Source organism: Impatiens glandulifera, chromosome 7 (genome assembly GCF_907164915.1).
Source record: "Impatiens glandulifera chromosome 7, dImpGla2.1, whole genome shotgun sequence".
Taxonomy (NCBI): Eukaryota; Viridiplantae; Streptophyta; class Magnoliopsida; order Ericales; family Balsaminaceae; genus Impatiens; species Impatiens glandulifera.
This window is the reverse complement of record NC_061868.1, coordinates 46,820,209-46,954,923: the sequence shown is the minus strand read 5'-3', so window position 1 is coordinate 46,954,923 and position 134,715 is coordinate 46,820,209. Positions and strand designations below refer to the sequence as shown.

At 29.9% G+C, this 134,715-nt stretch overlaps 19 protein-coding genes and 1 pseudogene across 21 annotated transcripts; 9 read left to right on the top strand and 11 right to left on the bottom strand.

The window, feature by feature from the left end:
- Positions 1-113: 113 nt before the first annotated feature.
- LOC124910070 lies at positions 114-1,472 on the bottom strand (annotated as a pseudogene).
- Positions 1,473-13,113: 11,641 nt separating this feature from the next.
- LOC124944731 (pleiotropic drug resistance protein 1-like) lies at positions 13,114-24,596 on the top strand. Its single transcript, XM_047485070.1, has 21 exons — positions 13,114-13,199; positions 16,978-17,098; positions 17,215-17,303; positions 17,893-17,977; positions 18,078-18,237; positions 18,310-18,386; positions 18,714-18,764; positions 18,881-18,971; positions 19,187-19,770; positions 20,246-20,562; positions 20,650-20,810; positions 20,890-20,993; positions 21,343-21,499; positions 21,607-21,824; positions 21,912-22,244; positions 22,328-22,618; positions 22,710-22,927; positions 23,339-23,566; positions 23,726-23,897; positions 23,976-24,230; positions 24,312-24,596. Exons 1-21 carry the CDS (start codon positions 13,117-13,119, stop codon positions 24,564-24,566), a joined length of 4,050 nt encoding a protein of 1,349 aa, XP_047341026.1. The 5' UTR covers positions 13,114-13,116; the 3' UTR covers positions 24,567-24,596.
- Positions 24,597-28,534: 3,938 nt separating this feature from the next.
- LOC124910069 (pleiotropic drug resistance protein 1-like) lies at positions 28,535-37,669 on the top strand. The gene is made up of 5 exons (XM_047450693.1): positions 28,535-28,617; positions 30,249-30,369; positions 30,489-30,577; positions 30,682-30,744; positions 37,618-37,669. Exons 1-5 carry the CDS (start codon positions 28,535-28,537, stop codon positions 37,667-37,669), a joined length of 408 nt encoding a protein of 135 aa, XP_047306649.1.
- LOC124944498 (pleiotropic drug resistance protein 1-like) lies at positions 32,540-37,515 on the top strand. Its single transcript, XM_047484758.1, has 13 exons — positions 32,540-33,119; positions 33,556-33,872; positions 33,956-34,116; positions 34,209-34,312; positions 34,399-34,555; positions 34,666-34,880; positions 34,965-35,297; positions 35,383-35,673; positions 35,765-35,982; positions 36,339-36,566; positions 36,691-36,862; positions 36,929-37,183; positions 37,255-37,515. The coding sequence occupies exons 1-13, from the start codon at positions 32,541-32,543 to the stop codon at positions 37,507-37,509; spliced, it is 3,285 nt and encodes a 1,094-aa protein (XP_047340714.1). The 5' UTR covers position 32,540; the 3' UTR covers positions 37,510-37,515.
- LOC124944497 (probable protein phosphatase 2C 22) lies at positions 37,667-41,473 on the bottom strand. 2 transcript variants are annotated; one of them, XM_047484756.1, is made up of 4 exons: positions 40,967-41,473; positions 39,529-39,720; positions 38,538-38,749; positions 37,667-38,448 (listed from the first exon to the last, which is right to left on the bottom strand). In XM_047484756.1, exons 1-4 carry the CDS (start codon positions 41,153-41,155, stop codon positions 37,875-37,877), a joined length of 1,167 nt encoding a protein of 388 aa, XP_047340712.1. In that variant the 5' UTR covers positions 41,156-41,473; the 3' UTR covers positions 37,667-37,874. The 2 variants fall into 2 exon arrangements, with proteins under 2 accessions (XP_047340712.1, XP_047340713.1); XM_047484757.1 differs by having other exon boundaries at positions 39,529-39,714.
- A 4,388-nt stretch (positions 41,474-45,861) lies between these two features.
- On the bottom strand, positions 45,862-47,734 carry LOC124945771 (monothiol glutaredoxin-S7, chloroplastic). Its single transcript, XM_047486264.1, has 3 exons — positions 47,429-47,734; positions 46,321-46,590; positions 45,862-46,159 (listed from the first exon to the last, which is right to left on the bottom strand). Exons 1-3 carry the CDS (start codon positions 47,643-47,645, stop codon positions 46,104-46,106), a joined length of 543 nt encoding a protein of 180 aa, XP_047342220.1. The 5' UTR covers positions 47,646-47,734; the 3' UTR covers positions 45,862-46,103.
- A 2,244-nt stretch (positions 47,735-49,978) lies between these two features.
- Positions 49,979-52,475, bottom strand: LOC124910781 (exocyst complex component EXO70B1-like). The gene has a single exon (XM_047451458.1). The coding sequence runs from the start codon at positions 52,347-52,349 to the stop codon at positions 50,154-50,156; it is 2,196 nt and encodes a 731-aa protein (XP_047307414.1). The 5' UTR covers positions 52,350-52,475; the 3' UTR covers positions 49,979-50,153.
- Positions 52,476-58,263: 5,788 nt separating this feature from the next.
- On the top strand, positions 58,264-60,285 carry LOC124910068 (endoglucanase 16). Its single transcript, XM_047450692.1, has 7 exons — positions 58,264-58,437; positions 58,503-58,916; positions 59,002-59,079; positions 59,139-59,307; positions 59,548-59,649; positions 59,723-59,886; positions 59,965-60,285. The coding sequence occupies exons 1-7, from the start codon at positions 58,264-58,266 to the stop codon at positions 60,283-60,285; spliced, it is 1,422 nt and encodes a 473-aa protein (XP_047306648.1).
- An 846-nt stretch (positions 60,286-61,131) lies between these two features.
- Positions 61,132-62,328, top strand: LOC124945640 (ylmG homolog protein 2, chloroplastic). The gene is made up of 3 exons (XM_047486107.1): positions 61,132-61,544; positions 61,625-61,830; positions 61,905-62,328. Exons 1-3 carry the CDS (start codon positions 61,218-61,220, stop codon positions 62,194-62,196), a joined length of 825 nt encoding a protein of 274 aa, XP_047342063.1. The 5' UTR covers positions 61,132-61,217; the 3' UTR covers positions 62,197-62,328.
- Positions 62,329-62,709: 381 nt separating this feature from the next.
- On the bottom strand, positions 62,710-64,426 carry LOC124946040. 2 transcript variants are annotated; one of them, XM_047486595.1, is made up of 2 exons: positions 64,259-64,426; positions 62,710-63,454 (listed from the first exon to the last, which is right to left on the bottom strand). In XM_047486595.1, the coding sequence occupies exons 1-2, from the start codon at positions 64,314-64,316 to the stop codon at positions 62,853-62,855; spliced, it is 660 nt and encodes a 219-aa protein (XP_047342551.1). In that variant the 5' UTR covers positions 64,317-64,426; the 3' UTR covers positions 62,710-62,852. The 2 variants fall into 2 exon arrangements, with proteins under 2 accessions (XP_047342551.1, XP_047342549.1); XM_047486593.1 differs by having other exon boundaries at positions 62,710-63,457; positions 64,259-64,410.
- Positions 64,427-65,700: 1,274 nt separating this feature from the next.
- LOC124910295 lies at positions 65,701-70,753 on the top strand. The gene is made up of 7 exons (XM_047450922.1): positions 65,701-66,050; positions 66,520-66,559; positions 66,855-66,925; positions 67,497-67,591; positions 68,847-68,914; positions 70,135-70,245; positions 70,326-70,753. The coding sequence occupies exons 1-7, from the start codon at positions 65,819-65,821 to the stop codon at positions 70,477-70,479; spliced, it is 771 nt and encodes a 256-aa protein (XP_047306878.1). The 5' UTR covers positions 65,701-65,818; the 3' UTR covers positions 70,480-70,753.
- A 2,260-nt stretch (positions 70,754-73,013) lies between these two features.
- Positions 73,014-76,379, bottom strand: LOC124910208 (cytokinin dehydrogenase 7). The gene is made up of 4 exons (XM_047450821.1): positions 75,485-76,379; positions 75,149-75,409; positions 74,387-74,649; positions 73,014-73,434 (listed from the first exon to the last, which is right to left on the bottom strand). Exons 1-4 carry the CDS (start codon positions 76,214-76,216, stop codon positions 73,116-73,118), a joined length of 1,575 nt encoding a protein of 524 aa, XP_047306777.1. The 5' UTR covers positions 76,217-76,379; the 3' UTR covers positions 73,014-73,115.
- A 10,730-nt stretch (positions 76,380-87,109) lies between these two features.
- LOC124944570 (protein LOW PHOTOSYNTHETIC EFFICIENCY 1, chloroplastic-like) lies at positions 87,110-90,631 on the top strand. Its single transcript, XM_047484863.1, has 2 exons — positions 87,110-87,276; positions 87,412-90,631. The coding sequence occupies exon 2, from the start codon at positions 87,464-87,466 to the stop codon at positions 89,564-89,566; it is 2,103 nt and encodes a 700-aa protein (XP_047340819.1). The 5' UTR covers positions 87,110-87,276; positions 87,412-87,463; the 3' UTR covers positions 89,567-90,631.
- A 4,729-nt stretch (positions 90,632-95,360) lies between these two features.
- LOC124946164 (thermospermine synthase ACAULIS5) lies at positions 95,361-97,546 on the top strand. Its single transcript, XM_047486736.1, has 10 exons — positions 95,361-95,609; positions 95,697-95,763; positions 95,840-95,934; positions 96,033-96,135; positions 96,315-96,403; positions 96,491-96,647; positions 96,754-96,829; positions 96,913-96,971; positions 97,062-97,198; positions 97,284-97,546. Exons 1-10 carry the CDS (start codon positions 95,443-95,445, stop codon positions 97,378-97,380), a joined length of 1,047 nt encoding a protein of 348 aa, XP_047342692.1. The 5' UTR covers positions 95,361-95,442; the 3' UTR covers positions 97,381-97,546.
- A 4,810-nt stretch (positions 97,547-102,356) lies between these two features.
- Positions 102,357-104,041, bottom strand: LOC124910067 (serine/threonine-protein kinase STY46-like). The gene is made up of 5 exons (XM_047450691.1): positions 103,850-104,041; positions 103,487-103,786; positions 102,883-103,423; positions 102,660-102,802; positions 102,357-102,588 (listed from the first exon to the last, which is right to left on the bottom strand). Exons 1-5 carry the CDS (start codon positions 104,039-104,041, stop codon positions 102,412-102,414), a joined length of 1,353 nt encoding a protein of 450 aa, XP_047306647.1. The 3' UTR covers positions 102,357-102,411.
- Positions 104,042-107,656: 3,615 nt separating this feature from the next.
- Positions 107,657-108,875, bottom strand: LOC124946005 (protein BIG GRAIN 1-like A). Its single transcript, XM_047486553.1, has one exon. The coding sequence runs from the start codon at positions 108,809-108,811 to the stop codon at positions 107,807-107,809; it is 1,005 nt and encodes a 334-aa protein (XP_047342509.1). The 5' UTR covers positions 108,812-108,875; the 3' UTR covers positions 107,657-107,806.
- Positions 108,876-117,151: 8,276 nt separating this feature from the next.
- On the bottom strand, positions 117,152-118,787 carry LOC124946004 (solute carrier family 25 member 44-like). Its single transcript, XM_047486552.1, has 2 exons — positions 118,642-118,787; positions 117,152-118,393 (listed from the first exon to the last, which is right to left on the bottom strand). Exons 1-2 carry the CDS (start codon positions 118,666-118,668, stop codon positions 117,335-117,337), a joined length of 1,086 nt encoding a protein of 361 aa, XP_047342508.1. The 5' UTR covers positions 118,669-118,787; the 3' UTR covers positions 117,152-117,334.
- A 1,291-nt stretch (positions 118,788-120,078) lies between these two features.
- On the top strand, positions 120,079-125,591 carry LOC124946001 (25S rRNA (cytosine-C(5))-methyltransferase NSUN5). Its single transcript, XM_047486549.1, has 13 exons — positions 120,079-120,419; positions 120,599-120,657; positions 120,802-120,852; positions 121,503-121,638; positions 121,867-121,952; positions 122,845-122,943; positions 123,064-123,117; positions 123,207-123,351; positions 123,553-123,614; positions 124,542-124,629; positions 124,776-124,856; positions 124,961-125,122; positions 125,215-125,591. The coding sequence occupies exons 1-13, from the start codon at positions 120,143-120,145 to the stop codon at positions 125,451-125,453; spliced, it is 1,539 nt and encodes a 512-aa protein (XP_047342505.1). The 5' UTR covers positions 120,079-120,142; the 3' UTR covers positions 125,454-125,591.
- On the bottom strand, positions 125,564-126,243 carry LOC124946006 (17.9 kDa class II heat shock protein-like). Its single transcript, XM_047486554.1, has one exon. The coding sequence runs from the start codon at positions 126,161-126,163 to the stop codon at positions 125,666-125,668; it is 498 nt and encodes a 165-aa protein (XP_047342510.1). The 5' UTR covers positions 126,164-126,243; the 3' UTR covers positions 125,564-125,665.
- A 2,835-nt stretch (positions 126,244-129,078) lies between these two features.
- LOC124946008 (17.3 kDa class II heat shock protein-like) lies at positions 129,079-129,788 on the bottom strand. Its single transcript, XM_047486556.1, has one exon. The coding sequence runs from the start codon at positions 129,692-129,694 to the stop codon at positions 129,218-129,220; it is 477 nt and encodes a 158-aa protein (XP_047342512.1). The 5' UTR covers positions 129,695-129,788; the 3' UTR covers positions 129,079-129,217.
- Positions 129,789-134,715: the final 4,927 nt, after the last annotated feature.

Here is a 134,715-nt window from a genome sequence, read left to right as displayed (position 1 = left end):
TCACAAGAACAACAACTTAAAGAAGTAACTAGTTTAGGTTTGTTGGCTTATTATAAAAGACAACCAATCATTAATGATCTCCTCCTCTCCATGAAGACTGCATTTATGGAGCTTTATGCTGTCAAAAGTAAAAAAGGGTCATAAAAGATCTTGCTATATATAAATATATAATATCATTATTATAATTAAATAATTGAATCATGAGAATTATGGGTTTGATCTATCTATATATATATAGTTAATGACCAACTTATCTTACAATTACCTAAACTTGATGAGTCCCTTGGTGCATTGCATCCAAAACATTCTTTTCGACTAGCAAAGTTGTGCATGTTACACCCCATCCTGTCAATAAATAAATAAATCCCACTTTTGAGAACCAAATAAGAAAAAAAATATAAAAATTACTTTCACATTTTTACTTTTTACACAATACCACTAAAAAAGCTTGTATCTTTTTATTCTTATTATCTATTAATGATCAGTACATGGTGCATATCCAATCACCGGATTTTCAATTGGTGCCATTGATGCTGACGCCGCCGCCGCCGAGTCCCAAGCCGGAGACTCTATTGCGGTATGCTTCTCCATCAAAGTGGGCGGCGGCAGCGTTGGGGGAGGAGGATTCAAAATCCTTTAAAGCACCGCAATGGAAGCAAAAAGAGCGGCTGGCGAAGTTATGGGCGCCGCAGTTCCTGACCATGCAGTACCAATCACTGATCCTCACGTTCATCCTAGAGAATCCGAATTGTGCAGAACCGCCGCCGGCCCTGTCGCCGAAAACTCCAGGTGAGTCAGCAGTAGGCCTCAGGTCGCCGCATCGCTGGCATGCCGGCCCGGAGGGGTAGGCAGCCTAGGCCTAGGACAAAAAAAAAAGGGGCCATTTTTTTTATATTGGCTAGATATTAGTAAGGATTTTTCTTTTCTTATTCTTAAATTTTTTTTTATTATGTTAGATTTTTTGACCCATGGCTCTATAGCCCAAATAGAGAAACAAACCAACACTATCCGAACAAAAATTTGAAAACCCTAATGTCTCTGTTGTATATCAAATTTTACTAACATTGTCGGTTACGGTAGCTTCTGCTGAAAGAAATTTTTCTAAGTTAAAATTATTGAAAAATTATCTAAGATTTTCGATGTCTCAAGATAGATTGAATGAACTTGCTATTTTATGTATTGAAAAAGATTTTTTAGAATATATTAATTACGATACAATTATTAATGATTTTGCATCTAAAAATGCAAGAAGAAGTCACTTTCATTGACAATTTATATTGCATCTTTGTAGATGTTGGAAGGTTATTGAATATCAACGGTGAAACACAAGTGAAGTTTATGCTTAGGGCCCCAATTTCGTGCTTTCGTCTAAGGCCTAAAAAATCTCATGAACAACACTACTGGCATAAGTCCCTTCTCTGGAAATTGAGGTATTGGCATGACCTGCAGTTCCAGTCACCGGGCCTATTCATCTTTTATCTAGAGAAATGAAATTCAAGAAATGGGATGATTGTGATTCAATAACCTGGTACCTTGTATGTATATATATATATATTATAAAGGGACGGCTGATTCTAATTCTAAGGTCTTGTTTGATTAATAAATTAATTTCAAATAATTTTTTTTTATGTAAAAAAAATTTAAACCAAAAATATAATCAATTTATTATTAAACAATAACCCATTGAATGAAATTTTATCTTTTGAATACGTTAAAAATAAAATTGTCTAGATAAAGATTATCTTATTACTCGTCGACCCTTATAGACATGAACCCTTGAAAAGTATGATCTCAAATAATGTTCACTATCAAACGAGAAAACCGTGAATGTGACAAATCAATTTTAACGTATTTGAAGTTATTGATTGGCTATGCCAAAACGAGGAAATCATGAATGTAACAAATATTTTGTATCGTATATGAAATTTCTAATTGGCTATGTATAAACGAGAAAACCACGAATTTAAATCATTTTTAATGTATCTCAAGTTTATTTTGTATTGGCTATATAAACACGAGAAGGTAACAAATCATTTTCACGTGTTTTCAATCGCTTCAACAACTGGCTCCGCCCAATAGAGAAAATTATGAATATTAGAGCTTGTTTGATTGAATTTTAAGTTTTATTGAAGAATTAAACTCTTAAAATAAAGATAATCTCATACACTTATGAGAATGTGTTACTATGTAGGAATGAGATATTAATGTTGTGAAAATGATAAATATGCTGAATAAATGTTGAAACAAAAATGATAATTACTAATATAAATAGTTTGATTTTATTTGATATGTTCTAAATAATTGTTATTTATCTATTTCATTAAAACAATAATGTTCATCCTAATTCTAAAAAATTAAAATAAAATAAAAAATAATATAAGATAATTTCAATCAAACAAAGCATAGTATTTTGAGGAATTATAGTGAAGAACATAATTGATTAGAGAGTATAACACTATTGGTATAGTATAATATAGGTTAAGATTTTACCATTGGTATAATTTATAACTCATATGGTATAAAATTGTAACTAGTCCCCCTAGGTACAACATTTTTCTTATATCACTTAATTTTTAATTTTTCATTATAATTTTTATTAATAATATATATAACTTGTTATTATATAATATATTAAATATATTTTATTTAGTTTTAATATTATTATTATTTTTAATATATATATTTTTAAATATTTTAATATTTTAATTAAAAAATATTTATTTATTTTTATAATGATAATTTTATTAATTATTAATTTATATATTTATTTTATTACAATTATTAATAATATTTAAATTAAATAAACATAATTTATCATTTATATTATAATTAATTTTTTACATATTAATTAAATTTACATTAATTATTAAATAATAGTACAATAATTTATAATAATAAACAATATTATTTATAATATAAATAAATATAAAATAATAATAATAATTAAAATTTTAAATTAATATTTATACAACTTATACTACATTCTTATATTATATATCAAACACAAAATTATAACCTATGTACAATTTATACCATTTTTTATAATTCATATCAAACATAAATGACCTATACAATTTATACTAATCTATATTATTTATATTTCGTTACAATTTATACATTTATATAATCTATATCCTATATAATTTGTACGGGGTATAATTTGTACCTTATAAGAAAATTGTTAAAATAATATATTTATCCAATAATAATTTAAATTTTTAATAAGAGCTGTTAGATACAAATTTATACATTTTTATAATTTATATGATATAAAATTGTAACTAATTTCCTAACTATAATATTTGTTTATATATGTTTTTTATTTTTATTTTCTAATTATACCTTCAATTATATATAGATTAATAAATATTTATTATTTTTTAATATTTTTATTATATATAATTATATATTACTTTAATATAATTAAATATAAATAATTTAATATTATATTTTCATTATTAAAACAAATAAACTTATAAAAATAATTATATTTTTATTAATTAATTTTAGTTTTTTTCTATAATTTAATTAAATCATAAAATATGATTTATTTATTTATAATATTAATTTTCTTTTATATTTATTTCTATGCAATCAATTAATAACATTTAAATTAAATAAATATAATTCAATTAAAATTTTATATTATAGTTAATTTTATATACTAAATTAAAATCTTATTAGTTATTAATATAATAATTAAAAATATTAAATAATAATGAGACAAACAATTTTAATAATAATAATTAAATAGTTAAATTTGTTATATACATACAAAACAAATTAAGCTCATGTCTTCACTAGAATTTAAAAAAAAGATCGCTATCCTTTTATTCTTATACATTATTCCTATGTATTAGGAAAAAAGCTCACTTATATGTATGTACTTGTACAACTAGCTCACTTAAATGTATATATTAATAAAATGTCATTTAAATATATTATCAAAAAATGGCTCATTTAACCATTGTTAACTTTTATTTTTAAATTTATATATTTATTAATTAAATATTAATATATTTTCTCTCTCTTTTCTTTTCATTTATTATTTTATTTATTACTAATAAATGAACCCTTTATTTTTATCTTTTTTTTTATAATTTTTTATTATTTTTATATGAGTATTTATGATTGATTATTTTAATTTTATTTTACACCTATCAGCATTCATCATTAATTATTTTAACTCTATATTTCTTCTTTTTTTTATATATATTTTTTATATTCACATTAATTATTAATTATTTTAAAATTGTTTATCCCAATAATTGAATATAACAATGAAAATTTTTTCAACAATAAAAATCCTTTAACACAAAAAATAAATTAATTAAGAATTAAGAATTAAATAATAATAAAAACTCATTCATCAAACACTAAAAGAGTAATAATCAAATATTAGACAAAACAATTTCTTTACTACTGATATAAGTCGTGAATAAAAATTAAATAAAAAATTATTAATTTCATTTTTATTTATATTAAACTAAATAAGAAAAAACTCTTTTTCATTTATATTATATTAAATTAAATAAGAAAAACCCTTCAACAAAATATTACAGTAAAATATAAAATTTATAAAAAAGTTAGTTAAATTTTTAAAAAAAAATAAGAATTTAAAAAATATGAGAAATAAAAATTAATAAAAAAAAAGATGAAATATAAAAGAGAAATTAATATTAAAATAATAAAAAATTTAAAAATAAAATAAATTACCTAGTTTAATTAATGAAAAAGAAGGAAAAAGAGAAAATATATTAATATTTAATTAATAAATATATAAATTTAAAAATAAAAATTAACCAGGGTTATTAAAAGAGGCTAAATGAGACAATTTTTGATAGTATATATGTTTAAATGACCTTTTATTAGTACATACGTCTAAGTGAGCTAATCGTACATACGTCTAAGTGAGCTTTTTTCCTATATATTAACTACAAAATTATAAAATATTTATTATTATTTCTTATACTTCAAATTACACCGTACATAAAATTTGTATGTGTTTAATTTTTTTTTCCAAATACTATTAATTACTAATGGGCTGGGCCTGAAATGCCTAACGTGCTAGAGCTAGCAAAATTGGCATCAGCTCTAAGCTGAATATTAAAATATATTTTTTTTTAGATATTTATTGATATTTATTTAATTAAGTTATATTTTAATACATTATTTCATCTAAATAAATATCAATACAATTTTTTTTTAACAAGACGGTTGTGTAACTTGCAATTTATTATTAACTTATTTAGACCTGGGTGACTCCAGTAACTTGTTTTAATATGGGTTATATTAGGGGATTTTATAATCGAACTATTATTTTTTTATTAATTAAATCATTATATTCATTAAATAAAATATCAAATTATTCTTATTTATATATTTTATTATTAAACAAGATAAGGGTATTTAGATAATATAAAAAAAATAACATCTGAGCTCCAATAACTTCATAAAATTTATTTTGGTGTTTTAATTTTCTGGAAAATTCACTCTTTTTGTTTTTAAAAAGAACATTGAAATTTATACTTACCAAAGGAGAATTTCTAAATCTTTTTATATTTTTGTTAAAAGGTAATTTATTTAAATGTGTGCTAGAAAAAAAAAACATACTAAGTTAGTTGGAGTGATAAAAGTGTTTTTTAAGAGACTAAATATCACAATAATTTTCTTAAATAAAAGGTGTAATGCTAGCTTCAAATGTTTAACAATAAAAATAAAAGATACAATGTTAAATAAATTATTTGAATTTTCATTTAAAACACCAAAGTGAAAGTAATTCCCACAATTTTATGCTAGATATTTACATTTTATACCAAAAAAAATAAAAAATAATAATAATAATAAAATTATCCATCTTATATAATTTCTCCAAATTAGGGTTTTAAATGACCATCCATTTTAATAGGGGCTCTCAGTTTAGTTTAAGATATGAGAATCAAACATGAATTTTTTTAATTTTTTTTTAATAAATATTAAAATTTAAAAATTTGATTTATTAATCAATATTCAAATTACTCTATTACTACCAAATTTATAAAGTTGATTAATTAATTTTTATTGGAATTATAATGTTAGAATCCAACATGTTTTATTTAATGTATAGTTTCTCGTTTACTCATCTTCTGATCGGGTAAGAATTGTTACCTAATTTCATGTAATTATCATTGTTTGAATAAATAAAGTTTTCAATTAAAAAAATACAATTGGCCTATTTGAAGTGATTGTTTTTTATTTCATTTTTACATATATTTACAATAATAAATTAAATTTGGATAAGAATACATATTTTTTTAAATATATTTTTAATAAATTAATTTATGATTAAATTCACCAAAGTATTGAACAACACAAAATTATCCTGATCTCAAAGTTTTTAAGATTTGTAGAGATAATAACTAATTTAAAATATATTTTTTAAAGAAAAGTTTATTTATTTTTTAGATAATTAGCATAATTCTCAGGTTAATATTTCCAACTTCAATTTATACCGTTTTAAGTTAATTTTATGTAAAAATATCTGAGCTAATAGTTATATCTAAACTTATGTTTTAAAATAATATTTTTAAAAAATTAAGCTTGGAGGATACTTTTTATTTTTGTTATTGTTGACTGGATCACTAGATTTTAGAATCAAACTGAACTTAATCAGTATACAATTGAGAGAGATAAAAATTAATAATAGTAGGAATTTTAATATAATATATATAAACGATATTTCAACAATGTCTTTCAAACCGAACAACGCAAATATGATATTAATAAAAAATCTACTAAGTAGAATGACAACATATAATATGTTCACCCGTACCCAATTATCTGCATAATTTATTTCCTCATTGAATTGAGTTGATAAACATTTATTATTATTATTTTTTTTTTTTATCAAAATATGACATTGTATAAGAAAACTTATAAGCAATACAAGTTGTATGAAAAACTAATGGAAGTAATAATAATAAATTTTAACAATGGACATAGATTTTTATAATGTTTTAAATGGAACACTAATTTTCATTAAATATTGTTACTAATTATGAACTAATAAGATTTTTGTGCGATTAATACGGATAAAAATATAAATAAAATAAATTTGATAAAAAAATAATAATATTTATTCAATGTTTAAATTTTTTAATAAATCACGAATAATATATTAAAATAAAAAATAGAACGTTCTTATTCCACGTTTTATTCACTTCGGTAAAACAACATATCTTCTCACATATCTCATTATATATTTTTTCCGAATGAACCTCTCATCTCGTGACCTTACACTTTCACTCTGGTCAATCAAATATTTGATTCATATTTTTTAATATTTAACATCGTAACCTCACACTTTGGTAAATCAAATATTTGATTCATATTTTTTAACCACTTTCAATGGATACCGACCTATTATCCATCGGCAAACCACATCCCAATCACACTTAGTTAGATGGTTGTACTTGTTTTGTTAGGTTGCAAGTTCGAAACATACATATAAAATTTTTAATTTTATTTTTAACAGTTTTAAGTTTATGGACGGGTCAACCCACAATCCGACCCAAATATCCATTTACTCTCACATATATATTTAAATTAACCACAACTCTCGACCCGGCAATTCAGACACTTCAAAGTTTAAGCATCATTATATATATATAAATTTATATATATATATATATATATATATATAAATTAGTTAGTTACAAAGTTAAATTTATATTGTTAAAATGTCCTACATTCATCTAATTTGGTGTTGAATTTAAATTATAAAGTGTTATTAGCCTAATTGGTTAAAATGTTGTACTTATTTTTTTTTTTTTTTTGTTAGTTTTCAAGTTCGAAACATACTTATAACATTTTTATTTTTAACCATTTTAAGTTTATGAACGAGTCAATCTACAATCCGATCCAAATATTCATTTCCTCTCATATATATATCAAAATTAACCACAATTTTCGACCCAGTAATCCGGATACTTTAAAAATTAAACATCATTATAGAAGACAATTGGTATATATATCCATCATGAATTGACTTGTAGCATTGAATTCAAGCACTTTTATTCCTAATCTATCCATAATGGATAGATTGAGAATACAAACCAAATTCAATAATGTGACAATTCATGATATATATATATTAGGAATTCAAACAAAAGTGGTTGAATTCAATGTTGTGAGCCAATTCATGTGAGCCAATTCACTATATTAGGACTTTTGTTTTGTTTTCCTATCCATATATAGATATATGGATAGATTAGGAATACAAACAAAAGTGGTTGAATTCAATGCTTTGAGAATTCATGATATATATATATATATATATATATATATATATATATATATATATATATATATATATATATATATATATATATATATATATATATATATTAATTAGGAATTCAACCAAAAGTGGTTGAATTCAATGTTGTGAGCCAATTCATGATGAACCAATATACCCACTATCTTCTAAAGTAGTAAATATGTCTATCAATATTTTAATATATATAATTTTGTTTCTTAAAAACTTCTAAACTTAGTTTTTGTCCGTAGAAAAGATCGATAAAATAAAATTTTAAAACATAAAATGAATAAAATAGTATAAATGATAAACAAGTGAAACACTATATAATTATGTTAAAATTATTTTAAAAAATTAACCCAACCACCTAAATGATTTTTGGGAGGAGAGTTAATGTAACATATTAAATCTCAATATCTAACCTACTAATAAACATTTTTACATGTGAGCTAGTTTGATATTGAATTTTTAAGGTTATTTGAAATTTTAATTTTGTTTTTAAATTCTTATCTCATCATATCGTTTAACATTTAAATACCATAATACTTATTACATTTTTACTAAATTTTAAATACAAAATGATATTTTGATAATTTATACTATAAAAATCTTTTTTTTTTCAAACAAGATTATTTTAAAAAACCAAAGATCAAAGTTTATTTGATGTTAGATTATTTGGGATATTATTATTATTATTTTTTGAAACTTTTTATTTAATGAAAAATAAATTGAATTACTACATCATAGTTCTCTTTATAAAATTTAAACTTTGTAAATATAATTAAGTATTTTACAATATATATAACATAATTTATCAAAAATCAACTCAAGTATCCAAATAATATTTTGAAAAAAATATATATATAAAAAGTTAATAAAAACTGTTGGCATAATTGCTCTATTTGAAAACGTCCAACTCCGGAGTTGGGTGGGTTTGGAAGATATTTTTTTTTAATTTACTTAAAATTATAATTTTTACAATGTCTTAGAAGTTAATTTATATTAAATAATGTTTTAAAATATACTTTAATTATGTATATATTAATAAATTTAATAACATCTAGATCAATCCAAATTTAAGTATTTTAATAAAGAATATAAGTCACTGACCCTGTATAGGCATGCTAGCCAGCTCTACTAGCATCGTCCTTACACAAAATAACTTAAGATTTGTTAACATAAAATAAGTAAGACTTTGTTCGATTTAGGCTATTTAAATACGTCTACAATTGCTTACTTTCGGGTTCTTAACAGTAATACCAGAAATAAGCTTCAACGAATTCTGTGGCTAATACTATAGTTTAATTTTATTTCGAAACACACACCTAATTAAAAGAAAAAAATACCGAACGCAGCTACAAAAGTAGTTGCTAAATAAATAAAATAATCAATATATTATGGAAACCAAGTAAAAATTATTGAAATTTAAAATGATGGTATTTATTGAAAATGGTCCAAGTATTGTGAGGATAAGCAATATAACATTACTAAGAAGTAGGTGAAAATTTTCAATCAAAACCAAACTTCATTGAAACTCAATAAATTCCATATTGCCGACAGTAAACAATAAAATTAGGCTTGGTGGATTCGGTTTGAGTTATTTAAATAAATTAACTCAAAAAATATTATATCACTTCCCATTTTATTAATTTATCATATCACATTTTAATTAAAATATTGAAATATATTATATTTTAAATTATTATTATATATTTATACTTTTAAAATATTTTCATCAAAAAAAATTCACACATTTTCAAAATTATCACAAATAACTACTTTTTAAATATCAGGGTTTTTTAAAACTTTTCAACTCGACCTAGACATTTTTATGAGTATGAGAAAACAATATTGTCCATAAACACAAAAATTGAGTTTTAGAGTTTGTTTGATATTGAGTTATTTGAGAGTTTTATTACGTTAACGAGTTTTAATGAGTTAAATTACTTTAAAAAATGAAAATAAAATTGAAGTATTTTAATATGATAGTTAAATAATTGAATGGTTGAAAAAAAAAAGACATGATATATAAGTTGATAAAAAAATAAAATAAAATCATAACGTACTCTTATTGGATGTGTAAAATTAGAAACAAAAATAATGTCAGTCATTAGAAAATAAAAAAGGAAAACCATTACTTGTTCTTGTCTACCCCAAATTGGATTTTTTTTTTATATAAAAAGTAGGCCTCCAACATTTAATATAATTATTTTTATGGCAGGTTAAGAAATGATCAATAATGATTTTTAATATACTGAATAAGATTTTGTTTAGAATAAAGACTTATTTTAGTATAATTTAACTTTTTAATAAATGTAATATATTTAATATTTAATATTATTTACTGTTATCTCCAACATATTAAATATATTACATTTATTACTTTTCATTAATTATGTTTAATTTGTTATTATTTGGATTTGATTATAGACTAGAGGACAACCTCCTTTAATTTTTATTTCAATTATTTAAAAAATAAACCAATACAAAATGTACCTAAAAATATAGATAGAAAAAAATTGCAATGAAATTAAAAAACGTTATCCTAAATCAAATAATAAAAAATGAGAACCCCAAATAAGTGAACCACCTATGTTTTCTAGATTTTAGCACCTTATAAATATAATTTTTATTTTTATTTTAAACATTTTAAGAGGAGTACGTAATTCATATTTATCTTTGAAAATTTTGAGTGAATGATATATATATTTTGTGTGAGGGATACTTATAATATTTAATCTATATTTAACTAAGTTTGAAATATCTCACTGTATATTATTTTGTTTGAAATTATTTTATGTATATTTTTTTTAAATTGTTCGTTACACATTTATTTTTTTTATATTTATTTTTATTTGAAATTATTTTTTACATTTATTTTTGTTTGAATTTACATCATAAACTTCTAAAATCATTTAAATGTTATAACACTCTTAATTTATGTTGAAAACAGATACAAATTTCTCATATATGTGTTATATTTTATTTATTTAACTTTCATCTTCATCTTCATCTTCATCTTCATCTTCATCTTCATCTTCATCTTCATCTTCATCTTCATCTTCATCTTCAGGTGACTTCTTTAACCTAATTGCGCACAACGACATCTCCTTCGTTCTGTTTTTGGTCAACAATATTGCAGACTAAGACGATGAGGTTGTTGTTCATTCGTCTTATATATTTACATATTATGTGTTTGTGTTGTGTTCCCAAAATTATATCTAAAAATAAAAAACATTGAAGTCGAATGAGAGAAAACTGTTTGATATACAAAATATAGAATATGATACCGTAATACAAAATTCGCAATATGCCTTGAATCGGTTGGGCCAAATATGACTTTTATATATATACTTTTATATATATATATATATATATATATATATATATATATATATATATATATATATATATATAAAAAAGTATATATATAAAGTGATTATCCCTAGGAATAATAAATGTAATTTGATTTAAAATAATTTGAGTTTTTAGTTTAAATAAACTCTAAATAAATCTAAGAAACAAAACCTTAGACGATTGCTGATTTTAAATTAATTATTAAGAAGGTTCAAATAAGAGTTGTTAATATTTGAAATTAGGTTCTTCATTTTGTATAGTTGAAAAGAGTCTAAATATTTTAAATAAAATAAAATGTATAAGGAATCATTTAAAAAAATAAAAATAAATAAAAATAATGTACATATAGCATTCATGTATTGTTACCCTTTTTGTGGTTGTTATTTAAATTATTATAACACCCTACCAATCAAAATAAAATATAAATATCCCAATTTTAGATCCCATGTTTTTCATTTATTAACAAGCATCTTTAGAAAAAAAGAAGAGAGTGGAAAATCTAAGTATATCCATTATCAGTCTTGTACTAACTTTACCATTTATTCATTTTTTTTTAAAAGAACTATTTATACTGTTTGTTAATTTGTAGCTTGTATTAAGAGTATTAAGTATTTAAAATCAGTATTTAAATTGATCTGAACTGAATCGTTAAACTGTTGTATCGAACCAAAAAACCTTCTATCTCTGTATAGTCAGATATAGAGTTTTGATATAAAAAATCAATTTATTAAGGTTAAATATATATATTATATTTTTTATTTTTCTAAATTCATTTACCTACAAACTTTTCACTGAGAAAATGACTTTCTTAACTTCATTCTTATAATAAACTATATACCTTGTTTCATTTCTAGACAACAATATTACAGAATACTATAGTGAAGACTGAACTTATTGTTTATTAAACCAACATAATATTTGATAAATCAAATCCACAAAAGATAGGGTTTTGTATATGATCTTAATTAAAAATAACCGACATAGTAAAATGAATTTAAATTTATAAAAAAAAAATGAGTCAACTTTATCCGCTGTATATCATATATATTTAGTAGACCTAACACCTTAAATTAAATTAAATAGGAAAATTTGTACCAAGGAAATTATTGTATAAACAGTGACTTTGTTCATCACGTGTGTTATACAGAGCCCGAGTTTTGGGGTTGTCCAGTCCCTGTAGAAATTTTTTTATATATTTTTATTGTCCTAAGTTTAGTTTTTAAATTTAATAAAAAAAATTAATTTTTTTAATTATTAAACTACACTATTTTATATTTAATATTACAATAAATTTAACTAAATATCTTAATATTTTTAACAAATAAATTGTCCTAACCCTAGAACAAACGTGGAGGACTTACTTCAGAGCAGGGTTATATAAACACTACATCAAGATCCATAAATATTTAGCTTCCAAACATCATATATTGAGAGAGAGAGAGAGAGTTGGTGAAGAAGAAGTCATGAAGAACGAGAAATCTGCAAGTTGCAATATTGGAAGAGAAAATGACAAGTTCTTTATTAACCTCAAGCAACGGATAGAAAGGTAATTATATATGTATATTAATTAATTAAATCTATCAAATCTAGCTCTCATTTTCACTCATTAAAATAAAACATTGTCAATAATCCCTCCTCTTTATCTCACTTAGCAAACACAAAGTTTATAAATGAATTTTTTTAATAACCACAATATTAAAAAATGATATGTTTCTTTTGGAAAAAATTTTAAAAAAATGATATCCCAGCCTAAGGAGATCCTGGGTTTTGAGCAATCATGCGACAAATTATGCACCTGGTTATCCTGGTGAAATGTTTAAGTTTGTTTGTGGATTATGTGTTTATGCCCGTAGACACATTTTTTATTATTATATTTTTTCTTAAAAAATGATATGTTCTATAAACTATATCGATCTAATTGCCCTTGATTCATGTTTCTTAGATGGATCTATCAACAAGATTATAACATGATTAACAAATGTATTTTCTTAGTCAAGACTAGTTGATTAATTAATAAAAATGAGAAAATTTTCAAAATTGTAGTATATTTTTTTTAATTCTTTTAAATGTTTTGATTTTATTAGTACTGCAATTTTAGAAGTTATTTAATTTTGTTCTCTTAATTAGTCGATAGAAATTAACATAACAAAGGTAATCTTAGTTAAAAATGAGCAAAATCCATGAATGTTGAGTTTGATAGACAAAATCAAATTGAATAAATAAATAGAAAAGTGTAAACATTTCATTAATTGTGGTAACTACTTGATTAAGGACAATCATAAGATTAATTATAAACATTTCATTATTGAATGATTAATTAAGGAGACTCCAAATAAAGGGATAGAAAAAATACATAAAGACAATCAAATAAATCATGGTCCATAGCTAAATATGGTAAGCCAACTAGCTAGATCTAGAGCTTGTTTGATTTTGGTTTTATAGATTTTTATGAGTTATTTTGATAAACAAATTATTTGATAAAAACAAATTGATTACTTGTTTTTTAAAGATGAATTACTAAAATGTTTCTTTTTATTATTTAAATTTTAAGTTTAATAAAAATAAAACAAATACATTTTAATATTTTAGTTAAATTAAAATATTTTATTGTTAAAATAATAATATAATAAATTATTTATTAAAAAAAAATAAAATATTAAAATAACCTTCACCAGACTAGCTCCTAGATATTATATGTTACATTTTTACTTACAAAAAACTCATTTATCAAATCTTATTTCTTTTAAATCATTCTATCATTAAATTTATGACTAAAATATTATTCTTTTATTTTATAAAATTTAAATCTTAAATATAAACAAAATATTATAATAATATAACTAATTAAAAACTTAAATAACTTAAGTTCTCATTCATAAACAATATTTAATCGAAAAAATCTCAAATAATCAATATCAAAGAAGCTTTATTAGTCCTATATATTAATTATCATTCAGTTTTTATTTCAAGTGTTTTTATTTATATTTTATTTTAATTGGTTATTGATGTGGTTATTTGGATTTTTAAACTTAAGTCTTATCTAATCACTGATTAAATTATTAATAAAAATATTAAGTTATATATATTTTGTTTTTATAAAATTTAAATATTAAATACAAAATAATATTTTAATATTAATCAAAATTTCATCAAACAATATTTTGATTTATTTGATAATCCTAATTTCTTATAAATAACCTCAAATCAAACCTCTATAACTCTATGGTAAAATCTTGGTGAGATTGCCTATTTAACAATTTATTTAATTTGTAGCTAGTCCATTAGTAATTTACATTTACAAATAAATTGTTTTTCTACATCAGTTAAACATCAATAACATATATACAAAGTTTAATTTAATTTTGATAAATAAAAATAGTAGGGTTTTTCTTTGATTAGAAAATTTCATATATTAGAACCTAAAAACAAAACTGCTAGAATATCTAAAAGCTAGATATTATATAATTTAATTATGGACCTATTATAAAAAAAAAAAAAATTAAGACAAAAAAAAAATGACAGATAAAGCTAATGATTATAATTTTATCAATCAAATTATTTAATTTATTAATTTAAATATTTTATAATTTTATAAAAAAATATTTTATAATTATATATTAATATTGTTAAAACTTATTATTATTATTTTTCCTCAAAATCAAACCCCACAATCATTTTTTTAAACAAATTAGAGTTAACATGAACCTATAATATAATATATTTTACTGATTAAAAGAAAAAAATAGGTGAATCTGAGGAGCTATAAACATTTACCATTCAGTCCGTTTTATTTTGGAATTCTTTTTTTACTATTATTATGTTCTTCATTTTCTTCAGTTTCGAAAAATTCCGAAATATGCTTTATACTATATTTTTTTAAATAAATAAATAAATTTTATTATAAAAATTATTTTATTTAATATATTAAAAATTAATATTATTATAAAATAATAAACTTAACTCTTATAAAATATGTTTAATAAATAAATATATTGTTAATGTTATATATTTAATTGTATTCATTAACGTTTGGAATAAAAACATGACAGATTCGGATCGAGAACACAAATATTATCGAAAAATTCTCGATCAATTACCAGTTAAATAGAAGGAAACAAACTTGACCAAAAAGACAATTCAAATAAAATAAGTGGAGACAAAATATAATTATCATTTTTAGTAATTACTAGACAATCTAATAATACTATTATTTTTACAAAATTATGATACATACAAAATTAAATAAAAATTAGTAGGTAATATATATATATATTGTATTTTATATAAAACTCTTATTTATATATATATATATATATATAGATATATATATATATATATAGATCGTCGTGATTTGTCTAGAATTTCATAGCTCACAAATATAAATGTCAGGTTCGTGTGAATGGTAAGAAATGATTAAATAAAATTTTGGAGAGAGAATTTGAGAAAAAATGTAGTGTCGCAATTTGATTCGTTAAAAAAATAACAAATTTTATCTATTTTCTATCTCCTCACACTTTATCATTTTTCAAGTATGTGATGTGGTGACACATTTTTCCTTTCCCAATTCTCTCTCACTATCACTACTCTTAACAAATATTTAATTTGTAGCTCAATTTAAAAATAAATTATATTTTTAAAACAAAATTCAATAATATATATAAAATAATTTGATTTAAAATTTCAGAAACAAAAGGACCGTTTTTATTAGAAAAATCATATATTTGAATCTGAAAACAAACTTAAAAAAATATTTAAAAATTAAATATTTGTAAAGAGATAAAATTCATTACATTCATTCATTAAATCCCGAAAAAAAAAATTCTTTAAATAAGTACCTAACTTTTTATATGAATTGTTCAATTTGAATTATTTTAATAACTCAAATAAATCAAATATTATTTTACTCTTTTTATTTATCAAATTATTCAATTTATTAATTAAAATACACTATATATATTTTAAATTATTATTTTTTATTTTATTTATATATATATTAATATCCTTTAAATATTTTTATTAAAGAAATCATTACCTTTTCAAAATCATTCCATATCAAAATATATATATCTTTTTTATATATTTTTTTTAATTAAGAAGAACTAGAATAATATCTCACTGTCGTTATTTCAAATAAAATTAAACTCGAATATTTTTTTTTTCTCTTTATTTTTAAATAATCCACACCTAACAATCTGACAACTTGATATATCAAAATAAATTAAATGTTTATTTAAATGTGGGTAGCTATACCAATAAATATGACAACACATGGTGTATAAAATAATATTTAATATAAAGAAATAATAATGAATTGATTGATGCAGATTTGGGATTGAAATACCAAGTGTGGAACTCCGATTTGAGCATTTAAGTGTTGATGGGAAGGCTTATGTTGGGAGCAGTGGCCTGCCCACTCTACCCAATTTTACTATCAATTTATTGCTGGTAGGTTAATTAATTATTATACACACCTCAGTAAAAATAAAAATAAAAATAAAAAGTTACTTTTCAAGTTTATGTCTATAATGTAAATTTGTTTATTTCATGTATCAATTCTTTAGGGATTCTTGAATTATCTCCGAATTACTCCGATTAGAAAGAAAAAATTTACCATACTTCACGATGTTAGTGGAATCATCAAGCCAGGAAGGTAAATTATGTATACACCCATGTAAATTTATATTTATTAGTAAATTTGTTTGATCTTAGTTTTTTTTGGTTGTTTTTTTTCTCTAAAAAACTTTATTTGATAAAAAACTAAGTTATTTAAATTTTTAATTTATTTAATTATTAAAATATCTTTATATATTTAAAATTTTAATTTAATAAAAATAATGTAAGAATATTTTAATTAATGAACCAAGGGTTTAATGTTTAAAATAATAATAACATGATAAAGAATTTGTTTTATAAAAAACTTTTAAATTTCTGAAAAAAACTATATCAAACCAGATCTGTTTTTGTTGCGATTTTTTTTTCTTTCTAAAACACAACAATCCAATCTTATATCTTTTATTATTAAATCACTAAATTTATTAGCATGGAGTTATTTTATTTTTTTATATAATTTAAATTTAAAATATAAAATGACTTTATAATAATACAAATAATTAAAAGTTTAAATATTTATAATTTTTAATAAAACTCACTAAAAATCCTAAAGAAATCAACATCAAATTAACAAGCTCCTAAATGAATATTAATAAAGTTATTGTTTTTAATTAATATTTATTTGGCAGATTGACATTACTGTTGGGTCCCCCTAGCTCAGGTAAGACCACATTGCTTCAAGCTTTGGCTGGAAGACTTGATCAAGACTTGAATGTAAGATAAGAAGAAACATTTCTACCATCCTATATTTACAATAAACAAAAGAAATAGCCATGAATTCATAAAAAATTAAACATAATTCTAATTTGTTTAGATTTCGGGGAGAATTACATACAATGGTCACAGATTAGACGAATGTATTCCGCAAAGAACTACAGCGTATGTAAGTGAATACGATGTTCATTTTGGAGAAATGACGGTTCGAGAAACTCTCGTTTTTGCAGCAAAATGTCAAGGCCCCGGAATTAGACACGGTAAAAAATAATCTAACAAAGATATAATGTGCATGTTTGCTATTATTTGTTTAAATTTTGAATGGTTGACAGAGATATTAGCGGAACTGTTGCTAAGGGAGAAGGAAGATAACATTACAACTAATCCAAATATTGATCTTTACACCAAGGTAACTAGTGTATATATGTATCCCATTTGAATGCAACAACATATGAAGTTTTTAGGAAGTTTTGAATGTCACTATTGTATAGTTTTGTCCAACTGTTTTGTAACAATTATTATTTTAAGTCTCTATCATTGCAACTTTTTCCATTAAAGAACTGAACAATTTATTTTTAATTATTTTGTTACATTTTTGTTTAAGATATTGTAACTAAAAGTGCAATTAATTAATAGATCAAAAATCTTAAATTGTCAACTTTTTAAACTCAGTAAAAAATATGAATTAAAATTTTATTTAAAATCTTAACTTGGGATGTTGATTTAGTGCATGCAGGCTTCACCGGTTAATAAAGAGGCCGATATGATTGCTGATTATATTATGAAGGTGGAAACTTGAATTTTATTTTAGACTCACTTATATATATATTTTTGGAGAAATAATTAATAATTTGGTTTATTTTGATCTTAAAATGATTAATTAACTAATTTGTAAAAATTCAGATTTTGGGACTGGAGATATGTGCTGATATGTTGGTAGGTGATGTTATGAGAAGAGGAATTTCCAGTGGCCAAAAGAAAAGACTTACTTTAGGTAAAATCAATCCAATTAATATATTTTGATTAAATTACTTTGTTTTACATTCTATCATACTAATTTGTCATTATTATATATATTAAAATTTTATATTTTGTAATGGACAAAATATTTTTTATTGAACTAGAATATATATAGTTTTTGTTGGTTATTCCAACTAGTTTTGAATTATAATATCTAATTAAAACAATGTTAGAAAACATTCTTTATAGGTGAGATGCTAGTTGGTCCAGCTCAAGCATTTTTGATGGATGGAATCTCGACCGGATTAGATACTTCCACAACTTATCAAATCATCAATTCTATAAAAAAATCCGTAGAGACCTTCAAAGGGACTGCCCTTCTTTCTCTTCTCCAACCAGCACCGGAAACTTATGCCTTGTTTGACGACATAATACTTCTCTCCGACGGTCAAATTGTTTATCAGGGTCCTTGCGAGAATGTCCTCGAGTTTTTTGAATACATGGGGTTCAAATGTCCCAAAAGAAAAGATATCGCAGACTTCTTACAAGAGATAACATCGCGAAAAGACCAACCATCGTATTGGGCGAGTAAGAATGATCCATATAGATTTGTCACGGCAAAAGAATTTGCAGACGCGTTTCAATTGTTTCACGTTGGTCGGAGACTAAAGGATGAGCTTGAGCTTGGGTTCGATAAGGCCAAGAGTCACCCAAACACTCTAACAAAGAAAAAATATGGAATTAGTAACAAGGAACTCTTCAAAGTTCTTGCATCAAGAGAATACTTAGTCATGAAGAGAAACTCGCTCATTTACATATTCAAGATGGTTCAGGTGAATAAATCATTCTTCAATAATATTTCTATTTCTTACACATTTACAGATTAATAGTGGAAATAACTTATAGTAATCTATTTATAATATTTCTAGTTTAATTATACGGTTATTTTAATTTAGTTTAGTGTAATACTCATTAATTATTTCATTGATGTCCATGATAGTCTTTTGTTTTTTGAACTAAATTATTTTGAAATTATAATTCTTCTGAAATTGTTTATTTACATGTTAATTAATGTATTTTTTTTTCCAACAATAAAACCATTTATAAACAAACAAAAAAAAACATATGAATTTGAAAATAAAACTTATATAACATGGACAGATCTATGTAAAATATTTAAAAATAATAATAACATAGTGGAACTCTAATGATTATTGTTTTTTCCCAAAATTCTATTGTTTTTTTGAAATCTTTTTTTTCTTACTATAATTTTTTATTAAGATGTCTTTGTTTTTTTTTTTTTTTCAGCTTATCATTATAGCATTGATCGTCATGACAATGTTTCTACGAACTCATATGCCAAAGGAAACTATACTAGATGGTGGTATCTTCTTGAGTGCTCTATTCTTGACCATAATGATAATGATGTTTAATGGTTACATTGAACTCGCGTTAAGCGTTTTGAAGCTTCCGGTGTTCTTCAAACAAAGGAACTCGTTATTCTTCCCGGCTTGGGCTTACTCATTACCGATATGGATTGTCAAATTTATAGCCAGTTTCGTAGAAGTCGCCATTTGGGTTGCCTTGACTTATTATCCTATTGGAATGGATCCAGATATCAGAAGGTAACACCAATTGTATTCTTTTTTTTTTCGAGGTTAAAATTAATTGATTTAATTTAATAATTTTACAATGGATGTTGTAAATTGTAGGTTCTTCAAGCAGTACTTGCTTCTTGTATGTATTAATCAGGCGGCATGTGGAATGTTCATGTTCTTGGCCGCGGTTGGAAGGACGATGATCATTGTAAACATGATCGGAACATTTACGTTGCTTTTGGTAATCGCCCTAGGAGGTTTCGTGGTGTCACGAGGTACGAAACAATATTAAAATTATTATTTTTTTTTTTAATAAAAAAAATGCTGAAAAATGTTGTAAATTTGATTTTGTAGTTGACATTCCAAGGTGGTGGACATGGGCTTATTGGTTATCACCTATGATGTATGGTCAAAATGCCATAGCAGTAAATGAGTTCCTTGGCAAGAGCTGGAGCAAAGTAAATTATTAATTAATTAATTAAGTTCTTTTATTATAGCATTTTTTTTATAATAAAGGGTTTGAACAAAAACAAAATTATATTTAAAAAAAACATTTTTTTATTAAAATATTGATTTAAATAAAAATATTTTAAAATATAGATCCAATTCACCTCAAGCATCAAATGTTTTCAAACAAAGTAATTCAGATAATCTTTTATATTATATGAAATGAAAATATAACTTATGATCCAAAAAATAATTGTCATAACAAATGAAAATAATAAAAATAGCTAATAATTGTCAATAATAATCTGAAGAATTCATGTTATAAATTAACTAAATTTTGTTATATATATTCATCACCAGATTTCTCCTATTTCTTCGGAAACGTTGGGGGTTGAATTGTTAAAGATTCGCGGGTTATTTCCCCAACCCTACTGGTATTGGATCGGCGTAGGAGCTACATTTGGATACGCAATTCTATTCAATGTTCTTTGCACTTTGGCTCTAACTTACTTGAATCGTGAGTAAAATTAAACAAATAAATAATGATTATTGCATGGTGTGTTACTTCAAACTAGTCGAGAGGGTCTCATTTGATCATAAATATAATTTATGAAATGCATCCAGCTTATGGTAAGCAGACAAATTTATCTCAAGGGACATTCGACGAAAGAAACGCTAACGTTCGAGGAGGACGTCTCCTTGAGTTATCGTCCGTTAGAAAGGACGTCAAGATATGTAGCAACCTCGGTTTTAACCAGAAAAAAGAACGAGGAATGATTCTCCCATTTCAACAAGTTCACATGACATTCGATAATATAAGTTATTCTGTTGATATGCCGCAGGTAGTTTATAAACAAGTTCATTCAGGTAGTTATGATATATAGATGTGTTTGTTAATGTTATCTAATTAAAACTTTGGATTCGTGTAGGAAATGAAAGCGCGCGGAATGTCGGAAGAACGGTTGGAAATTTTGAGAGGAGTAAGTGGTGTATTTAGGCCGGGAGTCCTTGTGGCGGTTATGGGCGTAACGGGAGCCGGGAAAACTACCCTTATGGATGTTTTAGCGGGTAGAAAAACAGCGGGTTATGTCAAGGGAAATATAACGATATCGGGTTACCCAAAAAAGCAAGAAACCTTTGCTCGAGTTGCGGGATATTGTGAGCAAACCGATATTCATTCGCCTCAAGTGACGGTTTACGAGTCCTTACTCTATTCCTCATGGCTTCGGTTACCTTCCGAAGTCGACCCGGAGACCCGAAAGGTATTTTAGTTATTCAAAACACTTTCTTTAGTTTTTTTTTTTTGAAAAAGGACTAACAATTTTGATCATTTTTATTATTATAGATGTTTGTAGACGAGATTATGGAGCTTGTAGAGCTAAGACAACTAAGAAACGGGCTCGTGGGGTTACCCGGTGTAAGTGGTCTTTCGATTGAGCAACGGAAAAGGCTTACCATTGCGGTCGAGCTTGTGGCGAACCCTTCCATTATATTCATGGATGAGCCAACCACGGGGCTTGATGCTAGGGCGGCTGCAATTGTTATGAGAACCGTAAGGAACACTGTGGATACGGGACGAACCGTGGTTTGCACCATTCACCAGCCAAGCGTTGATGTCTTTGATACTTTCGATGAGGTAAAAAAAGAATAAATTATCATACTTTAACTGCGAGTTTTTGTTGAAAATTCGTTTATAATAATAGCTATGATTATTTTGTATTTGGCAGTTGTTTTTATTGAAATTAGGCGGAGAAGAGATATATTTTGGTCCGCTAGGTTGTCATTCACGAGAATTGATCAACTACTTCGAGGGGATTGATGGAGTTGGAAAAATTCAAGAAGGGTACAATCCCGCAACTTGGATGCTAGAAGTGACTACCACGACGCAAGAAGATGCACTCGGGATTAATTTTGAGGATTTATACAAGAACTCGGAATTATACAAGTATGTAACAAACAAAACATATTAATTTCTATTTATGACAGATTTTGCCCACAAAAATATAGTACTAAGTGAAAAAAAAAATTAACTAACGAGACTTAGACTTCAATTTTAATTTAAATTTCAATTATTTCTAAGAAATATATTAATTTAAGTGCAGTTCAATGTGGAGATGAATTGTATATTTTTTTAAAAAAATTTGATCGCCAAAATAGATGTAGTAATTAAGTGGCTGAGATAAATGGTTTTCATTTTTCACTAAAGACATTCTAATTAAAATGTAATGTAAGGTGGATGGTATGCTATGATCACTTAATAGACTTGGTCTAAAAAAATGTTTACGATTAAGGTTGATTTTTTATTATTGTTTTTTCATTTTTAACTGCTAAAGTTATATGAATTCACATTTTGAAGGAAAAACAAAGCAGTTATAGAGGAACTAAGTAGGCCAGCTCCGGGATCAAAAGACCTACATTTCGGGTCCAAATATTCACAATCGTTGTTTACGCAATGCATAGCTTGCCTATGGAAGCAACATTTATCGTATTGGCGAAACCCGACATATACCGCGATGCGTCTATACATAACTGCTGTGATGGCAGTTATTTTGGGAACATTGAGCTATAACTTGGGAACTAAAAGGTACTTATAAGTTAAAACACATGTAGATCCATTTGAAAATGATTAATAAAAATCGTAGTCTATGAAAAAGGTACTTATTAAGGTTGATCCAAAAAGTATTTTAAATTGGTTAAGTAATATGTTCTTGTTTTTGTTAAGATGTTTGGATGAATTTTTCAGAGACAGGATACAAGATATCTTTAATTCAACCGGTTCAATCTACGTCGCTGTTATATTTCTTGGCACGAGTAATGCCACGTTAGTGCAGCCCGTCGTCGACACCGAAAGAACCGTCTTTTATAGAGAAAGAGCAGCTGGAATGTATTCAGCTTTTCCTTATGCCTTTGGACAGGTAAAGAAAATCGATAAACAATTTTTTTTTTTATTTTTACAAAATCTCTAATGGTTATATATTTTGAAATACATGCAGGTTGTCATTGAACTTCCTCACATTCTATTTCAAACTATAGTATATATATCGATAATTTACCCGTTGATGGGGTTCGAATGGACTGTTTGGAAGTTCTTTTGGTATATATTCTTGATTTACTTTAACTTACTTTCATTCACATTCTACGGGATGATGACCGTTGCAATCACTCCTAACCATAACATCGCGGCCATTATTGCGTCTGGATTCTTCTTCCTATGGAATGTCTTCTCTGGCTTCATCGTTCCTAAATCCGTAAGACATTGTATTTTATTAAATTTTAAGAAAGAAAAATAAGGTTTGAAGTTTATAATGTTTTTGTTATGGCGTCGACAGAGGATTCCAATATGGTGGAGGTGGTACTATTACATATGCCCCGTGGCGTGGACCGAATACGGACTTGTCATAACGCAATACGATAAAGATGGTATTTTGGAGGACGGTATTCATGTGAAACAATTGTTGGAGATTTACTTGGGATATAGACAAGATTATCTTCCCATTGTTGCTTCTATTGTCTTTGGATTTAGTATCATGTTTGCTGTCATATTTGCCTTTGCTATTAAAGCTTTCAATTTCCAAAAAAAATAACAATACTACCATTCACTTGATTAGTATGAACCCTAAAGATTCTGTAATTCAGTTGTAACTTAATTAAGTTGTTATATCATTAACTATTTCTTCTTTTACTATTTATATAACAAAAAATTGAAGTAATACAAGTGAGTCATGAATGGAAAAATGTACATTTTGATTTTCCAAAGCAATCTAGAATAGTTTTAGTAATGGATATCAATTTTAGTGTTTTAAATGGAATATTAATTTTCAACCCACTTGAGAATATGGGAATAATGAAAGTGGAGGCTATATATCACTTTGGATACATAAAAAAATTATTATAAATATATATTAATTTTGATTAAATTTTGTTATTGAGTATTGAATTAAGGAATACAAACAAAAGTCCAGTTGAATTCAATGCTGCTGACCTAATTGATGGGCTCGTATACCTAATATCTTCAGAAGTAGTAAAAGACATTGTATGTACGTACACAATTTTAATATTTTAATTAAAAATAATAATATGTGATAAATGAGATAAGGAGTAAAATAATATTTTATTAGAAAAAAATTATTTAAAATTTTTAAACCAAATAAATTCACAAATTTAATTTTGGTAGAGGGAGAAGATATATTAATTGGTATTTTATAAATAAACGCAACTAAGAAACTGGTTAGTATAACATATTTATTCTGAATGTCTAACATACTATTTTTGAATGATTAAAGCTCGTTTGACATTGAATTGAGTTTAAAGTACTTTTAGATTAAAAAAAAAAATCTATCACTCCTATATTTTAAATGTAAAATCACACAATTTATTAATTAAAATATTATATTACTTTTATATTAATTTTATTCAACTTAAATTTTAAATATAAAATGATATTATGATAATTCATTCTATAAAAATCTAAAATAACATTTTTTTTTGGTCAAACAAGATTTTTTTTTTTTTTAAAAACAAGATCAAAACTTGTGTGATGTTGGATTATTTGGGATTTTTATTAATTTTTTTAACATTTTATTTGATGAAAAATAGATTAAATTATTATATCATATATATTTAAATTTTATAAAAATAAAATAAAAGCATTTTAAAAGATATATTATAACTTATCCAAAATCAATTTACTCTAATTTTTGTTATTGTTGTTTTAGTTTTAGTTTAAAAAAATTATTTTTTAAAGAGATTTGACTCAAAACCAAACAAATATCTAAGTTTATATTCACATACTACAACTTTATTTATATATATATAAAAGAGAAATAAGCATTAACAACATGTTGTCACTAATACTACTTTTATTCCAAATCTAACATGTTTGAAAATTGAATCAAATTCGATGAAATTATAATAAAATCGAACTGAATTCGAATTTGATTTTCGGTTCGATTTCTAATAATTCGAATTCAATTTTTTTATATACTATATAATAAATTATTTATTTATAGATAATAAATTATATAATATATAATTAAAATGAATTCGATATTCGATTTATTTTTCGAGTTGAAACCTAAATCGAAAATCAAATCGAAACTGTATTTGAATTCAAATTAATTTAAAATTCTATTCGAAAACCGAAAATGAAATTCAATCGAAAATTTGATTCAGAACACTCATACACATTTACAAATGTAGTTGCTGATTAAATAGGTAATCAATATATCATGAAACCAAGTAAAATTTATTAAAATTTGAAATGATGGTATTTATTAAGGATGGTCCAAGTGTCGTGTGGATAAGCTAGCTTATATAAACATTGCAAAAAAGTCGTCAAAATTCCACAATCAAAACCAAACTTCACATGAATCTCATTAAATTCCGTAATGCCGACCATAATCAATAAAATTAGGTTGGTTAAAAGAAGAAAATTTTGTCCAGAAACTATAATTGAGTGAGCTTGTTTGATATTGAGTTATTTGAGAGGTTTTATTATGAAAAAATATATATGTTATCGATTTTAATGAGTTAAATTACTATATGTTTATTATATTTAAAATTTTTAATATATATATATATATATTTATTTTAATATATTAATTGATGAATTGAATAATTAAAAAAATATATAATATGTAATTTTATATAAGGAAAAAAATATCAAACAAACTCACATGTGAGTGTAAAATTAGAAATAAAAATAATATCAAAGAGTAGAAAAATCGAAAAAGAATTTCCAACTCTAACCATTACTTGTTTCTTGTCTATCACAAATTGGAAATGTTCCAAAAAAAAAAAAGTAGGCATCCAGCATTTAATATAATTATTTTTATGGCATGTTCTAATATATTGAATAATTAAGTAATTAATCTGAAAAAGTATTCCATTTAACAATATGAGTGCTCATATCACATTGAACTTAATTTATTTTTGTTTAGAATAATGACTTATTTTAGTATGATTTGACTTTTGAGTGATTATGTTTGTTAATATTTGGATTTGATTATAGACAAGAGGACAACTTCCTCTAGTTTTTATTTTAATTTTTTATTTCAATTTAATTGAAAAATAAACCAATATAAAATGTACCTAAAAGTGTGGTCTAAATTTTTAGTTTTTTCTTATTTGTGGTATTTTGAATCTTTTGAAGGAACTTATCGGGTTCTATTAGTGGAGATTTTGATTATTTTCATGTGGTGTTTTGGGTTAGATAACATTTTTATTTGACTTTTAATTTTATGATTCTTATTTAAATAAGAGAAATGATATATACAACACAATTATACGTCTTTATAAAGCACTTTCATAATCACCTACTTGATTTGGTAAGAAAGATAAAATATATCTTTTAAAAAATATAAAAAAGAGAAAAATATTTTCTCTTTCTTACTAAATCAGGTAAGTGTTGTATAAAAATGTTGTATATATTATTTTTCTGTAAATAATTACATGATAATTCTCCCTAACTAAATAAAATATAAATATCTCAATTTTAAAGTGAATCCCTTGCATTTAATAACAATCCTATTTAGAAGAAGAGAGAATATAGAAGAAGAGAGAATAAAAAAATATAGTAAAATCTAAGTATATCAACTATTAGCCTTTTACTATATTTACCATTTACTCATTTTTTTAATTATGTCAATTTGGGTTTAACCTAATTTAAAATGAGTATTTAAATTGATTTAAATAGTTGAACTGTTATGCTGAAATCGAAAAATATCTCATATATAGGTTATAGAATCGGATATAGTGTTTTGATATAAAAAAAAAAAATCAATTTATTAATATCTATTCAAATCATTTAATCCACACTCAAAATATATTAATTAATATTACGATTAACAAATAAATTTTTAATGTATGCCAACTTGAATTTTACGTTTTTATTTAACAAAAAAATTGTTTAAAATTGTTATCATATTAATGTTTTTTACTTGATATTTAATAAATTGTTTTAGTTAGTTTAAACATATCTATGAGAATAAACTTAATATTTGATACATTCAATCCATTAAATATAAAGTCTAGAATCTTAACAAAGAATAACCAACGTAATAAAATTAATTTAAATTTATCAAAAAGATGGACACAATTCTGATCGGTTATTAATTCATAGTTTTTAGACCGAGGAACGAACTTAGGAAATAAGGTTACGATGAGTTTAAAAAAATTTGGGGTGGATTTAAAAAGATATCTATAAAATTTTGAATAAAGGTAAATTTTACTATTTTTTTAATAATTAGTTAAACAATTATCAAAAAATTTAATTTTTTTTTAAAAAATTAGTAGGTATAGTCAAATTTAAACAGGCCCACCACCCGACTCCCATATATCCGTCCCTAGACCCATGACTGGCCTTAAATTATATAAGGAAATTTGTAGCAAGGAAATTATTGTATAAACAAATCATTAATAGGACTTTGTTCATCATCTCACGTGTTATATAAACCCTTCATTTTCCTCATCAAGATCCATAGATATTTATTTAGCTTCTAAACATCATAATAAAGAGAGAGAGAGAGGTGGTGAAGAAGAAGAAGAGGAAGTGATGCAGAACGAGATATCTGCAAGTTGCGATATTGGAAAAGAAAATGACAAGTTCTTTATTAACCTCAAGCAACGTATAGAAAGGTAATTAATTATATGTATAGTAATTAAATCTAGGAAATCTCTCATTTTCCCTCCAACTTTTAATTTAATTCATCCCTCCTTTCTAGTTCACTTACCAAACACAAAGTTTATAAATTAATTGTGTAATAAACACAATATTTGAAAATGATATGTTCTATAAACTATAGATCTATCCACCAATATCCTTTATTACTAATTTATTCATGTTTCTTAGACCAATGATTATGGCTTCAAGACTAGATCGTGATTAACAACTCATCGAGACTACACCGTATTTACTTTAAAAAAAACCAACATGAAAGGAGTTTTTGTTAGTTTGGACTACTATCTAGTCCCTATCACATTCCATGTTGTGAACTTACCTTGGGTATTTCTTTTACCTTTTTATGTTTTGATTTTATTAGTACTGCATTTTAGAAATTAGTTTTTTGTTACCATCACATAACTTAAGAAACAATGAAGGATTCAAAATTTGAAAAAAAAAATTGGGTTGAGAAAAAGTTATGGATAAAACGAATGAAGAATATGAGTTTTTGCTATATATTTTTTTAAAAATTAAAGGAACAAATAGTGAATTAAATTTAAAAATATTACGAAAATAGGGAGGTTGAACCAAATGAGCAGTAGATCAGCCTCTGGTAAGAAATTAATATCGGTTGATTATGAATATCAAAATCAATGAAGGTTGAGTTTGATAGATAAAATCAAATTGAATAAATAAATCAACTAGGATAAATATAACATTTCATTATTCAATGATGAATTAATGAAACCTAAATAAATTCATGTATATCTCTCCAAACATGCATGGTGCCCATAGCTAGTTAGATATTGTAAGCCAACCTGAGTTATTTCGATTCAAATTTGTAGAATGTATTTTTCTAAAAATTCTTTGTTAAAAAAAAATTATATTTTGGGTTTAAAATATCAATATAGCCATTTTTCTCTCATTTCTTTTTTTGGGTTAATAAAATATATTTTTAATAGAAAACAAATTACTAAATAAATTTTAGGTAAAAAAACCTTATATTAATAACCCTAAAACTCAAAGATCAAGCTCCTAGAGTTGGATTGATCTTAGTTTTTTTAAAGATTTTTACAGAGTTATTTTGAAAAAAACATTATTTGTCACAAAAAAAATTGATTATTTGATTTTTAGGATGAAATTTTAAAATATTTAATTTTTTTTATTAAAATAAAAAATTTTAATTAATAAATTAAATGACTTTGTTAATTTTTTAAAATAGTCCATATATATTTAAAATATATAAATATATATATTAACTAAGATATTTGATTGTTAAAAGAAATTAAAATATCATAATATTTTACTACCTTTGGAGCTTATTTATATGTTAAGGATTTCTACTAAAAACTAATTTACTTTATTTATTTTAAAAATGTATTGTTTTATTAAATATTAATATATTTTTAAACATTTTCAACCTAACTTAACTTTTTATAATTTATAACTAAAATAAATAATTTAAATAGTTCAATAGGCTTTTTAAATGTGGATGGCTATAACAATAAATGTAAAGTACTATACCTAGACAATATGGTGTACAAAATAAAATAATATTTTAATATTAAGAAATAATAATTGAATTATGATGAATTTATTGATGTAGATTTGGGATTGAAATACCAAGTGTGGAACTCAGATTTGAGCATTTAAGTGTTGATGGGGAGGCTTATGTTGGGAGTAGTGGCCTGCCCACTCTACCTAATTTTACTATCAATTTATTGCTGGTAGGTTAATTATTTATTTACTTATTTATACACACCTCAGTAAAAATAAAAAATAAAAAAAGTAACTTTTCAAGTTTAAGTCTATATTGTAAATTTGTTTATTTCTTACAATTCTTTAGGGGTTCTTGAATTATCTCCGAATTACTCCGAGTAGAAAGAAAAAATTTACCATACTTCATGATGTCAGTGGAATCATCAAGCCAGGAAGGTAAAAAAATAGTACATTAATCATGTCTATATATAATTTAATCCTTATTTATTTTACCAGTGCAAAACTCATTTTCTAGATTTTAATTAATAATTATTTAGCAGATTGACATTATTGTTGGGTCCCCCTAGCTCAGGGAAGACCATATTACTTCAAGCTTTGGCTGGAAAACTTGATCCAGACTTAAATGTAAGATAATGAGAATCATTTCCTATAACACTATATTTATAATAAACAAAAGAAAACTAGTTAAGAATTCGTCATTTTAATTTTTTTTTCAGGTTTCGGGACGAGTTACATACAATGGTTACGGATTAGACGAGTGTATTCCGCAGAGAACTACAGCTTATGTAAGCGAATACGACATTCATTTTGGAGAAATGACGGTTCGGGAGACTCTCACTTTTGCTGCAAAATGTCAAGGCCCGGGAATTAGACATGGTCAGTATACTTTCACATAAAAATTACGCTAACAAAGACTTACTTCGATATAATAATTTGCGCTTTTTGTTAGATATATTGATGGAATTGTTGAGAAAAGAGAAAGAAGCTGATATCACAAATGATCCAAATATTGATAATTACACCAAGGTTAGTACTGTAGCTCATTTGAATGCAACACTGTTTGATGTTTTTTAAGAAGCCACACTAAAGTTTTGAATGTCACAATTGTACAATTTTGTCCAACTGTTTTGTAACAATTATTATTTCAAGTCACTATCATTGTAACTTTTTCCATTAATGAACTTATTTCTAATTATTTTGTTACATTTTTGTTTAAGATATTGTAACTAAAAGTGTAATTAATTTTGTAACAAAATTTAGCAACTAAACTTGCAATATATTATTGTTGTAACTAATGATTTTATAATCAAACTTAATTTGTAACTAAGTATGCATTAAATTTTGTTAGAAAGAATCCAACAAATTATAACTTAAATGACAAAAGGGAGTGCCTAAAAATGAATTCTCTATTCCTACTAAATTTTTTTTAGGTAAAATTACTAAGATAATTTAAATAATAAGATTGAATTAAAGTTTATTTACAATCTTAACCTATGATATTGATAATTACAGGCTTCACCCGATAAAGATGATGCCGATATGATTACTGATTATATTATGAAGGTGGAAACTTAAATTTTATTTTAGACATATGACTTATATTTTGATTTATTATAATCTTAAAATGATTAATTAATTTGTAAAAATCCAGATTTTAGGACTGGAGATATGTGCTGATATGTTGGTAGGTGATGCTATGAGACGAGGTATTTCCGGTGGCCAAAAGAAAAGACTTACTTTAGGTAAACTTATATAAATAAACAATTTAGATGGTTTGTTTTATTTATTTATTTTGGATAAATTTAAATTATAATGTATATTTGTAAATTAATTTTAAAATAATTATAATTTAAAAAAATATATATATATCTTATTAAACAAATAATTAATTATCAAACCATTAAGTAATAGTAATAAATAATAATAGTTTTTAAATAAGTTTTTCTAACTAAATAAATATGGAATAGATAAATAATAACTAAAAAATGAAGTCTTTTAATTGAATAAAAATAATTAAATTAATTAACAAATATATAGTTAAAATATTTTAACTTTTTCTATTCATATACATTCTTCTTCTCTTATTTAAAACAATTTATTTTATATAATAATAAAATTAATATTTAACAACTATTGTTTGTTTGGTAGATTTACTAAAACAAATTGGTAAGTCTTAAAATTAATTAATATATTTTGAATGATTAACTTTGATTATTTGAATAAACTTTACATTAGATCATAATAATTTGTCTATATTATATATTAAAATTTCATAATTTGTTCTATATTTTAGAGAGAAAATATTTTTTAATTTGAATTGAATTGAATATAGTTTTGTTGGCTATTCAAAATAGATTAGAATTATGATTACTTGGTTTCTGGATGATTCACAGGTGAGATGCTAGTAGGGCCAGCTCGAGCATTTTTGATGGATGGAATATCGACGGGGTTAGATAGTTCCACGACTTATCAAATCATCAACTCGATAAAAAAGTCTATCGAGGCCTTCAAAGGGACTGCCCTCGTTTCTCTTCTCCAACCAGCACCGGAAACGTATGCCTTGTTTGACGACATAATACTTCTCTCCGACGGTCAAATCGTTTACCAAGGTCCTTGCGAGAATGTCCTCGAGTTTTTTGAATACAAGGGATTCAAATGTCCCGAAAGAAAAGATATCGCAGACTTCTTACAAGAGGTAACATCACGAAAAGACCAAGTGGCGTATTGGGCGAGTGAGAATGATCCATATAGATTTGTCACGGCAAAAGAATTCGCAGACGCGTTTCAATTGTTTCATGTTGGTCGGGGACTAAAGGATGAGCTCGGTCTTGGGTTCGATAAGGCCAAGAGTCATCCAAACACTTTAACAAAGAAAAAGTATGGAATTAGTAATAAGGAACTCTTCAAAGTTCTTGCATCAAGAGAATATTTACTCATGAAGAGAAACTCAATCATTTACATATTCAAGATGGTTCAAGTGAGTAATATTTCTATTTCTCTTTTTAATTTTCTTTTAAGTAATTATGTCAAATTTCCATATAATAATAACCTTCCACTTAATAATTTAACTATATTTGATTTTATAAGGAATGTTATTTCCAATTTAACTAATCCAGTGGTTACTCAAGATAACACTAAAATCACTCTAATTTAATTGAGTGTAATTATGTCACCTTGAGATAGTCTTTTTAAAAATAAAAATAAAAAATCTTGAAAACAAAAGTAAAATTCATTACATTGATGGCCAATGATAGTATTTTTATTTTAATTGAATTATTTTAGAATTGTTCTTCTGAAATTATTTATGTACATGTTAATAACAGGGCAGTCTATAAGAACAAAATTGTTATATATTGAAAAATATAATAGTTATTATTTAAATTGTTATTAAATTATCTTGGTATTTTCTCCAGCTTATCATTTTAGCATTAATAGCTATGTCAACGTTTCTACGAACACGCATGCCAAAGGAAACTACACTAGATGGCGGTATCTTCTTGAGTTCTCTATTCTTAACCATTATGGTAATGATGTTTAACGGTTACATTGAACTCGCGTTAAGCGTTTTGAAGCTTTCGGTGTTCTTCAAACAAAGGAACTCATTGTTCTTCCCGGCTTGGGCTTACACATTACCAATATGGATTGTCAAATTTATAGTCAGTTTTGTAGAAGTCGCCATTTGGGTTACCTTTACTTATTATCCTATTGGAATGGACCCCGATATCAGAAGGTAGCACCAATTGTATTCATTTTTCTTAGGTTAAAATTAGTTGAATTCATTTACTAATTTTATTATGGATGTTGTAAATGTAGGTTCTTCAAACAATACTTGCTTCTTGTATGTATTAATCAGGCGGCATGTGGAATGTTCATGTTCTTGGCCGCGGTTGGAAGGACGATGATCATTGTAAACATGATCGGGACGTTTACGTTACTTTTGGTAATCGCCTTAGGAGGTTTCGTGGTGTCACGAGGTAAGAAACAATATTAAAATTATTAATGTTTTTTTTTTAAAATTTGTTAACAAAAAATTTTCTTAAAAATTGTTGTACATTTGATTTTGTAGTTGACATTCCAAGCTGGTGGACATGGGCTTATTGGTTATCACCTATGATGTATGGTCAAAATGCTATAGCTGTAAATGAGTTCCTTGGCAAGAGCTGGAGCAAAGTAAATTATTGATTAATTAAGTTCTTTTATTAAAGAAAATAGTGGTTAATTTCTAAATTATCTCAATTTTGTTATATTTTCACCAGATTTCGCCTATTTCTTCGGAAACTTTGGGGATTGAAGTGTTGAAGATTCGCGGGATATTTCCGCAACCCTACTGGTATTGGATTGGGGTCGGAGTTACATTTGCATACGCAATTCTTTTCAATGTTCTTTGCACATTGGCTCTAACTTACCTTAATCGTGAGTAAAAATAAATAAATTTAATTTGTAATGATTATATATGCATGGTGTGTTACTTCAAAGTACAAAGGGTCTCATTTGATAAATATAATTTAATTGCATGCATGCAGCTTATGGTAAGCAGACAAATTTATCTCAAGGGACATTCGACGAGAGAAATGCTAACGTTCAAGGACGTCTCCTTGAGTTATCGACAATTAGAAAGGACGCCAAGTCGCATAGCAACCGCGGTTTTAACCAGAAAAGGGAACGAGGAATGATTCTCCCGTTTCAACAAGTTCACATGACATTTGAGAATATAAGTTATTCTGTCAATATGCCGCAGGTACGTAGTTAAATAAGTTCATTTGGGCAGTACTTATGATAAGATGTGTTTGTTTATGTTATTTAAATTATCGGATTCGTGTAGGAAATGAAAGCGCACGGAATGTCGCAAGAACGGTTGGAAATTTTGAGAGGAGTAAGTGGTGTATTTAGGCCGGGAGTCCTTGTGGCAGTTATGGGCGTAACGGGAGCTGGGAAAACAACCCTTATGGATGTTTTAGCGGGTAGAAAAACCGCGGGTTATGTAAAGGGAAATATAACGATATCGGGTCACCCAAAAAATCAAGAAACATTTGCTCGAGTTGCGGGATATTGTGAGCAAACCGATATTCATTCGCCTCAAGTGACGGTTTACGAGTCCTTACTCTATTCCTCATGGCTTCGGTTACCTTCCGAAGTCGACCCGGAGACCCGAAAGGTATATTAGTTGTTCAAAACACTTTCTTTAGTTTTTTTGAAAAAGTACTAATAATAAATGTTTTGGTCATTTTTATTATTTAAAGATGTTTGTAGATGAGATTATGGAGCTTGTAGAGCTAAAACAACTAAAAAATGGGCTCGTGGGGCTACCCGGTGTTAGTGGTCTTTCGATTGAGCAACGAAAAAGGCTTACCATTGCGGTCGAGCTTGTGGCTAACCCTTCCATTATATTCATGGATGAGCCAACCACGGGGCTTGATGCAAGGGCGGCTGCAATTGTTATGAGAACCGTAAGGAACACTGTGGATACGGGACGGACCGTGGTTTGCACCATCCACCAGCCAAGTGTCGATGTCTTTGATACTTTCGATGAGGTAAAAAAAGAAAAAATTATCATATTTTAACTGCGGGTTATTGTTGAAAATTTGTTGCTAATAATAGCTACTATTATTTTGTATGTTGCAGTTGTTTTTATTGAAATTAGGCGGAGAAGAGATATATTTTGGTCCGTTAGGTTGTCATTCGCGAGATTTGATCAACTACTTCGAGGGAATTGATGGAGTTGGAAAAATTCAAGAAGGTTACAATCCCGCGACTTGGATGCTAGAAGTGACTACCACGACGCAAGAAGCTACTCTCGGGATTAATTTTGCCGATTTATACAAGAACTCGGAATTATACAAGTATGTATATTCATTTCTACTTATGATAGATCAAGCAATAATAGTCACCCACAAAAATGTAGTATAAAGTGTAAAAAAAAAGAACTAATTATAAGAGACTTAGGTTTCAATTTCAATTATTATTAATAATTAAAGTGGATGGATGGTATGTTTAAAAAATTAAAAATTGATCACCAAAATAAAGGTGGTAAGAGGGTGAGAAATAGGTTTCCATTTTTTCATTAAACACATTCTAATTAAAATGTAATGTTTATGCTAGCCCTTAATAAACTTGGTCTAAGAAAATGTTATGTTGATTTTTTTATTATAGTTTTTTGTTTTTTATTACTAAAAATATATGAATTCACATGTTGAAGGAAAAATAAAGCAGTTATAGAGGAACTAAGTAGGCCGGCTCCGGGATCAAAAGACCTACATTTCGGGTCCAAATATTCACAATCGTTCTTTACGCAATGCATAGCTTGTCTATGGAAACAACATTTGTCGTATTGGCGAAACCCGACATATACCGCGATGCGTGTATACATAACTGCTATGATGGCAGTTATTTTGGGAACATTGAGCTATAACATGGGATCTAAAAGGTACTTATAACACATGTAGGTCCATTTGAAAATATTCATGAATCTTGGTCAAGGGTGATCCAAAAAGTGTTTTTATATTGGTCAAGTACTATGAATTTATACTATGTTTGAATGAATTTTTCAGGGACAGGATACAAGATATCCTTAATTCAACCGGTTCAATCTACGTCGCTGTTGTATTTCTTGGCACGAGTAACGCCACGTTAGTGCAGCCAGTCGTCGACACAGAAAGAACCGTCTTTTATAGAGAAAGAGCTGCTGGAATGTATTCAGCTTTTCCTTATGCCTTTGGACAGGTAACGAAAATTGAGAAACAAAAAAAATGTACAAAATCTCTAATGGTTATTTTGAAACACATGCAGGTTGTCATTGAACTTCCTCACATTCTATTTCAAGCCATAGTATATACATCGATAATTTACCCCTTGATGGGATTGGAATGGACTGTTGGGAAGTTCTTTTGGTATATATTCTTGATTTACTTCACCTTACTATACTTCACATTCTACGGGATGATGACTGTTGCAATCACTCCTAACCATAACATCGCGGCCATTATTGCGTCTGGATTCTTCTTCCTATGGAATGCCTTCTCTGGCTTCATCGTTCCTAAATCCGTAAGTCATTGTTGTTTTCTAAGAAAGAAAAAAACGGATTGAAGTTTATAATGTTTTTGCTACTTCGACAGAGGATCCCAATATGGTGGAGGTGGTACTATTACATATGCCCCGTGGCGTGGACAGTATACGGACTTGTCATAACACAATACGATAAAGATGGTATTTTGGAGGACGGTATTCATGTGAAACAATTGTTGGAGATTTACTTGGGATATAGACAAGATTATCTTCCCATTGTTGCTTCTATTGTCTTTGGATTTAGTATCATGTTTGCTGTCATATTTGCCTTTGCTATTAAAGCTTTCAATTTCCAAAAAAGATAACTCTAGTACCATTCTATGTATAAAAAACTAAACTTTGTGACTGTAACATAAACCAAATTATAAATGTTTGCTAGGTCAATTGTAACTTTTAAGTTGTTATTTCAGTTTATTGTTCTGTTGGATTTGTAGTATAAGAAATCAGTACTGGATATATATGTGAAATCTAAAAATCGGCTCAAACACCCTCATTGAAAGAAAATAAAATTCTAAGCCTGTATCGTTATTCTGAAAAACAAAATCAGGATGTTCTAACTTCCGCAGTATATTTTACAGTTAGAAACAAACAAAACCTCTCCGAAAATCTAAAACCAACAAAATGAAACCTAGGAAACACACTCAAAGAAAAGGAAAAATCTTGATCATCATCATCTTGTCTCGAAAGTATCCAAGAAGCCCTGCAACTCTTTAAATCCTTCGGCGGAAATGCTTCGATGAAGTTGCACCTTGGATCTGGGTTCCACCAGATTAGGCGGAGGATGCGTTTGGAAACAAACAACCACAACAGCCAGATTGTCTCCACTCTTCCTCTTCATAGCCTCTTCTACTATATCCTTGCTACACAAAGCAGGATCATTATGCTCCTGAAGCCTCCTCCTAGCAAAATCAACCGCATTTTGGCTCATGAAAACATCCCATATTCCGTCGCAACCTATTATGAGGAACTCATCCTCCTCCGTCAGAATCCTACTCATGAACTCCGGTTCTCCACTAAGGGGCCCACCAGCCCGAGACTTTAGTCCATCCATATGCCAGTCTCCCAATGCCCTAGCCACATTAAGCTGTCCGTTCAGATATCCATCATAAATATAGCCCCCGGACGCTTCTATTCGTTTCCTCTCTTGGGAACAACAGGGCTTGTGATCCCTCGACATCGCAATTGCTTTGCCACGTCGGCAAAGAACTGCCCGACAATCTCCAGCATTGGCCACGGTCAATGAGCTGACGTCATCAAATCATGAGAGATCAATATTATTATTATTATTATTATTATTATTATTGTTCCATGATTTAGATAAAGTAAACCCTACCTTCCAAAAACAATAGCAGCCAATGCGGTTGTTCCAGAAGCGAGAGCGGAATTTAACAAGCAAGCTTCGGAGAAAGCATTGTCTGTCTGAAGAAAAGCTGCGGCAACTGCCCTCTCAATTTCATGTGGGAAGTCTTCATCCTCAACAATGAGCCTAGGCAAATGGTGGCATGCAAAATCAGCAGCATGCTTTCCCCCATGTCCATCAAAAACCTAGCACAACAAATCAGACACATGCTGCTAGTGTTCAGGAAAACACATACAACAAGAACATAAAAAGTAAAAATAAAAAGATTATAAGTTTCTTTCGGTTTGAAAAGTTCACTCAACTTCACTAAACTGCATCCTTCTTTTGGATGCATATATCCTGTCTACAGAATTTCTAATTAGAAATTTGATACATGGTAACTTTGGACAAATCCGTTGTCTGAAATATCTATGATCATAATATTATTGGGTAAAAGCTCATTTTGCTTCCTGAAGATGGATCAAAAGCTCGTTTTGCTTCATGAACTTTTAAATATAGGTCATTTCATTGGTTAACTCAGTTATTATTATGGCAAATGCATTTTCATATTTTAGCTGATTGAGATTATTTAAGAACATAACAGAGTTAACCAATAACTAACAACATGGAGTACTTTGAGTCATTTTTAAAAGTAGGAAACCGAGGAAACAATACAAGCCTTTGATGCAAGTTGGGAAAGTAAATGATCTTCTATCCAATTAGGCAAATAAACCTAATTATTAGGCAATGAGAGTTTGTTATCGTACAAGAGATTATACAAAGACCACAGTTTCAATTAGGCAATGAGAATCAACCCACCTTTAGATGGTTCAATTCTTTCATAAAATAGACCTTTTGATGTGAAATGTAATAGCAGAGAAGAGAAAAGTCAAGAGTTCTGAGATATATGACACATAAATTCTAAGCAAAAAATGCAACATAAAATTTTGAAACTATATTCAAAGAGAAAGAGTATGACTTTTACCCCATAGAATGCATTTGGCTGTTCTTCAGCAACATTCCTAGTCCCATAATCACGCATAAAGTTGTCCACACAAATTTGCACATCCTCCATGGTCGAGCGAAACCCAATGTCTTCCCATGCTCCAGAACGAAGAACTGGAACAAACTCTTTTGCACTGTCATCAATTGGGATACTACCTGCGCGTGCCTTCACCTGCAAAAGCTAAAGTCAAAATTGTATTCCACAAAATGCTTTGATGATTTATGACCAGGCAAAATAAACATAAGCAGCGCCGAAAAGATCTGTTTAGACAGATATGTTAAATTCTATTTTAGAATATGGTTTACAGATGAATGCCATTTCTGGCTCAAAAGAACTTGCCTAAGGATTCTCTAAAGATGGATTTGGATAAGATTGAAGCAATAAAACATGTATTTTCATATGAAATAAAACATTAATCATATCTTTGAAATATGGAAGAAATATCAAAATAAGTTAAATAACTAACATTAAGATTTTTGGCTACTACCAAGGTAGCTCAAGTACAAATAGTCTTGCCTTAAGATACCAAAGGTCTCAAGTTCGATTCAACTAATATCCCACTGAATGAAGTGGGAGGCCATGACAATGAGGGCCGTGCTGCCTTCCTCCAGGGCATAAACTATGGTTTTCAAAACAAACAAAAAACTGGCTACTACTTTTTGCATTTAAAATAGCTAAAGTGGATCTATTTGACTCTTAGTCTTATCTAATCTACATATCAAAGGGTGGCATTCTTACAATGACACTAAAGGCTTCACTTGGAAACACTTGTGTGTTTGGAGCTGGCTAAGAAACCGCCAATAAATTTCATGGAATACAAATTCAAATACGTGTGGGATATAAAAGGTAAGGCTGACCACATTCAAACATCTAATTTCAATGATCTAACTGTCGGATTACCAAGAAATTTGAATAGTTTGTAAACAATACATATGGATATTTTAGCCCTCACCAAGCTCAATTGGACATCATCTCCTACAGGAGAAGCAATTCTATCGTGAGATCTGGATCTGGATCTAGATATGAGCTGGGCTCAAGTATGATTTACTTCGATTCCAAACAGGAAAATATCTGAATCTACACCCGGATGAGAAATAAATTTTCCAAATGAGGTTACAACTAATTAATACCTAGTCAATTTTGTGTGGTTCCAGTTTTTGAAAGACAATAAATAGACCTACCTTTTTGAAAAGGTCGATTACATCTTTCAGTCATGTATATTTCCACATTCCATATATGAAAACCAGATAGTAAAAGCAGCCTAGAGGGGGTGTAGGCTCCTTCCCAAAATTGGGTCAATTTCCATAAATCAACTAATGAAATTCGACCCACTAGACATGAAGAAGAACAAACACCCCCCTTTCTCAAAAATGAAGGGAATTGAAATAAATGAAGGGAATTGAAAAGACAAACTAACCATAGAAGCATGACGAATCAATGATTTCTTGCGCCGAATTGAAGAAGGAGAAGGAGAAGGAGAAGGAGAGAGGAATTGGTTGGTGCCGAAACAATGCTTGTAAGCCGAAGAAGCTGTGGTTGGATTTGGAGGGCGTCCGTCACTGGAACAGCCAATTTCTAAACCATTCAAGCCTTGAGTTCCTTCCATTGTTACATTCTTGATACGAAAACCCTAAGAGATGGAAAAATTCATCTTTGTGGAAGACCCAGAGTGTGAAAATAGATTTGGAGGTCGTCAGATCTATAAATTGGGTGTGAGGGTTTTACAGAGGGTTAGAAGAACAGATGTGAGAAAGAGAGAAACCACCTGTCAATGTATAGGTAGGTTTACACATCACACCGTGCAGATTTAGAGAGAGAAACAAAAACGAAAAGGCGTGTCATTGTTTCCCGTATCTTCTTCTTCTTTCTTCTTCAAAAATGGTTGCTTTGCTTTGCTTCTAATCGGAGACGACGGTCACGGGACACCTTTCTCTTGAGTCGGTGTTATATTATTTATTATTAACTATATTCTCAAATTTTAGCAGGCTAATAATTGTTTTTATTAAATATCAAGCCCATCAAATTAAATAAATATTATGGACTCAAATTTAAAATTTTATTTAAGTTATTTAGATCCAAGAATCACTATTTTAATAAATATTTTTTTATAAAAACAATCTAATTAAGTTTTTATTTTGAAAAAATTATTATTTTGATAATTCACTTTTAACTCTTAAATTAATTTTTTTAACAAATTGTTATTTCAACTTTTAGAAAGTTCACAAATAAATAACCTTTTGATCAATTTTTTTTTTTAGTTAAATAATTATTTAAGCTTAAAATATATTATTTTATATATTATCTTTAATTTTATTTTTTATATTTATATATATAATTATTAAAAGCTTATATATAATATTATATATATATATCTTTTATTATTAATTTTTATATTTATATAATTATTAAATCTCTTACATATATATTATTTACTTTATTTATTTATATATATATATATAATAAAGTTTAAAAATAAATTATATATATATATAACAAAATTTAAAAATAAATTATATGTATTATTTATAATCATTAATTATATATATATATATATATTATCTATATATATTATCTATATATTATATAAAAAATTTAATAATTATATAAATATAAAATTTAATAATAATATATATATATAAGCGATTTATTAATTATATATATATATAAAATATAAGATTAAAGATGATATATAATATATAAAAAGCGATGAGAATAGTTAAAGGGCCCAAGTTAATTTACCCTTTTATTTATAACCTCCTTGATTCATTCACTTAAATATTAAAATATCATATTTTTATATTATTATTATTTTAAGACTTTTTACTTTAAAAAATTTATATCTTCTCTAAGAATTAACTTTTACATTTTAAATAACTTTTGTTATAATCAAAATTCAAATTAAGTTGATTTAAATCATTTAATTTAAGACGTTAGGAATAGAATGAAACTTATAATCTTTGTTATCTTATAAATCATTTTTTACTTAAGTAACAAGTTAGATTTTTAACTTTTATTAATATTAAATTAAAATTAAAAAATATATATTATAAACTAATTGAAAATATAAAAATCTCTATTTATTTCCATTTAAATAAAACTCAAATAATTTATTCAGTTATGTGATATATATATTTGATGGTTAAGCCATCTCAATCTCACAAAATCATTTTTAAACTTAAAATGTCAATGATGATTATATTCATCTCCAACTTAAAATTTAATTCTTAAACTAAAAAAAAATTTACACTAATTTTATAACTTTTTCAATATTATATATATATATATATATATTTATTTATTTATTTATTTATTTATCAACTTTAACGAATTAAAGCAAATTAAAGCACAAATCTTTACACTCAATTAGAGAAAATAAATTATACACATAAAAATAAATTAAACATCATTAAATAAACACAAATTACACTACACAAATAAACAAATGATAAATGATAAATCCAATGAAATTTTTAAAGAAAACAAGTCCACGAATCGACGTGTCATGCCATGTAGGTAGAACCGTAGAAGATAGAAAATTTTAAAAATTTCCTGAGATGTGGGTATGAGAGAAAATTAAAAATATCCCGAAACGTTAATTTCGGGTCCCGAAACGCACGTGGTAGAAGAGAAAAAAATAAAAATGTCTCAAAACGGTCATTTTGAGTCCCGAAATAACCGTTTCGGGACGTGGGAGCAACATGGCAAGTCAAGTCGGATTCGTAGACTTGCTTTCGCTGATTTTTTTGTTGAGTTTATCATTCTTCTAAAAAATTACATTAAAACTTGTATTTTTATTTTTTTAATCACTAATGTTCATTATTATAAATTTATGATAAGTAAAAAAATATTAATAAAAAATAAAAAATAAAAAAATAAACATATAAATTAATTATATAAAAAATTAACATATATAAAATTAACATATTAAATAGTTAGAGTATCATTTTATTGGGATAAACGATAAATTTGAGACTCTAGTCGAAGAGTTTTGTCAAATTTAGGACTTCTAATTTTTTATCATTTAAAGAATTCTCTTTGAATTATTTAGTTATATTTAGAACTCTCACTAACTCTGTTAACTTAGTTAATGTTATTTATTTCTTTATTATAATATTTTAACATCAATCAAACTAAACCTAAATTTATTTATTTATTATTGTTAAACAAACAATTTAACCGATCCTCTTTTCACACTGAACCCAAATGTTCAACGAAATTTAATCTCCTCTACTTCCACATCACCATACATAGCCGTTTTCCAGGGTTCATATTCGATCAATCAGACTCCAAGCCGGAGGAAGTCGGGGACAAAGATAAATGGTACACCAAAGAAGGGCGGTCACGACCGGCGGCAAGTTCACCTGATCCGGCGACGGTTATTCGTCGGTGGAACACGGGATCCATGAAGATGTTGATGAGGAGGTTGATTCCAAGGACGCTAACTACGATGATCATGAGTATAACTAGTTTAAAACTTTTTATAGAGAAAACCACCTCTTCTCTGCCTTGGTTTCTTCGTTGGCCTCCTCCATCGACTGCTGCTTTTATCGTAACATTCAACCATGGAGGTCTCCACCCTTCCTTATGATGAATTGATTTGTTTATAATGGTGTCATTATCTGTGATTAATGGCTTGATTTCAATTTTGACTGAAACAAGCCAACCAACCAATCTTTGTTTAAGAAATGATTTAGCTTCATCATTTGTAAACACATTTCTCATCAAGTTCTGTGTGTTGATGTTGATTCAGATCATTATGGGATCACTATTGGATCATAGGTATATATATTTTATGTAGTTTAAACATTTGAATATGAATATCATGCAATTTTCATCTTCTTTTAAAACTAGGATTTATTTCCAGGAGGATCCAACCAAACCAAATGTATGTATATCTGCATTCAGATAGTTGAATCTTTCTTAGTTTGATCAGAATCCTAGGGTTAAAATTGTATTCTTTGTGAGTAGACAATTACTTGCATTATTTTTAGGTCGGTCAAGGTAGTATTGCATTAAAGAAGTGAAGTAACGCTACAGATCATCGAGTCGGTTTATTTGTTTTTGCAGCCTCTACACACTGTTGCTGACCCACATTGAAAGCACATCACCGCTACAGGTACCGAAGCGAAGAAGGAGACGACAACAGCGATGGTATACATTCACTGTCCAATCAATTTCAATAACTAGGATTGACCCTCATCATCAGGTCCAATCTTTAAATAATTCAATTCAATTATTTTCTTACAGATTGACGCTAGCTACAAGGATGATGTGGAGAGGGACGACATTAAAATTTCATCGAAGAAATTCAATTCCAACGAAAGGAGGGTGGAGCTAACGTGCTAAGTTCTGTTGTTTAATTAATAGTAATAAATAAATAAATTTAGGTTACGTTTGTTAACAAAAAAAATATAATAAAGAAAGAAATAAATATTAAATATAATAATAACGTTAAATAAGTTTATAGAGTTAGTTTAAATTCTAAATATAACTAAATAATTTAGTCTTAAATTTGAAAGAAAAAAAAATAGGAGTCTTAAATTTGATAAAACTGTCCAACTACAAATAAAATTGAAGTTGGTACGCAATTGCTCACTCTAGATTCCACACTTTGAAAGCAGGGGTGAGTTTAATATGATCTCAGATAAAATTATTTATTTTAAGATATTAAAATCTCAAATTTGTTAAGGTTTCAAAAATAAAATGATTTGACTAAGTAATTTGAGACTTGTAATTGAAATATCATTGAATGAGAAAAGAAAATGTATAAGCTATTTGCATATATTAATTGAAATAAAATTATTTGTGAGTTTTTAATTTGAAAACAATTGCACGATACACATTTATTTGACAAATAAAGAACAATTAGAGACAAAAGGATCTAATCAACGAGATATTATTAGTTTAAAAATAAACTGAATAATCCTTTCTTCATGTTTTTTTTTTATCTAACTCTTGATTTCCTTTAGTTATTTTTTTAATAATAAGATGTTTAATTTTCTTTTCTAATATGCCCATATTCATGCCAAGTTATAGGACGCCTGTGTTTGATTAAATTCTAAAACCGGACTTTGCACTATGCACCAAATAAACTATAAATACAATTATCAATCTCTTCCATTAAACAATTTAAACTATAATAAATATATTAAATTATAACATAAGATCTTAAATATTTATGAAAATAATAATCAAATTTCTAGACTACTTTTACACCTGATATTTTAGAAATAAAAAAATTATCATTTTCGAAAACAAATAGTTTTTCATTTTAAATTTAGAAAGGTAACACAATATCATACTTCAACAATGTATAAATTTGAGATTTTAATAATGTCAAATTTGCAATGCCATTGCCATTGTGACAGAACATCACTTCCCAAATAGACATAGAAAAGATTGAAGGTCAAATTTGAACATTATTGCCTCCCTTTTCCAATTATCAAATAAAACACCAAATATTGTTCACTATATAAAGTTAAGAAAAGACCAAATTAAACCTGAAAACATATAATTTTTTTGAACATCACCTGAACAGCATTATTCAAGAACTACTAGGAGCAGAGTGCCTTCTCCACTTGCTCTTGTAATTCTCCGCTCTTATATGCCTCTGTTAACCAAAATAACATGTGAGAAAGTAATATCGCTACATTTTATGATAGGGTAGAAAATGCAGGGTTTATTTAAGTTACAAAATATATTTCTTGAACAACATTTTCATGAATTTCTTCAAAATGTAAATGCAACTCAAGAGAATAATAAATAACTTACCCACAGTGATGTCACAGCCACCAAAAAATTCACCATCAATGTATAGTTGAGGAAATGTAGGCCAGCTGGAGTACTCTTTCAGACCTTGTCGCAACAATTCATTTTCGAGAATGTTAACTGTTTCAAATGGGACATTGAGGGTCTTCAATATCTGGACAACAGTGTGTGAAAAGCCACATTGTGGGAAATCCTTAGTCCCTTTCATGAAAAGTATCACCTTTTGTGATGTAACAACTTTATCTAAGGTAGTCTTCAGCTCAGGAGATATTGCTGCAAGTTCATGAATCATCAACATATATACACATGCTTTTAAGTTTTAGCAATATAAAGCAAGCACAAACTAACAATGAATCCTAATGACAAAATTATATATAAAAGTGTTTTCAAATAGACCATATCTCCCCATCGAGGGCTTCTTACAATAGCCTTCAAAAGATTTGTACAAGATGATCCTACCCTCATTCAAAACACATTTGCTGTCAAATTCCCATTCAGATGTGTTGGAAACTGAATATAACATAACACCAAAGAGTTTTAATGGTGTTTTTTCATCTGAGTTCGAGTACATAAATATAATGGAGTGGAGATGGAATCATGTTTCATGCATCGCATCTTCTATTTGCAGATGAAAACAGTATTTTTGTAAGCTTGCTAAGGTTTAAAAGTCAATATTCAAAGAAATTTGGTATTCAATATGGGTTGCATAGTAGACAATTTACCTAGGGCTGCCTTTGGGAGATAAATTTGCATACAGTCTCAATCATGGAAAAGATGAAGAAGAAATTAGCACTTCTTGCTCTATTTACATTACCAGGAAATCCAGCAGAACATATTAAGAGATAAAACATTAAAGAGTAAAACAAGTCCATTGATTCTAGGTTAAGTTCAGCTCACCATCACTTGTTAATTCTACACAAAATAGGATAACAAGAAACCATTTGGATTCCAAAACCCAATTACAATCAAGACGTTATGATTCATATCTCTTTTGCCAACTATTTACCTAAGTTGGCGTTTCATACACAAATTTCTAAAGTGAGCCCTAATCCATGATTTATCCCACTTATCAATTGAAAGAATCAGGCATAAACAGAGGAAATGGATGTACCAGATCGTATGAGGCTTGTCCTCCTGCTGCTAATTATCGGAGAGACAGAAATGTTAAAACGGAGAAAAGAGTCGTTTCTTTTTCTTCTAGCTGGAGAAGATGAAGAGGCGGCGGCGGTGGTGGAGGATAAAGATAGAAGCGGCGATGAAGTTGGAGTTCTGGTGTTGCCGAGGAGGAATGACGGAATTGATGATGAAATCGCACCTGCAAAAGCCATCGTTGACGACGATCCGATCTAAACAGGGTTGGCTGTGTTGCAGGTCGGTTTAATTTGACGGGTCAATGAACATCATCCAAGTTCCAACCTTTTTATGTGGTTCGATTTGCTTTTCAAATTATTCAATACAAAATTTATCAGATTTTATTTGTATTATTAATAAACCTTTAATTAATTTATTAATATATATATATATATATAATTAAAATATTATCTCATAAATAAAGATTAAAATTTGAATAGAATATTAAAAAATAAATTATTCAAACACAATTACAATTATTATTTTATTAATTTATTTTAAAGAAATGATAGAGAGCGGACAAGGACAAAATATATGACAATAATTTGTAAGGAGATGAGGTAACATGTTTTAATTGGATTGAAAATTTAATAGAAGAGAGAATTGTTAAATTTTCAATCCACTTATCCACTTAAAACATGACACCTAATTTCCCTATTTTAGGATTCTTTTACAATTATCCCGTTTTTATTTTAAGGAATCTCGTGAAAACAGTTTATATTATGACAGAAACAGATCCAATAATTCGAGTTGAAATGAGTTTAAAAAATAATAATAAATACAAGAAAAAAAGTTCATTTATATATATATATAGAATATATCTAAATATATATAGAATTTATCTAAAACGTATGTACTAATAAAATATAGTAATATTAAAAATTGACTCATTTCTACTCTATTAGTAAATTATAATTAATTTTTTTTATTTATATATTTTCTCTCTCCTACTTTTTTTATTAATTAATGAATTATTTATATTTTTTTTATAAATTTCTTATTATTATTATTTTTTATTAATTATTTTAATTTTATCTTTTATATATATATATATATTATATTAACATTGATTATTAAATATTTTAAAATTGTTTGGTCCAAATAGTTACAACGATGACTTATCATTTTAACTGTAAAAATTCTTTAATACAAAAATAAATTAATTAATAATCAATAATTTGATATATCAACTTATTTATCAAACAACAAAAAAAGTAATAATTAAATATTAGACAAAACAATATTTCTTACTATTACTATATTACTATAAGTTATGAATCAAAAATTAAATAAGAAATAAACCTCACAAAAATTAATTTTAGCAGTAGAACAAAATTTATAAATAAGTTGCTAAAATTTGTCAAAAATGAGAATTTAATGATTAAGAGAAATAAAAACTAATAAAAAAATAGATGAAAAAAAAACTAATAAAAAAAAATTAGAATGAAATAAATTTAAATGATTTAATTAATGAAAAAGAAAGAGAGAACAAATATATTAATATTTAATTAATAAATATATAAATAAAAAAATAAAAAATAATTATGGTTTACTATTATAGGCTAAATGAGCCAATTTTTTTATAATACATATGTTTAAATGGTCTTTTATTAATATATACATCTAAACAGTTATTTGTACAAGTACATATGTCTAAGTCAAAGAGCTTTTTTTTCTAAATAGATTGAGTGAGTTATGTCACATTTTTTTTTTTATAAATTAGAGAAGCAACTATTTAATTAAATTAAAAAAATATAATTTTAAATTTTAAAAAAGAGAAATGGTTGGGAGAAGAAAGTTGGAATAATGAATGGGTGAGAGAATGACGTGGCGGCGCAATTGGCAAAAAAAATAAAATAATTTACTGTACAAACGTGACATTACCCTTAATTTCTTAAATTTTTTAATTTAATACATTATTTTTTTTATCTAAACTAAAAAAAGATAAAACTTACATTTATTCACTCTAGTTTTATACATAATTTTTTTAGTATTTTTTTAAGTCCACCCCAACTCGGATTTTTAGACCCGTCTCTAGGCTAAGGGACACAAATATCATCTTTATCCCATTCCTGATTAATTACCAATCAAACCAGGAGAAAATCACCCCAAAAATTATGAGGCAGAGTCATGACTTACACTTTTATTTAAGGTGTTATGGGTAAGAATTGAACCGTGACTACTATAGTCGTCTTTATTTTCAAACAATACTTAAATCTTTTTTTTCATTTTTTCCCTAATTTTGTTTGCATTTACTTATGTTTTTTAAATTACTTGTATACTTAAATAAATTAAAAATTCAAACTAAAAATATTTTTTATAATATATATAATGGAATTGTGATAGTTTTAATAAAGAGTAAACTATAATTAAATTAATTTTTTTATTAATACTATATATAAAAGATCTTAATAAAATATGAATTAAAATAAGTAACATTAAAATTATACAAAGAAAATAGGAAATTAATTAGTATCATGTAAACAAATTGAGTAAATGTGCATGGGAGAAGAAATAAACAACAATCAAATACTACAAGTTCTTGCTTAATTTGAAGGAATGTATTTATCACCATCACCTCCATTATTTTGATACAGAAAATAATCATATTTATATAATTAATTGCCATTTTTTTTATATGTATAAAAGTATTAAAAAAAAAAAAAGAGAGAAAAAAATTAAACCTTTAAAATTAAATAAAACCCTTATCTCTTCTTTCCTCCACCAACGTTTGCATTCCCATCAAAAAGCTCTTCAATTTGCGTTTCTAAATCTTCAGGCTGTAATTTCACATACTTCTCCGTTTGTCTCCCCGGCGTAAGAGTCGATCCAAACCTCGCCAGAAAAGACCGATACGCCGGAATAACCACCGCCGTTATCGATATACGAAGCTCCGACTGCAACTGTTCGTCGCTAACAACCCACGTACTCTGGCTCCGGTGAATCTCATCGAACATCGCCGTAAAACTCTTGAATCTTTCTTTAAGAACCGGTTTCACCACTTTCCCGTTCACGTTCAAACCCTCGTGGCTTAAACAATTTAGAAGCTTCCCCCATGTTTCTCTCTGGTAACTTTTATGATACTGTCTTACCTCCGATGATCTTTTCCTCGACCAAGTATCACCCATTAACTCATGAATCTCAACGCAACCTTTGATCTTTTGAAGTATGTATCTTCCATTGTTCATCAGGAATATCAAACTTAATGCTGTGTCTCTGTATAATTTTGCTTTAGTGTCCAGATTGGAATCTAATAGATCCATGAGTTTGGTTAATTGGGTTGCGAAAGGTGAAAGCTTTGACTGTTGATTCTGATTTTGCTGTTGTTTTTGATTGCTATCGTATTCTAAACTGGAAGTAGAATCTTTCCGTTCGATTTTCAGATGTTCTTTGAAGATCTGTTCGAGTGTTTCTGTGTAGACGCATGCGTATTTTAGATAGTTCATTGTGTAACGTGTTAATGGGTGGATTGCGCCGCCGGGGACTGGAGTTTTTCCGGTATCGGCTTTAATGGAGTTCTCAAGACTACAGAAAATACAAACCATTGATTCGCCTAGACGAGCTTTGGTTATGATTATGTCGGTTTTGAGTTCGTTTGCGTGTTGTTCAGGGAATATGTCGTCGAATGCGGGGGTTGTGTCCCGGAGAGTTTCATAGACGTCGAGGAATTTAAACAGTTTTTCCGATGAACGTTTTGACATGGCGACGGATTCGGCGAAGCTAAGGAGACTTAGCATGACTGCTCGTGATATTGTTGAGAAGATTTCGACAGCGAATTTTGATGAATTGTTTTGTTTGTCATCGGCGGCGGCGGTGTCGTCGCAGAAGATTGTCTCGGCTTGTTTACGTTCGCCGGGAAGTTGAACTTTAATGAAATGTTTAAACGTGTTTGTCCATGAACCAATTCCTCTTTCCAATGATTCCCATTGCATTTTCTGAATATCATCGATGCTTGATTTCTCGAACCCTAATTCATGTAATGATTCCTCCAATACATTTCTTCTTGTGATTATGTAAATTTGAGAACATTCTGCTTCATACCCTGCTTTTATCATCGCTCTACAGATTCTGTGTAAATTTGAAACGGATTCTTCTAAGTACCCTTTGAAATTGTCTTCTTCAGGTACTGGTTCACATTCAGCCGGCGTTTGATCTTGTTGGTCGCCGGAATGTTGATCGGGCGGCGGATCTTGTTCCTCCTTGGGTGTCGGCAGAGGAGGCGGTTTAGTTTCTTCCAAAATTGTTCTGAATTCATCTTCTAGATACATCATAGCTCGTTGGAGAATACCATCGATTCGATTTATTGAATCGGCGAAATTCGAATCCGACGAGAATTCCCTGAGTGCCATTAATAGACTGTGAACACGATCGACGTTATCTATTAAAGATAAATGGTCGGTTTCTAATAATGGGTTCCATTTTCCTTCGCTTGAAGAATCTTGGGATGGAATCTTATCATCGATGAGATCGGAAAACTGTGTCACCGTGTTGAGATTTTCCGGCGGGGAGGATCTTTCTGAGGCTGATTTATTCAATGATATGATAAATTGATCGATTTCTTCACACACTGTTTCGAAATCTGGGGGTGGTGAATCAGCTGGTGTTGTTTCTTCGATTGTTGTCTCTAGTTCGCCTATCTCTTCGATCGCCGTCTCCGTTGTGTTCTTGGATGATTCCTCTCTTGGTTCTTCAGCGGCGGCGGCGGCGGATGTGGAGGGGGTGGTAGGTGAAGGTTCATTGTCGTTTATGATATCGAGTAGGGTATTTGAATCTGATTTGGTCTCAGGGAGATTATCGTCGTCAGTTTTGAGAATTGTATCGTCGGCGACGGCGGCGGCGGCATTTGTATTTATGAGGGTGTCGCCGGTGGTGGAATCCAGATTATCTTTGTCATCCTCCATTGAAAGAAGTGATTAAAATTGAGAAGAAATGTAGTTTTGATTGATTGAATGAAGAGATGGAGAGAAAGGAAGGAGAGAGAGGAAAGATGGGAGTTGAGTCATCGTGTAAGAAAAACCAGAGAAAATAGATGGTGGAGGAAGAAGAGAAGATCGCCATGAAAAGAGGAGTTCGTCATCACGAAATAGAGGGAAACCTTGTGGGTACTAGTAAATACAACAAGAGACAATTATGCAATCTCTCTCATTTCATTATTTACATCTTTTTTCTGTTTAATTTATTTTTTAATTATGTTAACATTTTTAATCATTTCTAACTTAGGGTGAGTTTCATTTCGAATTTGGGTTTAGGGTTATAGGTAGGCAAAGGTGAACGATATTAATTTGAACACCACATCTATATATATAATGATGCTTAATTTTTAAAGTATCCGGATTGCCGGGTCGAGAGCTGTGGTTAATTTGGATACTTGGGTCGGATTGTGGGTTTATCCGTTTTTAAATTTAAAACGGTTAAAAATAAAATTAAAAATGCTAGAGGTATGTTTCGAACTTGCAACCTAACAAAACAAGTACAACTCTTTAACCAACTAGGCTACAAAGACTTTATATTTTAAATTCAAACACCAAATTTGATAAATGCGGGACGTTTTAATATTAATATAAGTTCAACTTTTTAACTAACTAATTATATAATAATGTTGAGTAAATGGATATTTGGGTCGAATTATGTGTTGACCCACTTATAAACTTAAAACGGTTAAAAAAAAAATTAAAAATGTTATCCGTAATTTTTTCACGATTTTTTATATTATTACTCGTGCAAATACACGGCTAAATGCTAGTGTTTAGTAATTTGGATATATACACCTGATCTGCATGTTTGTAATTTTGGCAACCAAAAAAAAGAACAATAAACCTACATGGAAATATCAAACAAAAATTCTAAAAAAAAATGATAAACGGGTTAGCTGGTTGAAGTTAGAGAGTCTCTATATGATTAAGTCGCTCACCAATAAGTTGTTTTTGAAGCAACCTTTGTTTACCCTATAGATGCTGAAAGATATGTAAATTAGAAAACACCTATATCAATTAAATTTTATTATGTTAGAATTAAGAAATATTGATGTTAAGGTTGATGATGAAGATGTTGATTTAATTTTGTTAGTATCTTTGCCTCCATCATATGAAAACTTTGTCAAGTCTTTCATTGTTGAGAAATATACAATAAGTCTGAAAAATGTCAGGTCTGCCCTTCATTCAAAGGATCTGCGTCATATGACAGCAGGTACAATTACAGATTGTTAAGCTTTAGAGTTGTTTACCAGCGGATGTAATGGGCGAGGGAAAGAGAAGAAACGCGACAGCCGACTGATATATGTAATTATTACAAAAAAAAAGACATTGGAAGAATAAATGTCACGTAAAGAAAATAGTTATGGTTCTGCAGCTGTTCTAAAAGATAATACATTATCTGATGATGATATTTCTCTAGTGTTAGATGGAAACACCCATCGAGTTGATGCATGGGTTCTTGATTCTAGAGTTTCGTATCATATTTATTCTCGAAGTGAGTGGTTCGAAATCTTACAAACAAGTAGATGGTGGTAGTGTTTTTATGGCCAATAATTATGTTTGTAAGGCAGTTGAAATTGACTCAATCAAGATCAGAACACACGAGGGTAGATTCTGTACACTAAATGAGGTCATACATGTTCCACTTATTACTAAGAATTTTGATATCTCTGAGTATGCTAGATAGTAAAGAATTTTGGTTCAATGTTAAAAATGGAGTTCTGAATGTCTGTAAGGGTTCTACTGTTATCCTGAAAGGTGTCAAAATGACACTCTGTATTTCTTATTGGGTTCTACCATCTCAAGTTCTATTTTTGTTGCATCCTCAAAGATTCACAAGGATGATATGACTAAACTTTGGCATATGAGGCTTGGTCATATGAGTGAAAGGGGATGCAAATTCTAGAAAAAAAAGGAATCTTCTTGGTGGTCACAAGATCACGAGTCTTGACTTTTGTGAGCATTGTGTTTTTGGGAAACTATGTCGCAACAAGTTTCCAAAGGTTAGTCATAGGAAAAAAGACACACTTGATTATATCCATTCGAATTGTTGGGTCCGGTTAGTGTTGAATCTCTTGAATGTTAGAGATATTTCTTGACAACTATTGATAATTTTTTAAGGATGACTTGTTATTTGTCATGAAAAATAAAGGAGAAGCCTTCAGATATTTCAAAGAGTGGAAAACGTTGGTAGAAAATCAAACCAGGAAGAAGATCAAGAGGTTGTGATCTGACAATGGTCTAGAGTTTTGTTCGTCTGATTTTGATTAGTTCTACAAAGATGCAGCGATTGCTCGACATCACACGGTAAGACATACGCCATAGAAAAACGGTATAGTTGAAAAATTGAATCAGACATGACTAGAGAGAGTGAGGTGCATGCTCTCTAATGTAAAACATGATAAGAGTTTTTGGGAAGTAACGATGACTATATCATGCCATTTGATAAATCGTGGACCTCACATCGATTAACTGCAAAACACCTTACGAGGTATGGTTTGGAAAATCTATTGATTACTCGGGTCTAAAAATTTTGGTTGCATGGTTTATTATAATTCTAGTGAGGGTAAACTAGATCCAAGAGCGAAGAAAGAAGTATTTGGTTACGGAGATGGTGTCAAAGAATACAAAGTATGGTCTTCATCTAAGAAAAAAGTTATTTTGAGAAGAAACATCATCTTTAATGAGAATTCTATACTTAACTCTATTGAGTTGTCTGTAGCATAAAATAATAGTGCTAACAAACAAGTGAAGTTATCTACTTTACAAAATGAGAAAGAATTCCACGTTGAGGGTCAGTTGTCAGAGCCTGAACAATTAGATTCTCAATTGTTTGAAGTTATTCATGAGAGTGTAGCTGAAGGTCGGTTAAGAAGGATTGGAGTTAGACTACCTTAGAGATACGATTATGAAGATATGGTTGGTTATGCACTACAGGTTATTGAGAAGAAGATAAAGGTGAAAAATGTAGTAACTAGTGACAATCCCACTGATATGTTCACCAAGCCGGTTCCTCATAGAAAGTTCCACATTGTTTGGACTTGTTTAATGTTAGAAACTGTTAAGTTGCCCTATGGGCAACTTTAGAAGAGAGATGGAGAAGATAGAACATTTGGGCATTGACTAATGCATCTGGGTCATGTGAGCATTGACTAATGAATCTGGGTCATTTGACATCGGCGAGTGCATCTAGGCCATTCGACATCGGTGAATGCACATGGATCATCCGACACTAGCGAGTGCATATGGGCCGTCCGGCACCGGCGAGTGCATCTGGGCCATCCAGCACCGACGTTTAGGGGTGGCCAAAAAATCCGATCCGAAAGACCCGATCCGTTGATCCGGCCGATCCGATTCGAAAAAATCCGTATCCGATGAATCGGATTCGGATATCGATCCGATCCGATATTTTTACCGGATTTCCGGATCGGATACGGATCGGGCAAAAAAGATTTCGGATATCCGAAGCCGATCCGGTCATTTTTAAAATTTATTAAATAAATAAACCCAAACAAAAATATAATTAAATAAATACAAATCCAACCAAAAATCTCTCTCTTCCTATATTTTCCTTCATGTTTCTCTTTACAAACCCAAATAAAAATATTATTAAACAATTACAAACTAAACAAAAATCTATCTATTCCTTTCTTCTCTTTACAAACCCAAACAAAAATACAAAATCTCTCTCTTTCTTATGTTTTCTTCCATTTTTCTTTACAAACCCAAACAAAAATATGTCTCTTTCATTTGTTTTTCTTCCCATTTTCCTTTAGATCGGTTCTCAAATCGTCATTATTCATAATTGAAATCCATAATAGAACAATTTCAATTTTCTAGCATATGAAAAAAATTAAAATATGAAAAAAAATCGGATCAGCGGGTATCCGGCTGGCCGATCCGATCCGGTATTTTCGGATCGGATAGTGGTCGGATACCGGATCGGATACGGATCGCAATTTTTGAAAAAAATAAAAGCGGATATCCGATTCGAAATACCGGATCATATCCGATCCGTAAGTTTGGCCACCCCTACCGACGTTTGGGTCATCTGGCATTGACGTGTGCATATGGGTTATCTTGCACCGGCGAGTGCATTTGGGTCATCTATTATTGACGAATGCATCTAAGTCATCAGGTACCGGTGAGTGCATCTGGTTCATCCGACACCGACGAGTGCATTTGGACCATCCGACATTGATGAATGAATCTAGACCATCTAACATCAACGAATGTATTTGAGACAACTGGACATTGACTAATGCACCTAAGACATCTAAGAGAATTCAATCATTGAGACTTTCTTAATGGGCCAACCCAAATTCTCTATTTGTTAGGATTTCTGTATTAGGATTTTATGGGATCTGAGTGTTATATAAACTCGTGTTATAACCCTAGTTTGTTATGCTATTATCTATGTAATAATCTTCTCAATAATAGTTTCTCTCTTCTGGGTGGATGTCGCCGAATTTTATATTGGTGAACCACGTTAAATTTATGTATTTTTTTATTATTTACGTTATCGATATTTATTGGCATAATGCTCGACGACTATAAACTTATGAACTTGTCAAAGAAACTCAATCAATACAAAATAAACAAATATACTAACCACCAACAAACAACCTATTCAAGGAAAAATCATGAAACCAATATAAACAAATAAAAACAAATCAGCTCTATTGACAAAAAAATAAAAAATAAACAGGGACTTAAGAAAACCCAAAACTTTGCTAATGAGGATGCAAATATATCCTTAAGGTCATTTTTTTTTCATGTTTAACATGTAGTTGACCTAGAATATAATATATATATATATATATATATATATATATAATATTTACTCTTTTGAAACATTAAAATAATAAAAATATATAACATCTTCATTATTGACCATTTATATTATAAGAGTTTTAGATTTATTTTTGTAATAATAATGTATTTTTAATACATTATATTTATATATATACTATATTATAAAGGGGTAGTAAAATCTTTCTTGATAATAGAAGAAAGTTGAGATGATAAGTCTAAGATATCCCACTAAACTAAAAAACTATTTATTGTGATTTATATATATCTTAACATTTTAAAAATAATTATTATTATATTAATTGTTCTTTAACTTAATTCTTGGATCTCTCATGTCTATTAAAATAAAATAATAAGTTAAATTTGTCCCCCACACCTCAAGATGTAACATAATAAATTTGATTTGTTTGGAAATACGAATCTGAATCTGGATTTGAACTTATATTTTTTAAATTTTTTTTTTAATATCTCATTTTAATATTAATTTAAATAAAATGATATTCTAAAATATATCTTAATTATATATATATATATATATATATATATATATTAATTATTTAATAATATTTTTTAGTTCAATTCATGAATATGTTTTTAAAGATGCTCAATATTTATTTATATCTTTTACAATACATATTACAATTTTCCTAGTTATAGGTAGGCTAGTAAATTAGTAATATAATCCATATATATGAATGATCTGATAACCTAAATAAAATATATAATATAAAAAAATTAGAACTGTTGGTGTGGAAATTGCAATACCAACCAAATAATGGAAGTAATCAGAATCATTGACTCCTTTGGGGCAGCTTATTCTCCTCTCCATCCAATTAAATTCCAAAATATAACTTCTTTCCCTCCCTCCATTCATATTCATATATACCTAAAATATCTCTATCTCTTGAACTTAGAAGATTGAATTATGCTGCAAGTTGAATAGATTATAGTACTACTAATAATACTTAAAAAAAAATAAAAATAATATATGGGAATATTTTGCAAGAGATTATGGACAAAGACAACAGCCATGATCATCTTGATCAGCTGCTTGATCATAGATGTTGAAGGAAATTTCAATTACAAAGATGCCCTCACCAAATCATTAATCTTTCTTGAAGCTCAAAGATCTGGAAAACTTCCACCAAATCATAGACCTTCTTGGAGAGGCGATTCAGCTCTTGATGATGGAAAACTAGCCCATGTAAACATATTAACATTCTTCCTTTTTTCTTTACAATGAATGAAAATTGAACAAATGAAATTCAGGCAGATCTTGCTGGAGGGTATTATGATGCAGGAGACAATGTGAAATATGGTTTGCCATTAGCATTCACGGTCACTACATTGGCATGGGGAGTTTATGCTTATGAGGCTCAATTTAAGTCTGCAGGAGAACTTAATAATGCCTTGGATGCCATTAGATGGGGGACAGATTATCTTCTTAAAGCAAGTTCTAAGCGTAATCGTTTGTTTGTTCAAGTGGGTGACCCCGATAAGGATCATCAATGTTGGGTTGGACCGGAGAATATGCAAACACCGCGAACCGTATTGCAGATTGATGAGAGTCATCCTGGAACAGAGATTGCAGGGGAGACTGCAGCTGCTTTGGCTGCTGCTTCTGTTGTTTTTAAAAGAATAGACCGAGCTTATTCTCATAGTCTTCTTAATAAGGCTAAATTGGTTTGTACATACTTTTTTTAGTTGTAATATTTGAATTTGAATATTGGGTAATAATAATAATAATTTGATGATATGGGTTTTGTAGGTGTTTGAATTTGCTAATAGTAAGAAAGGAACTTATGATGGAGAATGTCCATTTTATTGCTCTTATTCTGGTTATAATGTAAGTTCATTTTTTTTCAAATTTTGTTTTGGTTAAAATTAAATGAAATGAAATGACAGGACGAATTGTTGTGGGCTGCAACATGGTTATACATAGCTACAAAGAAAGCACCATATTTGCAATATGTACAAGAGGATTCACTAACTGCACAAGTTCAAGAATTTAGTTGGGATCTTAAATATGCAGGCGCCCAAATTCTCCTCGCTAAAGTAATTCTTCTTTCGTTTTGTTTATGTATTCGTGAAATGTTTGAATATATCAACCCAATTCGAACTTAAAAACATCCATTTGTCGAATATATGGTCCAATATAGGGTTTTGGATCAGTTTGATGTTATAATGTATGAAGAAAATTTGACATATTCTTCAATTTTGTTTGATTAATTGTTTTAAAATTTTCAAACCAACCCAATATCTAATAATTTGACGCGGCCATAAACCTAATTCCATTTATTTCAGATATTTTTAGATCAAGGTGAGAAGAGTTTAGACTCATTCAAGGATCAGGCTGACAGTTATATATGCTCTGTTCATCCTGATAGTCCATACCACCAAGTATTCATGACTGCTGGTAATTGTTTTTTTTGTGACATTTTATCTAGTTATAATGTGGTTAATCATTTTTTTACAATTTTATTTTACAGGCGGTTTAATCCATTTGAGAGATGGAGCGAATTTGCAATACGTTACAGGAACCGCTTTCTTGTTCAGCGTATACAGCGACGTTCTAGCGCAACACAACCAGAAAGTCACTTGTGGCGCCACCACATTCAACTCAGCCAGTGTCATGGCCTTTGCAAAGAAACAGGTTTATAACTAATGAATTAATGAATGAATTATTTAATTTGAATAAATGTAACTAATTAAATGTGTATATGAACTTCAGATGGATTACATACTAGGGGATAACCCATTAAAAAGATCATACATGGTGGGGTTTGGCGAGAATCCGCCTTTACAAGCTCATCACAGAGGTGCATCGGTTCCGAAAATGTCTACACAAGAGGTCGTTAATTGTGGCATGAGTTTCACAAAATGGTATAATGTCGATGGTCCTAACCCTAATGAGTTAACCGGGGCTATCGTTGGCGGACCGGACAAGAATGATCAATTTAATGATAAGCGATCCGATTCTTCCATGACCGAACCTACTACTTATACTAATACACTTGCTATTGGAGTTCTTGCTAAGCTTGCCGGTTCTTGATTTATTACTTAAAATTTAGAGGCTAGAAATTAATTAGGTTTAATCATTAAAATGTATATGCATGATATTGTAGAATGAGTGCTCTTTCAATGTTGTTATCATAGTGTAATATAGGAAGATAGTTACTATTGAGCTTTTTTTTAGGGGTTACGTGGTTTTTAATATTAGAAAATAATTAGGCCCATGGACACTATATTTATAGATCATTGTCATTAATTTGTATAATGTTTTTTTTTTGAAAGATTATTAAATAAAAATAGAATTTTCATGACTTTTATATTTGATTAACATTCTTTGATTTCGCTGTCAACGTGACTTTTACGACATTCTTTGAGCTTATCGTATCTAGTTTTTTAGTTATTATTCTAATGTTTTTTTTGGATTACAGTATGTACAATACTTTTGTGACGATATTTATTGTTCTTGTGTTTTTGTTGATATGGTACGTAATAGTTTTGAATACTTTATTTTTTTTAATCTATTTAGATTAGGTGGATAAAAAATTTAGTTAGTTCGATTTGTAATCGAAATACACTATAAAACTATTGAAGTCGGTACGATAAAATATCAAATTGTTAATTTGGATTCATTGGTTGGTTAGAATATTGGTTATGTACATTAGTTTAGTTCGATCGGTTTCATTCATTTGCCAATAATTATTATTAAATAATAGAATTGTACACACAAATTTGTTTTGAAAAAAATATATCACTATATATTAGTTAAAAAAATAGAGATAGGTGGACAGATATTTGTAATTGCATATTTTTATTTATTTTTTTTAATTAATGAAAATGAAATTAGATGAAAAAAAATAAATAGAAAAAGGAAATCTGCATAAGGCGAAGGAGGAGGAGATACGAATCCTTATCTGTTCCATTTGAGCTCTGAAAAGCTTCTCTCTCTTTCACACACACACACACACACTGTCAATGGAGTCTCCTTCTGCGGTGGAAGTGTGGAGGAAGAACAACAACAAACATGCGGCGCCGTCGACGGCGGTGTCGGTGGCTAGCAATCCCATCCCCAACGGCTTAGCGAGACTATTCCCTAATTTCTTCACCTTTCAACCAAATCCATTTCTTCTTACAATCCATCCATCCAAACCTGTTAACCTAAACCTAAACCTAAACGCCACCACAATCCTCTCCGTTGCCGCCGAACGATGCTTCCACATGTTATCCGAATTCGCTTCCCCTAACAATCCTTTACTCATAAACCTCTTCTCCTTACCTTCCAATTTCCGCAATTTCCTCCAGGTATACATACAGATCGCTACTAATCTATCATCCTCATCATCATCAATTCAATTGATTATATATAATGTGTAATATCACAGATCTGTAAACAGAAGAACTACCGCAGAAGGAGTTTGCTGTCTTCGAATCACAATTTCGCGGCGATTTTGCCAGGGGATTCGGTCGCTGGACTGGTTGTTTCTAATGGAGTTATGAATTTTCTCAACATTTACAACACTCTTCTAGTTGTTAGACTCGTTTTAACTTGGTTTCCTAATACTCCTCCAGCCATTGTTTCTCCTCTCAGGTATGTATGTACGTTCATATTTGATCAATTGAACTGGATTTTGGTATGAACATTGTTTTTTATATGATGAACAGCACGCTGTGTGATCCATACTTGAATATATTTCGTGGTATTATTCCACCACTTGGAGGGACATTGGATCTTTCTCCTATTTTGGCATTTCTTGTTCTCAATGCTTTAACAAGCACTGCATCTGCATTGCCTGCCGAACTCCCTTCTACTACTGCTACTAGTACGATTTCTTCAACGATAACAGCTCAACCGCAAATTTCATTGCCGAAAGCTATTACTTCGTCACAGGAGAAGTGGTTAAAGAGGATGCATCGAACGAGCTCCAATGGTGGTCATGAAGCTGGAACCAGGTGATGATGATGATGATGATTGAATATCTCTATCAGTTTATATATATAATTGAGTCTATTTGTAAAACGGGTACTTTCCTACACTATTTAAATCTTCTCTTTTTAGATAATTAATTGAGTGATACATACTTTTTCATTTAGGATTCTTAGGCCACAAATTATTATTATTTTGCTTTATCTAAATTGTCGAATTGAGATCAAATCTATTTTTTCAAACTTCACAATTTCGGTACAAAATCTTAATTTATTATCGAGGTGACATTTATAAATAAATAATATATCAATTTCACTAATTTAATTACTCGAATTTCATAGAAACCTTTAATTCACTAAAATTCGATATAAATATTTTATTTATTTATAAATATCAAGTAATAATAAGTTAACTGGATATGAATATGCAAAATCCCGTTTACAATATAGAACTCCAAATTGTGAATTTGAAAAGAAAAAATAAATGGACAATTTTGCCATTTTTATTTATATCAAATTACTTTTAAAATTTGAATTTTTTTCCTTTTACAAACAAATAACAAAGGTAGCATATTATGATCATCATGAAAAAAATAATTGGTAACAAAACAAGTTACCAATTAGAGAACGTGGTACAAAGTGCAAACTCAACTATCAACAGGAAATCGATCACTTCTCGACATCCAATTACATTACACCAACGCTAAAAATCATTGCAATAACGACTCCTATAGGCCAGAGGAAACGACCAAACCGATAAGCGCCACTACAAACATCATTAGCACCGCTGAAGCATCCAGGTCTAGTGACCTTCACCACACCACCTTCCAAAGCAAAGCTGCTGTTGGTTTGTCCATTGCTGAATAAAATGCACCAGAAATAGGGAGAACTGGGGTTCGATCCACTAACAGCTGCACCCACCTGAGTGTGGTTCTTATCATAGAGAATCTCCAAGCTCTTGTTGTTCTTCATCAGAATATCATTGAAAGCTTGAGAAGGAACAACATATTTGGTCTGACATCCAAGCAACCGACCAGTAATTTGAGAAAGGGTCGAGACCTGTACACCACAGTTTGGTGCAAAAGTATCGGCAAATGCAGAATCTTGGGGTCTCTTAGCGTTAGACCCTCCTACTTCGTCGCAGTTTCCTTCGTACGCTTTAATGTACTGCAGAGCTAAGCAAGCCAAACCCGGATTATCGTATAATGCTGCTTGTTTATGGTTTGTCCTGTTACTGTTCAATACATCTACGAGCTGATCTGCTGGATTATCTGTCACTTTTCCTCTAGCTGCTTTTGAATAGCATCATCAAAGACACACACACACACAAACAAGTCAAGAAGATTGAAAAGGACAAAGAGCAATAATCAAAATTCTTAATATGGTCAACTGATTGTTCATAATAGGTAAAACAAATGGAAACAGGTAAGCATGACAGATCAAGTATAGATGCCATTGTTAATGAATCTCTGCATAATTTAGCTAGCTTGTTCTTCTTCCTCAATCGACCAAAGATTTTATAAGAATATGCATTATTCTATGCTTTAAGTGATACAAATGCCTAACTGCGCAGAACGCATCTCTAAAATGGCAAGAACAATAAAGAAATTCTGGTGTGCTAAGTCCAAATTTATAGCAACAAAGCAGCGAATTGAATTTGCACACATCTACATAATGAAGATCTCAATTAATTAAGGTTCGGCATGCATGAGAGTAATCCGTAACCGTAAGAGTATGTAGATTGTGTGGATCTACCAAAGCGGATACATCTTAAGGTCCTGGAGGAAGAGATCGATCCGAGAGTTGAATTGGTTAACTACGGCCATTGAAGTAAGTAATATATAGAGATTTGAAGTTCCGTTAGATCGATGAAATAGAAGAAATGCAGTTGAGCAGAGATCTGGTAGATACATTGGCTACAACATCTAACTAAGATTCATTGTTTAGGAGGAGATTAGGTATTGTTGAATCAGATTGATTGATTGATTGATAAATTAGGTAGCTAGCTAGCTAGCGAAGAAGCAGGTCAATGCTGTAAATTAAAAGTAAAATCTGCGAGAGAAGAGAAGAGAGAAAGTAGTGAAGTGACTCACTCTGTAAAGCAGCGGAGAGGATGATAGGGACGAGAAGAATCCACGTAGTCATCGCCATTGTAGAGCAAGTAGCAACTGCTGCACACGAGAGAAAGAGAGAGGAGCGATGATAATAGGGAAGGACCAACTGTGAAGAAAGAAACCACTGACTTATATCAAAATCTACCTTTTTTTTAAAAAATTATTTCAATAACTATCATTCATCTTTCTATTCTCTTCCTTCGCGGCTGTTCTCATTTTAGTTATCTCAAATTCATTACTTCAACTTAAAATAGGAAAATATTAAAATTTACATTATAACTAAAAAAAAATATGTTTAAAAATATACAATTTATCTTTAAACTTATTAAATTATTGGGAAATTTGACAGAATGACACAAAAGATTGACTTATTTGATATAAGTGTCAATCGCATAAAATTAAATGCGCTGATGACACTTTTTTAATTTTTGAGACGATTTTGCCCCTGTGAGACGTTCACAATCGCGAGACATAACTGGCATTCGCGAGACGCAATCGGCAATCGCGAGACGAAAAAAAAAAAAAATTGCGTCTCGCGATTGCCGGTTGCGTCTCGCGATTGTAGACGTATTGTGACAGAGACAAAATCGTCTCAAAAATAAAAAAAAATAGTGTTACCAACGCATTTAATTTTATGCCTTGACACTTATGTCAAATAAGACAATTTTTAGTGTCATTTCGTCAAATTCCCCTAAATTATTAGTCAAATTGTTAATTTGGATTTTACTTATTTGTGTCAATTGGGATTCTTTCAAATATACAATTTATGACTGAAGATATTTTATTTCAAACTGATTAATTTATTATTTATAGATAAATAAATTAAATAACTATCCATTCTTCTGTTTAACAATAAAATTTTATTTTTTATAATTTTAATGTAGTCCCAAATGATGAGGTTTGAATTTTTTTTTTTAAATCTCAATCAAATAAAGAGTCCAAATTTGACAAATAAGCCATAAATTATTTATGTATATTATATATTTTAAATATTTTTATTAAAATGAAAAATATTATAAAAGAGAATAAATTAATTTCAACAAAACAATTTTTCATATAAATTTTTGTGGCATAAATTCAAAATTTCTTCACTTCAATTTTGCCCCTTCAAACAAAAATGGATTATTTAGATTAACTATTTTTTAAAAATAGAGTTACATTAAGTATATATTATTTTTAAAAAAAAAATCTGTTTAATTTTCCTTATATTTCTATTTTGTAAATATTTTTATTTCACTTTAATTTTTTGTTTTAATTTAATTGTTATTTTGGAAGAATTTCTTATAAAAAAAGTTTATTTTTATATTTAGTTAATTAAAACAATGTTTTTATTTTATGTATGGATTTATAGAAAAATAAAAAATATATATAATATATTTGTAAAATAATTTATTTTATTTTTTTCAGGTCATTGCGGGCATCGTTGAGACATGGTGGGGAGAAGAGGAAATGGATAAGACGAGAAGACGACGACGACAGCAATTTACACTCTCTCTTTTTTTTCCCACAAGAAAGAAGAAGTCTTTGTGTTAAGTCGAAATGTCGGCTATGTGCGCACAACTTGGAGCAGGTCCTTCCAATGCAACTTTGCAGCGATGTTCTCAAGTGATCAAATTGGGCCGACGAGAATGGAGAAAGCAGACAACCCAACCTTCCATAGTGAGACTGAGACTGAGCTGCACGATGTCAAACCAAGAAAAGAAGGGGGAGAGTCGACGTTTGTTCTCCATCTCTATCGTCTTCCTTCATTTCATCTCTTCTGCCCCGCATCGTATGCTTTCAATTCCTCCCTACCCATCTCTGCAATTAGAATACTTTATGCATTTTTTTTTTGGGTTTCTTTGCTTGGGACATTTGATAGAAGTAATAACTAATAGGGTAGAGTTGATTGTTCTCATAGGAGAACATATAAGAAGGAAAGTGTTGTCCAGAAGTATTGGTTTATTACATTTACATTTCCAACTCTTCTAAGTTATGCTAGTAGGAAAGTACTGTAGTTTTGAAATGATGAATGTGGTTCTTAATACTTATCCTTCATATGTTTTGGGTTACCTATAATTTGTGGAAAAAGCAATTGGAAAGAAACTTGGAGTATTATTATGTAGATTAAGATTTTGATAGTGATTTTGCATGGAATCATTAGCTATGATGGTGATGATTTTGTCCTAGATCTATCTCAGTGGGTTAAGATGATTGGATGAAGAGTTGACAAGAGTAATATATCATCATTTCTCTTGCAGATGTAATGGCTGGCACCATTTTAGACAAGTATCTTAAGAGGTAATTTCGCGATCATAACTTTGTGAGTTCTTTTCTCAATTTTACTGTATGTGGAAACAGGAACAAGGCGATAAAGATGGAGTTTTCAATGGATGTAGAGGTTGAAATTGCTTTTGTCTAAATAAATCCATATTTGTTTAACTATTATGACTCGTAATAAGTAGTTTAAAATTGTGGAGGTTGTGGGGATCAAAATTTTATGCTTAATCCTGACCGTGTTCTTTGTGAAGCTTTGTTAGGATCCACAACCATTTAGCTTTATTTTTCTGATCTGATCTATCTGAGATTTTCTTAGAAAAAAGCTTGACCCGCTAGAGACTTATGTTCCTGCTGTTATATTGACTCAGATCCAGATTAAAGAATTAGGTAAATCCCATTCTTCGATTTAATCTCTTTCTCATGAATTTTCTTAGTCTAGAAGAGATATTTAGTCTGTTTTGGAAGCAACAATCATAGAACTGACTGTTATTCTGTCTATTTTTCAATATTGACAAATGTGTAAACTTTATGTCAGATAAAAAATAGAACCAACAGGAGGTGAATGCCAAAAATTGCTGATTTCAAACAAGCTAATTATCAACTATAATATTTGTTGATATTTTCAATGTTGTGATAAGGTAGCACTTCAATGTTTAACTAATTAAATGTCTGGTTGAGAATCTTAACAAGGATTTTGCTTAAAGTGATAGCTAAAAACATTTATTCCCTTGTTGAAGATATAAGTGGTACATTCATTTGTTATGAAAATGATGCTTGTTTCAGTGTTTCCTTAAGCTGTATAATGATCAGTTCTCGTCGGTATTTTCATGTTATTTCTTCATTTTTCTTTTCACTTGGTTCTAGGCTAGGCAGAGTATGGTATTGACAAAGTTCATATTTTTCAAAAATCCTTCTGAACAGCAAGAGTTAAATTAACGTCGTGATTATTTTACTTCAGGGAAATCTTTGGAAGCTAGTAAGCCTGAATATTCCACTTGTCGGAACGTACTACGTTCTGGTCCTGCAGCATCTCTTCGTGTGAATATTCGTGCAGTAAGTTTTATAGTTTTTACCCTCCAATTACAATCTACTTATTTTACAAATTGAAGAAGAATTTGTGTTTGGATGGTCATTGTGAATACACTAGTTTATTTAGAGGTTTTTAAAGGAATCTAGGACTTCCAATCTTTGGTAGCCGTAAGTTTTTTATCTTCATTAACTTGAGCGCAAATATCCTCAATTGTTGGGCAATAGAAAAGAATGGAAGATAGCTTTGCAAGAATTAGAAAGAATCTTCATATTAAATTGCCTTTTCAGGGTGAGATGTTAGGTTTCTCAATTCTCACATATTGCTTCTTGGATATGTGGTCCAATTTAGATAACATTGTGTTTCTATATATTGTTGCGAATTAAAGCCTTTTGTATTGATCAATTGGGGCTGCAACTACCTGCAAGTATTGTAACTATATAGGAAAAAAGCTGGGACATAATTGATTGCTTGGTTTTTAAGGCATTTTGATCTTATGCTATTCGAATATCTTAACCTATACAAAACATGTATACACATATCATATACTCCTAGATTTATGGGATTATATTGATATCCCATAATGAGCCTATTTGGAAACTGGTATTTTGTTACAATATATCTGTCGCAATCGATCTCATTGGAAAATCACCAAGTTAAAATTGAAAGTTTTGTTCTTTCCTGTTTGTATAAGATTATTTTTGGCTTCATATTGTATATAAAGAATTTTTTTTTGTATCATGATCTGCATTATAGTATTGAATTTCACTTCATTTAGTAAACAATTATACTTTTTGGATCATCATCCATATTCCGTATTATTTTATAGATAAGTGTTATTTTTGACAAATATAACTAAATGTAGATTTTTTCGAATCATCGTCCAAATGAAAAAGAAAATGTACACCAAAACAGTCCACCAAATCACCAATCTAATATGATAATATTGAGGAGAATTCTATGTGATTGGATTTGAGCAGATTGCTACTACATTGGGTATCTCATAAGTAAATAAAAGAGCACTATGGAAAACCCATGGTAAAAAGATAGCTGCAAGAGGAACTGATAGACCAAATAATATTATCCATAAGTCATATATTTGTCACCAGAAATTGTATGTGACTGAATTCGAATGATCTAGATATACCTGTTGTCCTAACTTTGAGGTTTTATTTTGCATCTGGCATGCCTTTATAACTCAATTATGGGCTTGTGATTATAAGATATATCTATTAATCACACTGCGTCTTTTTTAGGAATAAGATATTCTGAATTACACAGGTAGCACAATATGCTTCTGAGTCTGGAAACACTAAAAATGCTTTCAACAATGTTGAGGAGTGCCTCAGGTATGATCGTCTCTAAATCAATAACAACATTGTGAAGCACATAGTTGCAATAAGATTGATGAATATGTAATACATAGGCCTTGTTTGATCTGGGGTTAGTTGAATAACCAAGTGGTTATTTTCAAATAATCCTGTTTGCTGTAGGCTATGAAAACCAGGTTATTTGAGTTAAAAGACATTAAGGGTATAAAAATATAATGAATATATTTTTTTTAAACATAGATTTGAATGATGTGATTCATCATTAGATTGTTGATTGGATAGTGAGTTATTTGAAGATAATCCCAAATAGCCCACATCAAACAAACTCCAAACTATTCTTGAAGATTAGGAGTTGGTTAAGCATATATAAAATCAATCTTCTTTCAATATATTCATTTACTTGTTTGCCTCCTTTAGGTAGATTTTATTTTAATCTAAGTTAGATACTTTAATTTGCAACCTCCTACCCTCTTCAACCAAACACGGTTACATAAAATTGAACTCCTCATAACATGATTTGGGCCACACAAGCTGGCTAATTGCTATTCTTTTTCAAGGAGGAAAAGTCTATAGATTTTCAATATAATATTGTCAACGTGATGATTAATTGATAGCCTTTGTCGGTTGTATGTTCTGCCTTTGGCACTCGAGAATGGCATCTAGATTGTCAAGAGGTTTTCCCCTCTTCTTATTTTTTCTTCTTTTTTGTTTGTTTTAGTTGTTTGTTTTGCTTGATGATGGCATGATAGTAGCCTTTTTTCGCTCTTTTGTTTTTGTGTGAATAATAATTTTATCTTTTTTTTAAATATGGGTATAGGTTTAAAAAGTCTTGATCAAGTTGGGCCACAATATGCTTAAATGCTTATTGAAGGTATTGATGTGACACCCCCTAGTGGTATCCTAAACAAAGCAAACCTAACCCTTAACTAACCACATGTTATAGACACTGCTAGAAATGCAAGAATATGACTGAAAAGATCCTATTAAAGCTATAATCCATATAAGGTAGTTCACTTGCTGATATTACATACTTAGGTTTATGTAAGTTATTTTAAACAAGTATTAATAACATTTACAGTTTAAGAGATTATTGAATTTATGCCACCCCCAAGAATTGAATGTTAAGCAATATAAAAAATTAACAAAATGAAAGTATCCTCTCAATATGCTTATTGTAAATTGAGCATGCCCTTGTAAGTAATGACAAGTAAAACTGTAATACTTATTCCCTGCTGAAGAGCCTTGGAGGAACTCGACAACCTCTTTCTCCGCGCTTCGAGGAACGATCGAGGAGCCTCAACAGAATCAATGAAAGTAAATATTAACAAAGCTGTTGATGCTTTGGAAAGGTAAAGTTTGTATTAATAGATTTCTAAATTGCAAACATATTTATATGTGGGTGAATTGTAAACTTTCCTTACACTTACAGCCTTATTCAAACTGTTCCTCCCGGCGTGCTGGAAAAAGGGAAGGCTATAGCCGATGCATATATGTCCTCGGATGATGAAGATACATATACAAATACAATGGCACCTGAAAAAATGGACCCCGAGATACAACAATTGGAATCTATATTGTCATGATCCTGTAAAACCTTCCATCATTCTATATATCTATGTATGAACTTCTCGATTGTGATTCAAAACGTAGAGCCCGAGATTCTATCATTCTGTTAACAGGAAAGAAACCACTAAAAAGAATCAAACAAGACCTTAGTTGGATTGTTTGGTTCCTAATAATATAAAGTTTATTATTTAATTTTTGGACAATAAAATGATTGGAATGTAAAGCTACCTGTTGACAAGAACACATTTGACAAGCTCATTTTGGTGTGCCAGATTTCGTTTGTTGTCTTCATCTATAAAACTATTCATAGACTAGTAGGGTGGTCCCATTTCTAGGGTTTGTTCCTTTGGACCAATTATTATTTATTTTCATTTTTTTTTTATAAATAACTTCAATTATTAGATAACCTATAAATAAATAGTCATTCTCCAAATTATTACTAAAATTCACCATACTTATGACACCCATAGTCATAAATGGATCTCTCGCTAGCTTAAACCCAAAGAACGTAATTGAATTCGTGATGTTTTGATCTTAAGTCGACTCTTTTCACTATACTTATTTTTATTGTGTATTAACAGTTCAATTTCTTTTTATATGAAAGTGATGACTATTAGTTCGTTCTAATTTATTCTTAATGCATACTTATTATATCATGAAAATGCAGCGATACAAAAACGATTAAACCCTAACCCTAGCTATGAGACAAAGTGTGACACATAAACGTTAAATCGATCATCCAATCATAACAAAAATGAAAAGAAAAAAAAAGTGTTTGAGAAATTTAAAGGGTTAAAAATCATAGCTTTTGGTGAGCTTTTGGGGGCACTTGCAAATTAAATTAATTGATAATTGCCAACTGTAAAGTCCCATTCATGGAAACAGCTAATATCTTACTCAACACTTGTCAGCTGTATATTTCTTGTCTCAAATCTCAAAATTATATACAAATTGGCTCCTCACAAATAAATTATATACAAATTCATCTCCAAACTATGAAATTCCAACAAAATACATACAAGTCATTAAATCAATTAATACCAAGCTAAAATACAAAATTTTAACTATTTTTTTTTATTCAAATGAACATACATGGTCCAGTTATCGATTAAAGTCACACTTAACGGCCATTATAAGTCAATAACTATGAAGTTAGGCTCTCCACAATTATAATTCAAATTGACAATCTTAAAGAAAACAAAAGGTCCAATATTACGTACCATCGCATTCAACATTTGTCTATTAATTTGTTTATTATTATACATCACCCAACTAGCAACGTATGTATTTTCATAATCTCTAAAATATCGGTTAGTGACTCGTTTCTATTTGTAATAAATTAACGTTAAATATGGTATTTTTGTTAGGCCTGACATTATTTGTCTTATTAATCAACCACCGCACCCACTATCGACGGCGATTGAAATATATTCAAGTCGAGATATTTGATCTTAAATATAATTCTTTCCCATTATTTTCAGTTCTATTTCACAATATATTACAATATTGAGTTATGAAGAAGGCATAGATAATTAAGAATTAGTTAACAGTACATATCATGAGACAAAGGGGAAAAGTACGTGTGCATGCATGAAGATTGAATTACACATTTACCAATCTTTCTCTCTCCTTTTCATGGGGGTGGAGAGAGAGAAAGATAATTAAAAGAAGATATAATTATAATTATATAATAAAAGTAAAAAAAAAGTGAAATGGGGAAATAACCGAGTAGATATCTTCGGTTTTCGATCTTTACATGAACTGAAGTGAAAGTAAAGTGATTGGAGAATCTGATACTATTTTATTTTTTTAACCTTTTTGACCTTCTTCTTCCCTGCCCACACCTGATCTTAATTAATTTCTTTATTACAATTCATAATTATATAATTAATTACTATTCACCCAATTACTATTTCATTACTATAATTACTCACAAACTTTAATATATTTTTAGCCACATGAGATTTTAAGCCCCTATTGGTAAAGTTAATTAGAATCTCAAATAATAATTTCATCATTGGCTAATTACCCAAATTTAGAGAGAAAGAAATGAAAACCTAATTATGATTTATTTTTCTTCTTCTTACTTATAACTTCTTCCTTCTATAAAATAAATCTCTATCGAATTAAATTGAAAAGTATCCTGGTCATTTGGCTTTATAACAATTTTAAAGTATCTAAAAAGTGTCTCGTTTCTCTTTTATTACTCAAATTTGAGATAGGTTTACGTTTAGTCAGATCAGATTTGTTATCATAAAATAATACTCTCAAATCTTTGGCGTTTCATTTTATTATCATATATTTCGATTGTGTTTGTATATTTCTCGAGTATGTATATGTTCTTTTTTTAGTAATAAAATAGATGAGGAAATAAATTTGGTTTTTTTTTTATATATTCAGCAAATATTAATTGAAATTGGATTTTCATATAAATGCTTCATCCTACATATAATTTTGTACAAGTTTTTCATCATTTTGATTATATTATATATTTATATATATTATATAGTTTGTAATGATTTTTGGGTATTGTTTATCAAATTATGCAAAATAGGTTAAGAACAATATAATAATGGATATTGATGATGAAATAAGAAATGACAAATATAATATATAAGAATGTGAAGTAATTAAAAATGATCGAATTAATTAATTAACTCCTAGTAAAGATCTTTTGTCCCGGTGCAAGAATAGCCTTAGGATCGAATTTTTCCTTAAGCTTCACAAATCTTTCCCAACCATTAATCCCAAAATGTCGTTTCCATTCCATTTCCGACTCGTAGTGAGGAAGATACTGCTTGAAATCGTAGCCATTCTCAATGCAACAATTTACTATTTCGCGGTTTTCATCCAACACTTCTTCCAATCGAGGTCCTTCTGGATACGGTTGACTGAACCGTAACAACGCAACCAAGTAGAATATCTCGTCGTCATCGTCGGAAGGAATCACCACAGACGTTCGATCATCCCACCTATTAATTCCAATTTAATTTAATATGATTTCATTTAATTTCCACAATTATAAATAAAAAAAACAAACATGTCATTTTCTACTTTACTATAGCTAAATTGAGGACACAAATAGTAATAGTCATTGTGTGCTGGGCCCATGCCCACGTGGCCACCAGATGTCGATTCAAACTATGCTGTACAAGTCACGCCCTAGTTGAAATGCTGACACGTGGCTACCCAACTTTAAATAAATCCTTTAAGACTATTTTTCATTTTCAAATAATTCCTCATACTAGATTTATTTTTATTTATGCCCTAATGTTTTATTATTATTATTATTATCTATTTAAAATTTGAAATAAAATTGAAATTTTATATGAAATTGAAAACTAGTATAGATTTGTACACATGGAGTTACTTATTTATTTTTGTTTCTAAATTCATGAGATCTAGCTAGCTAGTTAAATAAACTATTAATATTTATAACTCTAAATATATAACAAAAAAAACAATAATTATTTTTTAAATTAGGTCTATATATATATATTAAGAAAACTATAAACCACATATCCTATATGAATAGATAATTCATGTATGTCCTAAAATGCATGATAATAATAAACCACATATCCGAATTTATTATTAATTAATGAAAAACAATCTCTCTTTTTTTCTATTATTAAACTTTGTCTTATTATAGATATTAAATTGTATGATGATGATATCAAATCCAACTGAGAAGATATGATAGGGTCATGATGTTATCATATAATTAATTTTAATAATATATATTTTTTCATAAGGTCTTGTTAGGATAAAGGCTATTTAAATAACTCACTCAAATATAATTGAAAAGTTATTTAAATAATTTTATTTGAATTGAAAAATGATGTTGTTTTATAAAAATATGGTATTATTATTTAATGACACATGTTTAAATATTTTTTACCAAAGATAGAAATGAGAAATTACTTGGAGCGACGAACAGGGTAAACGAGCATAGGTCCGCCTACGCCATGTGTAAGGATTGTGTTGAACACGGTTCGGTTGAAATGAGATATGTCCTTGCGGGCGATAAATAGGTTTAGCCACGGATGAGGTGAGTTCCATGTGCCGTTTTTAATTGCATGTTCTTCCGCCTTCTTTACTCTTAGTAGAAATTCCGAGTAATCTAATTCTAACTCGAATCTCAATCCCTCGATGTTTTTCAATCCTTTAGTCCCCTTTTCCATGATCTATATTAACATGTTCCAAAAACATTCTAATTATCAACTAATCAAAACTAATATTAATCTTTATACATCAATGAATAAAGTTAATTAAAAATAACATAAAATCAAATATACATATCTCTCTAGGTTGATTGCCTAGAGATTCTTCATGAAATCAACACCAAACAAGACCTCAATAATGGCGTGTGGGGTCCTCCATATACCTTATGTTACACCTTAAAGAGTTGGTAAAAAGTAAAAGATGTATTCCATATATAGTATTCATTTATAGTATATATATATATTTATTATGTGGAAATTCAAGAATATAACTCACATTATCTATTATCCTTTTTATTTTATCAAAGTTAAAATATGAGCATGGTAACAATTTTTAAAGTATAAAAATAAGATTCTTTTCTTATTTTAATTATAAAAAAAAAAAAAAAAAAAGTGTCTACATTACATTGATTTTGAAATCTAATAGAAATAGACAAGTGGAGATGGAGAGAGAAAAGATGACCTTATCAAGTGACGACAATTTGTTGGAATGTAAAGCAAGTTCAAGACAATAGAGAAGAGGTCCGGCGGTCGGCGGAATCCGGTCGGAATCGAAAGAATGACGGCGGGGAATTAACGGCACAGACGGCCAACCGTTAACGGGGTCGTCACTGTTCACGACGGCGAAACCTTCCAAATAATCGAAAGTGACGTCATTTACCAGTGACTCGGCGTCACGAGTGAACTCGTCGAAATCAGCGTATACCAATCTTATCCACCTTACCTATATATTTATTTAATTATAAAAAAATATTTATTAAGAGACAACCGACGGTTGAGATTGAAAGTAAGGAATTACCATTTGTGGAGCCGGTTGTAGGAGAATTCTAGCTCTAGTGATGACGCCAAATTGACCAAGGCCGCCGAGAACGGCGAAGAAAAGCTCAGAATTCCGACCGTCCGTACAAATAACGGCCTCACCCCGACCGGTAACAACTTCCATCTCCGTTACGTTTGACGTTTGTGGGCCATACTTAAAAGTCTGACCACTAACGCCGGCATTAGACAGAGTTCCTCCAACCGTTAAACCCAAATAATCCGTCCAAGATCTCGGCGCCAAACCATGTTTTGACACGCAGTATTTCAAAACCGTTTCCCACAATGCGCCGCCGGATACGTCGGCGTAAGCGGTTCCGTCAATTTTAACGATTCTAATATCATCGTTGTTATGATCTAAAGATCGCATGTTTAAGATTAAACCGCCGTCGGCCATGGCCTGACCGTTGATTGAATGACCGTTGCCTACGGCGGCGACGGTCAGATTTGGGGAACAATAAGCTTTTCGAATTACCTCTGATATATCTTGTGAACCGGCCGGTCTGATTAAAGCTAAAGCCTTTGCAGTCTTGAATCCGCCGAAATCGCGTGAATCTAAACAACAGGGGCTGTAATCGATGGTTCCTTTCAATTGAAGGTCGAAATTGTTGTATATGGGGATGACGTCATCGTGAGCTTCATCGTCTTCTTCCATGGTTTCTGGGTTATTATTAGTTTCATTGATGTATTTATTATGCTCTGCGAAGGCTACCATCTCTCTCTCTGTTTCTGGTTTTTTTTTTCTGAAGAAGAAGAAGAAGGGACAGAGGAAATCTTGTGGCTTCTCTCTCTATAATTGGATTCTTGATTTTCTCTCTCTTCAAATCTTGGGTTATTTTTATTTTTATTAGCTGGAAGTGAGCAAAGGGCTGATTTCAAGTTATGGGTTTGAGTTTAAATAGCGAATCTGCTCGTGAGTGGGGGAAAGTTTATTTTTTCACAAAATTCAAATTTTTTACATCAAAATTTTATTTTTATAAAGTTATTGTATTTTCTATATTAGCGACAATAAGATATGAATATCTTTCTTCGAGAGATGAATATCCTATTTGCAGTTTTGTGGCGAACCATGGTTAAGTGCGGATATTAGTCGCATCGATCAATAAACAAAATTCTAAAAAGTGTAAGAAATATAGAAAAACATACTATTGTTTCACCATAATTATTAAAATTAAAACTTATATAAATAATCCAATATCTTATAACACATTAATTATTTATGTGCTTCACACTCATGGTTGATTTTTTTATCATAATTGTTCAATATAAATAAGAATATTTGCAACAAATAAATTAGATTATATTGATTGTCAATGTGCATGTTTTCTTGACTACTAAAGTAAGAACTTAGTATAACTCATTTAAAATAAATAAAAAATAAAGTTTGCTTTTGATTATCGCGATTATACACAAAACTCGTGAATATTTAGTAAGCCCCAACTCGATTATTGTTAGTATGATCATGTTTTGTATTAAGCTTATTATGATCTAAACAAGCTCAGTTGCTCAAGCTCGAACATTCTAATAAACACATCAATTTTTGTTGGAATCAAAATTTATTTTATTTATTAATTTCAAGTTGTATATATATATCTACTAAATCAAAAGTTTTTAGTTTGTTTTTGTTAAAAACACTTTGAATTGAACTTTTTAAATTAAAAAAATGGTTTGTTCCTTATTTATATATATCTGTTGGTTGCTGGTTGAGGCACTTTGGAAACTTAATTGAGCCCAGTTATAGTAGCTAGTTTGGTTTGGTCCCCCCATCCATCCATCCCATCCTGGAATCCATTTCTACGGTGTAATGATCTACTGCACACGCCCTTATTGCATTATCCTGGACATGCACTTCTACTTATTATTGGTCATATTATTGTCATCAAATGTTCTCCCATCAATGAACACTTGTCGTTCTTCCATTGGTCAAATGCCCATGGTCCCCTTGTCCAAACATTTTATTTTATTTTATTTTATTTTTACTTTAAAGTATAGTCCTCAATTCAATCATTTTATTTGGTTGAACAATTCCTTCCTTAATCAATCACTTGATCAAATACCTAATCTATTCAAGTCACATCTAATTCAATCGTAACCGATTTTTCAATATCTACATATCCAATGAGACTTTTACTATTTGTTAAGATTGAATTTCTAGACAATTTCTTATATCATTAACTATGTTTAGTTTCTAAATGTTAGAGCTTGTCAACTGGGAAATTTGATGGAATAACCCTCATAAGAGGGGAATTTCCACTTTTAACATGTGTTTAATAAGTTTATCATTTTTGACCTTTTGCCAAGGCAAAAGGTCAGTTTTACCCTTTATTAAAAAAAAAAAAAATAAAAAAAAATAAAAATTTAATTCAGTAGTGCGCATTTCAGTTACTGAAATGTCACTATCTTCACCCATTTCCCTCCTCTCCACCAACCGTCCTTTCCCCGTCCTTCCTTCATCAAAGTTCTTCATCATCAAGCTTCCTTCATCAAGGTTCTTCATCATCAAGCTTCCTTCATCATCAAGCTTCCTTCATCATCAACGGATCATTCCTTCATCATCGACGATCGTCTTCAACATTCAGGTTAGACGTTCGTCGTTTTAAGGTTTTGTTGTTTAGAGTCTAGGATGTAGGTTAGGTCATGGAATAATGGTTTTAGAGCTTGGCTGATTTGTTTTACAGTGAAATATACATCCGACGAAGGTGACGAAGGCGACAGTGCATCTGTCGCAGACGACAGTGCATTTCCCGCCTGCGACAGATGCATTTCCCGCCTGCGACAGATGCACTGTCGCCTGCGACAGATGCATTTTCCTCCTTGCATTTTCCTCCCTGCATTTTCCTCCTTGCAATTATCACTGACTGGTCACTGTCACTGACTTCGTTGAATTTTTTTCAATTGCAGATCACATGAATGTTGGTGTTTTTCTACTCTTTGATGGGGATGCACTGTCGCAGGCGGGAAATGCATCTGGCGCATGCGACAGATGCATTTCATTTATGTTTTTGTGCTTAATTATATATATATATATATATACTATATTATATTTGAATTCAAAATAGCAAACTAAATTACATTCAAAAATAAATACATAAGGTTTACATTCAAAAATATACATAGCTAAATTATGTCCATTTTCTATGGGTCTATTATATGGTGGAACAACCTAACTGCCCATTTTTGTCTCCAAAAAACAATGTTCTCTGATGTCACAGCTGATATATCCAATTTTGCAGTAAGGTACTCCAAATACATGATTGTAAAAAGACCACAGTCTCCACTCTTCGTGCACTTGGGGACTCTTGGGTGTGGTATTACAACATATGACATTCCTTCCAAACTGAACTTAGGATACTTGATCCTGTCAAACTCGGTCGTTCCAAATAGAAAGAGATATGGAATCATTTCACATAGTGGTTTCATGAACTTGTCATAGTGATTCTTTTTGATAAATCCTTGTTCGCAGTCATAAACATTGATGCACCAATCTTGTAGTTGCACCTCACAAAGGACCCAATGCTTCATATTAAGATTCATAGGGAAATATATCTTATCTACAATCATCCAAGAAGTCATCAATTTTTCTTCATCACCCCTGAAATATTCAATCAAGTCATCGTCGAATGTGTATGTTTGTGGATTTTTGGAGAACTTTGAATAACGTAACGACAACCTCGTAGAGACATTACAGTCACATATTGAGAAATCCATCGGTTGATAAGTCTTGGGAAAATTGGCAACTCTTTTTTTAAGAATGTAACATGCTGCATCTATCTCCTGCGACAGATTCGAGAAAATGAAGTAAGCACAGAGCATCGAATGAATTAAGCACAGAACATGAAGAGAAATAGCAGGAAATGCATCTGTCGCAGACGACGATGCATCTGTCGCATGCGCCAGATGCATTTCCCGCCTGCGACAGATGCACTGTCGCCTGCGACAGATGCACTTCCTGCTATTTCTCTTTAACCTCCTGTTAATACAATACCCAAAAAACAGTTTCAACAACAAAAACTTACCTGATCATGTAGCCAATTCTGAGGCCTCAACATTCTGTTAAACAATTCTCGACCAGCATGGAAAAGAACCAGATTTATCTTGTCATCATCCTCCAGCTTCATCCATTGTTTCAAATCATCCAACAGTTCACTATCATAATCTAAAAGAGAATTTACAGTTACTGGATCAATGAGTTTAAAGGATTTTCCATTAGGATCTGTATAGTTCCCCAATTGTGTGGACCTCTTCTTTCTCCGAAAACTCTGTCCCTGAAATCTTGTTGGAGTCAATACCAATACATCATCATCCTTCTTCTTTCCCAACTCAGCCTCTTCATCAGTCTTCTTTCCCATGTCATCCTCTTCATCATTCTTCTTTCCCATGTCAGCCTCTTCATTCATCTTCCTTTTCTTGCCCAACCTATTTTTGGCCAAAACTACCTTCCTCTTCTTCTTCGTGGCCAATTCTTTCTTTCCCAACTCAGCATTCTTATCAACAACAGCTGCAGCCTCTTCATCTTTGTTTACATTCTGCTCGGCTTCTTTGTTGATCTCCAAACCATCAACAACCTCTTCATCAACAGCCTCTTCAACTTTGTTTTCAGCCTCTTCAACTTTGTTTTCATTCTGCTCGGCTTCATTGTTGATCTCCAAACCATCAACAGCCTCTTCATCAACAGCCTCTTCAACTTTGTTTTCAGCCTCTTCAACTTTGTTTTCATTCTGCTCGGCTTCATTGTTGATCTCCAAACCATCAACAACCTCTTCATCAACAGCCTCTTCATCATCAATTTCAACAACAGCAGTTTCAACAGTTTCAACAGCTTCTTTGTTCATCTCTAAACCATCAACATCAGAAGCATCCTTGTTTTGATCATCATCAACAACAGCTTCTTTGTTGATCTCCAAACCATCAACAGCAGAAGAATCTTTGTCATCATCAACAACAGCAGCATTGTTTATCATCTCCAAACCATCAACAACAGCATCCTCCAACCCAACATCATCATTGGTTATCATCTCCAAACCATCAACAACAGCATCCTCCAACCCAACATCATCATTGGTTATCATCTCCAAACCATCAACAACAGCATCCTCCAACCCAACATCATTCATATCAGCAACATCTTCTTTTTCATTCGGCAGATCATCAACATCATCATTCTCATCAGCAACATCTTTGTTGATTTCCAAATCCTTCTCCACATCATTCATATCAGTAGCAGCAACAGCATCCTCCAACCCAACATCATTCATATCAGCAGTAGAAACATCATTCTTTTGTTGTTTTATTTCATCCAATAATTGGATTATGTGTTTGAACATAACCCGTTGATCCTCTTTCATTACCTTCATTTCAGTTTTCAGCTCCTTCACATCCCTTGTCAACTCCTTCACATCCTTTGTAAGCTCATCAAACTTGTCATCATTCTGGGCTTTAGTCACCGGATTGTCAAACTTGTCTTGCCTAGTAGGAGAACTGTCTTCTTTCTTTTGAGGACTCGTTGCTGAAGGGACATGGGTTGATTCACGAGTAGTAGACCGAGAGCTGTCTTCGCTAGATTCATCACTAGACTCGATCATCTTAATTGATGTCCTTTTAATTGTTCTCCTCTTGGGCGTTTGTTTGGGGAGTACCATCTTCATTCTTTCTCTTCCTACCATCCACCTCAAATAAATCATCATAAATGTAATCTCCTATTTCTTCAAAGTCATCCCCACAGTAGTTCCTCTTCTCTTCCTCAGACTCATGAATCTTGTTAAAGACATTGCATTTGAAAAGGGCATTGGATACCTCTTGGCTAGTGTTGGTGTTGCTTCTGGAGGCTGTAAAAAGTAATATCCTTGGGCATGTATGTTTTTTCCTCGATCATATCCGCAAATTTGGGGACAAATGTCTTCATAACCAAATATGTCCAAACTTGGAAGGCTATGGCGAAGCCACTAATAGTATAAGCAACATCACAGTTCCCCTTGCAAGTTTCCTTCTTCTCCACATATAGCTGCCGAAGATGTTTCATGTCCTTGTCAATACCCTTCAAAGTTGAATTGAATGACACCTTTCCCCATGGAAATTGAAGAAACATTTCCATATCCTCCACCATGCTGAAGATCTTCAAACATACCCTCTTCCTATTATCAGATCCAAAGAGACACTGGTAGATAAGGTTGATGAGCCCAAGCTTCCATGCATCTTCCTTCTCAGAGCAGTTGAGGAAAATACTTTGAACATCTGTCACTTTAACAACTGTTTTGCCACCAAAGTATTTATGGACTAGAGGTGGAATTTCTTCAGCGTTCCAGTTTTCAATGACAGGAAATCTTCCAAAATTTAGGCCTGTTACCAAGGCATATTCCTTCATGCCCCAGTAAAGCTGCTGACCATTGACTAAGAAACTTATTCCCTTCGAATTGGAGCTGCTTTTCCTGATCAACATCTGGTGGATTATTGTTCCTGAGAAAATGACAGTCGGGGCTTTCAATAGATACTGAAATTGACTCTTCATAGCCCTTTCCATAAGACCAAAGTGATTAAACTTGTCCTTGGTCTTTAACAAGCAGGTGCAAGTAGATTTTCATGAAACACGTCCAGGAAAGTTCTCAATTACAGTTTTGTTTTTGCATTTGGTTGGTGCCATCTGCAAAAAATCAATAAGTCAGAATAATGAAAGTAAATACCACTAATTTAAAGGAAATATGACATTTTTCGCAGACGACAGTGCATCTGTCGTCTGCGACAGATGCACTGTCGCCTGCGAAAATGCATCGTCGCCATCGACAATAAACCCAAAACCCTGCAACAGCCTTCGACAGAAGCATTTTAAACCCAAAACTAAACCTAAACAATAAACCTAAACAATAAAAACTACCTAAACCTAAACACATACCTAAACCTAAACAATACCCTAAACCATTCCTCCATTATAGCATGCATGGATATAAAACGGAGAACTAGGATAGAAACGGGGAAGATAAACTCACATTCGACGTATTTGAGTTGAGATTCTCGTCGGGGGCTCTTGTTTGTCGTCGGAGCTCGTCGGGGTTCGAGGAAGGGTTCGAGGGAGAGGACGTCGTCGATGTTTCGGGGGCTCTTCGGCGTCGTCGTCGTCTTCGGGGTTGATCAGTCGTCTTCGGGAAGTTGGAAACGAGAGAGAGGGAGTGAAAAGAGAACTGGGGAAAGGAAGACGGGGGAGAATGAAAATCAAATTTTTTTTTTTTTTTTAATAAAGGGTAAAACTGACCTTTTGCCTTGGCAAAAGGTCAAAAATGAAAAACTTATTAATCACCTGTTAAAAGTGAAAATTCCCCTCTTACGAGGGTTATTCCATCAAATTTCCCTGTCAACTAGGGAGAGTCTTTGTTTGATTCAAAAATTAATTAAAATTTAAACCCAATTTAAAACGGAAATGATTTTACTATTAACTTAATGGATAATTTAAACAATTCATAAGATTGTATTATTCAAATATTATACTTTTTTTTTAAATGTTCCATCAAAATGTAGAAGTAATTGAAAAACAAAACGAGAAAAATAAAAATGCAAAATTACTGAGTACGAAGATCTTACAATAGAGCAATGAGATCATCCGTGGAGTTGGTTCTTACTGAATTTCACCATAATAACATTGTGAATTGACCTTATCGGACGTCTATATTTGTCGAATACTTACCTATCGGTTCCGTCCAACCGTATAGTTAAATTTTATACTTTTTCGATTCATTTGAAAAAATGAATTCCACTATAATTTTATCTAGATCTTCTAGGTTGACATTGTCAAGGTAAGTTAAATATTTTTTTTTGTCTGGTTGTCATATATGGAGATTTAAGGTTATTTGGAAGTTTCATCTTTCTCATAAGATTTTTTTTGCTTGGCCCTGGCCTTGACCTTATTTTTGCTCTTTGTTCTTCTTTTTCTTCACCATGAAATACCACCATTTGCAGAGGATTTTGTACTACAACCTCCTCTTAGGGTCCCGTTTCTCCGACCTCCACTACGACTTCAATCACCACTTCGGGTGTTCTTTCAAGTTTTTTGGGTTCAACCACCACTTCATATTATTTGTGAAGAATTTATGGAGGGCATCCCTAAGATATTCGTCTTTGCGCAATATTTTGAGACGACTTTCGTGAAAAATTCAGACTTTCATTTTGATGTTGCGATCACAAAAAAACATAAACTGGAAACTCACGGTTAGCAAGTTGAAATATTCCTTGTGATCGTAATTGGTACGACCGTAGAAGCTCAAACTCTTGTCGCTCTTATTGGTGAGTGAATAACTATAGTGCTGGACTGACTGTTTTACTCCTTAGCCTTGACGACTATTAAAAAAGCTTTTATAGGAGCGGCAACACGAGAGAAGAAATTTCCCTCGGCTCGATTGCTTACTTTTTTTCGTAATGTATAAGACTTAGATGGAGGAATCATACATAGGCCTTAGGTCCCATTTTTTATGTCGGAATGCTTACACCTTCCAACACTCGTGTGACTTTGGAAATATTCTGTGTAGATGTAGCAATCAACATGAATACATGACTAACAAGCTGCCCTGGCCATGTCTCAACCTCATCCTCTGCGATATGTTGCACTGCCTTCTATGCGATGCATTCTGAGGCGCTGCATTTTTAGTGGTTTTCACTATCATGTTGAGACACCCTCTCGTATTCCCCTATCTCATTATATCTCAGGCTCCTCGTCATCTGACCTTTGTTGGGTATTTAGAAGTGGAGGTAGAAGTGGAAGACGTCAAACGTCGCTTTCAATGTAAGTCTAAACAATATTGATTGTCAGTAAATTGAAAGTTGTTGATATTTATTGTCTTTAATGCAATTGTGATTTATTTAATTATTAATGAGTTTGAGTTTGTATGTATAAATAGTCTAAGGTTTCTAGGTTAATCTACTTCTTGAAAAGGTTTGTTTGTAAATGTTGATATACACCACTTAAAACTTTAAAAATTTTCCTTTTCAACAAATATTATTGTCATCTATAGTTTTTTTCTTAAATTTCATTTATTCATCATTGTTTTTATAAGATTTAATAATTGGAACCAACATTTGGTATCAGTGTATCTGAAGAACATGTCGCCAACAAGATCAACTAGAGATGCAACAATAATGAAGATCACAAAAGAAGAGAGCTTGTCGCTCTCCTATCCATTACTCACGAAAAGTAACTACTCGGTGTGGGCATTGAAGATGCGGATAAACTTACAAGCACAAGGAGTATGGGAGGTCATGATGCTCGACGAGGTCAACGAACGAAATGATAGAATGGCTATCGCCGCCATCTATCAAACACTCCTCGAGGACGTCCTTCTCATGGTGGTCAAGAAGGATAAAAATTTGAACGGGTAAAAGATTGCTATATACCATATATATATATATATATATATATATAAGAGATAATAAATTGTGCAAATTCAAGGTTGAGTTTCTGTAATTTGAGTGCTCAAGGTGATGAAAACCATGAGGCTGTGGGAGAGGGGCACTAGATGAAAGGCAGTTTCAATTCAGACTTTTAATTCGGGAGAAATGAAAGTTTTCGATACAAGTGAAATAGAACCGAAGTGCATTCACCACATGAATAAATCTTTGTTTTGAGTTGTATGGAAATATAACACACAGGATATCATTTGTGTTAAAGTGTGGCATAGTTGTGAGGATAATGATAGTTCTCTTTAATTAAAAAACACACATTAAATACAAAACAACACATGGTCTTAACTAAAAAAACAACCAGACAAGTTCACTACTCCTTCGTGAAAATACTAAGCTTGTTTATTAACTACTTTCTAGATGCTTGCAGAGAAGTAGTCTTTTTAGCATGCAAATTCTAGGCAATTACATCACAAATATTCCTTTTCTTTTTTTTCATATTATTATTGTTGACATCAAGCCTCTGGCCCAGGCTTCCGAGGCCCTGCTACTAGAGTTTGAACCAGCCCAGATGTTAGTTTCACAGCAATGCGGCGGCGTGTTTCCAATTATCTAACTCTAATTCGAATTATACCTTGCCTAAGATTTTTGGTAATTTGTAAAACTCTATTCTATAAAGACTCGAGGTTCAAATTCCACTATAAGAGCGTCCAAACTACACCAAAAACATTTTTTCAGCGAAGAAGAATTTTTCTCAGCAAAATATTTCTGACTTTATTATCCAAATTCTCTTTATACGGATTCATTTAATCAAGTGATATTGGGTTTTTCATCTGGAATAAAGACAAAAACATAAATTCTGATATTAAAAAACATAAAATTAAGAATGAAAGATTATGGACTAATTTGAATAAATATTATCAAAATTCTTAAAAAAGTATTAATTTTATGTTTTTTAATATTTAATTTATAGTTTTGACATAAATTCCAGATAAAAAAAAAATCATTATCACTAAGAATTGGATAATAACATTAAATATTTTGTTCAGAATAATCTTTCGTGGCAAAGAATATGATTTTGGTGTATAATTGAATATTTTAGTTAACTAATTAAGTGACGTGATAGATGAGATAATGAGTGAAATAATATTTAATTATGTTGAATTATTTAAACAACCAAACCGAATGGATTAAAAAAAATCACTATTCCGTCAAACTAGCTCTATATTATGTATTATCAATAATTTTCAAATAAGTCGTGATATATTGTGAAGTTATATATTCCGAAAGTTATATATTAGGGATCCTTTACACAAATATACACTCTCATAAGTTCATATAATTATTTCTCAATACAATTTCTTTCAGTTCAGTAAAATTTAAATATATGTTAGAGCTTCTCTGATATGGGCATTTTGGGATAAAAATGTTTATTTTTTTCAATTCAGTTTGATATGATTTGAACAAAAATTGATTTTTTAAGTATATATTAACAAAATACTTTTATCTTTTGGTAAACGACCCGAACTTGAACATTTTCTGGACGTCCCGAATATGAAAATTTTTAGGACATTTTAATCCCAAAATATATGCACATTTTAACCAATTCCAATCAAAAATTTATTTATTAAAAAAGTTAATTGTAAAATCCTAATCGCAAAACGCTTATCGCTAAATAAAAATGTTCCGAAGATAGACATTTTTGAAACAAATCTCAATAAGAGCAAATTATGCAAGTATGAATATTCGGGATTTTACTCTCGAGTTTTTACGATAGACTTGGTGGATGCAGTTCTAGGAAGCTTCTCCTGAAACGAAACGAAAACGAAGAGACATATGTTTAGAAACGAAAATGAAGAGCAGACAGACGATAATATAAACGAAGACTTACCATTTCAAACTTTTAAGTTGAAGAAGAAGGAAGACACTAAATTGTTGAAGAATAAAGAATACGAAGTTGAATCGTATGATCAGAAGATACGCGAGCTAAAAAAAAAGAGGGTGAAAATATTAAAAATATATACTATCTATTTTTTTTAAATAGTCGATAGTCAATGTGACCGGCTAAATCGAATTCGTGCTTTTACTTTTGTTTTCGTTCCGTTGTCCTTCGTTCCCTGTCATTTTTTTTTATTGTAAAAATGAAAATGAGTCTTTTTTGCTATTTTAGAATTTTTTTTCTGAAAAACAAAGTGTTGATGGTATTGTATACGTGGATTGTAGATGATGGAGCAGAGTTGAGAGGATCTGCTTGACTCTGGTGTGGTGCTCCGTACGACTCTCTGTTTTTGGCTTTCTGGATTTCAAATCTCCATCTTCTTTTCTCTCTCTCTCTCTCTCTCTACTGAAGAAGAAGACCAATCGACCGAGCATCCAATTCTCCTTTCTAGATAACAAGTCAGTACTCATCTCTTCTCTCTCGATTTCGAAACAAATATGAATGTCTTTGCCTTGTTTATATGTATATTTCTCACATTTTGGTTATCATTTGTGCAATTCAAAGCTTTTAATGGAACTTCTTTTGGTGTCTAGGACAACAAACACTAATATGTCTTGAAAACAACCTTTGCTGAGAAAAAAAAACATGCAAGCTCTGAGTATCTGGCCTTCAACCGATACTTTCTGGGTTGTATCCCAAGTGAGCTTATATCAAAATCCAATTTTGAGAAGATCTAGATGGGCTTTTGATGGTTCGTTTTGTCATTTTGGGAAGTGTGGTCTTATGTTGGCATCATCAACTAGTGCCATGAATATTAAGTGGCAGACTTATTTCCATAAACATGACTATCCATTCTCTAGATGCACAAACTTTAGATTGCATCCTAGAGCATCTGTTGCTTTGGAGTTGACACCAGAACAACATTCTATGACAGGTGAATTTGTTCATGATAGTTCAAATTCAACTGATCAATTAGATAAGAAGAGTAGCAAACAAGAAGAAAGTGGCGGTGTTAAGACCAATGGGAAAGTTGACGTACGTTTGCTTGCTAGAAGCTTAGAGTCTGCTAAAACAGTAGAAGATGTAGAAGCCATCCTAAAGGATAAAGGAGACCTCCCTCTCCAAGTATATTCTTCTATGATCAGAGGTTTTGGCAAGGAAAAGATGCTAGATCCTGCATTGGCTATTGTTCGCTGGCTAAATAAAAGGTCGAGGGAATCCTCCGAGGGTTTATTATTTAGGCCTAATCTCTTTATATACAATAGCCTTTTGGGAGCAGTGAAACAGTCTGAAAAATTTGAACAAGTGGAGAAAGTCATGAAAGATATGTCCAAGGAAGGTATACAACCTAATGTGGTAACCTACAACACTTTGATGGGAATCTATTTAGAGCAGGGGAGAGAATTTGAAGCTCTTAATCTTTTTCAAGAGATAGAAACAGACGGTTTGTCTCCGTCTCCTGCATCTTATTCCACAGCTTTGTTAGCTTACAGAAGGCTAGAAGATGGGTTCGGGGCTCTGGATCTTTATATGGACATTAAGGCTAAATACCTTAATGGCAGTTTAGCAAAAGATGAAAACTGGGAAGTTGAGTTCTCAAAGCTTGAGAATTTCACAGTAAGAATTTGCTACCAAGTAATTCGGCAGTGGCTTGTGAAGAACGAGAACTTGAGCAGAAATGTGATGAAACTTCTAGTGGAAATGGACCAGGCCGGGCTTCAGACAAGCCAGAGAGAATATGAGCGTCTCGTTTGGGCATGCACTCGTGAAGAGCATTATATTGTGGTAAAAGAACTTTATAGAAGGATAAGGTGTGGGGAATCTGAAATAAGCTTGTCTGTTTGCAACCATGTGATCTGGTTGATGGGTAAGGCAAAAAAATGGTGGGCTGCTCTAGAAGTTTACGAGGATTTATTGGACAAAGGTCCGAAACCGAATAATATGTCATACGAGCTTGTAGTTTCTCATTTCAATATACTATTGTCTGCAGCTAGGAGAAGAGGGATTTGGAGATGGGGAATTAGTTTACTGAACAAGATGGTGGATAAAGGATTGAAACCTGGAAGTAGGGAGTGGAATGCAGTTCTCATTGCATGTTCGAAGGCTTCAGAAACGTCGGCTGCAGTGCAGATATTCAATAGAATGGTGGAAAATGGTGATAAACCGACGATAATCTCGTATGGTGCATTGCTGAGCGCACTTGAGAAGGGGAAACTTTATGATGAAGCGTATGAAGTGTGGCAGCACATGATTAAAGTGGGAATGGAGCCAAATCTGTATGCTTATACAATTATGGCTTCAATATATACTGCTCAGGGAAAATTCAACATTGTGGAATCTATAATAAGGGAGATGATTTCATCTGGAATTGAACCAACTGTTGTCACGTTTAATGCCATTATAAGTGGATGTGCACATAATAATATGGGCGCTTCTGCTTATGAATGGTTTCAGAGAATGAAGGCTCAAAACATCTCCCCGAATGAGGTTACATATGAAATGCTCATTCTAGCTCTGGCAATAGATGGAAAACCACGGCTTGCGTATGAAGAGTACTTGAGGGCTCAAAACGAGGGTCTAGTTCTCTCTTCAAAGGCTTATGATGCAATCATTCAATCATCTATAGAATATGGTGCTTCCATTGATTTAACAATTCTTGGACCTAGGCCGGTGGAAATAAGTAAATCGCACTCTTCAAAAGCTTCACATGGGGGTAATTTACACTTGCAAACTGATGGAAACCTGTAAGTAACTGTTATTGTGTAGCCTTGTTCATCTGTAATATATATTGCCATTTCTGAAGATGAATCATAGCTCCCTTCTTGAATTGTCTGTTTCTAATACAATATGTATAGATCTCATCTTTTACTGGCTTGGACACCTCAGTTCTGAAAAATAACATGTATAAAAACCATCTCATCTTCCTTTGGGGGTAAAAAATAAATTACCACTATGGCCTTTACCAAACTATTTACATTATGTGATACAGATTATGAAAGCATAAGCTTTTCTTTGATTAAGAAGAAAAATACAATATAGCCTACTCTCCAGGTTTGAGTGGTAAATTAATAGAACACAAGTAAGCAGAACTTCACCCAAATTGCCCTTGAAATACACATGAAAAGAGAATAGAGTTAAAATGTATTCCAGTGGACAAGTCTAACTTGTAAATTAGAATTCAAGTTTGAATATCTGGTGTAGGATATTTAGTGAGTGTCTATGATACATTGTTATTGGATCATCTGTGTCCAATCCATTCATTTTAATTATTATGAAATCTGGGAACTCCTCAATCGCAATTGCGTCTCTGGCCAGAGTCATTATTCTGCACAAACTACTCAGTGTTAATGTATGCTTAATGCATTGTATATTCTTTCCCTTTTTTTTCACCCTGTTATTGTGTTAACTTTTGGTCAGTGATTTGTTGCCTTTCAACTTCTTTAAAAGCAAATGTAAGCCTTATGTTTTTAGTGCAGCTTATGGGCTTTGTGCACAATTTAAAATTTTGTTTTTTGCTAAATTGTGCTCCAATATTTAATTGTTGCAATAATGTATCTTAGAAAATTGGTTGTTTTCCTATGTGGTCCATGTTTCTATCACGACAGGGATCTACACTTTCGCTATTATTGCAGGATGGACCATGGAATACCATAAAAAATAAGTTGTGCTGTTGTTACAGATTTAAAGATGATTCTCCCAGCATCAGTTGTCCATCAGGTAACATCCGTTTGTTCCTATTTGAAACAGGCTTTATTATGTACATTAGAACTACTATTTCTTTTATCATTATGCAATGGAATAACATAAACCACCTTTATGATCAATGCTAAGACGTGCATATTAGAGGCCTTAAGTATCTGATGAAAAAACCTATCTAGGTTAAGGACTTTATTTTCTCTTTGATCCTGAAATATCATACCAGGCTTGTGTTGAGAGTTATATATTGCTTTGATTGGCTAGTTGTTGTTAGGGTTAATAAAATAGTGCATAAATAGTGATGCTTATCCGTTTGGAAATAATCAGAATTTTCTAAAGCCATTTGAAGAGACAAGAGCCTTATTAAAATCATGTATAGACAAAAAATTAAGAAGTCCTTTTTGAATAAAGTTAGTGGGATAGAAAAGAAATGTAATTGTCATAGTTTTTCAGAAAGCAATAGCATGCTGCTACCAGATAAGATTTGCAGTAACAGTAGTTGTAGTAGTGTGGTGGGCAGCTCAGGCATATCAAAATGGGAATAATGTTGTGGGGAAGAATTTAGCTGTTCATTTGGGTCTCTCTTAGGAAATCAAGTATCCTCCCACTTTAGATTACCAAACTTATAAAAAAAATGTAAACAAAATATAGGTGGGTGGTTTTGAGAATATAAGAATAGTTTACCTTTTGGAGAAACTTTATGGAGAATATAGATAGGTAGGTCATCAAGTTTGACATAACATCCGGAGTGGGTTCGTGCATTTTGTCACATTCCAATATTTCCAACACTATCTAGCTAGCTAATTGCAATTGATGCACACAAAGCATGTGCGACCCCCCGAAAGAAGGTTTCAAATAATGATGATATATGTCGCATAATATTGTTCTCCAATTTGAATCTTTACAAACTAAACCAAACTAGCTAACTACATTTGTTCATTATAAAAGTAAGCACCAAGGCGCATGATAAAGCAAGGCCAAACTATTCTTTGTGGTCATTTTGCCTTGGTGTTCATTAGTAAATGAATCATGTCTAACACATTAGAGTAGCTAAGTAATAAGAATTGTCCTTAAGAGACCAAAACTCACTTGTTAGGGTCATGGTTGGGAGTTGTCTAACACATTAGAGTAGCTAAGTATGTATCCGGTGCGACTAGCTAGATCACACGATACCGTATAATAGAGCTGCAAAGGAAAAAACCCTAAACGATATTCGAGATTGAAACATGTGATAAATTAACCATATTTCTTCATATATATTGTTTCTTCTACTTTGACACTTTGAAAGTTTCTCTTTTCGAGATAGATTTTGTCTCGACTTTGAGAGCTTTCAACTTACTTTTGATGTGTGTTTTGGATGACATTATCTCTTGTGTTTTCTTTAAATCAAAATCTCATTGATCATTTCTCTTTAAGACAATCTATAAGATTTAATAGTAACTATAATTTAATAGTAAGATATCTTTTTTGAATAATTAAAGATACATTAAAGACTTGTTAAATGTCTAGCTTAAACCCAAAAGTTGGGGATATTTTATTTATTTTCTATCCATTAGATTAATATCAGAGCACCACTAGAATAATATAATATAAATCGAAGTTAGTTGTAGTAAAAGTAGGGAAGAGGGTGCTGAGGAAAAGGTGAACAAAATGGGCTGAGCAATGAGTTTGTCTCCTAGCTACATGAGTACTACTACTACTTATTACAAATATCTATTTTTCTTTTCTTTTAGATGAATGAATTCCAACAGCAACATGCATCACTATCACCACTAACACCCACAAAACATGTCAACAATAATGTTAGAAAGTGCTCAGAATATATGCATGCCAATTGAAGGTATTATAGATATATATATATACTCAAAACTATATTGGTGGATTGTTTGGTTCGAATGAAACATGAGGATCTTACTCATTATTAAGAGGTCGGAGATTTTTTACTACTCGGGGCATGGTAATTCAAATTTCAATGGTTCCCAAGAAAATGAATAATGAAAAGAATTGGGTCCTAGTCCACAATTGATTCTTGAGGTATCCTATCAGAAAAAAAGGAGAAAAAAAAAAGGAAAGCTTATAAACCCCTCAATTGGCTCCTAACTTCTTATCCGTGGTGGTTGCAAATTAGCTTAGGTTAGATCATTCCGTCAGTGAGATTGAACCTCTTCACACATTTCACTTGCAATTATTCCTGATTTTTTTTACTTGGAACATTGGAAACCCCTAAGAGGACAGAGTTGAACATAACATAAAAATTATCACAATCGAATCAATCCCTATCAAATCATAGTAAGAATTCTTAGGGTATAAAATTTTGATGAGCAAACAAAGGAATGTAAAAAAGTGATAGAAGATGAGAAAATGTGCAAATTGTAAAGGGATACGGATTACAAGAGGAAGAAATAACAAAAAAAATGTTGCATTCCATTGTTAATCAAATCAAATAGGATTTCGGCAATGCAAGAAGGTGATGTTTGTATTTTATCAAAGTGAGTCTCCTTTCTTGCCAATTACTTGGAAAATGATTTCAAATTGTTATTATTCAAGAGTATTCTATGGTTGTTTAAGAAGCTTATAAATTTGGTTTTGAGGATCGAAGAAGTAGAAGATACATAGTATGGATAGAAGATATATGCACAATTGATACGATGAACTCGTGTCCATGTGGCGGTCATCCATTGGCTCTAGACTCATCACATGGATCATTTGGCCTAGCTCATTTGTTGGATTAGTGCTAGATTATGGATGTGACATAGCAAATCTATGGGAGAATATGCTTGACTCGTGTTTCGAGTGGGTTCGACACTTATGCGCGTGCAACATATCCAATTTGAGGACATTTGATTCTTAGTTATAGGTATAACCCATATTTTGAGCCAAAGTTAAAAAAAAAGGTAAAATTGCACATAAAGTTAGGAAATGCTAATAAAGGTATCTTATAATGACTTACTTGGTTTATTTATTATATATATAAAACTAAAACAAACAAAAGAGTCATGATCAGGATGAAACCTACATACATGCATTAAAGAACTAAGTTTCCTTTTTTTTATACATTGAGTAAAAGTTGAGAATTGCCAACTGGTAATAATATATGTAAAATTCATTTATTTATTAGTTTGATATAAACTTCAACTGATATAAAAATTAAAATTTGATACAAGTTTATTGCTACAAGTATGGATTCATTTTTAGAAATAGAATGACAAAAAAGTATAGTAAATAATATCACAGTTCATTTATTTGTAACTGAGATTTTGGCTGATTGTTACCCACAAAATTGTGTTAGATATATTAACTATTTATTTTTTATGTTCGCTTAATAAAATAGTTAGAGCTTAAAACTTTTTAAAATGATTACAAATAAAATAAATAGTTATTATTTTATGGAGCACAATAAACAAGTGGAGAATTAGCACGCCAAGGGAGAGAGAGTGTTGGGTACGTACATGCCCCTGCCTGCTCATCATGTAATAAAATCTTTTTGGTGAACAGCGTAATTAAACAATCTTAGTTTAATAATTAAATAAAATTTGAATTCAAAAATCTTAAATCCTAAATTATCAACATACTATTCTCATCAAAGTTTCACTTCAATTCTTACTAAAAAAAAATAATCTTTATATTATTTAGACCCCATATCTCACCAAAAAAAAAAAAAAAAAAAATATATATATATATATATACAAGGATAATAAAGGATAATCAAAATTGAATGAATTAGATATTAAATCAATTTAATATTTCTTTTAGATATTCATTCAATGAAACAAAATCAATTAAAAAAACACTAATATAATAATATTTTAAAACAAAACAAAAAAAACAAATTTAATATATATATATATATATAATTTCTATCCTAATATTAGGTTTACATAATAAAATGTATGAGATCAATAAAATAGTGTACAGTTCATATTAATCCAGGTAGGTATATCAATTTGATGGTTTGAATAGTCTCCAATTAGTATAGGTTTAATTTAATTAATTGTAATGAACAGAAAATGACTTAATATAATATGGGGGAAGAGAAGTAGATTGCAAATAGAAAATACAAGAAATAACTTTTACATACGAATGGAAGAGATAGAGTAGGACCTATATTAATATTATTTAATTTACTTATTATTATTATTATTATTATTATTATCCCCGAGGGAAGGGGATGAGGGGCCCACCACAAAGCATGCGCTTACAGCTTCCCTCTATCCGGTGCCCTGAGGAAATTATAATTGTTTTTTTTTTGTATGCTTATTACCACCCTTCCACGCATGCTTACCCTAATATGCATAATAACGCATAATGCATATGCATGCTTCTTCCTCTCTCTCTCTAGAATATGCTAGCATGCGCCATGCTGACATGTTAATACTGAACAAGAACACTATTCTGGACTAGTTGACAACAAAAATTACGTACTGATGAAAGCTAACTAAAATATCCATTTCTATCTCTATACGTATACCTAATTATATCAAAACAATATTAATTTCAATTCATCTTTTTTTTTGGTTTAGAATTGACATGATAATTAATTATGTTTCTTAATAATAATAATAATAATAATAATAGAAAAAAGAGGAGTCAACTTGTAGTCGGCATGCAAATTAGTTATGATGTTTTATTATTAGTTGGTAGCTAAATAAATTTAGAAAATGGGATTTGATTAACTGGCACATGGATATTGATGATTCCCTTTCTCTTCTCTACTACCACTCTTAATTATTATTATTATTATTATTATTATTATTATTATTATATATATTGTATTTGTATGTACGTGGGATATATCACCAACTCAACCCCCAATATAAATAGGGAATGTTGTAGCTTCACATTTTACAGAAACTAAGCATATCTATCTATCTATCTATCCATTCACTACTATTACTACTTCTCCTTTCTTTGAAACTAGATATCAGAATATGGGTACTGAAGCTATTAAGATGATTTATCCTCCTAATGGTTTAATGATAGTTCCAAACCGTCATGAATTTGAGATGAGATCATCAATGGAGGAAGATGATCAGAAGGGATCATGGTTCGAGGAAGAGATAGATGTTGATCTCAAATGGTCCTTTGCTGTTAACAGGTAAGTAACCTACCCATTGCATGTTTAACTAAATTAATTGATTAATCTATGTTTCTCTAAAGGTACTTACCCTTTCTTTCTCTCTAGAGTGCTTTACAAAGGGACAAGTGAATACCAGGACATCGTCCTCTTGGACACAAAGCGTTTTGGAAAGGTTTATTATTTTATAAGACTTTTATCACTTGATCATAAAAGAAGTTGTTAATATTGATTATTGGTTTGATTAATAGGTGTTAGTACTTGATGGAAAGATGCAAAGTGCAGAAGTGGATGAGTTCATTTATCATGAATGTTTGATTCATCCTGCCCTCCTATCTCATCCCAAGTATATATCTACTTCTTCTTATTCTTCTCATCATGTCTATGTCTGTCTAATTATATAACTAAGAAATATATATATATATATGTAAAATAACTAATTAGGGCAAAGAAGGTGTTCATAATGGGCGGAGGGGAAGGATCTGCCGCCAGGGAAGTGCTCAAGCACAACACGGTTGAGAAGGTGGTCATGTGTGACATCGATCAGGTAATTAATATATATTATATATAGTTGATGATTAAGAATAATATCGTTATTAAATGAAGAGACAAATGTCATGTATTCGATTCTCACTTAGAACTCTTTAAGTTGAAACAGAGTTTATGACTAGCTTCCTAATTGTTATTTTGCTTCCTAAATGTATATATTGGGTTTGGGGGGTGTAGGAGGTAGTTGATTTCTGCCGCAAACATTTGACAGCAAACCACCAGGCCTTCTCCAGCAACAGGCTTCATTTGGTTATCAATGATGCAAAGTCAGTGTTTCATCTATATTATCTTATTTTACCTATATATAGATAGATAGATAGATATCTAAAAAAATAAACATATAATTATAACAGGGCTGAGCTGGAGGAGAGGAAGGATAAATATGACATAATAGTGGGAGACTTAGCTGACCCAGTTGAAGGAGGGCCTTGTTATCAGCTTTACTCAAAATCCTTCTATGCCCAAATCCTCAAATCCAACCTCGCCCATGATGGTATCTTTGTTACTCAGGTACTACTACAAACTAAGGTCATTAGACTCGTTACTAATTAATTAGAATAACTTGATTTTCCTGATTTTGGTTTGGTTTGGTTTGGTTTGGTTTGGTTTGGTTAAGGCTGGACCAGCAGGAATCTTCACCCACACAGAGGTCTTTTCATCTATTCATAACACACTTAAACAGGTCTTCAAATGTGAGTCTGTCATCAATCTCTATTCAATTTCAACAATAATGATAATTTCCCACAAAACTTAACATGTTAATGTGGTTGAGCAGATGTGGTTGCCTACACAGCTCATGTTCCATCATTTGCAGACACATGGGGATGGGTTATGGTAATTAGTTATACAAATACATATATATTATATTATGTCTATAGCTTAAGAGGAAATATATACTGATGGAATGATGGGGGATGCATGCAGGCTTCGGACGAGCCAATCATTATAGATGCAGGAGAGATAGACAAGAGAATTGAGGAGAGGATGGAAGGAGAACTCTTGTATCTCAATGGAGCATCTCTCCTTTCAGCCACCATTCTTAACAAGAGTGTCTCCTTGACGTGAGTTCAATCAATTAATACTATTACTATTACAATTTCCTCAATATCTAATACTCCTCTTCATAATCCTAATTCCTATTCACAGTCTGGAGAAAGAAACTCATGTCTACACAGAAGAAGATGCAAGATTCATTCCTGGCCATGGCGTTGCTACACGCGGCTCATCCATTCTAAATTTATAGAATTATATATGATTTCCAGAGAGACAGAATGAACAATGAATGAATGAACGAACGATTGAATGAAACTTAGTCAATCTATCTCGCAATCACAACTGTAACTTTTAATTAGTGCGTGTTACTTTCGATATTGAAATGCCAGTAATGTTGTCTCAAAACTTAATCTCAATCTCAATCTTCTATTTCGGATTTTCACTAATTTGATCAATAATCTCTAGAATTTTCTCTCTAAAACAACTAATCTTAAGATCGTGAAAAGTGACGCAATTAAATAATACAGTTAACACACAAAGATGAACACAAAAAATAGCCAGAGGATCTGAGCTAAGTAATCAACAAATAAATGTCATCGGATCGCTGTTTTCTACTTCATTGTGGCCAAACGAAATCAAACAGACGAGAATATCAACGATATTTGAATAGAAGAAGAAGGAGAAGAAGAACAGTTACCGTTACAGATCGGAACTTCGAGTTCACGTTGATGAAGATTGAAACTAGATTCGATCGATCTCTACACGTCGTTGTCTTCTACAAAAGCGACTGGAACAAGAAAAAGAAGAGATTCAATGGCGCGGTGTGCAACTGACAGTAGATCGTTTTATTTTTGTTCTAGTCCTATATATATTGCTTACGTAGTGGGCCTAGTGGGCCAGTAACTTTCGAATTTGTTTTTTTTCGTAATCATGATCGGGCCTTCAATTCAACAGCCCAGTTGAGAATCAAGATGCTTATATTTTAGCTCACAACTGGTGCAAGAATGAAAAGTTTTAGAAAATGAGAATATTGAAGAAGGAAACACTTAGACTCACATAATTGAAAGGTCCATTATAAGAATGTAAGATATCAAAGTTTTAATATTGGCCATTGGTGGATTCATAACAAAACCTCAAAGGGTATGAAAAAAAACTTATGTTTATCTGGTTAGGTTTTTCTAGACTATATGAAATGTAATAAAGATTACTATAAAAAATGCAACCATGTTTATAACGTATTGAACGTTTTAGAGTGGAAAATATATATAAGCTTTGTTTGTTTTGGTCTGATTGATTCGTAGTAGTCGAGATTAGTTATTTAAAATAATACCCTCCAACCAAATTAAAACAAAAACAAAAATAAATTTAGAGATACATTTAGGGATTTATTTTATTTTTAAGGTAATTCGTTTTTTCTTTAATAAATTTATGAAACTTTTACCTCAATAATAAATTTTAGTATTTTTTCAAAAAAATAAAATAAATAAATTTATATTATAAATATTTTTTAATAAAATAATTAAAATAATTAATATATAATTTTATAATTAAAATTAAAAAATAATTATCAAATTAATATTTATAACTTTTTAATTTTTATATATATTTAAAATTAAAAAAATATCACTTATTATTTTGAAATATCATGAAATAAATATTTTTTTAAATTGAAATTATAAAATAATATCACTTATTATTTTGTTTTATTTTAAAATAATATTTTTAAATAATTAATATTCCTTATTTTTTTTCATATTATATTCTCTATATTTTTCATTATATATATATTAATTATTTTTATAAATAAAATAATATGTTATTATTTTATATATTTAAATTCCTGTAAACTAGACTAGAGATGCTAATAATTTATTTTTTTCAAAAAAACAGAAGAAATATTTAAGAGGGAGGGATTTCCCTAAATTTCTTCAAATACAGTAACAAAAGATATTAGATCAGTATATTTAAAAAAATTTAGATTTTAAAATTTTAGATTTTAAAGATACATATATCTTTATTTAAAATAAAAGACAAAATATTAAAGATATATGTATTTTAATTTTTTTTAATTAATATAAATGAATAATTTCACCTAAAATAACAATCATATGTTTTTTGTTTTGTATCTATTTCTTAAAACTCCTATTTTTCTTTCTTGTTTTGTATATATTTCTTAAAATTCCTAATTTTCTTTCTTGTTTTGTATCTATTTCTTAAAACTCCTATTTTTCTTAAAACTTCAATTTGTTTTGTATATATTTCTTAAAACTCCTATTTTTCTTAAAACTTCAATTCGTATTTATTTTAATAAATTTATGAAACTTTTACTTCAATAATAAATTTAATATTTTTTCAAAAAAAAATATATTATAATTTTTTTTTATAAAATAATTAATATATGATTTTATAATTATCAAACTAATATTTATAACTTATAATTTATATATATATATATATTTAAAATTGATAAAAAAAATATCACTTATTATTTATTATTTTGAAATATTATAAAATAAATATTTTTTAAAATTGAAATTATAAAATAATATCACTTATTATTTTCAAATATTATAAATTTGTTTTATTTTAAAATAATGTTTTTTAAATAAACCAGAATTACAAAATTAAATTAATTTATATTTATTTTAAATTTTAATTTTAAATTATATTACAGTAACTAATTGATGTATTTTTTTTATATTATATTCTCTATTTTTATTATATATATTAATTATTTTATAAATAAAATAATATGTTATTATTTTATATATTTAAATTTTTAATAAAATAAATACATTTAAATTTTAATAATTTGATAAAAAAAAATTAATAAAATTAATAAAATTATTAAATATTAATCTAAATTAAAATCTAGATTTATTAATAAAATATAAATTTAATTAAAATTAAATCTTATTTAAATAAATTAATTATTATTAATTTATTAAAAATAATTTGTAAATATAATTGATAAATTAAAAAAAATATTAAAAAACTTAAATTCAAAATTTATTTATAAAAATTATTTTTAAAACTTTATTATTTATAATAATTATTTTATATTTAAAGATAACCAAACAACTTAGTATTATTGATGGTTGGTTTTGAATAAAAATAATATTATATTTTAATATTTATGTATAGGAATTTTATTTTCTAAATATATGTAAATTTTCTTATTAAAATTTGAAACTTTCTCATGATAAAATTTAAAAATATAATTATCATTTTCATACTATTCTTATTTATTATTATTGTTTGAATATTATTTAATCATTTTTAATTAATATAAAATAAATTTGAATATTATTTAATCATTTTTAATTAATATAATCAAAAAGTTATTATATAAATATCAGTAATTATATTAATAATATTTATATATCATGAAATTTATTTTAAATAAAATGATATTTAATTTGATTAATTATAATAAAATTTTATTTATATACTATAATTTTTTATTAATGAACAATATTATATTTCTAAAATTAATATTTTAAATATATATATATTAATAATATTATTGATTGAATTATTTTCTTTAAATTTAAAATATATAAAAAATATACTTTGTAAAATCTTCTTAATTTTGATATGTGGAATTATTTTAATAATAAATAGCATAATGTGTTTTTTAAATATTTTATATTTATATTATTACCTATTATAAACACATTCTACTTTATCAATTTTATAATTAAATTTTAGTCTAATTTAAATAAAACATAATAATTGTACAAATAAATCAATATAGGATTTTTATATTAATTATATCATCCTAATATATTATATAATAATAGATTTATTCATAAGTAAATAACTTTCTAATTTTTTCATTTTTAAATAAATAATTCACTCAATAATATATAATCTACCACTTTTTAATAGTATGAGCAAACGAGTAAAATTCATTTGTTTGGTACAATTATTAAATTCAAACTAAATTTATTTTATCTATAATTCAAACTATTTTATTAATTAATACATATAAGATGGATTAGATTATTATATAGTTTGGACCATCCATGGCTGAGAAGTTTCATTATAGTTTGGACCATTAGATTATTCAAGCTATTATCGATGCCTGCATGAGAAGTTTCAGAAGTTTCAGTAACGTACGTTTTTGTAACGGATGGTAACGATTTTATTTACCGTTACAGATATGTTTCAGTAACGGCTTTTGATGATTTCATTAACGATTTTCGCCATTACTGATACCTCTTTTTCTACCAGTGATCCAAACTAAAAATATATTTATATATGTTTTTTTAGTGTCAACTTGAAATTATTCAATAATATTATTTTTTATAATTAATTATTTTTTCTTTGTATTTAATTAAAATTGAAAGAGTGAATTAAGTATATTATATATTTTACTTCAAATTATTTTGAATTAATTAAATTATTCAAATTCAATCATAATTAAACTAAATTTAAATTTAATCAAATGCTAATTTAATCCAAACTGTTAATCAAATTTTTTTAATTTGGAGTGGGTTTGAATTAATTCGTCAGATGATTGCCTCTAATAAATTAATCATAATTTTTTATATTGAAATTCATTCTCTCACAAGATTGGTATAATTTCAATTTTATAGTAATTTGTGTTTATGTGAATCATTTTTACATTATTTATATTTCGATAATAATTTTCTTAGTATTTAATATATTTAATGGTTGAGAACTTTGAAATAATATCTCAGATAGAAATCTCCTTTTTTTCTCTTCAGCATTATGTTATTTTACTAATGTCATGCTATGCTCAAACTATTCATATTTTTTAATATATCATAAACTATTTAAAAAAATATCGTCTTATATTAGTTTTTGTAAAAATATTTCAGAGTCCGGTAAACTTTGAACATCTCTTAATCTAGATAAGGCGACCAATTAGTTGGCCCTACCCTAATGCTGACTCCGCACTGGCAGCTGATCACCTAGATGGCTTTACCTTAAGACCGGCCATGCATTGATTTTGGATGCCTACGTGGAAGAGGGCCCTAGGTGGCTGCTTAGCTGGTCTTATCATATAATTGTAATATATATGACATACCTTAAGCCCACCGGATTTGAAAATAGATAACTTTTATAATTGTAATATATTTATAGATTCAAATATAAAAAAAATGATATAAAATGAGCAGCAAAATCCATTGAATATGAATATGGGACAGATAATGAACAAAGAGAAAATGACATAAAATGTGCATCCAAATATTTGGAGATACAAGCTGCATCAATGATATGAATAATTAATCAATAAGAATAAATTGTCATTTTATTTAGTAACCATTTGTTTCTCTATTATGGTTGTTAAGGTGATCGTGATTGTCGAAAAAGCGGGCCTCTTTGTAGAAGCATTGTCCCACGACATGCGAATGAGCTCAATGAGTTCTTGGTCTTCGTTTTCTGGAAGTGTAGGCCTTAGTGTCCCCTCCGAAACTTGTAAAGCTATCTATAAATCATAATAAAATTAAAACAACTACAAAAACAAAACAAAAAAAATACAAAATCATTATAATTTACCTTGGAAGGACTATAATCAGTTTCTATGTAAGGATGTTGACCCGTAACGAGTTCATTAAGTATGATGCCAAAACTATAAACGTCGCATTTTTCATCATAAGGCTCACACTTGATCACCTCCGGTGCCATATATACGTAGGTTCCTACACGGACCATAACCATATAAGTCAATAAATTTATTTGAAAACATGATATTTTGGTTAGATGAACACATCATACTTACCCGTTTCTCCGGTGAGGGCTTTCTCATTATCACCCAAGAAACGTGCATGGCCAAAATCAGCTACTCTCACGTGCATGCCATGGTCTAGAAAAATATTGCTCGGCTTCAAATCACGATGAATAACCTTAACCGGCTTTTGCCCATGAAGATATTGCATTGCCTTTGAAATCTCTAGAGCCTTAACTAGCCTTTCGTGAAGAGGCGGAAGTGGAGAGGTCCTCTCCTTTTTCTTGCTCTTTCGGCTCCTATCATCGTCGAGCCCATGCAGCCATTCTTGTAGAGCCATGGGGAGGAAATCAGTCACGATCCAAGCGTGGTTAGGAGGATCAAGACACGCACCCATGAGTTGGAGCACATTTTGATGGCGTTGTCTCGAAAGAATTTCAACTTCTTGAGCAAAGAAGCCAATTCCATCTTCTAATTCCTCATTTGAGTAGAAGAAATCCGAGTTTATCCACTTAACTGCTACCTCTATTCCTCTCCATGTCCCTTTGTATATGTCTGATGTGCTTCCTCTTGCCACTTTACTATGAAGCTCAATCTGTAATGAATAAACACAACTCAATGAAAACAACTAAAAATTGATTACCCCTTGAATGAATACCTCACTAGGGTCGATGTGCCATCCATTAGCTTTCGCTAGTCGAATCACAGATTCAAGATCGCGATAGATAACTGTCTCTGTTTGTCTGTTGACAATAATATTGTGATTTTGATCATGATTATCAACAACATCTTCATGTTTAATGCTGCTTCCGGTGGCTGGAAGGATAAGTTGTAAAAAACCATTCTCTTTAGCCACTTGAAGATAATATTTCATGTACTCTTGTGCCCTGGCTAACCTCGCCTTGTAAACAGTCTTCAATTCTCTCTGTTTTTGAACTTCTTTCTCCAATTCTTCCACCTATATATAATTAACCCAAATCATTAATCAATGAACCAAATGATAAATAAAATCATTACATGCCTTGAGATCAAATTTGGAGGTAGAAGGAGGTTGGTTTGTTCTGGTTTTTCCATAAGAAATGATGGAACCGATGACCAGACAGTCAGGAAATCCCCGGCAGCATCCTCCCCTTTCGAACGGTGGAGACTTCCGGGCAGGAGTAATGCTGCCGCCGCCGCCACTGTTCTTCTTATTTCTCGAGAAAGGGTTCATGTTATGAGTGCAAGATCGATGAAAATTGATATTGTTGATTAATAAACAGGGGAATGATATTAGTTAATAGATATTGTTGATTTAATGGGCGGATAAATTGAGGAAGAAACGGTATTTCTTATGCATTAACAACAACTTACTAACTTTTAAATAATAATATTTCATTCATAGTTACTTTTATCTGTCCGTTCCATTTTAGGAGATTAATTATAAGATTTTATTAGAGTTCTTAGTTACAAGTTTATTAGTTAAACAACTCATCCAAATTAATTATTTTATAATGTTAAAATTTGGACAATAAAGGTAGAAATATATTAACTAACCATGGATTAATTGGAAGGTTCAATTTTCGACATCAAATTGAGCTTTGATTTCTAAATTTGAGTTTTTGTTTATTTTATTTTTAAGTTTATTTTTAATTAAAACGTCTTAAGTTGAAGTAAATGTCATAATTAAAAAATTATTTTAGTTTTTACATTAATAAAAAAAATATTTTAATTAATTTATCGAGAATTAATCTCTTGAATGCTTACCTCTTTCACATTCTCGTTTCATTTTAAATGGGTGCTTGTAAATATTGCTTGTGTATTTATGTCAATGTTAAGGACTACAAATATAATTTGGAAGGGATGTATAACAATACATCATCTTTTAGAAATCGAGGTTTAATAGTTTTTTTTTTGTAAGGGAGAATCATATGATTGTGACTCCCCGAGAAAGAAAATGAGTAAGACGTTATCAAACCAATTAATATAGAACACTAATTGAGTTTATAAGAAGATAATTAATTAACTAAATTAAATTATTTTTATTAATTTTAACATAAACATAATTTATATATGATAATGTTTTTTAAAAATAGCTCCAACTTTTTGAACTACCACACATAAACCATAACTTTTCCATAGTTGAATATAATATAGAAATTTGAATAAATTTTCATTATCATATTCAAATTTTGAGGAGGTGAATGTCTTTTTAATTAAGAGTGAGCAGATAAATGCATAATTATACCTTTTGAGTTATCTTAGTTGTATTTTGTGTGACCCAAAATATTATTATATATATAACTAAGTAATCTAGATATAGATTTTTGTTAATTTTGATATTATTATATTATCATTGTAGTTTAGTAAATTTTGTGAGATTTTGTTTTAGCTCAGTTAGATTTCAAATCTTATATCCACACACACGAGGGAGGGTAGATTAGGACTTAGGAGCATAGGCATCTTTTTTGAATAGCCTTGTGACCGTGGTCCATGTATGATATTGTTGATGAATGAAAATATTGATCGATCTAGCTATCTTTGGTTAAAAGTAGAGAGACATCGAAATAAGTACAAAAATAAAAGTGGTAGATCGATCATGATGTGCATGATCGATATACAACACATCACATATGCATGCATTGCACATGAATAGTAGACAAAATTACTTTTTGTTTGTTTGTAGCCAGACTAGAGTACTAGACTAGCTAGATGATGTAGATAAGATTTAATCAAAAAAAAAAAAAAAGAAAGAAAAAGAAGAAAAGGCATGCACCCTCCTTCCTCAAGCTTTGCTTTGCTTTGTTTTGCTTTGCTTTGGGACCTTTACTTTTGTTTTATGCTTTGGAAGGAGCTAAAGCTAAATTATAAAAACTAAAGCTGCCACAATCCCATGCATGGACTGAGGCTGTAGATCGAAGAAGAAGAAGAAGACAAGTACTGATCGATCAGGTCTATTAATTAACTCTTACTTCTATATATACTCCTTGGGATCAACACCAAACCAAGAACAAGAAGAAGAAGGTTGCTTTAAAGGGTGCATCCATGGGGACATGGACAAGGACCTTACCTTCCCACTAAGATCACCATGACACATTCTGACGTACATAGTGTATAATATTTGACCCATTTGTTTTCATATTTCAAATTTGTAATTCATTTCTAATTTATAACAAAAACATTAAATTATTTTTAAGAAAAAGTTGGAGTTAGCAAGTACACGAGTACCCATTTTGCCTTTGTTCAGCTTCTTATAACCTTCAATATCTTTTTGTAGTCTTTTGTGGAACCAATTGGGTGATAGTCACATGATTAATAAGTAATGGGGTTGGCTAAACAATACGGTCACAATGTTAAGTGATAAATTAAAGTCTATATTAATTAAAGACATGGACAAAAACAGGCAAAGATTGAAAATTTTGTTGAGAATGATAAGAGAAAAAAAATGGACAAAGGAAAAACTTTCAAAATCTACATAACCAACACAAGTGGGATGGATGCCTTGAGTTATGTCGGGTGTTTTGTTTTTCATATTTTAAGTTATAACTATGTTCCTAGTGGATTTGTTTTTTATTTTGTTGGTTTTGTTAATTTTTTATGATAATGTTACAAGTCATAACTCATTGTACTGATTTAATTTATTTTTAATGGTGTAGGCTACTTTTTGGTGACATTAATTTATGAAAAATAATCTTACCTTTACAAAAAAGAAAAAAAAAATCATATTAGTTATTTTCTAATGAATTTATAAGAAAATAATCTTGTATGAGAGATAAAAGATTTGAGATTAATTCATACTTAATTCAAATGTTTATTATGACTCCATTGTGAATAATTTATTATTTTAACATTGAAAGTAATTAGTATAACCCATGCTAACTTCATTCTAACATAAAGCGTTTTTAAATGGGAAATAAACTTATAACTTCTAATTTCTTAGAAATCACCCTTAAAACTTAAAACTGTTTTATAGATATTTAATAAAGTAGATAACTAATTACTTATACTATACTAAATTAATTAAAAAAGAATATCTTTATTAAAGTAAATTAGTTTTGTGTAATAAAAGTTATATTATGAAGTAAATGTGGGATTTGGGAAGTGATATCTAGTGAAGCTTTTTGGGTGGAATGGTCTTCATTCCTTCCTAGTTCCTATAGTAATTCCTTTCATTGTTCCACCTCATATATAAAATATAATAGTTTATTCTTAAAGCATAAAAAAGAACTGATCCCCAAAAATTAGATTCTCCCTCACTTCCTCTCGTAATGTTTTTGTTTACTAAGATATGATCAGATCTGATCTTGATGATGATCTCAACAAAGCTCAAATAAAAAAGTAATCGAATATGACATTTTATCATTTCTCCAAACCAAACCAGACCAGAAGAATGTGTTTTTTTGATGTGTGTATGTGTGTGGGTGAGAGAGAAAAAGACAACAATCTATTCTTTTTCGAGAAAAACAGCTAACAAATCTCTCTTACTAGCCCAAGATTCTTACTTTTCTTGGCCATGGCGATTTCTTGATCCAAACACCATCCCCACCACCATGACCAACCCAAGAAAAAAAAAAGCAAAAGATCGATCTTTGTTTTTGTTTTCTCCCTTTTTCCTCTTTATTTTGCTTCTCATTCCGATCTCGAATCTTCATTTTCCTTCATCGTCACTCTTTTCTTCTGTTCCATTCATTATCCACACAAACAAACATTCCTATTTCGGGATCCTCCCCCCACTCACTCTTTTTTTTTTGACAATTTGTCGTCTTTTCTTTTTAAATATTATTGATATATTTGTTTAGAGGATTATAATTCATAACACACGAATTTAAAGGATTAAATTAAAACCCATAAAAGATTATACCACAATACATTAAAAGCACACATAATAATAATATATAATCAATTAAAACCCCCATTCCCAACCAATTAATTATTAATTATACCAATTAAACCCCAACTGCCTAGCTAGCTAATAATATAATATAAATATATCTTATAATTAACGAACATTAATTCGATTTAGACCAAGATGAACATGAGTTGTTTCATAAACGGGCAGTTCTTCTCCATATTTATCCATAGCCAAATGATCAAGCTCGAACAAATCAGAACTCGAATCACTCTCATCGTCCAAGTCAGCATCATCCCGGTTCACAATCACATTCACAGTATCGAACCGGACTTTCGTCTTCTTCTCACCATTAGTTTTCTCCTTGTTAATCAAACACGACCTGTAATAAGATGCTGTCGAAGAACATGTTGAAGAGGGTTGAGTTGTTTCTGCACTGACGATGTTTTGATTCTTCGTCTTCTTTGGATTTCCACCATTGTTGGAAAACAGAGAGTTTAGAAAATTTGTAAGACGACCGCTACCAGGGGATGTGGGTTGCTGCTTTGATTTCTTCACATTGTTGTAAATCTTTAATGCCCTTAATTTTGATTTTATCAAACCATCAGTATCATCGAAGGGACGGTGGCCACCGTCGGATTGATAATCGGAAACCTTCGCCGGTTTCTCTGTTTTCGATGGGACAACAGTCTTAACTGACTTTGGCCTTAAGACTGTGAAACAGGAAACGCGAGAAACGCGAGATTTGGCGACGCCGATGAATTCAACGTCGGATGAGGAAAGTCCGCCGGAGCTTGAATCAGATGAGCTTGAAGATGAACTGAATGGTACAGGGTCAAAATCGATTTCACGGGATGCTCTGTATAACTCCGGTAGTGAACGACGCCGGCAAGGCGGCACCTTTAGTTTCTCCCGGCGGAAACTATGAACATTGATTTCTTCTTCTTCTTTAACGGTCTTGCTGGGTTTGTTGGGCTTAAGTGAGGTAACTCCATTTTTGCTCCTTTCAGTTGATGGTCTGCTTCTGTGAAGCTTAAATTCGTCGGCGCCGTCAATTGATCGGTAAATTTCATCGAGAAGGGTGGAGGAAAATGATATGTTTTGTGGATTTCTTCTGGTTTTGTAGCTTGGAAGCGATTGCTCCCAATTATCCATCCTCTGTTTTTTTTGTCTGTGTAAAGATGATGCTTAAATGGAAGATGAAGGAAGGTAGAGAGAGAAAGAGGAGACAGGACAGAGAATGAAGAGAGAAGAAGGAGTATATAAAGGAAGGAGGAGGTATATCGCACGATTTGACTGTTAGATCGCTAATCGCTGCGTTAATTATTTTTATCAATCTCGCGATTTCAGCCATCCCCAAAAAAAGAATATTTAATATCATACCTTTTTTTATTTTATATTGGATTTTTTTATTTTGGAATATAAATATTGACACGTCACCTTTCCTTTAATTTTTTCTTTCGAGAAAATCTTTCCTTTTCTTTACTTTAATTACCGTTTCAAATTCGAATTTGAAGCCTTCTAATGTTGCATAGAGATCCAAGGTTTATTATTCTAAAATTATAATTATTGTTTTGAATATATAACTAGAAATTAATAACAATGATATATATATATATATATATATGACTTTTTTTCAGTTATATATATTTTAAATTATATTTTTGGTATGTTAATTTGTATAGGGTGTAAATGGTTGGTGTCTTTAGAGCTAATTACAAAATGTTTTATTTAAGGAATGTTATATAATTTTGAGTATTCAAATTGACCCAAAATAGCGAAATATATGTCGACCCAATTTGAATCAAAAAATATTAATCGTAAAGTCGAATATATAATTTATTAAAATAACTTAACAATTCGATTCATCATTAATCCACACTCGAAATATATGAACTATAAGTTACTATAAACAATTGTTTTTAAGAAAAATATCAATTTGATTTTTTGTCTTTGTTTAATAAAAAAATTTGTTTGAAATTATTATTAGGTTGATTTTTTTTATTTAATTAATAAATATTTTGATTATAATTAGTTTTTAAATTATCCATTATATATTATCAAATTGTCTCATTGTATGATAAATCAAATCCTTCCATATATATAAAGTCAAATATGGGTCATGACTCATGATAGATAATTACCGAGATATATAATATAATCAAATTTATATTTATTCAAAAACCACTCAATCCAATTTGGGATTAATACAGTATATTTTATAAAATATTTTAACAAAAAGAATATGGATTATCTTTATATTCTTGTCTAATACATTCAATCTATTGTGAATATTAATTTGTAGTTCTTTTTTATTTTATGGACAATATATAGTGTAAATGGATTGTTTGTCTGATATTACTTTGGTAATTAAGATGATATTATGGGTACATTTGATGTTATATATTTAAATATATATTTTTATTAACTTAATTTTAAATATTATTAAATTAAAAATAAATATATTTTAAAATAAATTATATGAATATATAATTTTATTTTTTAATTAAAATAAATAAATAAATAAATTTTATTAAACAAAAAAATATATTTAAAAATCATTAAATAAAATTTAAAAAATTACATCTAAAAAATTGTTTATGTTATTTGTATTTAAAAATATATTTGTATTTTATTAATAAAAATAAAATAGTATTTTAATTTATTAATTGATAAATTTAATATTTAAAATTATAATAATGTGAAAGAGAAAAAAGATGCATTTATGTTTTATTATTATTATAATTATTTAATAATTAAATAAAATTATATAAAAATAATAAGAAAGAAAAATAAAAAATATAAAAAGAGAAGGGGAGAGAATAATAAATAAGAAAAAAAAAAAGTAACAGGATAGTAATTTAATGACTTAAATTATAAACTTAGAATAAATTTTGTTTTTAACCTAAAATTGATTGATTATAATGTTTTTTTCCGACTTAATCAAATACATTCATTCATACAGTTTTTAGCCAAAATAAGATCTCTTAAACAAGATTTGTAGGTTGAAGTAACTGGATAATTTGTTATATATAAAAATAAAACATTAATATTTAGGATGATCAGATGCTTTATTCTTTTGGTTTGTTGATGCTTATGGTTTTGAAGACAAAAGATGTGTCACTTCCTTGCTCCTGTCTTCTTAATGGCTGTCCATTGATCTGCCATCTGATCTCTCTCTCTATATATAATATATTTATAATTCCTCATTTTTTGGCCCCATTGTTCTTTCTTTCTTCTTAACTTACAACTAGCTATATATTGGTTGTAGCTGTATCTACTTTCGACATAAAGGAACCTATATATTTATACAAAAATACTTTCTTTAACTAGAGAGAGGGTGTATAAATTGGGACCATCATGATCACTTCATGTAGTTGCATCTTTTAGCTTGCTGTATAGATCAGGATTGATCGATCGATCACTTTGAATATATTCCCCCATTAACTCAATTCAATCCAAAATTAAATTAACCCAATATATTCAAAAGTATAAGTTCCAAATTCATTTAGTTAAGTTAATTTAGTATTATATTTAGATCCATGGAGAAAAATAAAAAGTAAAAGAGACTAACTTTGGATGTGATCTTGATTCTTCATGAAGGAAGCCATGCACCAAAGTGAATTTGGATTTTTTACCTTTAAGTGAATCTCAAGAGATCCATCATTTGGAGGACTATGTGCACTTTGGATTCATGTTGAATAAATGCTCCTTTTTAATGTTTAATTAATCGAAAATATTTACATCAATCCATTGTTAACATGAAAATCGTATTGAGAATCATAACTTGAATGTCATTATTTGAGTCCAGAGAAAATGTGAGGATGTAAACCCTAATTTGGACTATATATACTTCACTTTTTGTTTGATTTTTATTTCTTTTTGTTATGCCATGTAAATGTTAAAACACTCAATTTGAAAACACTTTACGAAGAAGCTTCAAATGAGTTAGTTTGGACTATCTTTAAATATCGATAGGAAAAGTTTTGAAATAAATTAACGTATTTATAGATTTGTTGACATTTTTTGTCCACACCTATATCTTACAACTATATTACGTAAAAATCGTTAATTAATGACATTTATAATTAAGGATTCTAATTCACTCATCTAAAAAAATGTTTGTGTACCTTGTATTAGGAGTATCATCTCCTTCTTTAATTTTATGATTTGTGAGATAAGTTGAAGTCCACTTATTGTTATCTTTAATATCTAAAATAATTATTAAATTAATGTATACCTCTTACAATTATTCATATAATAAATTAAAAATCATTATATTATTAAGTGATATAAAATTAATTATATAATTTTGTCTAAATTATTCAAAAATAGTCTCAAATAATTCATAAACACAAATCAAACATGTTTCTCGAAGGTGCCAAATTCGATCAAAGTTTTTGTCGGTCTAAATGACAACAAATATATTATATAATAAAAGATGTGTTTACTGCTTAGAAAACAAACACTAGTTATAAGCATTAATTTTTTGAAAAGGGAAAAAAACAAAAAGTATAGTAAATGAGTGATTGGTTGGGTTGCCCTAGGGTTGGGACTGCCCTAGTCAGGGGAACTTGTTTGGTTTTGGGGGTAGTTGGCTCATTAAGCATGATGAAATTGTTAGAATTGTTTTAGGAAACAAAAAAATTGAAATTAATTCACATAAATTGGCAGTCAATCATTAATTACTATTTTTATCAAATTATTTAAATTCTCAATTATTATTATTTTGTATAACATTTAAAAATATAATAAATTTAAAGAAAAAAAAGTATTTATTTAGGAAACAAAAAAAGATCAATCCCTGATTCTTCTTATTAATATTTGCTAAAGTTAAAAGTATTAATTGTTGATTATTTCTATATGTTTATATATAGACTTTTGAAGCTTTGTGATATTGTGTGTTGATTTGTAGGCCTTCCTTCAGATCTCACATGTTTTATGGAGATCATTAATCCAATTATTTGAAAGAATAGAAAAATACTAATTTTATATGCTTTTACAAAGATCATTTTTTTATTTTATTTTTCATATTCTCATTTAATTGAAATGTCGATCATGAGAACAGTACGTGCTAACTTTTTTCGAAATTTTAAATTATAGTTTCTTATAATTAACATAATAATAATAATCGAGGAAGAAAAATCAAGATAAATGTAGTAACTTTATAAATTGTTTAAAGAAACAAAAATATTTTTCTAATTCTAAACTTAAAAGTGATATATATAAATAGATTAGTGATTTATAACACTTCGTAAGACAAAAAAAATTATTCGATAAAATGGGATGTATAATTATTTGTTTGGTACGTCGGCGAACGACAAATAAACTAAGTCAACGTGATGTAAATTATGAAAGAATATTCATAGTAAGGTTGCTTTCAAAGAAGCCAAAACCGAAAATATAGAAAGAAAAAAAGGAATGTAGGCAAATGTTAAATGGGTGGGACAAGCACAATTAAATGGTAAGAGGTAGCTGCGGAGCCTTTAAATTATTCAATTCTCCATAAATAACTTTCAATCACATATTTTAGAGTCTACCTTTTGATTTGAAAGAAGTCGGTTATATAAAAGAATTAGTATAAACGCGTTCAAAACACTTTTAGAATACGCTGACGAGTAAATACTTAATGAAGTATCAAAATCATATTCGAGCTTTCATGAAAGTGATTTGAGGATCAAAAGTTTTAAATTTGTTTTGCTTCTATGTATCAGTTATCCATTAATTGTTTTTTATTGATGCCCTAATCAAAGTTCCCAACAAAAAAAAAAAAAAAAAAATTGCATTCAAATAAGTAAAAAGAATTGTGTGTGAGATTATTTGAGTTTCTACTGAATTGAAATGATCTTCTAATCTATCCATATATCATTTTTATTCCATTAATAGAGATGATCTAGAATTTAGAATGAATCAATTTGAAATGATTATGACGGATTTTATAGGCTTAATAATTCTGATGAGAATTGAGAGCTTTTCAAATATTTAATTATCTTATTCGGATGTCTTCATATAATTTTTATTGTTTAATTATGTATTCTATCTTATTTATGTGTTACAATGTATTTGAGATATGTTTATTTTATAATAGTTTAATGTCTACCAAATATAGTTTTATTTGTAAATAATGATTGTTTTTATTTTGTTTTAGTCTAGTTTTATTATGGAAATACTATAAAATGCCCAAATATTATTTGAATAATACCAAACAAAGATATTTTCATAATAATTCTTGAAGCACAATTTCCAAACTGTTAGCTATCAATTTAGATTGATTTATAGAAGAAAAAAGAGAGTATTATTCTTAATGATAGTTTATTTAAAATAAACTAATGGGAACATGATCAAGCTCTTTTCTACTATATATGTAATTTTCTTTTATTAGTTAAAAAAATGATTGAAGGACAATTAAATTCTTAAATATTACTTATAATACCAAATAAGATTGTGGTTGGAAATTGTATATATTCCAAACAAAGTCTATTATATTATATTCCCTTAGGTGGTCATGATATCATGATTATTCTAGGCTCTAGCAAGCATATTTACTTTACTTTACTTGGGAAATGATCGGGTCGGGTCGGTATGGATGTGTTATATATCGACAGAAAAAGGCAATGAATCAATGACAAGTAAATAAATATGGGTTCACGGTTTGTGTGCTTTTGAGGTCTCCTTCAGTCACGTGCTTGATCCATTTTTATTTAATTTTCTGATCAATAAATTATATAATTGGTCCACGTGCATGCATCCATTGTTCTGTTCTGTTCTGGTCTGGGGATACAGTGTCAGATATACAGATATTATTCTGGAGATCGAGGTTATTATTTATTTATTTATAATATCAATGAATATCAAAATGAAAAATACTTACAATAATAAGCTTTGAATGTTCAATATCACCTGACCTATATTCATTCATCCACCATTGCCTACATATTAATTCATTAGCCGTTCCAACTTATAATTATTACCTACAGGATAACAAATATGGAAGAAAAATAAAATATAAAGAGGGAGAATAGAGAAATAATATTTTGTAATTAGAAAATAAAAATAAAGACAATAATGACTTAAATTCATTAGTGTCGACGAGGGGATCTAAAATGTAGGAGGTTTTACTTTCATTTTAGTCCATGATTCAAGAGAAAAATAATTTTATGAAAGAATAAAATAAATGAGATATTTATTGTGATGTTGGTTATGATTGACATTTGAAATGTCACTTTAAACTTTAATAAAAATCATTTTGTTTTCAATTTTAATATAACTAGGTATCAAGTTTCGAAATCTTCACCCCCCAAGGATATCTCTTTAGGGCCAGCCCTGGAGTAAGCCCGGTAAACCCTCGGGCTAAGGCAGTCCACTCCTCGGGGCAGCCCACTTGTTAAAAATATTAAGGTATTTACTAAAATCTATTGTAATTCTAAATGTAAAATGGTGTAACTTAGTGGTTTAACATACAAATTTAAATTTTATATGGTTATGGGTTAAACCTCACTAAAAACATTTTTTTTATCAATTTTTTAAACTTGACCTAAGTTAACAAAAAAATATAAAGACTTTTTTTCTATTAGGGTTGAGGCAGCCCAAACCTCGGGGCTCTGTACCTCTTCTCCAATTCAACCCTTCTCATGTTCAACCCGAATCCAATTTAAAATACTCAAAAAAACTATCCATTACACATGAATATCGAGTACCCATTATAATCTCCAATGTAAATTTGTCTTTTACCTCTTATTGAGAATGTAAATTTGTCTTTTACCTCTTATTGAGACTTTTACTCCTGAACTAGTCTGCATTTCGTTATTAAGAGAGATAAACGGTACATTAACTATATTCATAAAACTTGAGGAAACCTTGGAATTATTTGGCATAATTGTTACTAACGTGGAGTTCACTATAAACTAAGGCTAATTAAAATAAATAAAACACAAAAGGTGAAAATATAAAATAAATAAGTACAGTTCTTTAGTGTCGCACTAAATATTTAGGTTATCACAGTGGCCCAACTGTCCATTACAGTTATAGACCCAAAGTCCCGAGTAAAAACAATTTGTTATTTATTTTTATTTAACTTTTTATGTTATATAAGAATATAATAATTTTATATTATAATGTATATATAAAAAAAAGTTTAATATTACAATTTATTTTTTACTGAATCAAAATATATACCTAATGTGTAAAAGAAAAATATATACCTAATGTGTAAAATAAATAAATATATATATATATATATATATATATATATATATAAATATAAATATAAATGAATCAATAATATGTTATAAATGAGCTCGTAAACCACTCGACTTGAGCATAACCAAATTCATGCCTCATGCCTTCTTGAGCCTAATAATAAATAATTTTTTATTATTTATTTTAATGTTACAATTTAAAATTTAAAATAAATAATTATTTTATAAATATTAAAAAATATAATATTATTTCATGTCTTTCAAGTCGAACTTGTATATAAATAGTTGAATTGAGCTCAATTTTATAAACTCAAGTCGAACTTGTATATAAATAATTGAATTGAGCTCAATTTTATAAACTCGTTCGAACTCGAGTTAATAAATAATTGATCGAGTGGAATATTAGCCTCACTTTCAGCCCCCATCATAATGTACAAAGTAAAAATAGATCTAAATTGGATAATTTTTTATATAAGTTTAGGAGTGGTTTAGACAGTTACCCATCCCAAATTTGTACTAAATTTGATATAGGGTTTAGACAGGGTCTGCATTATGATGAGACCAACTAGAAATTTGCATTGGGGCCTAGAATTATTTAATTAGAGAGAAACCAAATACATTTGTACTAATTTTTAATAATTTCTAATATTATAATATTAGATATTTCAAATGTTTCTTAAAATACACAAAAGTATATAAAAAAAGAAAACTTACAACTAAAGTCGCTTAGAGTATCCCAAATGCCCAGGTCGCTAATAGATTTACGAGTAGATTTACGAGTAGATTTACGAGTATCCATTGTCATCACCTCTCCGATCATTCTATTACATGTTCTAATCTCATCACCCATTAGGACTCTAAAAACTGATCTAAACTTTCAATAAATGTGAATATAATGAGTTGTAATAAAAATCCTAAACTCAATCAACATCCAAAAAAAAAAACTCTAAGTTGGACTCCCCTAGGGTATCCCTTAAAAAAAACCTCCTATTGTCCACCAACTCCGGGCCAGAAACATTAATTTGGTCATCTTCCCAAAGTTTATCATTTACTAAATGGAATTAATGCTTAAAATTAGCATAACTCTGCAATAGATCCACAGTTATTATAATATAATAACAACTCAGACCAATAAATAAATAGGGCAGTATCCATTCCAGATCTAGTCACGCAAATACATGCAGAGTTCATTAGTATATTATTATTGTAAAGCAAATCCTAATCATAACCAAGTGCTTATGAGTACTACATCTATTTAAATATTACTTACTTTAAGAGCAATGGATGAGACCAGATCTTGAGAAAATACAAAGATACAAGCAATCTGACATGAAAACCCAAAGTGGGAATAGTGAAAACAATAATGAAACCAGTCTTGTTACTATTTACAAGATCTACAATAACCATATGCATTACTCACTCACTAATTAAGCAGAAATTTTAACTTAATCATACCTGTAGAATGGAACAAAGTGATCCTCTATGATGGGCATAAGCAGTCTTGATTGCTCTTAGCAGAAAGCCTCTTGAGGAATTCATAAGTAGTAATCATGGTTGTTGCAGACATGGACATTGAAGCCCATCTAGGACCAAGCCCTCTGTAACAAGCCCTGAGACCGCCTTCTTTAACCAAATTCTTCACCGTTTCGCCCAAACTAGGCGACCCACGTCCATTTCCTTCCACACCACCTTCGAGAACCTGTAATCGCGTCTTGATAGTGTCGAGTGGCATTGTCAGCAAAGCTGAGAATCCACTAGCAATGGAAGCACTAACACCCTGAACTACCACAACCGCCCTTGAATCTGGTTTAGACCCGCCATTTATTTCATCTTTCGTGCAACAATAACACCCAATACCGCCCCATATATGCCTATGAGTCATTGAGTAACTTGCCCACCAAACTGCATTACACGGTGCATATGTCAAAATGGAAATCCCAAACCCTCTGTATAGTCCTCTAAAGCCATCAGAATGTATAATCTTACGAAACGCATCAATTCCGCCTTTATATCTATACGTATTTTGAACCTCTTTAACAGGTGGATTTTTATACCCACCTTGAACCATTAACCTTTGACTCACAACATCAATCGGTGTCCAAACCATTTGAGCAGCCATGGCTGCACTCAACCCAGCTGCAGCGTTTGCAACAGTGGTGGAAGTAGTCTCAGAGAAACCTATCTTTACAGAGAGGGTTCCAACACTGCTTTTCGTAACTTCTAAGGCAGCCATGTACAGTGCTCGGGCTGGGATTGTACCCATTAATGAAGTCCCGAAACCGCTGTAGAATCCCCTTGGTCCTTCGTGCCTGAGGATAGAAAATGCGGTCTTTAAACATGAAATCTGGCCAAGAGAGACCTGCTGACGGGTCTTGAGAACAACCATTGGGTATAGAGCAGCTGATACACCAGAGAATAAGGCGGCACCGAGGAAGAAGAACCTGGATTTGTCCAGCATCTCCCAATCAATATCGGCTGGAAGATGGATTTCCGATGCCGAATCGTCCTCTGCCGCACCTAGACTCATCTTCGCCACTTTCTGATTTGTAGTAGAACCCAACTCAACTCAACTCAAGAAAATGAAAATACTAAGAAGAATACAAGTATATATATATACTGTACTACGTGATTAAGAGATGTAAAATAGAAATGCAGTTAACCGAATAAGTTTGGCAAACTATTCAACTTTTTTCGTTTGCGAAGAGAGATTAGAGAACGGAAATGAGCGAGGATGAAAGGATCAAGCATTTCAGAGTGAATAGCGATGAATCCACCAGAGAAACTTACCAGTGACTGTGAGAAGAGGTTAACCATCGTGCGGTGATCATCCTAACGACGGATTTAGAGAGTGTTCGTGGATTGGAATGCGCCGCCGTGAGAAGAATGAATACCGATGAAGGAAGGAAGGAAGGAGGCGACGGCGAGAAGTTGATGATTTCATTCAGTGAGGGTTTTGTAGATAAAAGCGGGAAGATGGACACGTGGCTATCACCGCTTTGTGATCATTTTCCCTTTTAAGGGCTAGGATCATCATCATCATCTAATACGACTGTACTAAAAAAAAAAAACATTTATTTTAGTTGTTTTGTTTCTTTTAATATGTGACACTTGTTTTATTTTTATTTACATTTAGATTCAAATCAAAAACAAACGACAAACTTTCAATATGTTTCTAATTAACAATTTTTTTTATATATGTATATTATTGTAAATAGGATCTTTATTCACATCAAATTATTATTTATATTTATTATAATGATTTAAATTATCTAAACATAAAAAACAAAACATTATAGTTGAATCTAGTCTTTTTTTTATAAATGATCCATGCTAAATCTGAGTCTAATATATATATATATATATATATATATATATATATATATATATATATATATATATATATATATATCAATAAATTTCCTAAGAGAAATTTATTTTTGAATAAGTAATTATATTTCTATGTATATAATACTTTTATTTTTAGAAATTTACTGTCCTAATAGATTTATTTTTGTAAAACAAGTATCCCACAAATCGAACATATATAATGACTTTAATATGTATAAATTATACTTTTTTTAGTTTATAAATAAATATAATACTCTTTTCGGTCTAAAAAAAATATATATTAATAAGGACTTTTAGTGCATTTTAGGGTTTCTTGGGATGTCATTGGGTGGGTTACCACTTACCAGTCCATGGGCTTATCTCAGGCCTACCCTAATATTTTATATTTTTATAGATAAATGATTTTGTTTAAAATTATTTTGTAGCTTGTTTGATCTTAGTTATTTTTGGAATCTTAAGTTTATTTTTTAATATTTGTTTGATAACATAATATGTTAATTGGAATATTTGTTTAATTATTTGTTTTATTTTATTTTTATAATAGGTTAGGATTATATTTATTTTTAATGTGATTTGAGTATTTTATTTTGAATTGTATATATAAATTAATAATTTTAAAATTCTAATATGATTATATTTATAGTACCTACAATATAAAAGAAACGCAAGTGATAATGTTTTGATATAATAAAAATTAATTTATTAGGATCAAATATATAATTTATTAAATAACGAATAATAAAAATCAGATATAACAAGTCTTAAAAAAAAATTAATGACAAATTTACAAAATAACAAATGTATCCTTTAAAAAACATTTGTTGTAAAAAAGGTTCCATTAACTTTTCTCATATATATCTCTGCCCTGAAAAATTACCCTACCGTTTTCTTTGTTAAAATCGAGCTCCCGCCTCCTCCATTGCGTACTCAGTTTATACTCATGCGCCGTTTGAAGACCTCTGTTGTTGCTACCAAACCGGCGACCGGAAAGCCGGCGACTGGAAAGACGGCGGATGGAAAACCGGCGACCAACCGGCGGCAAGAAAATGCAAGTCGGTCCGCATATTTTGCTAGGAGGGAAGCCGCGAATGTGCTTCGAACCGTTCTACAAGGCGACGCTCGCCGGCAAGCAGTCGCTTCTATCAAGTCGCTTGTTTATAGTCCATCAGTGCGGAACAAAAGAGGAACGCTTGCTCTCGTTTGCCAGACTCTGAAACGTAACCTTGACCACTCTTTCTTCTATTATATGATTTTCCCTGTTCAAAATATCCTAATCAATTTGTGTTTCGAGATGTTTCAAGTCTCTAATTAGCCAACCATATGAAATTCGCTACATGTTTCCTTATATCCTTTGTGAGGTTTTGCTAATGATATCCCATTGATTATGTTTTTGCAGATTTTTCTTTTATTAAGGAAGTGTTGGAAACCCCCAATATACTGAACAGCAAGTGGAAGGTAAAGAATGTTTATGATCCGCTCCCTTTAAAGGCACTTACCATGAAAGGAATTTTTGTTCTTCCTCCCTTACATAGTAGATGTACTTCAGACCATAGATGACTCTGCCAGTTGATCAAAGCTATATGTTGTTTTTGGTTGCAGAGACAATGGGAATTGATGTGCATTATCACCTATGATATTCTCTTTGGACAGGTTGTTTATCTTTCCCTTTATGTACATTATTAGATTTACATTTGAGTCTTCATCAAGAAAGTTTCTATAAACTAGTGTTTATGGCTCCCCGATACTAAGAGGTTCCAAGGTCACGATCACATTATTTTATTTTTCATGTAGGAGGGCAGTGAGGGGGACATGGAAATATTATTTTTAGTGAAACAGTTTGATCACAATTATTTAACACAAAAAGAGGCAACATATATCTTGAATTAGTTATGATAGTATACTTCATTTCATCAGCCAGGAAGCGTAAGCTTAGAAATCAGAGAACCCATAAATGCTTAATTAATAGAAAAAAGTCTTGCTACTGATGGGCAAAATGGCATTTCTTGTACTTGGCTGATGGTTTTGATATAATATTAAGTCCTGCCAATTTTGTATTGCTAATGTATGTATGTACGTGTTTTTTCACTCTCCTTTTACTTTATAGTCCTAAAGACTTTATCCGAAATAAGATGCCTCATTTCAACTTCTTGGAAGTAGCCTAGTATAGTTTTATAGGAACATCCTAGCTCCTTCTACTACCCTTCTATTCCCCTAATATTGTTATAGATATTTCCTTCATCTTGAGTAGCTAGTATTTTATATTATTCTCCTTGTATTTCATTGACACAAAGCTCTCATAGGCAGAGTCATTCATGGGTGATGCGGAAAAGTTTCTCATCCTCCGCAAAGATGCGTTACAGTTAGCTTTAGCTCAGCTATTAAAGAGGAAGGGGGTAAAAAATGTCAAACAGCTGATGGAGATTTCTGAAACTTCTGGTTCGTACACATACTTTGCATTGCCCTTAAATTCTATAACAATTTCCAGTGCAGGATTTTTGTGTTTTTATTTCCTTGTTTCGCTACACTTGTATGCGTTTCATAAGTCATATTTAAGCTTTATTTGTAATGAGTTTTTGTAATTTTTCAAGCATATACTGATAACTTGCTGTGTCAGATTAATGCTGCAAAAATCGTAGCTTATCCTTGGTTGCTGATTCTATGCAGATATCCAGAAACCTCGATATGTTCGTGTAAATACTCTAAAGTCAGATGTGAAGACAGTCATCCATGAATTAGGAAAGCTACATACGGTAATTTGGAATCTTCAAAGTTATTCCTTTGTAATACTATGTGCGAAGTCATTTTAAGAATCCAATGATCATATTGTCAAACTAGAGTCTATGTACCAGTTGCTCTCCTCACTTAATTTTTATCAGTATGTCTTAGCTTAAGTTTTTTATGAAAATAAATTTCATTCAAACCATAGGATACCTGAAAGTCGCTGACTATGATATAAATTGGACTAATAATTAACAATGTGTAGTCATGAATTCAAGGGATAAAATTAGCAAATCAAGTATGGCTTCATCGCGACATAAGATAAGATAACAGACTCTCTCAAAAGTTAAAAATATTCACAAAGTCTAGGGTGTTCCCTCTGGCTTGGCTCAAGCTGAGAGTTAGCGAGACCAATTGGTTTGTCTGGAGCCTAAGTAATCAGTAGGTCCAATCTTATGCGGCACATATACCATTTTCCATTATTATCACCACCCTAGCACCCTAAAATAGGCAACTTTAGTACTCTTGTTCCTCGTCCATGTCTTTTTTTTTGGTTTCTCAACCTTTTAAACTTGTTTTCTCATCGTTCAAAAAAGTTTTATGCTCTTAAAAATAATAAGATTTATACATTGGTAGTCTTCAATTATTTGGATGACCAAATTTTCTTCTCCAACTCATACTTAGTTGAAATAATATATTCTCTATATGAGAAGGAAGTGTGATGAGAAAGTAACCGTGTTTACATATAGAAAAAAGTTCAGGATAATTATAATGCCACTATTTTTTTAAGTTGACACGACCAAACAGACGACCACTCTACTATTGAGCTACTGAGGAAGAAAGGACTAAAAGAAACCGACTCTTGTTATCCATAGCATGGGTTTTAGTGAAGATTGTGACTGTTATATTTTGGCTCATTCACAGGTTCATAAGGATGACATGATTGAGGACTTGTTAGTATTGCCTCCTGGTGCTGATTTGCATGATCATCCTTTGGTGACTAATGGCAGTATCTTTCTACAAGTACGTTCCTACAATTATACTCTAGACCTGGTTTAGGCCACAGATTGGTAGAGCCAGCTTAATTTCTTGTGTGTTTCTTTTTCTCTTATTTGATGATCTATAAATTGACACTATTGCAAGGGAAAAGCAAGTTGCATCTCTGCTGCAGCCCTTCAACCTGAGCCAGGATGGGAGGTTAGATTAGCTAGTGTTATTTCTTACTTATAAGACTTGACTAGCTTGTTTTTGTCATAATTTAAACCAATTCTTTGATGAACTGTAAGGTACTTGATGCATGTGCTGCTCCAGGGAATAAAACAGTATACCTTGCTGCAATAATGAAAGGAAAGGGGAAAATTATAGCTTGTGAACGTAACAAGGAAAGAGTTGAGCTGTTAAGGAACACTGTTGCATTAGCTGGTGCCACAAGTATCCTTTCTGAAGTTATTCCTGCGTATCTTATTCTCTTGTCGTTTGCTTAATAGATGCATGTGTAAAACTATATTAACTTCACATTTGTTAAAATAACCTCTTAAAGTGTATTTTCTGGCTTATGATCTGTTACACTACTTTTGGTACATGGAACATACCACTTGGATCATTAGCATCTTAACTTAACCTTGTTAATAGATGTGGATGTTATGCACACAGATTTCTTGAGCTTGAATCCAGATGATCCTGTACATGCAAAGGTATATGATCTTCTATTAATGATTGCCTAAGTTTCTAGAAAACACCACAATCATGTAAAATTTATGCAATATAAATGGCTGACCTGGGAATGGCTTTTGTTATGAGATTTATTCACTTTTTTATTAGAGCTCTGCACAAAATTTAGTGAGGCCAAATATTCTCTAAGGTATTCAATTAAAATGATTTCAAGACTAACTCACTAGAATAGCTCAAGTGGAGAAACTTACCAAGAGAACAAAGGTTTTAGGTTCGATTCTACTAAAGAACGCCTAAGTTGAAGTGGGGAGCCATGATTAGAGAGTCGAGCTAACTTCCTAAATTACAAAAAAAAAATAGCTTTCAAGACTACATGTTATATCTAGGAAAAGAAAAAATAATTTTGCAGCCTATTTAGGAAAAAGTGGAGGGCCAATATATAGACAGTTTTACCTTTGGCTCACACTTGTAATGTTCTAAAGTCCATGCAAAATTGAGATTGATAATTGTAGAGTTTTCCCTGCAATGAAATTATCTGTTGCTATAGACTTCATGAAGCAACTTGAGTCCAGTTAAATTGACTAGTTAGTGTTCTCATGGGCAACACTTATTTGCTATTCCGAGAAAAAAATCGTCTTTCCTTATTCTTCAATTCATGTTTGTTTATTCACTCCCACTTAACAGATAAACATCATGACATGATTCATCTTTTGATTGAATGCTTTACTTTTGAGTTTTTAGTTGGACACAAATCCCTTATTGTGACAACTTGAAAATCCAGAAAGCTGTTGGTTACTTATTGTGAGATTTTCTAACTTAAATATTTATAGATCTCATTTAAAATGGATAATACCCTTTTTGCCTCTCAAATGAATATTCTGATATGCACATGACGAGTATTTATCATGAAATCCATGTTAATTTACATTTATCTATACATTTTTGTGTAGATCCGTGCTATTCTAGTTGATCCTTCATGCTCTGGATCGGGGACTACTAATGTGAGATTGGACCATCTACTACCATCATATAATTCAGGTGACACTTTAGCTTCTTGTAATGATCTTATTAAGAAAGTGTCAATTATTTTGAGAAACTTTTACAAGATCATTTGATATGGGTCTCAAAGAATAGGTGTTCTCCTTGTACAAAATTTAATTAGTTTACAACTTGTAACAATACAGGTAAAATGGATGCAGATGATATTGATCGGGTGAGAAAACTCCAATCTTTCCAGAAAAAGGTTCTTGCACATGCATTATCTTGTAAGTCGGTCATCTGATTTACACAAGAATTCAAAATTTCTAAGTCATCTATATACTTAACTCTCCGAATAGAAAGCTGATGATAACTGCCCAATATTTTGCAGTTCCTGGTGCTGAGAGAGTGGTTTACAGCACATGCTCCATTCATCAAATTGAGAATGAAGATGTTATTTCATCCCTTTTACCTCTAGCTGTTTCTCATGGTTTCCAATTAGCAACTGTCTTTCCTCAATGGCCTCGCCGTGGACTTCCAGTTGTTGAAGGATGTAAGTTAATTAATAGTCTGTCCTACCTAACTTTCAAAATTCTTGAAATATGACATATATAAAAGAATCTAATTTCATGTCTTTGTTTTCAGCTGAACACCTTCTTCGAATTGACCCAGTTGAGGATAAGGAAGGGTTTTTCGTTGCTCTTTTTGTTAGGGAAGGCTATAGTAATATCACAACCGAAGAAGACAAAGAAGACAAGTCCTCAACTGTGAATTATAATAAGCCTTCTCGCATTGGAAGATTTCATTGCCCATTTGTTCAACTGCCTAAAACTTTGGTTTATCCTCAATTTTGGATCTCCAGAAGAAGAAGAAGCAACAGATAAGAGGTACTAGCTCTTTTTCTTGTTATTTATGGATCTTATTTATTTATGTAAAACTAGTTGGAAACTGTTATTTGGATAATTTGAAATTATGATTCAGAAACAAAAACCCATTTAAAGAAAAACTGATTTATTGCATAACACGCAAAATAGTACAACAACAGTGAAAACATTCGAAAACCAACCCTTCTCTCCATTCTGAAAGCCTGAAAAGATTAAGCAACATTGACTTGGATGGTTTTGGGTTTTTTGGGAACCGGCGGTGGAAGTTTCTTCACCGTGACGGTGAGCACACCGTCGTGACAGACGGCAGTGATTCCGTCTGTGTCAGCATTTTCCGGCAGGACAAACTTCCTCATGAATTTGCCAACCCTTCTCTCCATCCTGACATATTTAGCGCCGTCTTTTTCTTCTTCTCTTTTCCTTTCACCGCTGATGAGAAGGACATTGTCGTCTTCTACCTGGACTTGGATGTCGCCGGATTTGAGACCGGGCATGTCGATAATGAAGACGTAGGAGTTTGGGTATTCTTTAACGTCGGCAGGGGTGGATGCCATTGCCTTGGCGTCGCGAACATAGGTTCGTGTTGGACCGGAGGACTTGTTGTGGTTGTTGTTGTCGCCGGCGGCGGATAGTGGTTCGTCGGAAGCGTCGACGAGGTGTTGGAGAGCGTGGAAGAGTGGAGAATCGAAGCCTACCATTCTCAAATCCATTTTTGTGATCTCTTTCTTCTTCTTCTTCTATTGATTGATTGCGTTTGTTGATGTTGGGAATCGAAGGCGCGCCATTAGTGTTATATATATAATTGGGAGTTATGAAGATTCTAGACAACTGAAGAAGAAGGGGGAGAGAGATATGATAATTCTAGGAGATTCTTCACACTTCTTTACCTTCTACATCCTTCTCGATCTTCACTTTCTGTTTTTTTTTTTTTTTTTAATGTTTTTGAAGTTAATTTTTAGTTCATTTTCATTTAACTAAAAATAAAAACAGTTGTGTAATTTAGATTTTTAAAATCCTTTTTCATTTTTATTTAATTGTTTGTTGTTTTTAGTCTAGCAATGGGACAGGGCAGGGTTAAAGAATTAAAATATAAATTAATTTGGTAAAAAATATATATACCTACAAACTAAATCAATAATAATGTACAAATAACAAATGGATATTAATTTGGGGAAATTCGATAAATATGACCGGATTAAAATTAGCCAACCACTTTATAATGTTAAATTTAAATGGGTTGGTGACCACTTCATAATTTTTTTAATGAAATTGTCTTTGTCGCGAACCGAACATTAGCGAGACGCAATCGAAAATCGCGATATGCAAAATTTTTTAAAAAGAAATTTCAAACAAAAAATTTTCAAAAACAAAAATATTACATCCCGCAAATGCCTGAACAGGGCAATTTCGTAAAAAAGACTCGTTTACTCTTACGAGGGTCATCAAATTTTCCACATAACTGAATTTATTATTATTTATTTTTCTAACAATCCTATTATTGTAAAGTGCTGATAGCTACTTATTATTTGGGCCCGGACATTTAATGGATAATTCTGAATTTCAAATAGATACAAATCAAAATTATATTTTTCAAAATTTTGTTTTACTATTACTGTATTTCACCAAAATATATTGTTTTTCTCTATTTTTTTTTCTCATCACTAAGCTACAATTTTTATTTTAAAATTTTAAATTAACCATCAAATTTCTATTTAATCAATTAAAAAAATTTGATTTAAAAATTTACTTCACAAATTAGAGACTTTTTTAACAAAAGCAAATTTAAAATTGCTAATGGACATATCAGATATACTTATAGTTACAAAAATAATTATTACAAAATTTAAATTTAATAATATCTTTTTATTTTAAAATTAAATGGTTTATAAAATAAGTTCATGAATGAATTATAATAAAAGGTGTACTGAAAATTAAATTAACAAAATAAAAGGAATCTAAAAGTAAAAATATTAAGTAATGAGATAAAAAAAATTGTTAAATTAGATTATTTAAATTAGATTTAATTTAATAAAATTTATTAATCTGTGATGGTTTGAATTTTAATTTATTAATTGAATAAATATAATTAGGATTTATTATAAATAGAATAAAGCAGATTAAATTTAATTATTTCTTCATCAGTAAGTTCAGTAACCCCTAACCATGATTTTTAGACTCCATGCTTTAACCCATAGAAATAGTGAGGAGAATCTGTGGACTTAAGTCACAAGCCCAAACACTCAAATGATTCCCAAGCTCTCCCATTATTTTGTTGGCTAGTCAGTTATGGGTAGACAAAAATTAGATTCGAAAAAATTTGAATATGATGGATCGGATATCCGATATTTACCGTTAATTAAAATAATTATTTGTTTACCGAAACAAAAATATTATTAAATAATTAATTATCAAACAAAAAATTAGAAATATAAAAAAAATTGGATCGACGGGTATCCAGCTGACCGATCTGATTCCGATGTTTTCGGATTTGATAGTGATCGAATACCGGGTTAGAGGCGAATATCGGATCCGATTGATAGATTTGTCCACTCCTATAGTCAGCTATTGAAATTTCCACCAAGCAAGTTGGTTTGGTTCAAATAAGTTCAGTCTATTTAGCCACCAAGTAGAAGTTGGTTTGGTTCAAATAAGTTCAGTCTATTTAGCCGGGTTCACCAGTATTTAAACAAATATAAAATAGAGATATATTTTTAATAGCTGAAGATTTGAGAGTAAAGTGAGAAGTTATAGGAAGGAGAAATTGAGACAATATAATGATCAATCACTTATTTTGATTTGCTCGATTAAAATCCCACCTAAGGGGAATAATGTCAATTTTATCACCGAACTATAACGGAATATTCACTTATATCATTAAACTAAATTTTGTTCATTATTTATATCCCTTTAGTTAAACTTAATTCATCTATATCACTAGTTAACAAAAACATCCAAGTCCATTATGTTTTTCGTTAAATGATTGACACATGTCATTGATATGTCATTTTTTATATATTTTATTTTTATTTTTATTTTTATTCATAATTTCTAAATAATAAAATTTTATATTTCAGAGACATTAACCAAATAATCAAAGCATTTTGAGAAACACTAATACTAATTCATTTTTTTTTAATTAATATATTTTTAATATTTATAAAAATAAATGTTAAAAATATATTAATTAAAAAGAGTGAATTATTATTAATGCTTGAGATCAAAATGTATAATTTATTTAATTAATGTTTTTAAAAATGTAAATTAAATTTTATTATAATATAATTAAGTGAATAAAAATAAATTATAATATATATTAATTTTTAAAAAATGACATATTAATCATGAAAAACTTAACGGGATTGGATGTTCGATAAAATTGGCATTCTTCCTGTTTTAATTGACATCTTGACATCGCGAGAAACTAACTGAGTGTGGAAGGTTAACATGTACTGCTGTACTAGATTTGGTGCTTCACTTTACATTAAAATAAAAAATTATTATTTATTTTATAGAATGTAAAGTCAACCTATATGTGTGAAGATGGTGTAAGTGAAACACCATAGGTGGATTAACATAAAGGTTAGGAAAGAGTAAAAAAAATGTTTTTAGATAATAATAATTAGGAATTAAACTATTTTGAATAATATTATATCAAAATAAAAACTAAAAGATTTATTGAATTTTTATTTAGCATAGGATAAAAGTAAAACACAATACATTTTAAAAGACAACTGATCATATGAAGGCCGGAAAACATTGGGGGCTCAAGCAATCTTCACCTGAATGATTTTAGGTTTCTTGGGCTCCGGCGGCGGCAGTTTCTTAACCGTGACAGTTAAAACCCCATCCTGACAGATAGCCGTGATTGCTTCCGTATCTGCATTTTCGGGCAAGGCAAATTTCCTCATGAATTTGCCAACCCTTCTCTCCATTCTTACGTACTTTGCGCCGCCGCCATCCTTTTCCTCCTCCTCTCTCTTCCTTTCACCGCTGATGATCAAAACATTATCCTCCATTACCTCCACCTTAATGTCGCCCGATTTCAGACCCGGCATGTCGATTATGAACACGTACGAGTTCGGATACTCTTTCACATCCGCCGGCGTAGATGCCATCGCCTTGGCGTCGCGAACGTAATCCTGCGTTGGGGCTGAGCTCTTCTCACCTGCGCCGCCATCGACGAGGTTATGGAGAGCTTGGAAGAAAGCAGGGGAATCGAAGTTCATAATCCTCATGTCCATTTCTTCTTCTTCTTCTTATCTTAATTAATTCGATGATCCGATCTGATATGATGTTGGGTTTCTGTTTGTTTGTTTAATTGGTGATCTTCAATGGAAGGGAATCGATATGATTTATAATGAAGCTGATGAAGATTCTAGAAAAGTCAAGAAGAAGAAGAAGAATAAAAGAGAATTCTGGGACCTTCTTTATACTTCTACTCCTCCTGATGAAGATGATGACGTCAAGTTTTTTATTTTATTTAAAAAAAAAATCAGAAATGTTGATGAAAAGTGGTATATTTGATTAAATAACTAATATTTTAAAATATTAATTTTAAACTTAAAAGCATGTTTGATCTCGAGTTTTTAGAACTTACGAGTTTTTGTGAGGATTAATATCAGTCACAACCTTTCAAATTTAATAGGATTAAACACTAAAAAATAAGAAAAATGATAGAGAGCGCGACTTGAGACAGCGACTGGGAGAGCGATGCCTACGTGGGTTGACAGGTAGAATATTATCTCTCCTATTATTAATTATTTTCTAATTCAACTAATCAGTAATATTAATTAGGGTTTAGGGTTTATGAATTAGGGTTTAGAATTTAGGGTTTAGGATTTAGAGTTTAAAGTTTAGGGTTTAAGATTTTAGGTTTAGAATTTATTTAAACATATTATTAAAATATTTAATGTGAGAGTTTGTTATAAATTATTGAGTTAATCGTGAGGATATGGATAAATGAGATAATTTAATTTGTAGAGATAGAGAGAAAAATTATAATAAATATCAAAAAAAATATTAATCGTGAGAATATGGATAAATGAGATAATTTAATTTGTAGAGATAGAGAGAAAAATTATTTAATAAGAGGAGAGAAATTAATTAATAAGAGGAGAGAGAATATTATACAATCGTGTTTTAATTATTATTATTTTTTTATTTATTTATTAATCCACCTGTCGGCCACGTAGACCATCGCGCTCCGAGTCGCTGTCTCAGAGTCGCTGTCTCAGAGTCGCGCTCTTTATCATTCCTCAAAAAATAATATTCTAATTTATAATATTAAAATAATTATTTTAAATTATTTTTAAAAAGAGTAAGATAATTAATATGTCAAAAACCTATTTAAAACAATTAATTAAAGATCGTCGATCGGGGCCAAAATCAAAATAAAATTATTTGGGATAAATGTTGTACCCATAATATTTAAAAATAATTTTAGAAAAATTAAGGACAAAAATAAATAATTTTAATGAATTAAACTACAGGAATTAGTTGTAGCGCACCCCAAGACCAACGACGGATGAACGTTGAATTTCATCTAGCGCATAGGAGAGAGTCGTGTAGTTGGTTGTAGACAAAGCAACGCACACCCGGACCACAACAGAACAGCTAACGCCTCGACATCTAGGACGCTAACAGAGTGCCCCAAACGCAACGACGCATGGACGGAATACCAACAGAATGCTCTAACGCGCTCAAAACAACGTCTTTTTGAGCGCCACCTTTTTTTGTTCATCGCAACGCCGTCTGGAAAAGAATGAAGTACCGTGAATGATTTCTCCAACTTGGAACTCAATCGTTAGTTGACCATTTCGGCTCATTTAAAGTCAGAATGATCACCTTACGATTATGATCATTTCTACCTATCAAAATAGGGATGAATCATCCCTATTCCGACGACTTCAACCAAGAACAGTCAAAAGTCATTAATGACTTTTGACCGATTCAAGCCACTAGAAGCCTCCACCGACTTAGGATAACTATAAATAGATCCTCTAAGTCTATCCCAAGGAAGATAATTCAATCTCCCCTCTCAAATCACGTTTTTATAGAAATCCGTCATTTAAGCTCAAAATTTCTAGATTTAAAAAAAATGTTGGAGGTCTTAAGCTTGGATTTGTGCAACTCAAAAACTTCCATAAGGATCAAGGAGTGTTTTTCAATCTTTGGTAAGGTTTCAATCACCCTTTAATTCATATTTAAAATTTAAATTTTAAATTTTTATATTTCAAATTGCATAAATTTGTAAACTTGTTGTTTATGGTGTTTTATGATTGGAAACCGATCTTAGGATCATTTAAAACTATCTGGATAAGATATAACCGATCAATCGATCCAAATAACAAAAACCCAAATTTGAATTTTCAAAATCAAAAAAAATGGGTTTGATGTTCTTGGGTTGTTGAATCACAACCTAGAAAACTTCTCAACATGATTGTAATGATGTTGGGCAACTGTTTGGATCATGTTTGATCCATCCCGGTCATGTTTGATCAAAATCAAAATTTTCAAAATAAAATGAAAATTTTGAGTTATTGATTTGGTCAAAACGAACCGTAAGTGTTCTTGTTTTGGTACCAATCAAGTATATGTAATATAAAGAAGCTATTGGACAGCTCTTTACACTTCAAAACAACTTTAAAATCATAAACCCAATTTTTTATCACAAACTGTTTTGAACAAATTGATCATCATCAATTTCGTTCCATACCTTGAGATAATGATCAACATTTTCCTGAGAGATTTGTGAAGTTATCTAAACCCTTGGATCAAAGAATCCAAGTTAAAAAAACGAATTAAAAAACATGCACTTTTGTGTTCTTAAGGACTGAGACTTGTTAGCCTATGATCGAAATCTAGGACCGAGAAAATCGACCTATGACCGAGAGATCCGATTGATATTCTTGAACTAGGACTAAGAGGTCCGACCGATGTTCTTGAGCTAGGACCGAGAGGTCCGACCTTGGGACCAAAACTCCCAAACCCTAAGACTGAGAAATCCTAAACCCAGGACTGAGTGACTTAGCCCAAAGCTAGCCCAAGACCGAGAGGTTTATACACCTCGACCGAAGAACTTAGCCCCAGGCTAACCCAAGACCGATAAATTTATACACTAGACCGGTAAGATCAGCCAAGGACCGAGAGTCCATTAGCTTCCAGACCGAGGGACTTTGGAACTTAGACCGAAGATCCCGAGCCTTGAACGAGAGCTCCCCGAACTCGGACCGAGAGTCTTTTGACCTCGATCGATAAAAACGAACCCGAAGCTTAGGACTCTGGTCCTAAAGCCTGTTTCGTTTTCACTTTTCAAAATTCAAAATTATTTTTATAATTTTGGGACTCCAAATCATTTTCTAAAAATCCCGAATAATTAGAAAATACATTTTATATATTTTGGAATATTTCCACAAAAATATTTCAACAAAGGCTTGTTTGATGTTTATTTCTAAACCCTAATATATTTAAAAATGATTGATATTCTTCATGTATTTCTTTCATATTTATCATCCACAACAGGTATCAGCATTTAAATATTGATGTTTCAATACTTTAAATAACGATAAACCTAGAAGCATGACTATCACTTGAAAAATAAATAGTTAAAACTCAAACATTATACAATCAATTTGCAAAAGTCAACTTTATAAGTAGAGACAATTTTTTAAAACGGGTATGAAGGATGAAGCGCAGAAGTCCTTTCCCGAGTATCATCAAACTAAGAACTGAAAGAAAACTATGGCCGATGTGTTTGTATACGTATGTCAACTTTTATTGATTTTCAAAAATCAATTGACGACTTTGTTTAAAATTAAATAATATTTTAAATTAATTTTGTTTAATCAATTTAAACTGAAGAATTTTCTAAAAAAAATAAACTGTGATTTGGTTACCGTAAATCACCGGATTATTTAAAATTGAACCCCAAAATTAATTATTTTTAATTAGTTTCAAAATTTTGTCAGGAATCAGCGACATCTTTTAAAAATAATGTTTTATTTTAAAAGAAAAATCTTGAGACGCAACCCGATGTTGAATTCTCAAATCTTGAGCTTTCTACGGGACTAGATGCAAAAGTGATTTTTCCAGGAGTTACAACTTTTTGATGACTGTGGATTAAATGTTTAACTCGAAAACATAAATTTGACTTTTAAAATGTTTGTATTATATTTTCACACTCAATAAACTTATCTTAAAAGATATAACACCTTATAAGAGACATTGTTGTATCATATCTTTAAACCTTACTTGCAAAGAATTATAAAAAAAAAATATACGACTGTGATTGATACTTTTACACTTATGCACAAAGATTGTCAATGTGAAATGACAATTTGTTACCAACCGAGTGATATTACAAACTTTATCTCCCTCAATCCAACTTAACTATAAATCTCGAATGTCTAACTATACTCTTTATGTTTCAAAGGAATATTTTCAAATCACTTGAAAGTTGTTTTAAATGTTGAGACAATTTAATAATATAAAATCGCCAAGAGTAACAAAACTTCCTTTGTTCCATTCTGAATTTCTCGAATTCTTTCAGATTTTATAGTACAGTTGTTATCCCTCTTCTATTCTGTTTTAAATATTAATTTGTTTGTTAGTTCATCCATCTATTTTTATTAAATTAGTGTAAATTTCATTAAATTTATTAAGAATATAATACAAATTCATTTGATTCTCTATATAATTATTTAAATTACAACATTTAATCATATATCTTCAATGTCATTATTTAAATTATAAATTAAGATATTTTAATTATATTTGTACCAATATATCTTTTTATTCAAATAATTCAAAAAAAAAAAATAACATTATGTTAGGGTCTCCAAATTAAGGCCTCGGTCCTAAAATAATTCCAGCAACCTTTTTCGGCACCCTTTCTCGGTCCTATTGTGCACATGAGTCAGATTTCTATTTGTTGTTTTAATATTTTGTTTTGCTTTTCTTTTTTATTTTACAAACCGAATTCTGTTATTTTTTAAGTAGTTGTAACCGAATATTTTGGGGCAAGACATCAACTATATAAGGTTGATTTTTCTATCCCTTCATCCTAAATTCTCTATTAAAAACCTTTCGCTGCACTTTGATTCTTGAACTTGAATTTTCACCTGGTCCTAAAGATCAAGAACTTGATTCTTGAAATCAAGAACCCATACCCTAAAGATCAAGAACTTGATTTTTGAAATCAAGAACCCATAAACACTTTACGAAACAAGTCGTAACACATTATTTGAAAATAACTACGCTAGTA

Bases quoted from the DNA above. Each gene is read 5' to 3' on its own strand.
- LOC124944731 (XM_047485070.1), top strand. From the start codon at position 13,117: ATGAAGAACGAGAAATCTGCAAGTTGCAATATTGGAAGAGAAAATGAC. The intron at 18,387-18,713 runs GTAACTAGTGTA...TAGTGCATGCAG, and splicing joins ATATTGATCTTTACACCAAG to GCTTCACCGGTTAATAAAGA. The intron at 19,771-20,245 runs GTGAATAAATCA...TTTTTTTTTCAG, and splicing joins ACATATTCAAGATGGTTCAG to CTTATCATTATAGCATTGAT.
- LOC124910069 (XM_047450693.1), top strand. From the start codon at position 28,535: ATGCAGAACGAGATATCTGCAAGTTGCGATATTGGAAAAGAAAATGAC. The intron at 30,370-30,488 runs GTAGGTTAATTA...ACAATTCTTTAG, and splicing joins TTACTATCAATTTATTGCTG to GGGTTCTTGAATTATCTCCG. The intron at 30,745-37,617 runs AAAACTTGATCC...TTATTTCAGTTT, and splicing joins TTACTTCAAGCTTTGGCTGG to ATTGTTCTGTTGGATTTGTA.
- LOC124944498 (XM_047484758.1), top strand. From the start codon at position 32,541: ATGCTAGTAGGGCCAGCTCGAGCATTTTTGATGGATGGAATATCGACG. The intron at 34,881-34,964 runs GTACGTAGTTAA...GGATTCGTGTAG, and splicing joins ATTCTGTCAATATGCCGCAG to GAAATGAAAGCGCACGGAAT. The intron at 36,567-36,690 runs GTACTTATAACA...TGAATTTTTCAG, and splicing joins TATAACATGGGATCTAAAAG to GGACAGGATACAAGATATCC.
- LOC124944497 (XM_047484756.1), bottom strand. From the start codon at position 41,155: ATGGAAGGAACTCAAGGCTTGAATGGTTTAGAAATTGGCTGTTCCAGT. The intron at 38,750-39,528 runs GTAAAAGTCATA...TTGTTGTGCTAG, and splicing joins AGCCAAATGCATTCTATGGG to GTTTTTGATGGACATGGGGG. The intron at 38,449-38,537 runs GTAGGGTTTACT...TGATGACGTCAG, and splicing joins GCTGCTATTGTTTTTGGAAG to CTCATTGACCGTGGCCAATG.
- LOC124945771 (XM_047486264.1), bottom strand. From the start codon at position 47,645: ATGGCTTTTGCAGGTGCGATTTCATCATCAATTCCGTCATTCCTCCTC. The intron at 46,591-47,428 runs GTACATCCATTT...ATGAACTTGCAG, and splicing joins GACAAGCCTCATACGATCTG to CAATATCTCCTGAGCTGAAG. The intron at 46,160-46,320 runs GTAAGTTATTTA...TTTGGTTAACAG, and splicing joins TGGCTGTGACATCACTGTGG to AGGCATATAAGAGCGGAGAA.
- LOC124910781 (XM_047451458.1), bottom strand. From the start codon at position 52,349: ATGGAGGATGACAAAGATAATCTGGATTCCACCACCGGCGACACCCTC.
- LOC124910068 (XM_047450692.1), top strand. From the start codon at position 58,264: ATGATCATCTTGATCAGCTGCTTGATCATAGATGTTGAAGGAAATTTC. The intron at 58,917-59,001 runs GTTTGTACATAC...TGGGTTTTGTAG, and splicing joins TTCTTAATAAGGCTAAATTG to GTGTTTGAATTTGCTAATAG. The intron at 59,080-59,138 runs GTAAGTTCATTT...ATGAAATGACAG, and splicing joins GCTCTTATTCTGGTTATAAT to GACGAATTGTTGTGGGCTGC.
- LOC124945640 (XM_047486107.1), top strand. From the start codon at position 61,218: ATGGAGTCTCCTTCTGCGGTGGAAGTGTGGAGGAAGAACAACAACAAA. The intron at 61,545-61,624 runs GTATACATACAG...GTAATATCACAG, and splicing joins ATTTCCGCAATTTCCTCCAG to ATCTGTAAACAGAAGAACTA. The intron at 61,831-61,904 runs GTATGTATGTAC...TATGATGAACAG, and splicing joins GCCATTGTTTCTCCTCTCAG to CACGCTGTGTGATCCATACT.
- LOC124946040 (XM_047486593.1), bottom strand. From the start codon at position 64,316: ATGGCGATGACTACGTGGATTCTTCTCGTCCCTATCATCCTCTCCGCT. The intron at 63,458-64,258 runs GTGAGTCACTTC...GCTATTCAAAAG, and splicing joins CCTCTCCGCTGCTTTACAGA to CAGCTAGAGGAAAAGTGACA.
- LOC124910295 (XM_047450922.1), top strand. From the start codon at position 65,819: ATGTCGGCTATGTGCGCACAACTTGGAGCAGGTCCTTCCAATGCAACT. The intron at 66,051-66,519 runs GTATGCTTTCAA...TTTCTCTTGCAG, and splicing joins CATCTCTTCTGCCCCGCATC to ATGTAATGGCTGGCACCATT. The intron at 68,915-70,134 runs GTATGATCGTCT...TCCCTGCTGAAG, and splicing joins AATGTTGAGGAGTGCCTCAG to AGCCTTGGAGGAACTCGACA.
- LOC124910208 (XM_047450821.1), bottom strand. From the start codon at position 76,216: ATGGTAGCCTTCGCAGAGCATAATAAATACATCAATGAAACTAATAAT. The intron at 75,410-75,484 runs GTAATTCCTTAC...ATAAATATATAG, and splicing joins TACAACCGGCTCCACAAATG to GTAAGGTGGATAAGATTGGT. The intron at 74,650-75,148 runs GTCATCTTTTCT...ATGTTAATATAG, and splicing joins AATTGTCGTCACTTGATAAG to ATCATGGAAAAGGGGACTAA.
- LOC124944570 (XM_047484863.1), top strand. From the start codon at position 87,464: ATGCAAGCTCTGAGTATCTGGCCTTCAACCGATACTTTCTGGGTTGTA.
- LOC124946164 (XM_047486736.1), top strand. From the start codon at position 95,443: ATGGGTACTGAAGCTATTAAGATGATTTATCCTCCTAATGGTTTAATG. The intron at 95,764-95,839 runs GTTTATTATTTT...TTTGATTAATAG, and splicing joins ACACAAAGCGTTTTGGAAAG to GTGTTAGTACTTGATGGAAA. The intron at 96,404-96,490 runs GTCAGTGTTTCA...TAATTATAACAG, and splicing joins TTGGTTATCAATGATGCAAA to GGCTGAGCTGGAGGAGAGGA.
- LOC124910067 (XM_047450691.1), bottom strand. From the start codon at position 104,041: ATGAACCCTTTCTCGAGAAATAAGAAGAACAGTGGCGGCGGCGGCAGC. The intron at 102,803-102,882 runs GTAAGTATGATG...TGGTCCGTGTAG, and splicing joins AGCCCTCACCGGAGAAACGG to GAACCTACGTATATATGGCA. The intron at 102,589-102,659 runs GTAAATTATAAT...TATGATTTATAG, and splicing joins CTGATTATAGTCCTTCCAAG to ATAGCTTTACAAGTTTCGGA.
- LOC124946005 (XM_047486553.1), bottom strand. From the start codon at position 108,811: ATGGATAATTGGGAGCAATCGCTTCCAAGCTACAAAACCAGAAGAAAT.
- LOC124946004 (XM_047486552.1), bottom strand. From the start codon at position 118,668: ATGGTTAACCTCTTCTCACAGTCACTG. The intron at 118,394-118,641 runs GTAAGTTTCTCT...ACTACAAATCAG, and splicing joins ACCTCTTCTCACAGTCACTG to AAAGTGGCGAAGATGAGTCT.
- LOC124946001 (XM_047486549.1), top strand. From the start codon at position 120,143: ATGCGCCGTTTGAAGACCTCTGTTGTTGCTACCAAACCGGCGACCGGA. The intron at 121,953-122,844 runs GTAATTTGGAAT...GCTCATTCACAG, and splicing joins AATTAGGAAAGCTACATACG to GTTCATAAGGATGACATGAT. The intron at 125,123-125,214 runs GTAAGTTAATTA...CTTTGTTTTCAG, and splicing joins ACTTCCAGTTGTTGAAGGAT to CTGAACACCTTCTTCGAATT.
- LOC124946006 (XM_047486554.1), bottom strand. From the start codon at position 126,163: ATGGATTTGAGAATGGTAGGCTTCGATTCTCCACTCTTCCACGCTCTC.
- LOC124946008 (XM_047486556.1), bottom strand. From the start codon at position 129,694: ATGGACATGAGGATTATGAACTTCGATTCCCCTGCTTTCTTCCAAGCT.